The sequence below is a fragment of the Ailuropoda melanoleuca genome, chromosome 12, assembly GCF_002007445.2.
Source record: "Ailuropoda melanoleuca isolate Jingjing chromosome 12, ASM200744v2, whole genome shotgun sequence".
In the NCBI taxonomy this organism is placed as follows: Eukaryota; Metazoa; Chordata; class Mammalia; order Carnivora; family Ursidae; genus Ailuropoda; species Ailuropoda melanoleuca.
In genome coordinates, this window is record NC_048229.1 from 9,418,507 (window position 1) to 9,562,685 (window position 144,179).

At 43.9% G+C, this 144,179-nt stretch overlaps 3 protein-coding genes across 5 annotated transcripts in view; 2 read left to right on the forward strand and 1 right to left on the reverse strand.

Moving 5' to 3' along the window:
* Positions 1–3,558, reverse strand: part of RPL6 (ribosomal protein L6) — a 5,052-nt gene extending 1,494 nt beyond the window's left edge. The window contains exons 1-5 of one of the 2 annotated variants that reach the window (XM_019805953.2): positions 2,777–2,839; positions 2,438–2,674; positions 2,246–2,344; positions 999–1,142; positions 464–512 (exon numbers count right to left, since the gene is read on the reverse strand). In XM_019805953.2, the coding sequence (XP_019661512.2) occupies positions 464–512; positions 999–1,142; positions 2,246–2,344; positions 2,438–2,674; positions 2,777–2,824 (577 nt within the window). In that variant the 5' untranslated portion in view covers positions 2,825–2,839. 2 annotated transcript variants of the gene reach the window in all.
* Positions 3,559–16,516: 12,958 nt separating this feature from the next.
* PTPN11 (protein tyrosine phosphatase non-receptor type 11) lies at positions 16,517–92,721 on the forward strand. Of its 2 annotated transcripts, none has more exons than XM_034639676.1 (16): positions 16,517–16,749; positions 34,921–35,043; positions 40,780–40,974; positions 43,007–43,199; positions 47,570–47,686; positions 48,368–48,481; positions 63,671–63,767; positions 66,270–66,349; positions 66,480–66,638; positions 70,414–70,545; positions 74,562–74,728; positions 75,688–75,755; positions 76,271–76,422; positions 85,980–86,092; positions 87,900–88,001; positions 88,721–92,721. In XM_034639676.1, the coding sequence occupies exons 1-15, from the start codon at positions 16,736–16,738 to the stop codon at positions 87,967–87,969; spliced, it is 1,794 nt and encodes a 597-aa protein (XP_034495567.1). In that variant the 5' UTR covers positions 16,517–16,735; the 3' UTR covers positions 87,970–88,001; positions 88,721–92,721. The 2 variants fall into 2 exon arrangements, with proteins under 2 accessions (XP_034495567.1, XP_034495568.1); XM_034639677.1 differs by having other exon boundaries at positions 16,518–16,749; positions 74,574–74,728.
* A 34,848-nt stretch (positions 92,722–127,569) lies between these two features.
* The window catches only part of RPH3A (rabphilin 3A), a 248,797-nt gene continuing 232,187 nt past the window's right edge, over positions 127,570–144,179 (forward strand). Inside the window, exon 1 of the mRNA XM_019805962.2 lies at positions 127,570–127,702. The gene's annotated coding sequence lies outside the window, so the exon portion shown is untranslated. The remainder of the gene's footprint in view (positions 127,703–144,179) is intronic.

The window sequence follows — 144,179 nt, forward strand, 5'->3', positions numbered from 1 at the left end:
ACAGCCAGAATCCAGACTTTTTCAAGATCTCAGTTTGCCCAAGGCTCCCCCTTCCTCAAATCTTAAGTCACCCAAGCTGGGAGACAGCATGGTCACTCATACACGTTGGCCAAAACCACAGGTCCCTGCAAAAGTAAACCAAGCACTGCTTTCCAAGTGAACAGTTTACTTTTTACCTGTTTAGCAACTGTAGTCTGGTTCCAAGTGGCAGACCGATTACAAGTCTTATGCAGGATCATTCTCTGACGTTCATGGCCAACCATTCTGCACTTTAGATGGCAGTTACTTGGTGTTATGTTGCCACACAAAATTTAAACACCTGCTTCCTTAGAACTCAGGTGTGTGCAGGACAATAAAATGGGACACATAATCTCACAACACTGAAACTTCCGTGTAGGTGGAAGCAAAAGTACGTTTAAAAATGCCAAGTTTCAGAGAATATAAAATCCAAGCATTTTCTTACCGGTCACAAGCAGCAAACCACTGCTCAGTTGCTTCAGGAAAACTACCCTCTGTAAATTAAACAGACATGTCAGACATCTCTGTGATTAAAAACAGGCTTCTAAATTAATCAAATCATAGGCTTCTAAATTTGGTAAAGAGAACTTTTATGTATCTGCTCAGCAACTCTGGAATCAAATATACTAAACTACGAACAGGGGCACCCCTTGGATGTGAACAATACTTTTCTGTGCTTGTTTATAAAAGCAACTATTACGTCCAACACTAAAAAAATGTACATTCTTTACCGCAGTAATTCTAGCCCTGCAAAACTGTCCTAAGGAAATAAATGATGTATTCCCAACAGCGGCAAATGGTAGTAACTTACTGTACATCATGGACTAAACACATTATGCTAGTGACTAGGCTGCTGGTATTGTTACCTCCCCACACCCCGTGAACTACAGTGACCATCGGCAAACAAAAAAACCCTACCCAGAATGTGAACTATGATCAAGCGTCTCAGGCACCTGAGCCGAAGTGCCTGCTCTGCTCACCTTGCCTCTGTGGCGCCCAGTGAGGATGATCAAAATGGTCCCAGGAGTGATGCTAGCCCGCAGTTTTCTCACGTGCTGGCTGAAAGGTTTTTTGCCATGGCTCAACAGCTTTCGAGGCACATCTTCAGTAGGGTAATACCTAGGCTGTAAGGAATCCACAGGTCCAACTTAGATTAGTAGAGCTGGTTGTGAACACTTGCTACACACACCCTTTTCACCTATTTTAAAAGATTTACACTGTTGCATTTCATTTTCACTTCTCCCAAGTTGACAGTAAATTTGGAAAAGGTCAATGCTGCTTATCCTTTCCTATGCAAAACACAAGAGGAATCCATTTAACTAAAGGAGCTGTGTGTTCAGGGAAAGACAGAAAGCATCAAGCAAGTTACCTTTGTAGACTTAGGATCAAACCAAACTCTGGAATCAGACAGCAAGCTCTCAACCACTGTCCTATCATCACACTGTGGTGTAGCAGTGATTCTCAAGCTTTCCTTGGCTCCCTGACCTTAACCTAAACTGTACTTCTCCAAAAACACATGTGACACACGGTTTGGAGGTTATGAAGGAGGCATGTTTGTTTTTCCATTGTGTTCACATCCTCCACAATAACGTGCATCACTCCCATGTTATGCACAAAGGAAAACAAAACCACACAGTTCCAATCAGGACCACCAGTTCATATATTGTAAAAACAAGACCCCACACAAAAACTTTTAAGTGTATGACAAATAACTCGCAATAACCTCCTGCTTTGACCACAAAACATGAGTACCTAACAGAAAAACCAGCCCACAAAAACTGTGACAGGAATCAAAGTGCCGCTTTCCCTCTGGGGCATCACAATTTTCCACTGTTGATGACTGTACTACATCTGGGAATATTTTCATAATGGAAATTACAGAGCAAACGTTGAGAAAGTGTTGGGTCTCGTGCATGGTAGAGGAGCCAAACAACAGTGCTCTGGTACATAACTGTTCTACAGGTCTGGCAGCATTCGAGAATTCATGCCCCACTTAATTCACACAACACTGAGGCAGACCTTTATTCCTGCTCTACAGGCAAAGTTAGAAAAGCACAGAAAAGCAACTCCACTTAAGATCAAACAACAAATGTTTAAGAGCCCTGGCTGTAAACCCAGAATCCTCTATCAGTAATTCTCTGGCCAACATAAACTTCTAAGACCTGAGAACACCAAAAAACCCTCACAGTATTCAAGCTTCCCGTTTACAGTCTCTTCCAAATCTTACCATTTTGCGAAGTTTAACCACTCGGGTACCACCATTCTTGTCACCACCAACTGGTTTTGTGACAGTTGCAAGAACCTTCTCCTTCTTTTTCTTTTCAACCTAACAGGACACAAATGCATCAAAGTCAAAGGCAGACAAAAATTTCTAAGGTGAAGATGTATGTCATGGCCAGTGATCTTCTGCATTCCTTACCCTGGATTTGGCTGCTGAATACTTCCTCTTGTACATGGCCTTTCTGGAGTACATAGCCGATCGGGAATATCTGCCAATTCCTCTAACTAGGACAGGGTTTCGGCTGCAGTGGGGCTTCCCCTTCTTTGGCGTTTTAGCCTTGGGGTTACCCTTCTTAGCCTTGCCACCTGCATCAACCTTCTTGGCTTCGGGTTTCTTCTCCTTAGTATCCGGCTTCTCAGCTTTTTCGCCCGCCATCTACCAGTACACACATTAAAAAAGATACGCATTTCACCAATTACCCCATGACAAAGCAATGTCTAAACAATACATTAACAGGCTTCGGAGACGAACCCTCACCCTCTCCTCCCCTGGAACATTTAGGTCTTCCTCCAAAACCACACGCATCTGCAACAAGCCTCATAGTGGTTAATTTTTAAGAATTTGAAGAGATCTTACACCTGTTCGCGAAATATTTAGCGGTCAAAAGTCCCTATTCCATTCGTTCAGTATTCCTGTTTTGTGAATTAGTAATCTAACAAATCGCCACAGCTACGAAGCAGCGAGGCTGGACCTTGAAACCGTCTGCTTGCAAGGGTTTCGCGTTTTAGACTGCCGTCTCAGTCAAGAAATTCGGCTTTCGAGACGAGAACACACCAACGCGCAGCCCAAACTCAGGCCAGGCTGAAAAGCTCAAAGCCAACAGGCGACTTCCGGTCGCGGACGTGAGAAGGAAAAGTAGCATTTGGCCTCAGCCCCAAAGCTCAACGTGGCTTAGACAAACTCAGCGGCGTCTTTTGGAACCCGAACCCGGGATTCCGGAGCGTGTGCCGTCATCCTGGTCCCTGCTGCCCCACTACGGATCCCCAGAAGGGCCCAGTATCCCCAGCCCAGGAGGGTGGCAAGCAGCCGGGAGCTCCGGAGCCTCTTCGGCACCCCACCTCATCCTCTTCGTGCCCCTGCGCAAACCCAGGCGAGATAAATAAAGCGTCTGGGAGGCCTCTCAGATGACCCCGAGCATGTCCGACCCCTGCACATGTCCACTTGATACCCTCCTGATTCGGATGGCGAAGGATTGGGGATCCCGAAATCGAGTCTTCGAAAGACGCCCTGCCACTCTTACCTTGCAAGATGGGAAAGAGAACTAAGGTCCCGGCTTCCGGTCTATAAGGAATCACGGGAAGTGTTGAGTATCACTTCCTTCCGGATCTGGGGCATTATGGGAAATGTAGTTTCCCCTCTTTTGACAGCCCTGTATGGAGAGCTATTTCTTCTTAGAAGAGGAAAAAGCAAAGAACATTTTCAAAATGTTTCACTTTATAGACCAATAAAATTCTCAAAATACTTTTGGAAGCCGACATAAATCACAACTTTTTATTTTACTTACTAAGGACATTAGTAAGCAACGTCCATTCTCAATATAAGAAGGGAGAGATAGATGAAAGACCAAATCTCCAAATAAAGTGAAATCTTTCCTATGAAAGGCTAGTTGTAAACTTTCCATGGACGTTTTCTCTGCAGTTAACTTAATGCCTATATACCCTATTCAGACTACAGCCTATGCTCAATAACAGAGAGCCAGAAAAGATAGACTTTAAAATAAATAAAATAGGAGGCCCTGGCTGGCTCAGTTGGTAGAGCATGTAACTCTTGCTCTTGGGATTGATGAGGTCGAGCCCCACATTGGGTGCAGAGGTTATTTAAAATAAAATATTTAAAATAAGTTTAAAAATAAAATGAATAAAATATATTCCTGCTCTCAAAGAACACACATTCAAAGGAAAAACAAACAGAAAAAAATAAATGATTATAAGCTATTTCTTCTGGGAGATTTTGGATAATTTTGCAAAAGAGTTGGGTTTTGTGTTGGATTTGGAAGAATAAAAACAAATTTGGCAGGTGAAAGTGGTAATTGGAAGAATAAATTCAAAAGGCATGGAAGCATGTAAGAACATGGTTGTTCATCCTTTCTACAAGCATTTCTGACTACTTTGTACTTCATTTCTTTTGGAAGTTTTGTTTTACTTTATTTATCAAACTATAGTTGACACACAATGTTACATTAATTTCAGATGTTGTACTTCTTTCTTCTTTTTTTTAAGATTTAATTTAATTTATTTATTTGAGAGAGAGCACAAGCGAGGGGGAGGAGCGGAGGGAGAGGGAGAAGCCGACTCCCTACTGAGCAGGAAGCCCCCTGTGGGCTCAATCCCACGACCCTGAGATCATGACCTGAGCTGAAACCAAGAGTCAGATGCTTAACCAACTGAGCTGCCCAGGCACCCCCAGTTTCTTCATTTCTAAAATGAGGATAACAATGTTACCTGCTAGGGCGCCTGTGTGGCTCATTTGGTTAAGCATCTGCCTTCGACTCAGGTCATGATCTCAGGGTCCTGGGATGGAGCCTTGTGTGGGGTTTCCTGCTCAGCGGGAAGTCTGCTTCTCCCTCTCCCTCTGCCCCACCCCTGCTTGTGCGCTCGCTCTCTCAAATAAATAAATAAAATCTTAAAAAAGAAAAAAAAACAATATTACCTGCCCCACAGGGCTGTTGGGAAGATTAAATAAGTCACTCTACACAAAATCACGAAAAACAGTATTTGATGCATGGTAAATGCTGGATAAATGTTAGTTCTTGTTATCATTACTTGCCCCCCTGCATGACAATGCTGTCATCAACATCAACATCATAGCAGTTGGTGAGATCCTACTATGTGCCAAATATTCTGCTAATGTTTATGTGTCGTGGATAATAAAAACAATATTGTATGCTATGTGGTTAGAACTGTGTTGCATGCCTTGCTTTATTTCGTTTAATCTTCTCAACAACCTGTGAAGGATACTATTAGGAGGAATATGAGGCTCAAAGAGGTTGAGTAACTTATTCATAACATGGATCTGATTTCAGAGGTTGCACCTTTCACCACCCATATGCAAAGATTAAAAAGATGACTAATGAAGATGAATAAGAGAGTTCTTTGCTCATATTTGAATTAAAAAGAATACTTATTACCTTTGCAAAAGAAACAGAACACTATATCTTATAGTTTTTTACTGCATCCAAGCCCTTAAGGCAACATGTCCACATATGTGACACCTTTTGGCTTGAATTTTCCGCTTTCATTTGCTTGTTGCTGGTAGTAAGAGCTTTTCACCTTGATTTTCTTCAGATCCAAATCACCTGCTTTGTGTCTGTGTCCCCCGGGAATCATGTAGCCTTTTCCAATTCTGGATGACCAAAGATACAAATATAGTGATCAAATGTCTCTGAAGGTCTCAGAGATTGCAGTGGAACCTTTCAGACTACAGTGAATGCCGACTGGTTATGCCTGCTGAAACATGTGGCTTCTAAACGAGTCTGTCTTCCTTCCATACAAATTAAGGATGAGTGTGATCCTAATAGGCTGCATTTTATGCCAGTGTAGGATTATTCACTGTCCGGGCCTGTAATATTCCCAAGGAAAAGCTTGGGCACTGCTCTTTCGAAAGAATGGAAATGTCAGCAGCTTTATTTGTTCACCTTCCTGAGCAAAACACCTCCTAGAAACACCTACTTCAGAAAATGTATTAGAAAAAAAAAAAGGAAAGAAAGAAAATGTATTGGAATGACTGAAGTGCAGAGCTGCTCACTTAAGCCCCTAAAACAATTAACAGCCTCATAAACTTTCACACAGTAAATGCGCCAAAATATTTGTTGAATGGCCTGCCGTTGAAATAAAAACATAAGTGATCCGCCTCTTGTGTTTTGTTGTGGTACTGCAAAATTATGGTTCATTACTTGGACAAAATATTGTCAATATATTAGTTATAAAGTAAATGTTATTACCAAGCACCTAGTTTTGCAATATATAAAATGCTCTTAAATTTGCACAGTGCTTCATTAATTACAAAGCAGACATTTTTGCTGACACTAAATCGTTTTAAGCCTCAGGGCAACCTTGCTGTGAAGTAGGAATTTTTTTAAAGATTTTATTTATTTATTATTTTTGGGGGGAGGGAGGAACAGGGACAAGCAGACTCCATGCTGAGTGCGAAGCCCCATGTGGGGCTCCAAGCAGGGCTTCATCCCACTACCCTGAGATCATGATCTGAGCTGAAATCAAGAGTTAGATCCTCAACCAACTAAGCCACCCAGGCATCCCTGAAGTAGGAATTTAAGATGAAAGAACTGAAACTCATTTATAATAAATGATTTATCCAATGTCACACAGATACATTGAATCCTACCTCTTGGTGTCACAGAAAGAAAATCGGCAGGCAACTATGCTGCAGAGAGGGTACTGACCTTGTAAGCTGGAGCTCACTTGATATATGATTTTATGCTAAGCTTCTGCACATGAGTTTTCTTGTCTATAAAATGGGGATGGGGGGTGCCTGGGTGGCCCAGCCAGTTAAGCATCTGCCTTTGGCTCAAGTCATGATCTCGGGGTCCCCATGTCAGGCTCCCTGTTCAGCATGGAGTCGACTTCTCCCTCTCCCTCTCCCCCTCCCGTTACTCGTGCTCTCTCTCTCTCAAATAAATAAATAAAATCTTTAAATATATATTAAATATATATAAACTAAATATATATTTAATGTATAAATATATAATATACAAATATATAATATACATTTATTTATACATATACATAAAATATATATTTAATATATATTAAAATATATTCTTTATATAATAAATAAATAAATAAATAAAATGGGAACAATATTGAAACATAGTGATTCACTCATTCACTCAATTTTCTCATAAAAAAGTTCAAGGAAGGGCGCCTGGGTGGCTCAGTTGGCTAAGCATCCAACTCTTAGTTTTGGCTCAGGTCATGATCTTACGGGTCATGAGATCGAGCCCTGTGTCGGGCTCCACACTCAGCAGGGAGTTTGCTTGAAGATTCTCTTTCTCTGTCCTTCCTCCCCGCTCAAATGAATACATCTTAAGAAGAAAGAAAGAAAGAAAGAAAGAAAGAAAGAAAGAAAGAAAGAAAGAAAGAAAGGCACCTGGCTCAGTTGGTTAAGCATCTGCCTTCGGCTCAGGTCATGATTCAAGGGTCCTGGGATTGAGCCCCATGTCATGTCCCCTGCTCAGCAGGGAGTCTGCTTCTTCCTCTCCCTCTGCCCCACCCCCAATCATTCTCTCTCTCTGCCTCTCTCCCTCTCAAATAAATAAATAAAATCTTTAAACAAATAAAAAGAAAGAAAGTTCATGAAGGGGTGCCTGTCTGGCTCAGTCACTAGAGCATGTAACTCTTGATCTTGGGATTGTGAGTTTGAGCCTCATGTTGGGTGTAGAGATTACTTACAAATAAAATCTTAAAAAAAAAAAAAAAGAAAGGAAGTTCATGGAAACACTGTTTTCAGTGCAACTCCCCATCCCCAAAACCTAGAAATAATTTGAATGTCCATTAACACAGAAATGGACTGAAAATGTATATCCATTCTACAGAATGTTATGCAGCTATGGGGAAGAATGACTTACATTTAAGTGTGCTGTCCAGTACAGTAGCATTAGCCAAATGTGGTTATGAAGCAGTTCACATTAAGATGTGCTGTAAGCGCTGGACTTTGAAGGGTTAATAAGAAAAAATAGTGTACAATATCTCATTAATTTTTATATTTATTGATTATATGTTGAATGATAATACCTTGATATATTGGGGTAAACATATTTGCACTGATTTCACCACCTTTTACTTTTTCAAGTGTGAATACTGTAACCTTTAATATTACATATATGGCTTACATTATATTTGTATTGGATAAAAATGCTGGTCTAGGGATATTCATTACATATTAAGAGACAATTAAGTCACAAATATATATACATCTTTGTGATTATATATGCATGTATATAGACACACTTAGTATAATATACATATTATGAATCTATAAATATAGACACATATTATGAACTCATTTAAAAAACAGAATAGAAAAAGAAATCCTGTAGCAGGGGCGCCTGGGTGGCACAGCAGTTAAGCGTCTGCCTTCGGCTCAGGGCGTGATCCCGGCGTTATGGGATCGAGCCCCATGTCAGGCTCTTCCGCTAGGAGCCTGCTTCTTTCTCTCCCACTCCCCCTGCTTGTGTTCCCTCTCTCGCTGGCTGTCTCTGTCAACTAAATAAAATAAAATCTTTAAAAAAAAAAAAAAAAGAAATCCTGTAGCAGTCCAAGATGGTGGAGGAGTAGGAGACCTTAGTTTTGTCTGGTCCCAGGAATTCAGCTAGACAGCTAACCAATCATTTTGAACACCTGCTAACTCAAGTGGAGATCTAAGAAAAGAATTGCTGCAACTCTACAAATAGAAAAGCTAACACTTTCTGCAAATACAACAAGACGGAAAAGCTTACCTCAAAAAAGAGAACAAGTGGCAGTACTGACTGCCAGGGACCTAATCATATGGATATAATTAAGATATCAGAACTGGAGTTCAGAATAGTGATTATAAGGATACTAGCCGGGAGTGAAAAAAGCATAGAAGACACTAGAGAATCCCCTTCTGGAGAAATAAAAGATTAAAATCTAATTAAAGATTAAAATATAATTAAAATTAAAGATTAAAATCTAATTAAAATCTAATTAAGTTGAAATAAAAAGGCTATTAATGAGATGCAATAAAAAATGGAGACTCTAACTGTTAGGATAAATGAAACAGAAGAGAGAATTAGTGATATAGAAGACTGAATGATGGAGAATAAAGAAACCTAGAAAAAGAGAGATAAGTGATATCATAATACAAAACAATATTAGAATAATTGGGATCCCAGAAGAAGAGGAAAGAGAGGGAGAGAGAGAGGGGCAGAAGGTATATTGGAGCAAATTATAGTGGAGAACTTCCCTAATCTGGGGAAGGAAACAGGCATTCAAGTCCAGGAGGCACAGAGAACCCCTCTCAAAATCAGTAAAAAAGGTCAACACCCCCACATATAACTGTGAAACTTGCAATTCTCAAAGATAAAGAGAAAATCCTGAAAGCAGCTTGGGACAAGAGGTCGGTAACCTACAAGGGTAGAAACACTAGATTGGCAGCAGACCTATCCATAGAGAACTTACAGGCCAGGAAGGTCTGGCATGATGTACTCACGGTGCTAAATGAGAAATATATACAGCCAAGAATACTTTACCCAGCTAGGATGTCATTCAAAACAGAAAGTATGATAAAAAAAGCTTCCAAGACAAACAAAAACTAATAGAATTTGTGATCACTAAACCAGCCCTACAAGAAAAATTAAAAGGGATCCTTTAAGTGAAGGAAAATAGACCAGAAAGGAACAGAGACAATATACAGAAACAGTAACTTTACAGGTAATGCAATGACACTAAATTCAGATCTTTCAATAGTTACTCTGAATGTAAATGGGCTAAATGCAGCAATCAAAAGACACACAGTATCAGATTGGATAAAAAAAGCAAGACGCAATGGTACGCTGTCTGCAAGAGGCTCATTTTATACCCAAAGATACCTTCAGATTGAAAGCGAGGGGGTGGAAAGCCATTCATCATTCTAATGGACATCAAAAGAAAGCTGGGGTGGCAATCCTTATATCAGACAAATTAGATTTTAAACCAAAGACTGTAATAAGATGAGGAAGGACACTATATCATAATTAAAGGGTCTATCCAACAAGAAGATCTAACAATTGTAAACATTTGTGCCCCTAACATGGGAGCAGCCAATTATATAACCCAATTAATAACAACATTAAAGAAACACATCAATAATAATACAATTATAGTAGGAGACTTTAACACCACCCCCTCACTGCAATGGACCGATTATCTAAGAGGAAGAGCAACAAGGAAATAAGGGCTTTGAATGACACAGATGGACTTCACAGATATATTCAGAACATTCCATCCTAAAGCAACAGAATACACATTCTTCTCAAGTGCACATGGAATATTCTCCAGAATAGATCATACACTGGGTCACAAATCAGGTCTCAACCAGTACCAAAAATTGGGATCATTCCCTGCATATTTTCAGACCACAGTGCTTTGAAACTGGAACTCAATCACAAGAGGAAATTTGGAAAGAACTCAAATACATGGAGACTAAAGAGCATCCTACTAAAGAATGAACGGGTCAACCAGGAAATTAAAGAAGAATTAAAAAATTAATGGAAACAAATGAAAATGAAAACATAACTGTTTAAAACTTTTGGGGTGCAGCACAGGTGGTCCTAAGAGGAAAGTATTCAGCAATACAAGCCTTTCTCAAGAAACAAAAAGTCTCAGATGCACAAGCTAACCTTATACCTAAAGGAGCTGGACAAAGAACAGCAAATAAAGCCTAAACCCAGCAGGAGAAGAGAATTAATAAAGATTAGAGCAGAAATCAATGAAATAGAAACCAAAAGAACAGTAGAAAAGATTAATGAAACTAGGAGCTGGTTCTTTGAAAGATTAATAAGATCGATAAATGTCTGGCCAGACTTACCAAAAAGAAAAGAGAAAAGACACAAATAAATAAAATAATGAATGAAAGAGGAGAGATCACAACCAACACCAAAGAAATACAAACAACTATAAGAACATATTATGAGCAACAATATGCCAACAAATTAGACAATCTGGAAGAAATGGATGCATCCCTAGAGACTATAAACATCCAAAACTGAATCAGAAGAAATAGAAAACCTGAACAGACTCATAACCAGCAAGGAAATTAAAGCAGTATTCAAAAATCTCCCAACAAACTAGAGCCCAGGGCCAGATGGCTTCCCAGGAGAATTCTACCAAACATTTAAAGAAGAACGAATACCTATTCTTTCAAAGCTGTTTCAAAAAATATAAGTGGACGGGAAACTTCCAAACTCTTTCTACAAGGCCAGCATGACCTTGATCCCAAAACCAGGCAAAGGCCCCACCAAAAAGGAGGATTACAAACAAATATCCCTCATGAACATGATGTAAAAATTCTCACCAAGATCCTAGCCAATAGGATCCAACAGTCCATTAAAAGGATTATTCACCAAGGCCAAGTGGGATTTATTCCTGGGCTGCAAGGGTGGTTCAACATCCACAAATTCACACCACATTAATAAAAGAAAGGACAATAATCAGCAATTGCACTACTGGGTATTTAACACAAAGATACGAATGTAGTGATCTGAAGGGGCACCTGCACCCCAATGTTTGTAGCAGCAATGTTCACAATAGCCAACCTATAGAAAGAGCCCAGATGTCCCTTAACAGATGAATGGATAAGGAAGAGGTGGGATATCTATCTATCTATCTATCTATCTATCTATCTATCTATCTATCTATCTATCTATATAATGGAATACTACTCTGCCATCAAAAAAATGAAATCTTGCTGTTTGCAATGACATGGATGGAACTAGAGGGTGTTATTTCTTTCTTTTTTTTTTTTTAAAGATTTTATTTATTTGACAGAGGTAGAGACAGCCAGCGAGAGAGGGAACACAAGCAGGGGGAGTGGGAGAGGAAGAAGCAGGCTCCTAGCAGAAGAGCCTGATGTGGGGCTCAATCCCACAACGCCGGGATCACGCCCTGAGCCGAAGGCAGACACTTAACCTCTGTGCCTCCCAGGTGCCCCTAGAGGGTGTTATTCCTAAGCAAAATAAGTCAATCAGAGAAAGACAATTATCATATGACCTCATTGACATGTGGAATTTAAGAAACAAAACAGAAGATCATAGGGGAAGGGAGGGAAAAAATAAAATATGGTGAAATCAGAGAGGGAGAGAAGCCATAAGGGATGCTTAATCTTAAGACACAAACTGAGGGTTGCTATAGGGGAAGGGGGTGAAGTGATGGGTTAACTGGGTGATGGACATTAAGGAGGGCAAGTGATGTAATGAGCAATGGGTATTATATAAGACTGATGAATCACTGACCTCCACCTCTGAAACCAATAATAGATTATATTAATTAGTTGAATTTAAATAAAAAAAGAAAAAATCTGTATATCTGTATGTGTTATTTATGTGAGTGTGCATGTGGGATATATGTTTGTGTATTTGTATAGGTATAGAGAAAAGTGAAGGAATACATACCAAACCATTAACATTGGTGGGGGTTTGAGTTGGAAATATGTATGCATGCGGAGCAGGGAAAATTACTGTTTTTATTAGGTTTGTTGCAAGGAATTTGTATTGCTTTTGTGGTTGAGAAAGAAATCAAAATAAAGTATGTCTAAATGAATCTTTCTTTTTTTTCCTAAATGAACATTTCATAAGCCTATTCTTTTTTTTTTTTTTAAAGATTTCATTTATTTATTTGACAGAGATAGAGACAGCCAGCGAGAGAGGGAACACAAGCAGGGGGAGTGGGAGAGGAAGAAGCAGGCTCAAAAGCGGAGGAGCCTGATGTGGGGCTTGATCCCATAACGCTGGGATCACGCCCTGAGCTGAAGGCAGACGCTTAACCGCCGTGCCACCCAGGCGCCCCTCATAAGCCTATTCTAAACCAGGCACTGTACTAGACTCTGGGCATGTAAAGATGAAGAAGGGGGTGCCTGGCTGGCTCAGTCAGTGGAACATGTGACTCTTGATCTCAGGGTTGTGAGTTCAAGCCATACGTTGGGCGTGGAGCCTACTTAAAAAATAATATAAAATAAATTGAAGAAGACAAGGACTTTGTTCTAAAAGGAACTCATGACCTAGGGGAAGAGACAAAGGAATCAACCAACAATGTTGTTAAACTGTGTTAGAGGCTTATAGAGGGATGAATAGGCAGCTCCCAAAGCATAGGGAGGGGGTCTCTTATTTTATTTTCAGGAAGTGTTGAAGGATGTGTGCAGAGAATCTTTCCTGGAGGAGCTGATTTAGTTAGAGCTGAATCTTGCCTCCTGCTTAGTTTTGCAGATGGAGATGGGTTTAAAGGGTGTTCCAGACAGAAAGAACTAAATGTAGGATCACAGGGATGCAAGAAACAGCAAGAAACTGAGAGATTATGCGAGGGAGTGGGAGTAAGTGAAGCTGAACAGGTAAGCATTGTTTATATTTAGAGGGGCTTGATGTGCTAATGCAAGGTTTTCATTTAATGCTAAAGGTTTTAAACTCCTTCATAGAACAGGAGAATGACATGATTAGATTTGTATTCTCAAAAGATCATTCTAGCTGCAGACTGTATAGAATATAGGAAAAAGTGGGGAAGCAATGGTTTCTGCATTCAAAGAGATTACAGTTTACTTTGGAAAAGGGACAAATGATAAGCAGCATTTAGCAAGTACCACGCACTTCATACATAGCAAATTTTTCTTTTTTTTTTTTTGAAGATTTTATTTATTTATTTGAGAGAGAGAGAGAGTGAGTGCACAAGCAGGCGGACCCTGGGATCATGACCTGAGCCGAAGGTAGACGCTTAATTGACTGAGCCACCCAGGCTCCCCCAACAGGAAATCTTTGATGCTTTATCACCGACCCGTGGTAGTATGTTGATCCCTCCATTTTTTACAGAGAAGAAAATCGACACAGAGGATTCAAGTGACTTACTCCTGGACACCCAGGTAGGCAGGCTGATCTTTGGACATTAAGAACTTAACCCCCACGTGGTACTGTGTCTTAGATTTATAGTGGACTGTGTACAGTTCTAAGCTAGGATAGGTGTCTTGGGGGCCATCTAACCTGGACTGGGAGAATCGGGTAAGTCTTTCTATCCCAGAGGAGATGACTTCTAGTCTGAGATCTGAGGCATAGACTAGAGTGCATGAGGAAGGAGGTCAGAAAGAACACTCCAGGGAGAGGGAGCAGACGTGTAAAGATTCTGAGCTGCAAGAGAGCTTGGTATATTGAGGGGAACAGAAGGTCACTCAGCATGGCTGGATCATAGAGTCATGGGAAGAGGGGCTAGTGAGGTAAGTGGGGATCAGACTGGGTTGTTAAAATTTTTTGTGATTTCATCCTAAAAACAATGAGTAGCCATTGAAGCATTCAATGTAGGGAGTGATTAGTTTTGCATTTTAGATTACTGCGGCTATTATGTGAAGAATGGGTTAGAAAGGGCAAGCCTGCAGGCCTAAGATCAGACAGACTGTTGTTTGAGTCGCATAGATGCGCAGGACTTTTAGGGGTCTGGAGAAGAACAAGGTGGGCAACTTCTTGTTGAAAATCTGTTACCTAAATTAAACTGACATATATTAAAGACAAATTTTATAAGGATTTTCTTTTTTTTTTTTTTTGTATCACCAAGGCTGAAGAAGTCAGCACACTATATTAGAGTTCTCTGTGTAGGAATGAGGTGGGGAGCATTGGGAGGAAATAAAAATAAAGATTTTGGAGCTACATAGATGTGGGTTCAAATTCTGATTCTACTGCTTACTAGGCTGTGGCCTTTAATGACTCACAAGGACATTCATCAGGTAAAGGCTCTGCCTTTTCATTCTTGTCTGAGCCACCATCATCTTTAGCCTGGAATATTATAGTATTCTGAACTAGTCTGTTTCCAGACTTGCCCTCCAGATCTGATTCTCCCAGAGTGCCCCTACTTTATTACTTTCAAATTTTAAAACACAGATTATATTCCTTCTTTGCTGAAAATCTTTCAATGGCTCTCCATTTTACTGTTCTTTTTTTTTTTTGATTTTATTTATTTATTTGACAGAGATAGAGACAGCCAGCGAGAGAGGGAACACAGGCAGGGGGAGTGGGAGAGGAAGAAGCAGGCTCATAGCGGAGGAGCCTGATGTGGGGCTCGATCCCAGAACGCCGGGATCACGCCCTGAGCCGAAGGCAGACGCTTAACCGCTGTGCCACCCAGGCGCCCCCATTTTACTGTTCTTTTAAATAGCCTATAGGACCTTGATCATCTCTATGCTAGTCTCACCTCATCTCCTACTGGTCTCCCTTCACCCCTCCCACCGCCTTCTGTGCTCCAGTCAGAGATCTCTTCATAGTTTCTGGAATACAGGAGGCAGCCTCCTGCCTCAGAGCTTTTGCACTTGCCTCTCCCTATGCTTGAAATGCTATTCGCCAGAGTTATTCCCACTGACTACTCCAGGATCAGATCTGTACTCAGATTGTCATCCTCAGTGAAGACTTACTGAACTACTCTATTTAAGATGAAATATAGAGGTGCTTGGGAGGTGCAGTGGGTTAAGCTCCAGCTCTTGGTTTAGGCTAGGGTTGGAAGATGGAGCTCCAGTGGACCCCACCACTCACCATGGAGTCTGCTTGAGATTCTCTCTCCCTCTCCCTCTGTGCCTCCTGCTTGTGCTCTCTCTCTCAAATAAATAAATAAATAAATAAATAAATAAATAAATAAATCTTTAAAAAAGAAACAATAAGGGATGCCTCAGTGGAACAGTCAGTGGAGCACCCACTCTTGGTTGAGTGTCCAGCTCTTTGTTTCTGCTCAGGTTATGATCTCACCTTTGTGGGATAGAGGCCCTCTATGGGCTCAATGAGGAGTGTACTTGGGATTCTTTCTCTCTAAAATAAATAAATAAAAATCTTCAAAAAATGATAATATAAAGAGGTATGGAGAAAAGAAAGAAAGATGGAAATACAGTATTTTCTTGACTATTTTAGCAGGAATTTTTGTCTTCAGTTCACTACTGTATCCTCACAATTTTTTTTTGTATTCCCATAGTTTAAAACAGTGCCTACTAGAAAGAAAACATTCAACAGATGTTTAATTATCATGATAATCCAGGTAACAATTACAAAGTACTTATTAAATAGACCAGGCCTAGTTTTAAGTATTTTGCATATTTAATCCCCATAATAATCCTATGAAGAGAATTCAATTACTATCTTCATTTTACAGAAACGAAGAAATGGAGAACACTGAAGCTCAGAGACTCAACAACTGACACCCGGCAACTTTTGTTAGGTTACACAGCTAAAAAGTGGAGCGGCGATTTGTGGAATGAATGAAATTAGATTTGGCAGTCAGGGCCGAGATGGAAATTGACACGGTGGGAGTAAATGCGATCGGCTCATGGGGATGCACACAGCAGTGAAGGCGCCGCGCGCGCGCCTTGCAGCCCAGGTCTAAAGGAGGGTGAGAGTGTTTTGCTAACTGCGTCGTGGCGGCTCCACGGAAACACTAAACTGCCATTAACAGCCGCCGCTCAGTCTCGGGCGGAGTGGGAGCAGGAAGTGGCGGCGGGCGTCGCGCGGAGTGACGTCACGGCGGCGCCGGCGGGGATAGGCGGGGGAGGAGGAGGAGCGAACCGGGCTTAGGGGGCGGCTGCACAGTGTCCGGAATCCCCAGGCCTGGAGGGGGGTCTGCGCGCGGCCGGCTGGCTCTGCCCCCCTGTCCGGTCCCGAGCGGGCCTCCCTCGGGCCAGCCCGATGTGACCGGGCCCAGTAGAGCCTAAGCAAGGAGCGGGTCCGTCGCGGAGCCGGAGGGCGGGAGGAACATGACATCGCGGAGGTGAGGAGCCCCGAGGGCCGGGCCCGGGCCTCGGCCCGGCCCCCGCCGCGTTCGATCAGCCCCGCCCGGGAGGGGGCGCCCCGGCCGGGCTTCGGACTCCCGCCCGGGGTCGCGGGGGACAGGCTCCCTCCCAACTTTTCGTCCTCCCGGGACCGGGGGCCCGGCGCCACCGCGCCCCCACCTCTCGGGTCCCCATTCATTTCCTGCCTCCCTGAGTTCCGGCTCCCGCAGCCCTGGGGATGCCCGTCAGGACGGGGGCAGGTAGAGCCGCCCGGGGATCCGCGGACGCCAGCGGCCCGGCTCGGCGCCGCATTCCTGACCCATTGCCTCATGAGAATTGCCTCATGGTGATTCCGAAATAACCCTGCTCACTTAGGGAGGCTCCTCGGCCCGGGACGCGGGAGGGGTAAGGAGGGAGTTGCGCGGGGCCGGGCCCCCGACGGTCGAGCCGCTCTGGGTCACTCTGCCTCTCGCATGCGTTTGGGGGCTTCACTCAGGAACTTGACCCCTTTATGTGGCTCTTTGCACCTCCTTTCCCCCCCACCTCTCACGTGCCAGAAATGGAAAAACTGACTGTATCTGCTGCTATTAGAAGTATTTCCTTCCTCCGCGGTCTTCGCTTTGGGAGATGGGAGGGAAGGCAGCTGTATCTCTAGTTAGTTAATCCTTAACCACAGCCTTGAAAGTCAGGTAACATTAATCGCCCCCGTTTTACGGATGTGGAAACTGAGGGTTAGAAGTTTCATGCTAGTAAATGACAGGATTTGCACCTAAGAGTCAGAAGGAGGACTAGTGAGTTAATGAGATCCCTTGGAAGTTCAGGGTAATACTACTTCTAATAGCTAACGTTTATTTAGCTCTTACTGTAAGCCAAACACTTTTTTTTAAAAAATATTTTATTTATTTATTCGACAGAGATAGAGATAGCCAGCGAGAGAGGGAACACAAGCAGGGGGAGTGGGAGAGGAAGAAGCAGGCTCTCAGCAGAGGAGCCTGATGTGGGGCTCGATCCCATAACGTGGGGATCACGCCCTGAGCCGAAGGCAGACGCTTAACCGCTGTGCCACCCAGGCGCCCCGTAAACACGTTTAATCCTCACTATAACCCTATGAGAAGAGGAATTCTTCTTGTTCTTTCTTNTTTTTTTTTTTTTTTTTTTTTTTTTTTTTTTTTTTTTTTTTTTTAAAGATTTTATTTACTTATTTGACAGATAGAGACAGCCAGCGAGAGAGGGAACACAAGCAGGGGTAGTGGGAGAGGAAGAAGCAGGCTCATAGCAGAGGAGCCTGATGTGGGGCTCGATCCCATAAGCCGGGATCACGCCCTGAGCCGGAGGCAGATGCTTAACCGCTTTGCCACCCAGGCCGCCCCTCTTGTTCTTCTTCTTGCTATTATCCTGGTTCTAAAGATGAATAAACTGATTTTCAGAAGTTAGGCAACTTGCCTGAAGTCACTCAACCAATAAGTGGTAGAGTCAGAATCCCCACTGTTTAATCACCATGTTGCTATTATTATTTTATGACTATTGTTAATCATTTGTAAGCCTTATTTTGTTGTTGAACTGTAGTGTGACCTATTGTTTTCAGATAATGATCCTGTTATTTTGTGTTGCCACTCTTTATATACAATTCACACATAAGACCCATTGTTTGGTCTTTTCCTTTATTGTCTTGTTATGGTCACTGTCATAGACACTTGAAAAACTTTTTTTCAGGCTGTTGGGGTTGAGAGAATTTTCAAAATATTAGGAATGTCTTCTCAAAATACACCTGCACATTATTTATTCGAGAAAGGAAGAGAAGGAGAGAAAAGAAAACCAAAAACTCTTAGGAAGTAGTGATTTGGACAGGTCTGTTGGCAAGTGCTTACAGATCTGGGTAGTATATAACTGCATTTCAACAGAGCAGTGTATAGCCTCAAATGTTCTAATTCTTTAGGGAGCTTTTAAATAAAACAGTTGTCTATTCTTTAATCTGTCAAATAGTCATTGAACCTTTTGTTCCTTGTGTCTGCTCTTCCAGACAAGTAAGGATCTGCTTCTTTAGGAGACAAAAAGACTGGGGGTTGGGAATGGGGAAGGGGCCGGGTGGTAATAGACCCTACATTGTCCAGCGTGTTAGTGTAGAAGGGGAGAAGTGGGGGTAGAGCCAGAGCTGCAAGTGGCAAAGATCATTCCTTTTTCTGGGCCTCCTATATTATCGAAAAGAAACACATGCCACCTAAAAAGTCAGTTTAAGAACATAACACATAGAATTGGAAATTATTTATTATATTTTCAGATGACAGGTCTGTTTTATTATTTTTAACCAGCTTTATTGAGGCATAAATGGCACACAATAGATTGCATATATTTAGATGTACAATTTGATGTTTTGACACATGCATATACTTGCGAAACCATCGTCATAGTCAAGATAATGAACATATCCATCATCCCTCATGATGTTTCCTTGTGTCTTTTTTAATCCTTTCCTTGTCAGATGACCACTGTTCTGCTTTCTGTCACTACACCTTAGTTTGCAATTCTTAGAATTTTATATAAATGGAATTTTATGTCTGGTTTCTTATCCTCAGCATAATTATATTGAGATTCATCATGTTGTAGTATTTATCAAAAAGTTCATTTCTTTGTATTGCTGGTAATGTTCCATTGTATGGATGTACTACTGTTTGTTATCCATCCACCTGTTGATGGGAACATTTGGGATGTTCTGGAGTTTGGCTCTCACAAACAAAGCTGCTGTGAATGTTTGTGCGCAAGAGGTATTTACTAAAATACCTCTGGGGGAATGACTGGATCATACGGTCAATGTATATTTAACTTTTTCAGAAATTGCCAGACGGTTTTCCGAAGTGGTTATACCATTTACATTCCCACTAGTAGCATGTAAGAGTTCTCGTTACTCCACATCTTTGCCAACACTTGGTATGGTCAATTTTTAAATTTTAGCCATTTTAGTGGGTGTGTCATGGTATTTCATTTAAGATTTTGAATTTTATTTATTTGAGAGAGAGAGCGCATGCGTGCATGAGTGCATGAGCAATGGGGGAGGGGCAGAGGGAGAGGCAGACTCCCCACTGAGCAGGAAGCCTGACTTGGGACTGGATGCCAGGACCCTGAGATCATGACCTGAGCCGAAGGCAGATGCTTAACTGACTGAACCACCCAGGCACCCCCTCATTGTAGTTTTAATTCATCTTTTCCTTGGTGACTAATGATGTTGATCATCTTTTCATGTGCTCTTTTGCCATCTGTATATTTTCTTGGTGACATGTTTACTTGATCAAATATTTTCCCCCATTTTTATTTAGTTATTTTTTTTTTATTGAGAATTCTTTATTCCAGGGACTCCTGGGTGGCTCAGTCAGTTAAGCATCTGCCTTCAGCTCAGGTCATGATCTCAGGGTCCTGGGATCAAGTCTCAGGTCGGGCTGCCTGCTTAGCAGGGAGACCGCTTCTCCATCTCCCTCTGTGTTCTCTCTCTCTCTCAAAAAATAAACAAACAAAAAAAGAGTTCTTTATTCTGGAAACAAGTCCTTTATCAGAATTGCAAAATTTTCTCTTTGTGGCTTGTCTTTCGTCTTGCTCTCTCTCTTTTTTTTTTTTTTAAAGATTTCATTTATTTATTTGAGAGAGAGAGAGCGCACGCGTGCACACAGTTGGGGGGGTTTGCAGAGGGAGAGGGAGAAGCAGACTCCATCCTGAGCTGGAAGCAGGACTTGGGGCTCAGTCCCAGGACCATGAAGTCCTGACCTGAGCCAAAAGCAGACAGACACTTGGGGCACCTGGGTGGCACAGCGGTTAAGCGTCTGCCTTCGGCTTAGGGCGTGATCCTGGCTTTATGGGATCGAGCCCCACATCAGGCTCCTCTGCTTTGAGCCTGCTTCTTCCTCTCCCACTCCCCCTGCTTGTGTTCCCTCTCTTGCTAGCTGTCTATCTCTGTCGAAAAAATAAATAAAATCTTAAAAAAAACAAAAAGAAAAAAAGCCAGACAGATGCTTAACTGACTGAGCCACCCAGGTGCCCCTCTTTTTTTTTTTAATATTTATGTATTTATTTATTTGAGAGAGAGAGGGAAAGCACACATGTGCGCACACAAGTATGAGTGGGGGGAGAGGCAGAGGGAGAGGAAGAGAATCCTCAAGCAGATGTCCCCAGACTCCCCTCCGAGTGCAGAGCCTGCCTGACACAGGGCTGGATCCCAGGACCTTGAGATCATGACCTGAGCTGAAACCAAGAGTTGGATGCTTAACCGACTGAGCCCCATTGTCTTTTCATCTTTTTTAACAGTCTCTTTGAAGAACAGAGGTTTTTAATTTTGATGAAGTCCAGTTTATCAGTTTTTATTTTTAATTAATTAACTAATTAATTAAGATTTTATTTTTAATCTCTACACCCAACATAGAGCTCGAACTTAGTATCCAGAGATCAAGAGTCGCGTGCCCCATTGACTGAGCCCGCGGGGTGCCCCTCAATTTTTTTTTAAAATGGATCGTGCTAAAGATTCTTTGCTTAACCCAAGATCTGAAATGTTTTCTCAAAGGTTTTGAGTTAATTTTTGTATATGGTGATGTGTGGAGTTATATATGTGTATGTGCACATGTACATGTGTATTTTTTTGCATATAGATATCCAATTTTAACACTGTTTGTTGAAGAGACTGTCTCTTTTGAACTTGCACCTTTGTAGAAAATCTGTTGTCCATTTATATGTGGGTCTGTTTCTGGACTCCATTCTGTTTTATTGATCTGTTTATCTGTCCATATGCCAACACCACATGGTTTTGATTATTGTAGTTTTATTATAAGGCTTGAGATCAGTGTTAGTCTTTTTCTTTTTCAAATTATTTTTAACTTCGGTATTAATTCAATCAAACAGTTATTGAACCAGGCAGGACAAAGCAGTGAGATTGGGAAAGATGCTATTCTTTCGGTTGAGAGAAAGAAAAGAAAAACCTATGAATGAAGATTGCAATTTCAGGTAGTATAACTGCCAGGAGAAAAAAACCCCAAAACAAGTGGCAATAATGTTAGTTTGATGAGTTTAGGAATGATCTGTCTGAGGAGGTGAGCATAGGAGTTGACTCCTGAGTGACCAATATTATTCTCAGTTTCGTTTTGCTTAGTTATCAAAATAATTCTTTTTGGTGTGTTTAGGATTTAGATTTTGTATGCGTTCAGTAATTAAAATGTCAGTATATTCACTGTACTGATATTTCTCAGCATCATAAGTAGGGAAATGAAGGCCATGAACAATGAAATGACCCCTCCCTCACAGGTGATTTAGCGGTGGTAGTACTGAATTTAGATTTTGAGGTTGCTTGTGTGTACCACTCTGCCTTGTTCAGCTGACAAAACTCCCTGTATTCTTTGAGCCCTCTTTCAGCATATGGCAGGTCCTTTACATCTGCTTTTTTTTTTTTTTTAAAGATTGTTTATTTATGTATTTGACAAGGAGAGAGAGGACAAGCAGGGGGAGCAGCAGAGGGAGAGGGAGAAGCAGACGCCCCGCCGAGCAGGGAGTCCGATGTGGGGGTCGATCTCAGGACCCTGGGATCATGATTCGAGCCGAAGGCAGATGCTTAACCGACTGAGCCAGCCATGGCGCCCCTCCCTACCTTTGCTTTTGTTCTTCTGAAAGATGATGTACAATGACTTGAGCTGAGAAGAGCAGAAGATTTAGCTTGTTCTCAGACTCCAGGCTCTTGGTTTATCTATTGCAGGTCAAGTACATTTTGTCCCAGGCTCTCCCTGGTGGCCATGTTGGTTTATCTCCTGTGGAAGTAAATAAACCTGCCTTGCTGAAAAATAACAGGCCTGTGCCTTTCCAGTTGCGACTGGGATGTCTTCATTAATGTTGTGTCCCGATGTAAGCTCAGAGTTTTGGCTGGAAGTGCTCAAATGCAGGGGCCACTGCTAAGATTACTTACCCTTCTTGCCCATGGTCAGCGCAGAGACTGTTGGAAAGCACACAAGATCCAGAAAAAGCAGAACCAACTCATGTTTGTGATTGTTACTGGTGGGCCTTCGTGTACTTGTTAGCAGCTATAGAACAATAGGATACTGTCCTTATTCCTCTTTCCCTTTGGGAAACAGACGGCACTTGCCATCCAATGCTGACGTTTCTAAGGCTAGGCAGATACTGCCTTACCTTTAACGCAAGGCAAATACTCAGGCTCTGTGGGAGTTGTAGACTACAGCCAAGGCTCTAAGACCCGGAACTGGATTCAGACTCCCTAAATTGGAGCTCAGTTCACTACTGAGTTTTGGAGGGTTGTGTGCATTTTGCAGACTTACATGCGCTGTGGTCCTTGACAACGTTGGAATGTGGAAGATACTATTCATGGTTGCAAGGAGCATTGAATTCAAAGAGGGAGACAGACTTGTGTGCTACATCAGAGTTTGATAAAGATAGTACCAAACTGAAATAGAAGTTTATCAGGATAGGATATTCTGTTTAGAATACATATGTACATGTATACTGATATATACATATATATACACATTGTATGTATCTGTCTGTACACACATACATATATACAGACATGCCATATTTCCTTGTAAACATAATACAGTCTGTGGGATGCCTAGGTGGCTCAGTTGGTTAAGTGTCTGCCTTCAGCTCAGGTCATGATCCCAGGACCCTGGGATCGAGTCCCGCATTGGGCTCCTTGCTCAGTGGAGAGCCTGCTTCTCCCTCTGCCTGCCTCTCCACCTGCTTGTGCTCTCACACGCGCTCTCTCTCTGACAAATAAATAAATAAAATCTTTTAAAAAAATATAAAGAGATAATGGATTCTAGGTCCAAGTCTTTATCATCTCATGGAATCATTCTAATGAAACATTGATCCACGCACTCAAGAACTATTTATTGTGGGATTAGTATGTGCCAGGCTCTGTGCTAGGCCCTGGGTGTTCAGGTGTTGGGAAACAGGAGGTGTGGAAATGCTGAGGTGGGGAAGTTCTTGGGGCACTTCAAGAGCAGAAGGGAGCACGTGGGGGACACTGGGGAGGTGGGTGGGGACTGGACCACACAGGAACTTGTGATGTCTTCAAGGGTCATGTGGACCATGGAGAGGAGTTTGGATTGTATTTTAAGAGCAGCCTAAAAGCCATAGAAGGATGTGATCAGGGGAGTGGCATGAGCTGGTCAGTTTAAAAATATCTCTCTGGCTACTGTGAAGGAAGGATTGTAGGAGACACGAGTGGACTCGGGGAGAGCAGACAAGCGAGAGAGAGGCTTTGAACTAACGTAGAAGCCGTTTGTGGAAGGAGTTTCGGAGGCAGTTTGCTTTTATTGCCTTGTCATCAGAGCCATGATGCTGACCACCGAAACTCCATGAGAAGATATCATAAAGACAACTATTTGCTACCATGGAAAAGCTGCCTTAACCACTTTTTTCTAGCTTCAGTTACTTAGACTGCTTGTCCCTATCAACTGCCCTTTCTTCATGACTTATTCTTTTCCTATAGGATATTAAAATTTAATTAGAAAAGAGGAATATTCTTATAATCTGCAGAAAGTACCAAACTATAAACTTTCTCCCCAAGGACAAAGATAATGATTTTTTTTGGAGCAGCTGGTAAGAAAGATATACCCAGTGTCACTTTATATTTAGGCAAGAAACCAAAATTAGACTTTGGATCCCTAGTTTAAATTCTCTTAGCATGGCAGCCTTGAATAAGAATAAGTTCCTGAAATTATCGGCCTGCTTGACTGTTTCCCCACACCACTGGGGGAAGAGGGTGCTTAGATAAAACAAAATATTCAGCATCATTGTATTTTCTTTTTGGTTCATCAGCATTTTTTTTTTTTTTAAAGACTCACTTGACATAATAAGTTCCTAGCCTCAGAGAGCTAAGCCTGTGCAGAATCTGTGTTCGATGACAGGGAGGGGTGGGGGTGGGGAGGTGGGTGGTTATCTAGATTTCTGGTGTGAATTCCCAGCAAACTGTTTGGGTTTGTAAACTCCCCTGGTCTTTTGTTTCTTCAAGCTCACTCAGGCTCCTGTGTTTTATGCATTTTGTTTTAGACATTGATTTGTGGCTCTTTTTCACAAGTGGTGGTGGTTCGTATGTGTGCGTGCGCGCACAAACACACTTTCAGCTCTTGTGAAGAGGTGGGTAGTAGCTGCCTAGGCCGTGTGTGATCTGAGACCCTTTCTTACTAAATAATAACATCGGAAGATGGCCAGTTAGAAGGGGTTGTCAGGAGCCGGCAGGTTTGCAGGTGTTAGAATGAGCAAACGGGGGACACTTTTCCTTCTCTCTCCCTTCCCCATGTGACTTTTTCTCTACTTCCCTCTTCCTGATGTCTTATCCTACCTGTTTTTTTATCCACCCCCCAAATTCATTCAGTCAACAGCCATTCACCAGATGCCTACTATATACATGGGAGGACTGGAAATTTATCTGTTTCTTCTCATCTAATACTGTGTGGACCCAATGGTATTAATCACTTTGTTGATAAACTCAAATGGAGTTATACTGATTTGCCTTTTCCCATCTTTTCAGGTAATGCAAATGCATTTATGTTAACTTTTTTTTGTTGTTGTTGTTAGACTAACCTCTACTGTTTACACTCACACCAGGTGGGAGATGGGACCAGGCTTCGAGATGTGTGGCCTCAGTACCTAATATTACGATCGTTTGAAATCCTTGAGGCCAGCCCCGTAATATTAATTCTGTTAATTCTACTGTTTGTCTTTGTCCTCACTAAGATCTGAGGGATTGAGTGAACTCCCACTTCTCTTTATTAGTGATAAGCATGCTGCACAGCATAGAATTGTCAGTGATTGAACACAAATATTAAATGTAAGTGGGAAAAAGTTTTTGGTGATTACCAGTGCTATTTGAAAAAATAGCTAAGGAAAAAGAGTTTAAAATAAATCAAAGCTCAAGTAGATAGGTTATGGACTAGAACTTTTAATTTATAATTATATGCTATTTGAAATAATGTAGGGACAGCCCCTGAACGCTGAAGTTAAGTTTATTAAAAGTCAGTGTAACATAAATGATACAGATGTCAGAATGGCCTGTGTGATACTGACATAATTATGCATGAGAAGAATCTTTCCTGCTGTCTTCCACCAGTAATAATAATGACAGCAAAGGTGATAGCCAGTGTTTATTAAGCCCTTGCTCTGTCCGGTCTTTGTGCTAAATGCTGGTTACTATTTCCCTTGTAAACATCACCCTCCTCTGTTCATTCTTAATAACATGATAGGTATAATTGTAAGTTGAATAGAGTTTATTTAATAAAGGGGTAAAGAGACCACCATTGGCCTTGTCTCCTGTTGCCAGTCTGCCTGACGGGTGGGGTGGTGTTTGCGTACACCTTCGGCAGTGGAAGTCAGTTTATAATGTCTTTTGCACCCTCAGCATCAGCAGGATACTCTATGTAAGCATTATTTCTGTGAAACATGCAAAGATGAGAACACGTGGTTACAATAAGACAACTGTGGGTTTAGATCCTGCTTTAGAAACTTTTAGAAGTAAATAGTAATAGTAATGTAATGGTTACATTGGCACATGGCATTCAGTAAATTTGCAGTAATTTTAACCTGCTGTAAAGTATGATAGCCAATACTACATTATTTTGTCCTTGCTCTCAAAACTGGTTCACAATTGTTGAAAAAAGGCGTTTGTAATAAACATGGAGAAATCTTCTTTGTTTCATAATTTATAAGTTCTTATTTAAATATATAATATTATTGGTAGTAAAACCATAAATCTGTCTTCTTTCTGTCCCCATACTCTCTCTCCATGTGAGTTCTCATCTCTGTCTTCTCCCTGTCATCTCTTTTTGGTACCTACCTAGGACAGCCAGCTTCAGGGGTATGGATGGATAACTTACTGATGATGGAAATCATGCTGGTGACTTGAGCAAATGGATTTTTCAGAAAATTTTAAAATAATTTTTATCTTTTACTTAGGATTTGTTTCAAACTTTGAGAAAAGTTATAAGAATCAGAATAGTGCAAAGAATACGCATATGGATAGAATACCATTTACGCAGACTCACTACTGTTAACTTTCTATCCCATTTGTTTTACATTCTGTGTGTGTGTTTAAATACACATATATAATATTTTATAATTTTTTTCTCCAAACATTTACTTCAGTGTATATTTTCTAAGAATAAAGCTATCTTTTTTTTAAAGGTTTTTATTTATTTATTTGACAGAGAGAGAGAGAGAGAGAGAGAAAGAGAGAGCACAGGTGGGCAGAGGGAGAGGGAGAAGCAGGCTCTCTGCTCAGCAGAGGGCTCGATCCCAGTACCCTGGGATCATGACCTGAGCCGAAGGCAGCTAGCCACTTAACCGACTGAGCCACCGGGTTCCCCTATCTTTTAAAATTTTTAACTGTAGTAATTTTACCATCAATAACAATCTTTTTATCTAACCTGCTTTATTCCAGCTGTGCTGGTTGACCCAGTCATGTCCTTTATACCATTTTTTCCCTCCTCTACTACAGGATCCAATTGTATTTAGTTGTTAGATCTCTTTAATCTGGAAACTTCTACAACCTTTGTCTTTTATGCTAGTAATTTTTAGGAAAAATACATCTCCCCCTCCCCCTTTTAAAATAGAATATTTCTCATTTTGGATTTGTCTAGTGTTTCATTATTATTAGATTTCAGCTGGAGTACTAGGTAGGTGATACCGTGTCCTTCTTGGGGTATTGTATCTGGAGGTACGTGATGTCCACTGATGACGTTAATCGTCAATGACTACCTGGTTAAGGGTTTTTCCACTTTCTCCTTTGTATAATATTTTCTCCCCCCCTTTTAAAAGATTTTATTTATTTATTTGTCAGAGAGAGACAAGCGCACAAGCAGGGGGAGTGGCAGGCAGAGCAAGGAGCCTGATGCGGGACTTGATCCCAGGACCTTGTGATGCAGGACCCGATCCCAGGACCCTGGGATCATGACCTGAGCTGAAGGCAGACGCTTAACTGATGGAGCTACCCAGGCACCCCGTATTTTCTCCCTTGTAACTAATCAGTGATTGATGAAGATACAGTGTATGACCATGCAGGTATCCTGCTCCCCGCCAAAATTTCCCCCAGATAAGCATCCATTGATGATTGTTGCCATATCCAATCTTTACTTCGATGCTTGCTAATTGTGTAACAGGAACATTTAAAGTTATACTTCAGCTTTATACAGGAGTAGCTTTTTAAAAACAGGTACAGAAATATTTTTTTTACACACTTTGATATATTTCTTTCCAAATTAAATTGCAAGATACAAAGACATAAAACTGTGCCTTATCCTAACCTTTTTCAATCCAAATAATTAGGAAGGGAAGGAAAAATTTAGTATTTTACATTTTTTCATGTTATGATGTCTGGGCTTACTTAATGTTTAAAAAAATGCAACTCATATTGGTAAATGCAAGTACATGTATTTCTTTCAAATACATATGCTTATTGGCTTTGTTGAAGGGAAAAACAAATCCAGAATATAGGTGTAATTTTTTAAGAATACACTTAATAGAAAATTATATTTTCTTCTGACTCATAAATTAAAGCTTAAAACTAAAGAGTTTACATTCTATCTACCACAACCCTGGTAGAATGGTTGCCAAACTTTATAGAGATGTTTATGACTTTGGTTCTTTTCCTCTAAGGTCTGGATTAAATATAAAATTTCATTGCTTTTAAGTGGGGTCTGCTTATGGGGCTACACAGTGTGGTGTACTTTATTTAGCTTGTCCTGTAGAAAGAACCGTGAGCACCTCTTTTGTTTTTTTGTTTGTTCTCAGAGAGAGTGCAAGGTCGGGGAGGGCAGAGAGAGAGGGACAGAGCATCTTAAGCAGGCTCCACGCCCAGAGCCCAATGTGGGGCTCAATCTCAGGACCCTGCGATGAAATTGGGAGTCAAACGCTTAACCTACTGAGCCACCCAGGCATCCCGTTTGTTTTTTAATATGTATTTATTACCATGGTTATGAATACCTGCACATTTACAGGTGAGGGGCACAGAAAAATCTGGGTGAAGTGCTGTAAAGGTACCAGAGTGGTAACAGAGACAAAGAGGAATAGACCAAGAGTTCTTTCCCTGCTGGTATTAACTTAGTTAAAATATCAAATTTTAGTGTTTCAAACCCATGGGGAGGCTTTGGGACAGGTTTTTGCCTTTTGCACAGGTGTCCTGGACCTATGCATAGGAAATTCTTTTTTTTTTTTATTAAGATTTTATTTATTTATTTGTGTGAGAGAGAGAGGTTGTGTGCGCCCACAGCACGGCTGGGGGGGGGGCAGAGGAAGAGGGAGGAGCAAACTCCCTGCTGAGCAGGGAGCCCAATATGGGCTCCATCCCAAGACCCTGAGATCATGACCTGAGCTGAAGGCAGACACTCAACCGACTGAGCCACCCAGGAAGTTTGGAAGTTCTTATTAAAATTGCAGTAGCATACAGATAAGGGAGGATAACCACCTTAGCACTACAAATCGGATAAAAATCGACTATGTACTAGAAATGATTTTTTTTTTTTTTTAAAGAGCTGGTGGGTCAGGTCCAAGCCTTTACCAGCTGACACTTAGGTCTCCTGACAGCCTGTTGTGACACCACCTATGACCTGTGTCAGTGGGGAGCTGTGAATGCGGAAGAGCAGTGACAGGCATCCCCACACTCTCCCAATGGCTGCTTTTGTCCTTCCCTTCTAGCCACAAATATTTAAGGAATCATGTGTTGGCCCCTTTGCGTGGAGCTGGAGGTACACGTTGCTACCGTAGCAGGCAGGTTCTCTCCCTTGGGAGCTGCCAGTCCAGTTTTTAACCTGGTGGTTGGAGGAATGTGCGATTGTACTTACACTGCTCTCGTTGCTCTCGCTCAGGGTGCTGTGAAAAGGCGAGATGGGAGCTTCTGGAAGAAAAGCCTGTGCAAAGGCCACATGGGGCATATTTGAGGAAAACAGAGAAGTCACCAGGATAAGAGAGTCAGACTTGGGGGGGGGGTGCATGGGTGACTCAGTGGGTTAAGCATCTGACTCTTGATTTTGGCTCAGATCATGATCTTGGGATTGTGGCTATGTGCTCAGTAGGGACTCTGCTTAAGATTCTCTCTCTCACTCTCCCTCTGTCCCTCCTCCCTGCATGCGCACTCTCTTTCTCTCTCATAAATAAATCTTAAAAAAAGAGAGAGAATCAGGTTGGGGCCACATCTTGCAGGGTCCTGTGAAAATCTGTGCCTTTATTCTAAAAAGTATTTTATTCTGACTAAAAACTAAATTCCTAGTTCCAAAGGTGAAACTCTAAGGACTGGTTCTGTGCTAAGCATTTTATGTTTATTAATTTGTTTCTGTCTCAAAACAGTGCTATGAGTTAAGTTTTTCTAAGCATAGTGAGAAACTCAGAAATCATAAAGGAAAAATCTGATTAATTTAACCATGCCAAGATGAATTTCTGTGGAAAAAGAGTACCACAAACAGTGAAAAGTGCAAAAAGCTAAGATGAATATTTGCCACATGTATAACAAAGGATCATTTTCTGGTTATATCAAGAGCTCCTATAAATCAGTAAGAAGAAAAAAAATGCAGGGGTGCCTGGGTGGCACAGCGGTTAAGCATCTGCCTTCGGCTCAGGGCGTGATCCCGGCCTTATGGGTTCGAGCCCCACATCAGGCTCCTCCGCTATGAGCCTGCTTCTTCCTCTCCCACTCCCCCTGCTTCTGTTCCCTCTCTCGCTGGCTGTCTCTATCTCTGTCAAATAAATAAATAAAATCTTAAAAAAGAAAATAAATAAAAAAAGAAGGAAAAAATGCAAGAGAAAACGAACAATGACAAACTGACATCTCACAGAAGAGGAAGAAAAGGGGCTTTGAAAACATGAAAAAGTGCTTAGTGTCACACAGAAATGCAAACTAGAATGGTACTTTTTTTCATGAATCAGATAGACAAAGATGAAAAAAATTGGTAATATATGCAGTATTGGCAAAAGTGAGAGAAAATGGGCTTTCACACTCAATTTATGGGAATGGAAACTTGTACCTTCTTTTGAGTGCAGCTGGGGAGATTTGTCAAAGTGAAAGGCAAACTCTTGCCAAAGCAATTTTCTGAAAATTTAATTTATGGATGTACTTGAGAAAGTGTATAATGATGCTTGTAAAGGATGTCTTCTGCTGTATTTTTTTTTTTTTTTTGGATTTGCAAATGCAGTTTATTTTGCAGAAATTCAACATTATAAACAGCAGTCATCTCCCCCCACCCCCGCCCTGCTGGGTGCAGACCATGCTTTACAGAGAGTGAGCAGTGATGCAGCCCTACTATTTTGGAGGGATATTGAGGAGTGGTGGAACCTGCCTGCACCATGTCCTGCCAGCTCCCCCCCCCCCCGCCCCGCCCTGCCTGCCTACTGCCCAGCCCACAGAGAGCGCTGGGGGCTAGGGAGAGGGAGAGAGAGAATCTCAATTAGACTCCCCACTGAGCGCAGAGCGCAAGATGGGGCTCAGTCGTACAACCCTGAGATCATGACCTGAGCCAAAACCAAGAGTCAGTCGCTTAACCGACTGAGCCACCCAGGTGCTCCTGTGCTGCATTATTTGTAATAACAAAACCCAGGCATAATATAAATGTCCTATAATGGGAATTGAATTCTTGGGGGTATATTCATACGATGGAATATTGTGTAGCCATTAAAAAGAATATACTTTGGTAGAAGGATCTTCAAGTTGTAGTTAGTGAAAAAAATTGGGGTGTAGATGAGAGGATTCCGTGTTTGCACACATGCATTTGTTACTATGTCCTTTTTACAGAAGAGTTAACAGCGAAGTGAAATCACTAGCCCATCTGTCTCTATGGATTTGCGTATTCAGGACATTTCACATTAATGGAATCATACAACATGTGGCCTCCTGTGTCTGGTTTCTTTCCATTAGCATAATATTTTTGAGGTTCATCCAAATTGTAGCATATATCAGTACTTCATTACTTTTTAAAAAGATTTTATTTATGTATTTATTAGAGAGAGAGAGAGAAAAAACACGAGTGAAGGGAGGGGAAGATGGGGAGGGAGAGAGAGAATCTCTCAAGCAGACACATGGAGCCCAATATGGGGCTCGATCCCATGGCCTCAAGATCATGACCCAAAACCAGGAGTCCATCGCTCAACTGACTGAGCCATTGAGGCGCCCCCAGTACTTTGTTACTTTAATTGCTGACTGACAGTTTACTGTATGGATTCTCAGTTTATTCTTTAAAGGAACATAAGAATTATCATTGCAAAAAAAAAAAAAAAAAAGATCAGTCATTGCCTTTTTGAGGATGATGAGTCTGAGGTGGAAAGAACTTGCCCAGGTTGCTGAGCTAGTGAGTTGTAGAGCTCAGATGTGCACCTGGGTCTCTGTGATCAGAGCTCTAACCACAAGGCTGCAGAGCTTTCCATGTCCTTAATGCATGATTTATGACAGCTTTTCACCCTCGCATTTTCTCTTCTTCACTGTTGTAACACACTTTAATTGGGCCAATATTTGAGAAGTCTTGAAAGTTCATTTGATTATCAGTATTAGGACTCTACATTTAATAATTGGTGTATGTTCCATGGAGTATTGAATTAGCCTATAAAGGCCCCAGATAATTTGACTTCAGAAATTTCTTTTTACCACAAATATTGGTGACTTTTGGAATCCATGAAGGAAATCTTTCTGGGAACTAGAAAGGAATCCTCTGAAGTAGATGGCATTCATGGTAGACTTCGTTATTTGTGTGTTTTTAAAAACTTTTTGTTTTGAAATAATTTCAAATTTATACAAATGTTGTAAGAATAATACAGACAACTTCTGTTTACTTTTATTTTTATTTTATTTTATTTTTTTAAAAGATTTTATTTATTTATTTGACAGAGAGAGACAGCCAGAGAGAGAGGAAACACAAGCAGGGGGAGTGAGAGAGGAAGAAGCAGGTTCCCAGCAGAGCAGGGAGCCTGATGCGGGGCTCGATCCCAGTACCCTGGGATCACACCCTGAGCCGAAGGCAGACGCTTAATGACTGAGCCACCCAGGCGCCCCTACTTCTGTTTACTTTTAACCCAGATTTAGCAACCAGCATTGTACCACATTTGCCCTCCCCCATATATATACACATTGTATGTATAACTTCATTCTGAACCATTTGAGTAAGTTCCAGATATGATGTCTTGGTACTCTAAAATACTTCAGTGTGTATTTCGTAAAAACAGAGACACAGACGTAATTAGAGTGCACCTGTCGAAATCAGGAAATTTACATTATAATGGTATGATCATCAAATTCCTACCTCCCCCTGGTCAATGATACAGTCCAGAAAGAACCATGCAGTGTATTACTTGTGTCCTGTCTCTGGCCTGCAATCTGGAAAGTTCTTTGGATGTCCCCTCCCCCTTCACAGTTTTGACATTTTTGAAGAGTATGTACCAGTTAGTTAGTAGAATGTCATGCACTTGGGGTTTTTCTGATGTTCCTCATAATTAGATTAGGTAATGCATTTTTGGCAGGAATATCACAGAAACAGCACGTGTTCTTCTCAGTGCGTGATGTCAGGAGGCACATGATGCCAGTTTAATCTGGTTACGTTAGTATCTGTCAAGTTCTCCACTGTGAAGTTCCTGAGTATTTTTTATTTGTTAGTTAACAAGTAATTAATAAGCGTTTTGTGGGGAGGTACTTTGAGTTGCCGTAAATACCCGTCCTTCCTGAAATGTCCACCCACCAGTTTGTTTTTTTAAAGATTTTATTTATTTATGTGAGAGAGAGTGAGAGAGAGAGAGAGCGCACAAGAAGGGGGAGGGTCAGAGGGAGAAGCATACTCCCCACTGAGCAGGGAGCCTGATACGGGACTTAATCCTGGGACTCCAGAATCATGACCTGAGCCGAAGGCAGTCACTCAACCGTCTGAGCCCCCTGGGCGCCCCCACCACCAGTTTTAATGTCCTGTGATTTTTCTTGCCTGAACTACTAGTAGTGATTTTTTTTTTCTATTTCTATTTCTAATTTTTTCTATTTTTAATTTTTTCTTTTTCTATTTATAATTTTCTAGTTCTGCTATTCCTCCTATATTTATTAATCATTCTTTGTGATTCTACTGCAAAGAGCTTTCCCTTTGTCCCTATGTTTTGTTTTTTTTTCAGATTTTAGTTTTTTTTAAAGATTTTTATTTATTTATTTATTTGACAGAGATAGAGACAGCCAGAGAGAGAGGGAACAGAAGCAGGGGGAGTGGGAGAGGAAGAAGCAGGCTCATAGCAGAGGAGCCTGATGTGGGGCTCGATCCCAGAACACTGGGATCACGCCCTGAGCCGAAGGCAGACGCTTAACCGCTGTGCCACCCAGGCGCCCCTCAGATTTTAGTTTTTTATCTGAGAGAGAGAGCTCGAGAGCACTAGCAGGGGGAGCGGCAGAGGGAGAGGGAGAAGCAGGCCCCCCCCACCCCGAGCAGAGTACTGTGGTACAGTAAGGTGTTCCAAGCTCATCTTACTTTTAGCGCCCCAGACCTGGAATCAGCTCTTTCTCCAAGGAACCCAGTTCTTTTTGTTGGAGAATGGTATTTAGAAACCATGAAAACGATGCTGGTTTTGCTGATGGCTATTGGGGTGTCATTGCTTCCTGGCTGTTTTAGAAGAGGGCTAGGAAGATACGTATGTATATGCACGCACAAATGCACGTAGACGTACACAGAACCATACATCTGTGTTTCTATAGCTATCTCTATATGTGTATTAAAAACTAGAGTTTACATTACCTCCGCTTCTAATCTGGTTTATTCTGGTTTTCTCCCTTTCCATATTTGTATCCCTTCTCCAATAGTGAGAAACCTGGCTCTCATTATCCTTAATATGTTTATTTATTCACTAGTTTCTTTCCTTACTTGTTTAATTCTGCTCCATGTGTTAAATCTCCTGACCACATGGACTATCTTTCTGGACTTTGGGCTCGGCTTAATACCCATACCCCCAGCCCCAGTCCCACTGACCATGCCCTGGGCCCTACCGACTGCGCTAGCAGGATCCCAGGCTCCTACCAAGAGGAAGTCGAGGGGACAGTGACCAAGGAGAAGAGGGGGAAGAGGAAGGGAAGGTCCCATTTTATATTTTTATTAGCCACTCTACTCATGACATTTTAGCTGTGATGGTGTGGAAAGTAGTGCTGATGGAGTCTTTTGGTCTTCATTGCTTTCTCTATTTTTCTCTCATTCAAGATGGTTTCACCCAAACATCACTGGCGTGGAGGCAGAAAACCTGCTGTTGACAAGAGGAGTTGATGGCAGTTTTTTGGCAAGGCCCAGTAAAAGTAACCCTGGAGACTTCACCCTTTCCGTCAGGTAAGTTGGAAGAAAAAGAGAACCCTGCGGGGGTTTTTCAGGAGGGAAATGTTAACCCCCCCCCAGGACAACTTGCTACCCTCAATGAGAGTTTGAAGGCCTGGCCCACGTGTCAGATGCAAGTCAAGCCCATTTGTGGGGCTCAGGTGTGGCCTCCTGAGAGGGCGCGTGAGAATGCGGCAGAAGGGGCATCATGGTGGGCATTTCTTCTCCCCTGAGAGACCCCTGAGGGTGAGGTGGACAGAGTGTTGCAAGTCCTTAAGCCACGCACTGCCTGATCCTGGTTCCACTCATCCTGAACCTGGTTGCCTGCATTTTTCCTTTTCCTTCTGTTGATTCTTTGATGGGAAAAATGCTTTTTAAGAGTTTCTTCGGATCTCTTTTCTTTTTCAAGAAATTAACATCACTGAGGAAGTTGTGGTCCCGTTTGTTCCCCTGCCCAGTCCCATTCCCCTCCCTCTTTCCCCAGAGGAAACCACCATCGAGAGGTTGGCATATATCCTTCCTGAATGTGTTTTTATACTTGTACTGTCTTGGTATTGTGAACAATATAAAGTTGGTCTGTGTGTTTTTAGAATTCACATGCATGGTCTTATATCTATTATTCTGCAACTTCCTTTTTAAAGTTCTTGAGTTCTCTGTTGGTACATATAGAGCTAATTATTCCTTTTAATGGCCTACATGATTTACTTACTTCCCTACTTAAAAATAGTAATAATAAAAGCAAATTCATAAAGTGGTAGTTATAGCTCCTGGAATAATCTAGAGTAAAGGGAATAGTACATAAGAGAAAGTCAGTTTCTAGAAAAATTCTGTCACACTTGCTCAGAGACATGTAACAGGATATTGATCATACCGTTCAAAAAAATTTAAAACAAACTAAAAACAACCCAGTGTCCCACAATAGAGGGTTAGATAAACTGTGATAGGTTTATTTAGGATCCCTTTGGGACTTGGGAAATCTTGTTTTGGCTTAGATTAGTTTTTTGAGGAGCCCCTCTCCTTAGCTTTTCCTTGTGGGCTTTTTTTTTTTTTTTTTTTTTTTTTTTTTTTTTTTTTTTTTTTTTTTTAGATTTTATTTATTTATTTGAGAGAGAGCGCTTGCAAGACAGAGCATGAGCAGGGAGGAGGGGGAGAGGGAGAGGGAGAAACAGACTCCCCGCTGAGCAGGGAGCCCGGTGCAGACTCCATCCCAGGACCCTGAGATCATGACCTGAGCCGAGTGAGCCACCCAGGCGCCCTTACTTATGTTTTAATACAAGGAATGGGTCTTTCAGTCCTAAGCACTTCTCTCAGCACAGGCTTCATATATCTGAGTTGCGAGAGTTTGGATGGAGAGTATGTGGTAATGCTGCTGCTGCTGACGGTAGCAAACACGAGTGAGGACTTGACGTAAGTACCAGCCCTTGTGCCAAGCACTCTACACTTATCGTCGTATTTAACTTTCCCAACAAGCTAGGAATAAATTCCACAATTATCTTCATTTTCTAGGTGAGTAAGCTGAGGCACAGAGGTTAGGTTAGTTAGCTGGTCTCACAGCTAGTCAGGGGCAGAACCAGGACTAGAGTATTGGTGGGATTTTTTCCTCGGCTTTTTATTTTGAAAAGTTGCTGACATATAGAAAAGTTGAAAGATGAATATAGTGAACACCTACATTCTCTTCACCTGCCAGCATTTTGTCATGTTTGCCCTGAGTATGTTTGTGTATATACTTTTTTGTTCCCCTGAACTCTTTGAAAATAAATTGCAGATAATCAGGCTATTTATTTTTACCTTTATTTTATTTAAAAAAATTTTAGAGATTTTATTTTTAAGTAATCTCTACACCCACGTGGAGCTCGAACTCATAACCCCGAGGTCATGAGTCTGCATGCTCTACTGACGAAGCCAGCCAGGCGCCTCTATTTTTACTTTCAGATACTTCAGTGTGTATGTCGGATAAACAAGGGCATTCTCCTGCATAACTTCAAAATCATTATTATGGGTAATACATTCTAACCTTGCTATAGTAATATTGTCTATTATATAATATATCACCTCTATTCAGATTTCCCTTATTATTCAGTAATGGCTTTTGAAGCAGTTGAGTCTCCCCACCCTCCACCCCTCCCCCACCCCTCCTCCACCCCCAGACTAGATTCAGAAGGTTCCTGTATCCTTTTGACATTTCTCTAGTGATCTTTGAGTACGTCCTTGCCTTCTGGCTCTGTGAGATGTTTCAGGCCATTTTTATAGTTTTTTTTCCCCCTCAAGCCTGGAATCATTCGTTTCTCTCAAGAACCTTGATTCTTTCAGTGGGGAATGGTGTTCAGAAACCAAGATTTAGAAGCTAGGTGTGTTTATTGCTTCTCAGCCCTCACAGTAGACAGAGCTAGGAAATAAATATTTGTATATTTCAAACCAAGTGTTCTTACTGATAGTTCAAGTTTAGTGCAACTTTGTCACCTTTTCCCATTCTGTATTTGTATTTCCATTCTCCTGTGTGGAGAACCCTGCTTCCAGCAGCAACAAAATATGACCTCACTTGGCCAATTCTATAATAGTTTCAGAATTACTATACCACTGTCATTTCTAACTATGAACCTGTTAAGTGAAGTTCATGACTTTTTCAGTCTTTCTGTTCTTAGAATATATCCCACTAAAGGCAAACAGTACTGCTCAAAAGGTACTGGAATTAGTTTTCTTTGTAGTTGTGAGCTCATTACAAAGTGAGATTCATTTCTTTCTATTTGTATTCAGTGTTTTTCAGGTATTCATCTTTTTCTGATTTTTGTTGATTTAATTGTATTTTTGAATATGTGAAACATTTACAAGATTTAAAAATCAAACTGTAGAAAAAGGTATATTCTGAGAAATCCCATTCTTTTATCTATACCTTGCACCATTTCCATCCATCCCTGTAGATAATCATTTCCCTTAATTTCTAGTTTATCCTTTGGTTTCTTTTTACACATGAAGTAGAATTACTAACTATCTTTCTTTAGAGTTTACGTTTTTCTCTTACAGAAATCTTTTAGTGATCTTTCTCATCTTCGTAGTCAACTGAATAGCATATGCGTTTATACAATTTCCCTATAGACGGGAATGTAGTTTTTTATAATATTTAACAGTGATAGATAAGGCTGCAGTGAATGTGATCCCATTTTGCATATGTTCTGTGCTTTTGAAAAGCTGTCTTCTGGGTGAATTCCGGGAGCGAGGTGATTGGGGCAGAAAGTAAATGCACATATAGCATTGTTTTTTCAAATTCTTCTCCATAGTTATTGTGCCATTTTGCGCTCCCACCAGTCATATACGAGGGGCCCATTTTTCCACAGCTTCACCATTTGAGTGTGGTCAAGCTTTTCCTTTTCATCAGCTTGATAGGTGAGAAATGGTATCACTGTGAATTTTAATTTTTATTTCTCTCAGGATTGAAGGTGAACATCCTTTAATGTGTTTAAAGGCCATTTGTATCTCTTTTTGTGAACTGTCCTAGAACCACTGCTTGTAACAACTGTACAACACTGCCAAGTTTCACCTTTTATGTTTCTGTGTATGTGTACAGCTGCTGTTAGAGACGTGCACGTGCCTCCGTGTGTGTGTGTGTGTGTGTGTGCGCGCGTGTGTATATGATGTGTCTGTTGTTCCCGTTCTGTGCAGACAATCTAACCTTTATGTTACGTGCCCATGCTTATAATTTGGTCATTATGTTACCTTATATTCAGTTCATCAAGGAAGATTCCCACCCGTTTTTTCCCCTTCCTCCTCCCACTCTCCCTTTTTAATTTTGAGGAAAAAAAATACAGAAAGCTACATAAAATTATGTACAATCACCCATGTTGTATTTACTGCCAGTCATTTTTTCCTTCAAAATCGAATATAAAATAAAACAAAATTTCCCTTTACTCACCCTCCTTGATCCTGTTCTTCCTTTTGTCCCAGTGGCAGCTACTCTCATGAGTTTGTTGTACTTCTAATTCATTTAAAAGAAAAAAAAAATATATATATGTATATTTGTAATACAATAAGTAACACTACATGGAAATAATATTTTTACAGTAATAAAATGTAACACATATGTGTATGTATGTCTGTATCTTGAATAATATATAGTATTGTTTGCGTGTGTGCTTAAATTTTCATAAATGGTACCTGCTGAACATATCATTCTATATTGTGCTTATTTCATGCACTGTTATGTTTTTGAGATCCATCTTTGTGGCTGTATATTAATGTAGTTCATACCTGCAATATCTTTGTGTTCTGGCATGAAGTAAAGGCTTGAAATGGGAAGCTCAGGTGTACAGTAGAGTCAGATATAGTGGACCTGAAGGTGAGGGTGACCTGAAGGACCCTTTTTACCCACTGGAAAATGTTGTCACTAAAAATTAAAAGTAGGTATTGTCAGGAATATTGAGGGACGGTTTTTCTTATTTTCTTTGGTTCCCATGTTCTTTTGTCTTTGGTAGAAATGTGTTTATATTTTCCAGAGGCTTCATCAGTAATGCTACAGGGTCAGACTAAAAGCTTATATAGGTCAATGGTATCATTTTGGAAGCGCCCAGCCCCTTGGAGGGCCTTACCCCCCCGGCTCCAAGGTAATAATGAGTGTCCTTGTGATGTATTCATTTGTTCAGAAAACTGAATGGAAATCACAGACTGCCTAGGCTAACTAAAATACCAAATTTTAGAAACTTGTGGTCAATGTTATGTCAACTCAGTGGGATAGCATTTTAGCCATTTCGTGCTGGAAACTCTCAGTTGTCTGTGTTTTTAAAGTGATTATTTAAGGTACGATTATATACGGTATCTTCAGTGTGCAGTGACATGAATTTTGACAAGTGTATTTATTTATGGAACCAATACCACAGTCAGAATATTTTCGTCACCCTAGAAGATTCCTTTGTGCCCCTTTCTAATCTCCCTCCTTCTAAGTGGCTACCACTCTTCTCATTTCTAACCCAGACTAATTTTGCTGATTCTACAACTTCATTGACAAATGAAATCATATATATATTCATTTGTGTATGGTTTCTCTCTCTCTCTCTTTTTTAAAAAAGATTTTATTTTTAAGTAATCTCTACACGTAATGTGGGCCTCGAACTCACAACCCCAAGACCAAGAGTCACATGCTCCCCTGACTAAGCCAGCCAGGCACCCCCAGTTTCTTTCTCTTAATGCAATGTTTTTGAGATTCATCCAGGTAATTGTATGTATCAGTGTTTTTTGTTTTTTGTTTTTTTTAAATTGCTGTAGAGTGTTCTGTGGTATGAGTATGCAACTATTTATTTATCCATTTTGTTGTTAAATGTTTGAGTTTTCAGTATTTTTCTATTCCAAATAAAGCTGTATTGAATATTCTTACACAAGTCCCTGGGTAGCTATACACTTTCATTTTTGGGGGAGAGGACAAACTACTTATGGGTCGATTTACTGGATTAGAAGATAGATGTTTAACTTTAATATATGTGTCTCTATTAATTACTGATGAGAAAAATTATTGTGACTTAATATATGCAATTTGATTGGTCAGACTTCCAAAATAGAAGTTGGAGAAGGAGAAGGAGCCAAGAAACAAAGCCCTTTGTGTTGAAATGGGTTGACTGTGTGGTTTTCACTGACCGCGTTTGTTACAGGAGAAGTGCAAACTGGCTTCTTGGGTGTGTTTCAAGGTTTAGGCGAAACCTGATATTGAATATGTTTACTAGTATAGCTCTTTATTAGTTTTTGTTTTCCCCCAATGGACTCTTTTAGAAGAAATGGCGCTGTCACCCACATCAAGATTCAGAACACTGGTGATTACTATGACTTGTACGGAGGGGAGAAGTTTGCCACTTTGGCTGAGTTGGTCCAGTATTATATGGAACATCATGGGCAATTAAAAGAGAAGAATGGAGATGTTATTGAGCTTAAATACCCTCTGAACTGTGCAGACCCTACCTCTGAAAGGTCAGTGACTGTGGGGCATCTCTCCCATGCTGTGGCTGTTCTAGGAATGCATTATGGGGCTTTGCCTTTACCTGTCTCCCAAGCTGTAATCTTTGTAACTGAAGTTTTACTGAAGCAAGAATCATAGGATCCGATTATTTTCAGAGTGCCTCTTGTAGAAGCTTCGATTAGTGTTCTTTACACTTAATTTTGCAGGGGTCTCAGACAATTCCTGTATATACTTGGTACCTGCAGTAATTTTAAGATTTTTGAACTTGAGCTGATAATCTCTGAGAGTTAGGAGAGGAAAACAAGTGCTACTGGAGGCGCCGAAACAGCCAGCAGTTCTGTGGTAGCTTCCCACCAGCTATTCAGCGATGCCACCAACAGATGTCAGTTTAAGCTCGGAAGCTGAAAAGCAGAGAGCGCAGAGGGTCAGATTTTTCACCAGTTCTGTTATGTCGTATCCACAAATGTGGGAGAATGACCTCACTTAGAGGGAATTAAATTATTTCAGAGCTCTTCCCCTTGTGTTGGAACCAAGCTGAGGAAAGCCGGGACTTGACTTATTTTTATTGATTTTATTGGTTTTCTCCATTCCCAGACTCCCCTCTGACTCACTACAAATTCAGGGTCTCTTAATTAGGTTTGTGTATTTTATATCTTCAGATAGGTTGCTTCGACTTGCACCTTTATGTCAATGCTGTTAAACAGGCGGATCGTCTGTTTCTTCGGCTACCACTGTAGCTTCAAGCAAAAGGCTGTGAGCCAACTCAGTTTATTTCTGCATTTTACTCTGTTCAGTTGAGGGTGAATGAAAAATAACTCCAAGTATATTCCTCTAGCGATGAGCCATGAGCGCTATCTGCCACAATAGTGCTTACTTTCACCAAGATCCTGAGGGGAGATGCCACATCAGTAATGTAACTATGTTAAGATTTTTTAAAAAGTTTATTTATTTATTTATTTAATCACTACCCCCCAGCATGAGGCTCGAACTCATGACCCCGAGATCAAGAGTCACAGGCTCTTCTGACTGAGCCAGCCAGGTGCCCCGTTAAAATGTTTTTTTAATAATATCTTAGGGTAATGTTGTCTCAGAGTCTGTCCTCTCGTGGCCCGCATCCGGACTCTGGAGTGCTGGGTAAAAATCCCGATTGCTGGGCTCCTTTCAAACTTAGTGTATTGCTATCTCTGGTGGGGAGGCATGGGAGTTCACATTTTTAGCAAAATACCTCACCCTTTCTCTAAATGTTATATGCTTTAGAGCTTGAAATGATAACCCAGTATATAGTCCAAAGATATTGACAGCAAACTTGGAGGCTGTTGAAGTACTGGTTGGAAATGTTAAGAAATTTGGAATGCTTAAATTAATTTATAATGAAAATCCTTTTTTATGTAGTATTCACATACCAAAGCAAGGGCAAACATTCAGATGAATTTTTTTGTCTCTAGCATGACTTTCTATTTTAATTTCTTTCTTTTTTTTTTTTTTTTTTTTTTAAAGATTTTATTTCCTTGAGAGAGAGAGAGAGAGCACGAGTAGGGGTAGGGGGTGGGGAAGTGGGGAGGGGCAGAAGCAGACTCCCCACTGAGCAGGGAGCCCAACATGGGGCTCAATCCCAGGACCCCCAGATCATGACGCTAGCTGAAGGCGGATGCTTAACCGACTGAGCCACCCAGGCACCACTATTTTAATTTCTTTAAATGGCCGTGATTAAATAGTTGGTCCTTTTGGGGTAGGGCTTGGAGAAATGACAAAGTGAATTTTTAATAGATGGGAAATTCAAAAGAAAATAGGAAAGTTTGAGGGCATTTGGTTACAAATGACTGTGGGCTCATTAAAAAAGTTTAATGGTTATTCTTAACATCTTTCTCATTTTTCCTGTCTGCTTGGGATGCAAATTGTCTCATGTGGAATTGGCCAGTCTCTTGGAGGAATGGGTCTGTTTTTTAATTGTGTTTAGGAGAGCTGGCTATATATGGTAGTTTTGTGAAAGAATACTGTGAACCCGTGGCAGAACTCAATTGATTTTCATTTAAAAAATTTTAGGTGGTTTCATGGACACCTCTCTGGGAAGGAAGCAGAGAAATTACTAACTGAGAAAGGAAAACATGGTAGCTTTCTGGTACGAGAGAGCCAGAGCCATCCCGGAGATTTTGTTCTCTCTGTCCGAACTGGTGATGACAAAGGGGAGAGCAACGACAGCAAGTCTAAAGTGACCCACGTCATGATCCGCTGTCAGGTAAAGTCCCACTTGAACTACGGGTCTAGCAAAATGTCGTCTTCGGGTGATTCTTCTGCTGGAGGAAGACAGACATCACTTCTGAAGTCAGATTTTCTTATATGCTTTCAGAACATTATTTATTAAAATTTTTTCATCATTTCAGAACTTTATTAAATTATTTTCAGTCTGTCGCTGGCAGATTAAGTCATGTCTCAGCACATCACCTTTTGCCCTGTACTGCCTGATCTGTTTTTGCTGGAGTCGGCCTCAGTCTCCGTGTTTCTGAAGTGATGGCCTTAGTTCCTTCTTAAGATTGTCACGGTCTGGCCTGTGACTGCATTTGCCTTCATATTAGAGTTCCTACATCAAGGCTAGGAGAATTGAACTCTTTCTTTCTGTATTTCCTTCTTCCCTCCTTCCTTCCTTTCTTAGATTTTATTTTTAAGTAATCTTTGCACATAATGCGGGGCTCAAACTTATAACCCCGAGGTGAAGAGTCATGTGCTCTACCAACTGAACCAGCCAGGCGCCCCTGAACTCACCATTTCTTGTTTTTAATGTGGTGACAGGACTAAGGAGGTTGATTCTTGGTCAACTATGTCAAACTTTCCTAGGAAGAAACTGTCTATTCACTTATGCGTCTGTTTTTAAATTAAATTAAATATATATTAAAAACCCCCAGCTTTATTGAGGTACGAGTCACATACCATACAATTCACCCTTTTAAAGTGGACAGGTTTTTGGTATATGCACATATTATGCAACTACCGACACTAATTCCAGAACATTTTCGTCACCCCAAAAAGAAACCCTGTGTCCATTACCAGTCGCTCCCCATTATTTCCCCTCCCTCCAGCTCTCACCATCCACTCATCTACTTTTTGTTTTTATGGATATGCCAGTTTGGGTTGTTTCATACAGATGGAATCATATAATATGTGGCTTTTGCTTCTGGTTTCTTTTGCTTTGCATTATGTCTTCAAGGTTTATCCATGTTGTGGTGTGTGTCAAAAAACTGTTGTCAAATATTCCATTGTATGGCTAGAGTACGTTTTGTTTATCCATTAAAAATTTATGGGCCTTTTGGCTGTTATGAATAATGCTTCTGTGAACATTTGTGTACAGATTTTTGTGATGCTCTCTATTTGGTGAGACAACATCCTCATGTTTTCTTTTAATTTGTAAAGTACAGTTTCCTTTAGTTCTTTGAACATATTTATACTAGCTGATTTCAAGTCTTTATCTAGGCTGTCTCAAGGACAGTTTCTATTGAGTGCTTTTCCCCCCTATGTTTGGTCCATACTTTCCTGTTTCTTTGCATGTTTCCTAATTTTTTTTGTTGGAAACTAGACATTTTAAGTAATATAACGTGATTCTGGAAATCAGATGCCATCTTTTCCAGGGTTTGTTGTTGCTGCTTTTTATTGTTGCTGTAGTTATTGTTGCTCTTGCTGTATTTCGTGAGTTTCCTTTATTCTTTGCCATGTGTAGCCACCAAAGTCTTTGCTTCATTAGCTTAGTGGTCAGTTAATGATTGGACAGATTTCCTTAAATGCCGTGAACCATTAAGTCTCTCTGCCTTTGCCAAGGGGGCTGTGTGTGTGTGTGTATGTGTGTTGGGGCACAGTTTCAGTGCTCTGGCAGATTACAACTCTGCCTTGCTTTCTGTTTGTGCAGAACCTCAAGGTCAGCTAGAGGCAAAGATTAGGCTTTTCTTGGATCCTCATTGGACTTCACGCAGCCCTGCACGTACACATAGCCTTCTAGCTTCTTAAGAATACGTTAGAATTTTTTTTAGCTTTTAATTTAAATTCCATTTAGTTAATATATAGTGTAATATTAGTTTCAGGTGTACGATATTTGTGATTCAGCTTGTCCATACAAAAGCCGGTGCTCATCACAAGTGCATTCCTTAATCCATGTCACCTATTTCCCCCATCCTCCGACCTGCCTCCTCTCTGGTAACCATCAGTTTGTTCTCTATAATTAGGAGTCTGTTTCTTGGTTTGTCTCTCTGTGTTAAGAGGTTTTCCAAGCCCTCTGTGGACATCGCCTAGATTTTCCTTTTTTCATTTTGGTCAGTCTCTTATTTGCCTTAACTGGTATTGCCACCACAGGCTGCTGTGATATTAAACAGTTGCTGCTGATTGTTTTGGGCAGATCCCCTGAAGACAGGGCTGAGTGAGCTCTAAGTCAGGTCAAATAAACACAGGCTTTGAAAACAGGACTTTTCCAGGGAGCTGCTAAATAGGCCAAGTACAGGTATATCTCAGAGATATTATGGGTTCAATTCCGGACCACTGCAGTAAAATGAATATTGCAATAAAACAAGTCAAATTAATTTTTTGGTTTCCCAGTGCATATATAAGTTATGTTGATGCCATACTACACTGTAGTTTATTAAGTGTGTAGTAGCATTATGTCTGAAAAACAATGGACAGTATACTTTTTTTTTGGACAACATACCTTAATTAAAAAATACTTTATTGCTAAAAAGTGCTAACCGTCATCTGAGCTTTCAGTGAATCATAATCAGTGATCACAGATCACCATAACAAATATAATAATAATAATGAAGAAGTTTGAAATACTGAAAGAATTACCAAAATGAGACACAGAGACACAAAGTGAGCAAATACTTTTGGGAAAATGGCTGCAAATAGACTTGCTTGATGCAGGGTTGCCACAAACCTTTAATTTGTAAAAAATATATATCTGCAAAGTGCAATAAAACAAGGTTTGCCTGTAGGGATTTTTCTCTGGAGATAGGTCTCTTGAGAGCTCCCAAATTCATTTTGTCTCCTCTAGCTGTGCTAGGTTGCTGGCTTTCACAGCTACTGTGGTTATGAGGCTGTTGGTTTTCAAGGCTGCAGAAGAGCTAGGGAGAGATAAATGGAAATATAGGGCAAGTTAAAATGCTGCGGTTTGCTCCTTACCAAGATTCAATCATTTTTCTTGAGTAAATGTTCCTTGGACTGTTGCAAGTTCTTGGTTAATTTCCAGAGTTCTGAAAAATTCGATGACAATTTTCCTAGTGGCGTTTTGTTTTTTTTTTTTTATTTGAATGTTTTTGATCAACAATTTATTTATTTTTATTATTATTTTTTTTGATGTAAAGTTCCACGATTCATTAGTTGTGTATAACACCCAGTGCACCATGCAATACGTGCCCTCCTTACTACCTATCACCAGCCTATCCCATTCCCCCACCCCCCTCCCCTCTGAAGCCCTCAGTTTTTTTCTCAGGCTTTTTTTTTTTTTTTTTAAAGAATCTTTGTTTGTTTATTTGTCAGAGAGAGAGAGTACACAAGCAGGGGAGTGGCAGAGGGAGAAGCAGATTCCCACTGAGGAGGGAGCCTGATGTGGGACTCAATCCCGGGACCCTGGGATCATGACCTGAACCAAAGGGAGATGCTTAACTGACTGAGACACCCAGGCGTCCCTTTACTAATGTTTTTGTTGCTTTTATAGAAGAATGGATTTTCAGAGGTCCTTACTTTGTCATTCTGAAGGTGCTTCTTCCCCACCCTCTCATCACAGTTTTATTTTTAAAGAAAAGATCGTACCCAGATATCTTCATATATAATTTCTAGGGTATTGTATTTTCTTAATAATAATAACATCTTTTCCTGTTGTTTCCCTTAAATAGCCTATTTTGACCTTTTTGTCAGAAAAAATTTCCTGGCCTCTGTTTATAATTTCCCTTTTAAATTTTCATTAGAAGAGGAAAGTAGGGAGAGACTATGGACTCCGGGAAACAAATGGAGGGTTTCACAGGGGAGGGGGGTGGGGGGATTGGCTAGCCCAGTGATGGATATTAAGGAGGGCACGTATTGCATGGAGCACAGGGTGTTATACGCAGACAATGAATCATGGAACACTACATCAGAAACTGAGGATGTACTGTATGGTGACTAACATAATTAAAAAAAAAAAAGAAGAAGAAGAAAGAGAGGAAAGTAGAGACATGTACGTTGGCCTTCAGTTCTGTCTACCCAGCCTTGGAGTTTGTTATGTTTTAGAGAGAAGTTGTTATTTACCTTCTCTTCAGCAGCCTGCTGTATAGTTTCTTAGCCTATATGTGTAAGTAAATAGTAAAGAATACTGTTTTTCATTTCCTTAACTACTTAGTTAACTTACGAAGGGGACAATTTTTTGTAACCTAGTTGCTGAGAGATGCTTTACCGAGAGCTGCTCACACCTCACAGTCAGCTCTTTCCCATTGGGTCAGCCTTTCCAGTCCCATCATCCTCGCTTCCTCTCCCTTGTACTGCTGCCACCGTTTGAGCTTAGGGGGAGAGTCAGTCTCTGCACTTCAGTTGGGAAAAACAGTAATTTAACATAAAGGTAATAAGCAGGATTTTTTTTTTTTTTTTTTGTCTTGAAAGGAACTGAAATATGATGTTGGTGGAGGAGAACGGTTTGACTCTTTGACGGACCTTGTGGAGCATTACAAGAAGAATCCCATGGTGGAAACACTGGGCACAGTACTGCAACTCAAGCAGGTGAGCATACTGGAAAGGTAAAGCTCCATCTCCTTATAAAGTTTGAAAAAAACCCCTCGTATAGAATATTCCAAATACAGAGTAGTAGAGTGGTCTTGTGAACCCCCACACCCATCACCCAGCTTCAACTGTGATCAGTTTACCAACTCTCGTTTCCCTGTTACTGTGCTCACTGCCCTCCTCCTGTGGTATCCGGAAACAAATGTAGATGTTCATCATTTCCGTGATTCTCTCCAGGTGTATCTCTAAAAGGCCTCATAGAGTTTTTAAAGCAAGCTTTTACCAAGTTTGCATTCGAGATCTACCTTTGGTTACCTTTGGGCGATTACACTTCCTCGCTTTGGAGTTATTTCTCTTTCAAAGTTTACCTAGTGGCAGATTATATCATCTCTCTAAATAATTTTGTGGTCTGTTTATAAAGAAAAATAGGTTTGAATTTATATTAGCAGAGTAAAGTATGTGTGGAGATTGAAGAAAGATCTATTTCCTCACAAAATAGAAAAGAAAGTGAAACTGTATTTGAAAACTTTTATTGTGAATTACTGTGTCCTTTGAATTTCCTGTCCTTGCCTTATGAATTATCAACATGGAACTCTCTTTTTTTTTTTTTTTGCATTAACACTTTTTTTTTTTTTTTGGTAATACTTTCTTCATTTCACACCAACTGCTGAATTTGATTAGCCCCTCAACACAACACGTATCAATGCTGCTGAAATAGAAAGTCGGGTTCGAGAACTAAGCAAATTAGCTGAGACCACAGATAAAGTCAAACAAGGCTTTTGGGAAGAATTTGAGGTAAGTTATTAAAAAAAAAATTTTTTTTTACATGAGTTTATTAAATCCTATTTTTAATGAGAGAGAAGTTGGCCTTGTATTTGGAGTTGGGTCTGAAAGACTTGAATCTGTGTTCTTTCTTAATTCAGCCATTGATTGATATGGAACAAGTTGCTGAGGGGGCTTCTTTGAAATAGAAGGGCATTGTGTTCTGGGAGAAGGGAGTTGGCAGTTAATATTAAATGGATGAGCCAAGAGCTCCATTTGGCTCTTTTGGTTTGGGCTGCTGGCAAAAACCCAGAAAAACAAAAGGATCTAATTCCTTTGGAAGATTTCCAGCATTGGCTGGCTTCTTTAGAAAGAATCTATAGCCTTATTGCCGTGAATAAGTAAAAGTGAAATACCTCATAGCAATGTTAATTTGGGAGTTGACATTTATAACTTTGGGAAGTTAAGTGAACTGATTTCTTTCCTGAAACCAGCTTGGGTAGGACAATGTCTCCAGAGGGAATGTGCTGTGTTCCTTTTTCACTGTGGTATGTCACTTACCAATCCTCTCTCTTCTCATCCGTTCGACTGAAGACTTCCCCCAAAACAAGAATTGTACCATACCTACCTTCGTAGTTACCCTAGCATGTGGCATAGTGCCTAGTACACACTAGAAACTCCGTAAATCTTTGTTGAATGGGTATTTACATTTAGCTAATGTTTGTGTCATTTTATTATTACTGTTCTGTTTATGGGAATGATAGACTATTCCATACTTTCTGTAAGACTTTGGAATCCATCAATATTTGTGGGACGAATGGATGAATGGCCACATGAAGTCCTTGAAACTGCAGCAGGTCAGATCAGCTTGTTGAGATAGACATTATTTCCATTTTACAGAGGAGGAGCCTGAGACTTGGGGAGGCTAAGTAAATAGTGATTGCACTGCAGCACTGAGCTTGGGTGCAGAATAGGACAGGCCTAGTCCTCACTCCACATTGCTGAACAGGAGCTTGAGCTCAGGTTTATTCGTTCGTACCAGACATTGAGTTAATCACTGAGGACACCATTGCAAACAAGATAGACAGGGTGTCTGTCTTTAAGGAGCTTCTAGTTGAGAGAGGGACTACAGTGATGAAGGGCATCACCAAGAAAGAGAAGATCAACATAATGGGTCTGAATTTTTAAACCTCAAGCCCAGCGCTCTCCTCATTCTGTCCTGCCAGTGGAGAAAGTAAAGGACAGCATTTTGTTCATTTTAATTACGTTCACTTTATTTCATTCATTTCATGTAGTCTTCATAAAGCCTCATGAGATTGGATGGATAAGTACAGAAATTTTGTAAACCTTACATTAAAATTTGAATGGTGAACCTATTTTTCAAAACTTTTTATTATGCAAAATTTCAAATATATACAGAAGCAGAGAGAAGAGCATAATCATAGCAATGTGTCTATTACTAGCATTAACAATTATTGATATATGGCCAGTCTTTTTTTTTTTTAATTTAAAGATTTTATTTATTTATTTGACAGAGAGAGAGAGCACAAGCAGGGGGAGTGGGAGAGAAGAAGCAGACTCCCTGTGNTATTTATTTATTTGACAGAGATAGAGACAGCCAGCGAGAGAGGGAACACAAGCAGGGGGAGTGGGAGAGGAAGAAGCAGGCTCATAGCAGAAGAGCCTGATGTGGGGCTCGATCCCATAACACTGGGATCACGCCCTGAGCTGAAGGCAGACGCTTAACCGCTGTGCCACCCAGGTGCCCTTGGCCAGTCTTTTTTAACTGTTCCCCACCGATTCCCCCAGCCTTGGTTTATCTTCTTTTTTTCTTTTTTTAAGATTTTATTTATTCATTTTGAGAGAGAGAGAATGAGAGAGTGGGTGGGAGAGGACAAAGGGAGAGGGAGAAAGAGATTCTAAGCAGATTCCACGCTGAGCATGGAGCCTGATTCAGGGCCCAATCCCACAACCTTGAGATCATGACCTGAGCCAAAACCAGAAGTTGGATGCTCAAACAACTGAGACACCCAGGCACCCCTAGCTTTGGCTTATCTTGAAGCAAATTCCAGGTGTTTTTTCATCTGTAACTATTTGATTTCAAAAGATTTTACTTACGTACTTATTTATTTATTTATTTTAAAAGATTTTATTTATTTATTTGAGAGAGAGAGAGTGAGCCGGAGTGAGAGAGAGCAAGCACAGATGCAGAGGGAGAAGCAGGCTTCTTGCTGAGCAGGGAGCCCAGTGTGGGGCTTGATCCCAGGACCCTGGGATCATGACCTGAGCCGAAAGCAGACGCTTAACCAACTGAGCCACCTAGACACCCCATTTCAAAAGATTTTAATGAAAATATCATTCTTATACCTAAAACTATTAATGATAATTCCTTAACATTAATGGATGTCAATCACTGTTCACATTTTCCAGATTGCCATGCATGCATGTGTATGCATACACACAGTTTGTGTGAATCAAGAAGTGCTTTTTCCTACTTGATTAAAAAGTTTTTTGAATGTATTATATAAAATAGATTTATATAAAGAACCCCCATGCATCATTATCAACTTTGCCAATGATTATTATTTTATTCATAAATACTTTTGTATTTATGGAATTCTTAAAAAATTAAAATACTGTTCTACATCCAGAAGAAAATAACAGAAGTTCATCAAATATCACTGTATTATGCTAGTTGTTTTATAATTTTAAAAAATTTGTTGGATTATGATTCAGATAAGCTTCACACATCTCTTTGAAAAGTGTTCTGTCTCTTTTAATATTTTGGCTCCCTTCCATCCTTTCTTCCCCCCTTCCTTCTCCCTCTCCCTTGTCTTACTGTGTTCAGGCTGCTATAGCAAAATACCACAGGCTGGGTAGTTTATAAACAGAAATGTATTTCTCATGGCTCTGGAGGTCTGAGATAGGGTGCCAGCATGGTCAGGTGAGGGCCCTCTTCTGGGTTGTTGACTTCTTGTATGCTCACATGGCAGAAGGGATGGGGGAGCTCTGTGGGGTCTTTCTTTCTTCTTTTTTTAGAGAAAGGGGGTGTGTTGCACGCATGCGAGCGGGGTAGGGAGGTGAGAGAAAGGGACAGAGGGGGAGGAGAGACAGAATCCCAAGCTTAATCCTATGACTCTGAGATCATGACCTGAGCCGAAATCAGGAGTCAGAAACTCAACTGACTGAGCCACCCAGGTGTTCCTGTGGGGTCTTTTTTATAAGGTTACCCCACCTCTTAATATCGTCAGCTTTGGGGGCTAGAATTTCATTCAGCATGAATTCTGGGGGGACACAAATATTCAGACCATAGCATCCTTTTTTTTGTTGATGATGTTGTTGTTGGAGAAGGCAGGTTCTTTGTCCTCAAAGTTCCTTATGGTCTAGATTTTGCTGAGTTGTGATTACTAAAAACAGTTTAGTATTTTTTTCCATTAAAGAACAACAAAAACGATACCTCTTAGGGTAGATCCTTTAGGGACGGCTAGTCTCATTCCTATACTTTAAACTCATTCGTAATAGCCTTCTCTGTGTGGTTGTAAACTAACTGGATATATAATTCGGTTATGGGTTTCATTTTAGGTTTGGATTTTAGAAATTTTATTTATAATTATATGAAATGTTGTCTTTGATCCTAAAGTCAAACCTATAAAGTGTATTTAGAGAAATCTACCTTCTACCCCTGTCCTTTTCTCCCTATATTTATAGCCATTTTTTAAAAAGTTGTAGTTTATCATTACATTTTAAATTTTAAGCAAAGCAAGTATGTATATATTTCCTTATCCCCACTCTTTCATAGATAAATAGTAGCATAACTTTACATGTTTTTTTCCAGCCTTGCTGTTTTCACCATCCTGGAGATGACTCCACAGTGTTATCTAGAGATAGTCTTTATTTATTTTTACTGCATAGTACTCCATTATGTGGAGGTACCATCGTTCATTCAGCCTATTGATGGCCATTTGGATAGTTTCAAAGTGTATCACAGAGGGAGTACAACAAGTAGCCTTGTGCATGCATCTTTCCCCATTTTTGCTGACTGTTGTTAATATTAGCATTTTTTAATGTTTTACTTTAAAAAACACAATGGTTGTTACTCATCTTTAGTTTTTATTATGTTATTGTACATGATTTTGGTTAGTATATTTAAAGCCTGAAAAATACTGTTTTTAATTAAAATTGAAAGATGTTGGGGCGCCTGGGTGGCACAGCAGTTAAGCGTCTGCCTTCGGCTCAGGGCATGATCCCGGCGTTATGGGATCGAGCCCCACATCAGGCTCTTCCTCTATGAGCCTGCTTCTTCCTCTCCCACTCCCCCTGCTTGTGTTCCCTCTCTCGCTGGCTGTCTCTATCTCTGTCGGATAAAGAAATTAAAAAAATCTTAAAAAAAAAAAAATTGAAAGACGTTGAACCTTCTTGGTAAAGATAAGAGATAGTGAACTATTGGGGTGCCTGGTGGCTCAGTCATTAAGCGTCTGCCTTAGGCTCAGGGCGTGATCCTGGTGTTCTGGGATTCGAGTCCCACATCGGGCTCCTCCGCTGGGAGCCTGCTTCTTCCTCTCCCACTCCCCCTGCTTGTGTTCCCTCTCTTGCTGACTATCTCTCTCTCTGTCAAATAAATAAATAAAATCTTAAAAAAAAATAGTGAACTATTTTATAGTCCAGATCCATGTCATCTTAACGCGTTCTTTTAAAATAGTAGCCAACACGATCATTTGTACACACTACTTTTCCTTTACAGTGACTATGATCCTTCAAAAAAAATGACAGCAATGAGGTGGGTGTCTGTCGTAGTGGTGGGTTTTGGAGCACTAAGTTCACTTAGGCAATGCTTAGGGAAACAAAGTCCGATCTTCCAAGAGAGCTTGTGGCAGTAGGGTGTTTTTCATGATCCTGTTGATGGGGTCAAGACGCGAACTTAGAACAACTCCTGACCTGACTTTTCTGGCCTTGGAAAAAGAAGGTTGATTCTAAATGCTAACCTGACGGTTTTACTCTGTGATATTTCAAATTCAGGTCATCTTTTGTACACCATTAACAACAAAGGCGAGGGGAATTGAGTTGGCTTTTGGGGGAAATGGAAAAAACGAGATCATGTCTGTTCTCCGTAGAGGTCAGTCTGATGTGCTAAGTTGAGTTACTAACATTAAATTTGATAACTGAAGCTAGATGGTCTGCTTTCTGGATCTCCTGGGTACCTGCTTCTCAAATCCAGTTAGTTTAAAAAAATTGCCCTTTAGTTTGGGGCCAGGGGAATATGGCTAAGAACAGAACCAAACCCTTATAGAAAAAATTAAACGTGTGGAAGCAGAGACTCATCATAATCTAAATCCTCTGAAACTGAAGTTTGATCCCAACAGCAAGGCAGCAAGGCATTATTATTTTAGGGATCATACTTCAGTTGTTTCCTGGGAGGTGATAAATTTGGGATCAGTTCCTTCTTGCCATGTGTTCTGATGGTCTTTAAAAGTGAACCAGAGCTCTAAATTGCAATGCCTTTCATGACTTCACTCTGACAGCTGTTTCGTTTGTCTCTATGCCCACTCTTTGTTATCTGTAAAATTCCGTGTGTCCTTTCAGGTATGTTACCCCAGAAGACACTTACAATTACCTCTGCGTCTGACGCATCTTAAATACAAAGTCTCTTGTGAAGCTCTTTGGGTCTTTTCTCCTTTGCTTCTAAAATAAATTCAGGGTGTTAATCTTCTAGAGTATGTTGTAGGATGAGGACGTTGTGACCCCAACTCTGATTTTTTCCTAGGGACTGCCCATGTTTGATCTGTGTAAACATCTTGTGTCTCCTGCATATCTCTGCTTACAAACGTGAAGAGGTGGATAATAGTCCTAGATTTGTTGTAATGAAGTAAAGTTCTGCTAAAATGAGATACTCAATGTGTAAATGAAAAGGCAGGTTATGACCTTAGAATTTTGTGCCTGCGATATGCCTTACCTGAAACCCGAACTCAGCCCTTGTGCGTCTCGGTGAGGTGCATGTTGCATGGCTGCATTTATAGGGTATTTGCACTCTCTTCCAAGTACTGTAATACTTACAGTGTAAGGTCATTGGCTTTTACTTGGAGAAAGATACAAAGTCTGTGCAGGTTCTGAGCATAGGAGGGATGAGATCACTATGGCTACCACATGAGACACCCTCTGTAAGGGGTGGCTAGAAGCAGGGAGACCAGCAAAGAGTCAGATTGCCATAATCGGAGCAGAGAAATGGCAGTGGTTTGGTTCAGGGTAGCAGCAGTGAAGGTGGTTGGGTTCCTGAGATATTTTGAAGGTAGAGTTGATGGATTGTGTGGTATACGATGGAGCTAAGGCAAGGATCCGATCAAAGTTTTTGGCTTGAGCAATTGCTAGGGTGGAGTCACGGTTTACTGAGATGGGGAGACTGGGAGGAATGGGTTTGGGGGCAGGTGGTCAGCTTGCATTTTGGACATCTTAAAGCTGGAACTGCCTGTTAGATGTCTGATGGGAATATGATTGTTCATATGGTGTTATGGGTGGGCTTGTACTACAGTGTTCCTTTCTCACTTCACCTTACTAGCACTCCTCAGGTCCCAGCCTCAGGGTCATTTTCTCAGGGAAACCTTCCTGGATCCCTGTCTGCATGCCTGGCTCGGTTCTTATTGCAGGTGCACCTAGTAGCAGCCCTTCCTTGGATAATCCTTGCTCTCCTCGGAGTTCACGGGGACTCTGTGTGGCTATTGTTTTCATGCTTGTCTCTTGTACCATGAATTCGCAGAAGCAGATGATGTCACTAGGTCTGTTGGAATAACAAGAGGTTTTGCTGAAATGAAACTAAGGGAGAACAGATAAAAAGATACATTTTGATCCTGCTATTTAAGGTCTCCCGTGTGCATATTATCCGAAGAAAAGAACCCAAAGCAGTCCTTGGCCCCACCAGGACAGGTAGTCCTGTCTTGTTTCCTGCAGCCCCAAGGAGAGACTACAGGAGAGCCTGGCACACGGCCGACAAAAAGGATGTGTTTGTATTGAGTGTGGAAGTTGTGTTCAGGAGGGGGGGGGTAGGTATTGGATTCAGACTCTCTATATTCAATAGGGAACAGCTTTCTGATGCTTAAAAAGGATGAAGGAATATTCCAGGCTTTGCTCTGAGATGTTCCTCCTTATTCCCATGCAGTTTTCCTATGGAGGCCCTGCTTGAGGATTGTGAGTGCACGTTTTCGTTTTCGAGACTACACGCTTAGTCTACACACTTGCCCAAGAGGATCTAATTCAGGGTGGCAGGAATGAATTTCAGGAAGATTTTAGCTTTGAGCCTCCTGTTTCTGACTTTAAAAAAAAGAAACAAAGCCAGATGTACAACACACAGCCATACAAACCCCACACAACATCATATTAACCGAGGTTATTTTTTCCCGGTGCTGTAAAGCTTGTTTTCCTTAGTAATTTGATTGTTGTTTTTAAAGCCCATCCTCCTCCTGTTACGCAAGCTTCTGTGTCGTGGTCTGAAGCTGTGTTCTGTCTGCATGGGCATTGCAGTCACTTCCCTGACAGCTACACAGATGTCCTGGATCCTGCCAGCCGCTCTGCCAACCGATGTGTCTCCAGGAGGAGCTAATGCCTGTCTTCAAACCCACAGTCCGGTTTGATCTCTTTAAAGTGATTACATCCTGCTCAGGGGAGCTATAAGTTCTACTTGGAGCTGGTTAGGTTTTATGGAAACAAGACTTTAACTGCACCCCAAAGCTGTGTCTAGAATAATAATTCTTGCTGGTGATCTCTAGCAAAACTCTTCCCCTTGGCGACTGAGCCCCAGCACACTGAACAGCAGCCCCCAACCAGGGCTCCAGCCTTGTGCTGAACGATGTTCCAGGATGGCAGGCCAGAGGGGGAACCAGGATTTTCCACGTAGGCCTGAAGTCCCAGTTGCTTAATAGAAGAGCTGCTGCCTTCCTGTGGGCAGAGCCTTGCCGTGGCCAGAGGTTTTATTCCACAAGCTAAATGCTCCATTCTGGAGAAATTCTTTTGCTTCCTTTGGACTGTTTCTCTTTCAGGCGTCTCTCTTTGTTCAGTTCTTTGCCCCTCCAGGGTCACGTTTTTCTCTTTAGGGTTGTTTCAGTTTGCTGGAGCCACTTGACATCTTCCCAGAGAATAAGAACGAAGGTGCTTTCTGGGACGTTATCATCTCTGCCTCACATTTTCCCTTTTGCCCTTTTTTTTTTTTTTTTTAAAGATTTTATTTATTTATTCGACAGAGATAGACAGCCAGCGAGAGAGGGAACACAAGCAGGGGGAGTGGGAGAGGAAGAAGCAGGCTCATAGCAGAGGAGCCCGATGTGGGGCTCGATCCCGTAACGCCAGGATCACGCCCTGAGCCGAAGGCAGACGCTTAACCGCTGTGCCACCCAGGCGCCCCCCCTTTTGCCCTTAAATGACCTTGCTTCTTTCGGCATCCTCCATCGTCCTCTGTCTTCTTCGTCGAGGGGGCCAGTGCTGAGGCCTCCATTTCTTCCTAGCTCCTGCCTGTTTCACCTTGGGACCTGACTTCTTCCAACATACTGAGAGAACACTGGTGGAAGGCCCCAGTGGCTTTCTTACTGTCGTACAAATAGTCTTTGCTTTAGCTTCTCTTTCCCGGGTGCTGCTTTGGAGACCACTGTCCAGCTCCTCATTCCCACAGTTTTCTTTTTGGTTTCTCTGTGGCAGCATGCACCTGGTTTATGCCCCCCCCCACCCTTGTGCCTCTTGCTGTTCACGCTTTTTCTCCTGACTAACTCTGGTGGTTCTTGAAGACACGATCTGGGCCCTCTGTTCATCTTGCTTGAAATTGGCTCTTCATTGGGGAGCACATCCATTCTCAACCTATTCTGGTTACCCCTAAGTTTATCGTGCTTCTGAGCTCTGGTTTTGCCTTCCACATTTCTTGGCTGTCTGTCACTTCTAATTTGAGCATTCAAATAGGGACCTATTATTTCCCCCTTCAAACCAATTCCCGCCTTTACTTCACTGTCTCTGCTGCCTCGTGTTATTTATCCTTTGGCTCCGTGGGCTGGAATCTTCAGAGCCTCTCTTAACTCCTCTTTGTCCCCTTTCTGCCAGACCTTGCCATTCACCGACTGCTGTTGATTCTACTTTCCTGATGTCTTTCTGCTCTTAGGATGGAAGGAAACCAGCATTTATTGTCTACTTGGTGCATATTGGGCTAGGGAAGTAATCCCATTGCATTCGTGGGTGCTCGGAGGGGTCAGCGCACCTGCTCGGGACCGCCCACGTAGGCAGTGGTGGAGATAGCCGTCTCGCCTGATACCAGGGGTGCAGGCTCTCCTTACCCCAGAAGACATGAGCTGTTCTTTTCACCTCTGTGTCTGACCCTCCACTCACCCTTCATGCGAATCTACACTCAGCATTTCTCCTGTTGCTCTTCTGCTCAGAAACCATCAGTGGCTCCCTGTTTCCTACCTGAGACATAGCCTTTGCATTTTGACGAGAAAACTGAAGTCCAAAGCGAAGTGGGAAACTTGTCCCCAGGATGCAAATGGTTGGCTGTGGTGTGAACTTCCAGGTATACTTGACTTGATGTCCATGCTTCTTTTCACTCATCTGTTGAAGATTTTTCTGCCTGGTTTTCAAGGCCCACCATTGTTTTTCTGACCCTGCATTTAACGCCATTTGCCACCACTACCTAACACACAGTTTCTAGACTCATCTGCCAGTCTCCTTCACGCACTAGTAGCTCTGGCCTCTTCGCCACATTTGCTTGCCTTCCCTAACTCGCCAGGGTGTCTTCCTTTCTTCCGTAGACCCATCTCAATACCTCACCTGCTTCCGGCCTCAGCTCTTTCCAGAAACCTGCTTCAGTCGTTTGGGGATCTCACTCGCTGAATTCCACACCACGTGATTAATTCCACACTGAATTATAGATTCGTCTTGACTGTTTGCTGCAGTTTCATGTGTCAGAACCTGGTCTTCTACGGGGCCATGCTTTTTAACTCATTTTTCTACTGGTTCTCCACCTTACTGGAGGAAGAAGGGTGTCTGGGTTTACAACAGGCAGCTGGAAGGGGACCAGATCTTGGGTTGGTTTTGTCTGTCATCTTCGTAAGCGCTTATCCATCATTTGGGACCTTCTCTGGTGATGGGAGTCTGCAGCTGCCCCTTCATTCCGGGGTGGTACTGTGGACTTGTTCAGGACAAGCTGCCCCAAATCCACTGTGCAGAAATGGTGACAGGTCGTGCAGCGTGGTGTCAGGAAGAGGGGGCTTTCACCCACCCGTGGTGCCTGGTGACACTGCAGAGTTTGCAGTGAAGAGGACGGGATGAGGAATTGCAGCGTTCCTCTGCAGAGAGGACAGATGCCAAAGGAAAACAGAAGTTCATTCAGACTGGGTGGAAGGCCTGGTTTTGGATCCTGCCCAGGTGGTTACCACTGTCTTAATAATTATTCACGGCATCAGAGCCAGGGAGACCATCTGCCTGACGGCCTTTCTCAGCTCCGTTTCTGTCCTTCAGGAGGCCGCTGCCAAGAGTGGGGTGTGTGTGGGGGGGAGGAGCTAGTAGGAGCTTTTGCATTTTTATTTATTATTAATTTGTTTCTAAAAAACCTTCCTTTATTATCAAAGCTTTCAAACACCCAAAAGTAGAGAAAATAGTGTGATAGACCTCCTTTTTCCCAACACCCAGCTTTGATGCTTATACCAACATTTTATTAATCTTCTTTCCTCCATCTCCACCCCTCCCTGACCACATCCAATATATACACCTTTGTAGTTTTGTTTTTGTTATTTTTATTTTTATTTATTTATTTGACAGAGCAGAAGCAGGCTCCCCCGCTGAGCAGGGAGCCCAACACAGGGCTCGATCCCAGGACACTGGGATCATGACCCGAGCTGAAGGCAGACACTTTACTGACAGCCACCCAGGCTCCCCTGTAGTTTTGTTTTTAAAAGCAAAGTAATTGGGGCGCCTGGATGGCTCAGTCGGTTAAGTGTCTGCCTTCGGCTCAGGTCACGGTCTCCGCGTCCTGGGATTGAGCTGCATGTTGGGCTCCCTGCTCAGCAGCGAGTCTGCTTCTCTCTTTCCCTCTGCCTCTGCCCCCCACTCATGCTCGCTCTCTAGCTCTCTCTTTCTCTCAAAATAAATAAACAAAATCTTAAAAAAAAAAAAGAAAAAAGAAAAGTAATTGTACAGTTTGGTCTGGCCTTAATGGTTAGTGGCGTTATTTTTGTGATTTGTCCTCATTGCTTAGAGCAGTGCAGGCAGAATGGTCATTGGGCTGTTGTCATGGTACCTGGGGATGTGTGGCTCTGCCATTGTATTTGCTGTCTGTCTGTCTCTCCTTGATCCTGCTCTTCCATTTGGATTCATGACATTCTGGTCAAGAGCGAGGTCCATTGGTTTTCAGTCAGGGCTTTGGAAGTCATGTAAGGGTCTCTTTTGGTCATTACAGTGACTGGGGATGCTGCTACTGGCGTTTAGGCTGGCAAGGGCCCTGGGGGATCGGACACAGGGGTGTTCATTGGTCATAAATGTCAGGGGATGGTTCTGCACAGCGAGCGCTTGTCCCATCCACTGTTGGTCATGCTCCTGGGCACTTTTTACATTTTTTTTATTTCTAAGTAATCTCTACGTCCAATGTGGGGCTGGAACTCATGACCCCAAGATCAAGAGTTGCACATTCCACTGACTGAGCCGGCCAGGCGCCCCAACTCCAGGACACTTCAGAATGTACAATGTGGGTCAGGGGATTGGCTTTGTCTTGATGCTTTTTAAGGCTTAAAATTTGATAGAATCCCTTTGGCTCTAATCTATTTTGACTCACACAATCAGGAGACTGTAACTAGCCTCTGGCACATTTTAAGGGTTCATCATTTGATCCCTTGGATTAAATGTTTGTATTACTTGGGCAAAACGGGGTATCTTGCAGCCTGTGTCCCAGCTTTACATTGTCCCTTTTTCTGCCTGTCGTTAACATTAGCATCCCGGCCACTGCCCAGCGGAGAATGGGGATGGAGACACAGTGACATTTAGCTTGACAGGTCGTTTGCAGCTTTTTGTGCCCCAGGGACTGCTGGTGAGAGAGAGGTTGTGGAAGATAAACCAGAAAAGGGTTGTAGCCTGCAGGGGCAGGCTTGTAGGATAGTCTTCTGCTCCTTCCAGCCATCAGCCTGGTGCTGAGGAGGAAGCACCCCATAGCAGGTGGTAGCTGATTATCTCAGGTGCAGTTGGGGGCCTCTGTGGGCAGAGCATGGCAGAAGTCACCCTTCTGAGTTCTTTTTATTTTCAGCCTCACCCTGGATGGATGGCAGCCTTCCTCTGTGGGAAATGAGATGTGTTCAGACAACTGGGGCCCCAGGCATAGATGAGAATGGGCTAATGGGCACTGAGGAAGGAGCTGGGGGGAGACACACAGTTAGTCATTATTAATCCTTGACAACTGCCGGCCGCTGCCAATTAGCGCCGACTGTGCCCGGGACGCAGGCACTATGGGCTTGTCCTTTCTGGAAGACTCTGGGGCCCAAAGGCCTGTCTCGGCCTGTGTGCTGTTCAGACCCCAAATCCCCATGAAAGAGGTGACCGGTAGCTTGATGCAGGACAAGGGTAGCCCCTGGTCGACCTGAATAGATGGTCCAGCCAACATGCATGTTTCTGCACTTCCCACGGTAATCTCACTTAACTCGTGCACCAACCCTGCGGGGTAGGTACTTAGCACTGTCCCCACTTTACCCTCGAGGAAGCTGAGGCACAGACAGGAGAGTAGAAGCTGAGGTTAGAGGCAGGCCTCCGTTAGCTCAGAGAAGAGTGTGAGCTGTTCTGAAAAGCTTAGACTTGGTCTCAGGGGGGGGGGGGGGGGCATCAAAGGAGATTGAACAGGGAGGGCCTGGGTGAAATTTGCCTTTTATAGAGCGAGCTTGGGCCTGCGCCTCCACCCGCGAACTGTCACACGAAGTTTGGCTCGTAAGTGAGCGCTTGAGCGCTTCACTGTCAGGTTGGTTTTGAATCAAGCAGCCAGTTATTTCCTAGGCTTCCCCCCCCCAGCTTTGTAGCTTTTGTTGGTATTGTTTCTCTTCCCTTGTTTGACTTTTAAGTGGTTGAGTCAGTTTGCAGTGTTGGGGCTTCTTTTTGAACCTTACCTTACCATCTGAAAATCATCATCGAACCTTCTTCCTAACAGTCTCGCTTGGTAAGACGGGCTCCCAGTTCAGAGGAAATGCCAGCCTGCAGAAGGCAAATGGCTTTAATTACTTAATCTGAGCTCATTTTAAAAATTGGAATGACCGTGTCATCACCAGAGTTATGTGTACTTTGTATTTTATTCCTGCCCGGGTTCCAGCTAGCTAACCACTTTTGTTATGTGTGGTGTGTGAAGGCCAAATATGGCATTTTCAACCCGAGAGTCAAATAGCAATTTAAAATCCTGACTTTCATACCTGTCTGTGAAATTCAGATAAATGAAATGGAAATGTAGTGGGCTGTTTGTTATGAAACGTTGCCTCTTGCTCCTGGTAGAAACCTTTACGAGCTAGCTGTTTTGGAATTTATATATGCATGGCAGCACACATATATTTTCTTCCTTTTAGTTTGCCTTACACTTTCTTGATTTGGCCATTTGTGATTTCTGCTTACAAATCAGACTTTTTGGAAACTAATGGCCCCTTAAAGAGGTACATTTGGGGTGCCTGGGTGGCTCAGTGGGTTAAGCATCTGCCTTTGGCTCAGGTCATGATCCCGGGGTCCTGGGATTGAGCCCCGCGTTGGGCTCCCTGCTCAACGGGGAGTCTGCTTCTCCTTCTCCCTCTGCCTCTCCCCTCCCTCATGCTGTCTCTCAAATAAATAAGTCTTTAAAAAAAGAGGTACTTTTTTATAATTTTGAAAATAAAACCTACCCCTCGAACGTGCTTCAGCGTGGCTCGTCCACCTTCCTGTCTGTTTCTGCAGCTAATCCTTCTCTGCTTCCCCGTGTCTCCTCTTCTGCTGGGGCTAGCCCGGCTGGGGCTGCCTCATGTAGTCTTTCCCTGATCGCATTCCCCGCCTCCTTCCCCTGCAGAAGTGTCCTGACCCCTGGCTCCAGGAGCCTGACATTCTCTTCCTCACTCCCTGGCTGGGAGAACCTAGGGAGCGGGTGTTTGTGTAGACGCAGTAGACGCAGGCCGGCTGCCCGGCTCACTGAAGTGGGTTCTGGCATAGGAGGAAGCGTGCGTGCTCACGATGCAGTGGTGCGTGGTAGCACTGCTGTTGTGTCCAACTCGGAGAGCTGATGTGTGGCTCGCTGTGAGTGAAACCATGGTAAAAGTAGGCAGCAGTTCATAAATTTAAGAGCGTGAGCACAACTATTATTTATGTACTCTACACTGATGCTCATTGGCTTCCCTTCTTTTTTTTTTTTTAAAGTTTATTTATTTATTTTTAGTAGTCTCTGCACCCAATATGGAGCTCGAACCCACAACCCTGAGAACAAGAGTCGCATGCTCTTCTGACTGAACCAGCCAGGCGCCCTGACTTTCACTCTTTTTTTTTTTTTTTTTACTAGATTTTATTTATTTATTTGAGAGAGAGAGAGGGAAAGAGAGACGGGTAGCGAGAGAGAACACGAGTGGGGGGCGAGGAGAGGAAGAAGCAGGCTTCTCGCAGTACAGGGAACAGGACACTGGGCCTGATCCCAGGACCCTGGGACCATGACCTAAGCCCAAGACAGATGCTTAACCTACTGAGCCACCCAGGCACCCCCTGACTTTCATTCTTAATAGTTGTTATTTTAAAAGGTTTCTCTACTAATTAATATTAATTCATTGAAAAAATTTAGGCCAAAAAATGAAGAAAAGGCCTTCATAATCTCATTACCCTGAAAAAAAAAATCCCCATTACTTTTTGGTGTATATTCTTCTGCCATTTCTTAGATACATAGGCAAATGCAAACATATGGCTTATGTAATAATACTGATTTGGAAGTCTGACCTTCTTTTCACTTAACACTGATAATTTTTTCAAGGCATTAAAAATTCTCCCAGAATGTCCTTCTAAATGGCCGCAGAACATTTGTTTATGTGAGTTAATGGTAGAATTACACAGGCAGCCCTTTCTTATTGGAAATTGTTTTTGGCACTGTTGATACAGTTTTAATATGAACATTCTTGTAGCTGTTGCAACCCTGAACCTTTTCTACGACAAATTTCTTAAAGCAGAAATGCTGAGCCAGGCTTTTTTTTTTTTTTAAGCTTTTGACGTGCAATAATATTTACTTTTTCCCCTCTCCAGACACTACAACAACAGGAGTGCAAACTTCTCTACAGCCGAAAAGAGGGTCAGAGGCAAGAAAATAAGAACAAAAATAGATATAAAAACATCCTGCCCTGTAAGTATTAATATTCTGTTCAGGAATAGTCACTCTCGGAGAGTTCGATGCCTCAGTGTCCCTGTACCTTTTCCTGGGTGCCATGTGCCTCCTCAGAAGATCCGAGGCTTAGCCTCTTTCAGTTGTGAGTGGTTTCCCAAATCGTCATGCATGGAGGGGATGGTTGACATTCACCGAGTTCCTGTGATGCCCAGGCTGGGTAAAATCGCCACCAGGTGGTGTTGAGTGTGTTGTTTCCTTCTGTTAATTAATTTTGTCTGCCTAAGAGTGAGGATCTCAAGGGTTGCCATTGCCCAGTGTCAGGCCACACCAAGGCCCTCAGAGCTCCCCGGCTTGTGGCCTTGCTCTTTAGCACTCAGCCCGTGGGTTTTGGGGAAGGCACGCCTCCTCACGGGGACTCCATTCCCCTTTTCTGGGGAGCAGGCAGCCTCCTCCTGAGGACTCTTCAACTGCTCTGCCCCCTGATCTTCTGAGCTCGAGTTACAGGAGACACAGGTCCATACCTACGCTTCGGTCTGAAAAGGACCCTGAGATATCTGTAAGGCGTTTAATAGCCAAACGCTGTTTGGTAGAGCCCAAGCTGAGCCACAGGGAACAAGAGGCCTGGAAGGATGGAGGTCTTCCATGAAGACCCCAGAGATGGCACGAAGCAGTTGTTGTAGCCCCCCCTCTCCGGAGGGCTGACTCTGTGCCAGACTCTGCGTCCGTCTCACTTCTTACGACGGTACAGAAGGCAAGTGCTCTTATGTTCCCGGTTTTATAGACCATAGTAGCAAAGGTCACAAAGCAAGGGAGAACTGGCGTAGGAGCCCCCAAAGCCACAGTCTTAGCACCATGCTCTCTCTGGGAGGGATCTCCAGAGTGGGCTGTGCAGGGTGGTCCACTGGAGGGAAGGGAAGGAACGTTTAGAACTTCTCTTGACTTATGTCCTTTATCAAAAAAGAGAGAGAAAAATTTAAATCTGACCTACAGATTGATGGCAGTGCATGCATAATGTATTTACCAGCTTAAAAATAGGGCTTGTTTGTATATATGTGTGTTTCACTGTTCAGAAACTTCACGAGTCAAGTTTCTTAGGATGCATGAGCAAATATGGTGAGCATTGCTCTAATGTCTCATCAGGTCCGAGCCATTTTGTCAGGTATCATAAACGTGCGTGTGTGCATGTGTACGTGTGTGTACTGTGGTCTTTCTCTTTCTGTGTACATATGTACACATACATGGAACATATGTATGTCATATTGATATTGTTATTTGAGATGTGTGTAGTTGAGGATGGGAGAAAGTGGAGGCATTAATAATAGTGAGAAAAGGCAATAGGAATTTGCAGAGAATCAATCTGAGTCACAGCATGGTCCTGATGACCTTGGGGAAACCTCATCCTGTTTATGTCTAAGTTTTCCTTTCTGCTCAGGAGACCTAATGGAACCCGTTAGTAAGATGCAGGAATGTAGGAAAAGGTGACGGGAACAATAGTATGCAGTATCTGATGAGAGTATCATTGCCTTTTCCTCTCTTAAAGATCCCAGTCAGATGCTTCCTCTTGATTAATGTATTATTTCTTTAGAGATGGGGAGTCCAAGACATACAGCTATATTACTAATTCCCATTGTAAAATGTTTAAGAGAGGGAGGGTGGGGAGGAGTACAGGGAGAGGGAGAGAGAGAATCTTAAGCAGGCCCCACGTCCAGTGTGGAGACCCAGGTGGGGCTCGATCTCACAACCCAGAGATCGGTGACCTGACCTGAAATCAAGAGTTGGACACTTAACCGATGGAGCCACCCAGATGCCCCTCCCATTGTGCCCCTCACCAAGCAAAATAAGTTGCTTAGGTAGAGCGCCCAGACTTCTGTACCAGTAATGTACTTTTGTACAGAATTTAATCACTTGATACTATCAAAATCTTATCTTCTAGATACTGTATTTCATTCTGCTTCATTAAAAAAAGCCACCATTTTTATTATGGAAAGTTTCAAATATATTCATCAGTAGACAGAATAGTATAAAGAACCATACATATCCACTGCCCAGCTCCCAGCGTTGTCAACTCATACTCATTCCTGTTTCATTTATACTCTGAGCCACTTCTCTCTCCCCAAATTATGTTGGAGCAAATCTCAGACATTACGTCATTTATCTGTACTTTATTCTTCCTTTTATTAAAAAAAATTTTTTTTTTGTTTTGAAATACTTTTACACTCACAAGAAGTTAAAAAAATATACAGAGGGTTCCCAGGTACCCTTTATCCAGCTTCTCCCAGTGATAATATCCTGTGTATCCATAGTACATTATCAAGACCAGGGAGTTGCTCCTGCTACTTTATTCTTAAAGATAGCATTATGAGGCATCGTGTGGTGTTCAGATCATTGTCGTGCTCATTTAGGATTTAATTTTTTATGTGGTTTTATCATTAATTGAACAAAGCTTGAACTGGGTTGAAGATTAACTAATTTGAAATGATTTGTCCTGAAAGGTATGACTGTGGTCTCTCTTTCTTCCAGTTGATCATACCAGGGTTGTCCTACACGATGGTGATCCCAATGAGCCTGTTTCAGATTACATCAATGCAAATATTATCATGGTAATCTTTGCTTTCCACAGTGTTTTCTGACTATACGTTGCTAGCCATTTCTTGTATTTTGTATTTTGTATTTCTTGTGACTTGAAAGCAACTTCCAAGTGTTTGAAGGATTTTCTTCCTAAATTTCTAGCCTGAGTTTGAAACCAAATGCAACAATTCAAAGCCCAAAAAGAGTTACATTGCCACACAAGGCTGTCTGCAAAACACGGTGAATGACTTTTGGCGGATGGTATTTCAAGAGAACTCCCGAGTGATTGTCATGACAACGAAAGAAGTGGAGAGAGGAAAGGTATATTCCATGCTCCTCTGATGAAATATTTTTAAAGTATCGAACATGTCAGGTTGAACATCTTAAGAACTGAATAAACAAATTAAGCTTCCTCTAACTGGCCGTCTGGAAAAAAGAGAGTAGAAGAGATTTGATTGTGACATGCCTTGGTGTAGTTTTCTTTATGTTCCTTCTGCTAGGGGTTCATTGAGCTTCTTGAATCTTTGGATCTATAGTTTTCTCTAAATTTGGAAATGTTCATTATTTCTGCAAACACGGGACACCAATTACACGTATATTAGGCTGCTTGACGTTGTCCTGCAGCTTACAGAGGCTTTGCTCATTTTGTGCTTGTCTTTTTTCCCCCTTTATTCATTTTGGATAGTTTCTTTTGATGTATGTCTTTAAGTTAATCTTCTGCAGTGTGTCACCTGCTGTTAGTACTATTTAGTGTAGTTTTTTTTTAATATTTTATTTTTTTATTTGACAGAGAGATAGCCAGTGAGAGAGTGAACACAAGCAGGGGGAGTGGGAGAGGAAGAAGCAGGCTCCCAGCAGAGCAGGGAGCCTGATGGGGGGCTCAATCTCAGGACCCTGGGATCACGCCCTGAGCCGAAGGCAGATGCTTAACGACTGAGCCACCGAGGCGCCCCTATGTAGTGTGTTTTCTATAGCAGACATTGTCTTTTTCATCTCTAAAAGTTTTATTGTTTTTTTTTAATGCCTCCTGTATCTCTCCTTCCCCTCCCCCGCCAAGATTGATTATTTATTTATTTATTTATTTATTTATTTATTTATTTATTTATTTATCAGAGAGATAGAGAGAGAGAGAGCATGAGGGGGGGAGGTCAGAGGGAGAAGCAGACTCCCTGCTGAGCAGAGAGCCCAATGCAGAACTCTGTCCTGGGACTCTAGGTTCATGACCTGAGCTGAAGGCAGTCGCTTAACCAGCTGAGCCACCCAGGCGCCCCTGTGTCTCTCTTTTTAACTTAAACCTTTTGGACTTACAGAGTATATTTGTAATAACTGTTTTAATGTCCTTGTTACTAATTCTGTGATATATGTCTTTTCATTCTTCCTGTTTTTTACTTGTTTAAGGTGGGAAGGTAAATCCAGTCCCTGTTACTCTATTGTATCCAGGAGCAGAGGTCCACAAGGGAGTGTGAGAAGGCCCGTCTAGTACCTTCAGGGGATTAGAGTACTAACAAATAGTGATTTAACTGGTCATATAAATTATACTTGTCATGACATGTAAGCATTTAATGATTAATTTGAATTATTCAAGCAGTATATTCTTATAAATATCCAAACACATTATGGTTATGGTTAAAATTGCCTTTGTTCACTGTCCCTTGTCCACCCATTTAAAATCCCTGTGACCAGTGTGATGTGTGTTCTCCCATGCTGTCTTCTTGGCATTTACATACATACATACATGATTGAGCGGCATTACTATGGGTATTACGTACCTGCATTTACATATATGCATGTACTTACATATGTCTGTGTGCCTGTGGAAGCATATAGTACTGTTTTCTGAAAAACACTGTATGTAAAAGTGTTTCCATACCCTAACTTTGTTGTGCACCTTGGGCCCCACCCAAATGAATGTTCTAACATCTACTGTTAGTACATAGTGGCCTATTTCCTTCTTTTTAGTAATTGCATGATGTTCCATAGTAAGGACGTACCATGATTTATTTCACCATTATGTATCAGGCATTTAAATGTTTCAGTTTTTGCTCTTAACAAATAGTGCTATGGTGAATAATCTTATTCTTGTGTGTGTGTGTGTGTGTGTGTGTGTGTGTGTGTGTGTGTGTGGTGCAAGTGTTTCTCTAGGTTTAATGTCAAAAAAAGGAGTGCTAGGTCATAGGGTATGCATGTTGTAAATTCGAAGAGATTCGGCCCAACTGCTCGCAGAGTGGTTGTCCCAGCGCACACCCCCACCCCCCACCCAGCTGCTCTGTCAAGTACTCCTCGCCCCACACTCTTCATGACACTTCAGGTTCTTAAAAATTGTAACATCCCACACCTACAGAGAAGCAGACAGATCTCATTGAGTGACATTTCTGTGTGTTATCCCAAAGTGAGCCCATCCATGTGGGTTTTTAATATGGAAAAGTTCTATGTTTTTGTGTTTTAGTCGAAGTTCTTTTGTAGTTATACTTTAATTGGCTTACATAAAATTTGCGTGGAATATAACAGTCATACCTTTAAGTTAAACCTAAGGTAGATGGGTGATTTTGGATTTTAGCACTCTCAATGTAATTTTCCTATCAGTTTTGAAGGACAGCATGATTTTGTAGGATTTTCATCATTGTGCTAACTGGTTTGTTATGCTTCTGAAAACTTTTGAGGCCAGATCTGGTCATTGTGAAACAAAGGCTTCCTCCAACAGCTACGTGCAATCCCATTAGGTGTTTAATGGCCAGGTTAAAACGTCTTCTTAGTTTCTGCTTCAGCTGAGTGTCACCTGCCTGAATATAGAAAGGAAAACTGAGCCGTCTGTCCTGCCTGTTTTCTGGTTCATGGGAGGCTACCTCTCCTCATGGAACCTGGGGGCATGAAGAGAGATTTAAATTTTTATTCTCTGTTGAGTCTCTTGAGCAACCAGCAGTCACAGAATTGATTGGCCAGCAATAGCATTGAGTACAATTAATATTAAAAGTGCTTATTTGGGGATAATAAAAATTGTATAAAATCTGTCAGAGAGGTATTTGGATCTACCAATACTGCAAGGAAAGTGAATTCAGAATAATAATAAATAAAAGACCATGTAAACCATTGCCAGGCAAAACAGTTGCACTGTTAATTCTTCTGTTCAACTTTCCTTCTGCCATGTTTTTTTTTTCTTTCTTTCAATTAATCATTGACTTTGGGATTGGCTGCAGCTGCTCTCTTACTTATCGTTTCATAACTGAATTTCTCTGTCTTCCTAATATAAAAGGTAAATTTCTCTTGCCAGTATTGGTGTCTAGGTTGTTGTGGCTCCCAGAAAAAAACAACACACAAAAACATTCTCTGCCCAGGACACATCACCAAATATATACAGACTCATCTCTCATTGAGCTAAGTAGCTTCCTCTTTGGCACCGAGAATGATTTGCCTGGTGCCGTATTTTTCAATCTGTCTGCTCTGAAACCAGCAGCTGTTGCGGGCTCGGTGTTCCCAGGCATCCAGGGAAGCGAAGGGGACATGTATAGTAGGTAGCAAATGGGTCTGGATATAGAAAAAGCAGCTGGTTCAAAACCCCATTGGCTGCCTTGCTGTGCTGGAGCTGTTCACACTTGGGTTAGATAAGGCACGGAGTCCTCCTACATGGGTGCGGAAATGAACCAGACAGTCTGGCTCTTTGGGCAACCCATCCACCTCCAGAGCGCTTGCTTGCTTGCCTTCCCTGCAGAGTGACTGGCAGATCTCTGGAATTCAGAATTCAGTGATTGCTAGACAGAACCTCCAACGGGCTAGTCCCTCACTCTGCATCTTTGGTTCTTTAGAGAGAAATGAGCAATCCTTGACTGTCCTTTGACATGCATCTTAGATCAGACAACTCTGCAAAAGCTCCTCTGTCTTCCGCCTTCTCCCTGGCTTTCCACACACCTGCTTTTCTTATTTGAACTTACTTTTCCTTTTCTTTGAAAATCCACTAGATGCTAGACAGGCCCTTTTCCGAATATTGATCATTAAGCAAGACTCAAATATATATTTTTTACCGAATATTTATTTTCCTCTGGTTTAGGCTTTAGTTTCAGAATTCACAGAGATTAACTGTCTTTTCTCTGATCCCTTTCAGAGTAAATGTGTCAAATACTGGCCTGACGAGTATGCTCTGAAAGAATATGGGGTCATGCGTGTTAGGAACGTCAAAGAAAGTGCCGCTCATGACTATACATTAAGAGAACTTAAACTTTCAAAGGTTGGACAAGTAAGTATATTGTCGTATTTTAGAGACTTTGGTAACTGGTTTTGGCATGCAGTAATCCAAGGTCACGCAGTTAGTCGCGTTTGCGTGCATTCACGGCCTCGTTCACTCATTGGTCCATGGCCATTTGTCAGGTGCCTTCTGTGTACCAGGTGCGTACTCGTACCTTACAAACAAGACAGGTGCAATCCCTGCCTTCACAGAGTCTAGGGAGATACGAGGTTAAAAAGTAAGCAACCAACTAAGCTTTCCAGTTGTGCTCAGTCTACGAAGGCTGCAGGAAACAACTGGGTACTTGAGATGGAGTAATCAGGGAGGGCCTCTCTGAGGTTGTACCCCTTGAGCTGAAGGTGGGGGAGCACATCCAAGAGTCTGGAGAAGAGTGTTCCAAGCAGCGGGAGCTGCAGGTGCAAAGGCCCTGAGGCCTGTTTCATGATCAGATTCCGTGCCATCACATCTTAATTGCATGTAGTTTAAGTTTGTCACTGGGGTGACTAACTTTGTAAAGCAGGGTTAGATTTGGATTCATTTTAATTTCATGGTTAGGGGGGCTTACTTTTTCAAGGTCTTTTGGGGACACGGAGGTGAATGAAGTCTTTGAGGAATTGCAATCACGTAGCAGCGAGAAGCCACATCCACACCCAGCTGTGCCCCAGGGCAGACACAGGCTGTAGCAGGTCTGAAGTGCCCTGGAACATGGCAAAGGCTGGGCTTCCTTCCGCCTGGGGCGGCAGGGAGACTGTTTCAGAAGACGCTGGGCTTTTCTGGGTGAAGTTTCACTGGAGAAGATGATGGAGAGAGGGCCTCCCAGATGGAGGTGTCACTCTGAGCCTTGGCCCCGAAGTGCAGACTGAAGGGAAATGGAATTTATGGGAATGAAGGCGAGTGGAGACTCTAGGGAATACACCTGAGAGAGGTGGGGACCAAGTCGGCAGTCTTAACTCTTATGTTCAGAAATGTGAGTTCCATACTTTAGGTAGCTGGGCACCTGTGGCGAGGCTGCTGCCAAGCGGACGCACACCCAGAGCCACGTGCCAGGAAGGTGTCTGACAGCCCCCGGGGTGGGGCGGTCCGGCCCAGGTGACCCGAGTGGCCAGCAGGCCTGCTGAAGGCCACTGGGTGGTCTGGGTCCGGCAGCCTCCTCTCCGGGTCAGATCCCAGGGACGTCGGCACTTGTTTTTTGTTTTTTTGTTTTTGTTTATTTCCGTATTCCCACCTTTGGAAATGAGTATTGTCCAAAATGCCAGAATAAATGGAAGAGGAACGACAGCCGTGACACGTGCCTTGAGGTGGCACCTGCAGGGCATGGGGATGGTTGGGCTGTTGGAGGAGAAGGGGAACCAAACGCAGTGTGAGAGGACCGTGGCACTGTGGTGAGAAGCTGGCAGGAAGGCAGGGCTTGCATCGTCTGGGTGAAAGGGGGTGCGGTGGCAGCAGGGCGGACAGAAGAGGACAGCCTGGAGGTAACCGAGGAGTAGATGCGGAGGGGTTTGGCAACAGGATGGGTGGGGGGCGAGGGGCAAGGGTGGCGCTAAGGATGACCGCCGGTTTTGTAGCTTGAGCCTGGGACTGGTGGCACTGGATTTCAGGAGGGAGGGAAGGGGGAGCAACCCCCTAGACAGGTGAAGTGTGAGATGCCTTCAAGACATCAAAGCGAAGAGGCCTAGGAGGCAGGGATGGAGGATGGCCGAGGAGGGGAGGTGGGTTCCAGAGCATCGTGGAAGGATGGCAGCAGGACGGAAGGAGGAAGAGGTGACCACAGATGCAGATAGAGGAGCTGGCATGCAATTTCTCGATGTTCTCTATGAGGCAAGGCCATCAGCTGGCATTCGAAGGGAATCAGAGATGAATTATTCTTGGGAAGTGGGAAAAGTATCCAGTAGTAATGTGGAGAGACGATGAGGAATCCAGTGAGTTTTCAGGCAGTGCCGAATGCCCGGTTGACGTGATGAACATGAACGTTTAGCGACACCAATCCCCTGCTGTGATTTTTCTCCAAGGACACTGTTCCTCGGGTATAAAACAGAGAAGGTGGGTGGTTGTTTTTGTCCAGGCCTGGGGCTTTGCCCAGGGGCGCAGTGGATGGAGAGAGGGTAGAGGGCGATTGTCAGAAAAGTACATGAGGGGCACCTGGGGGGCTTAGTCGGTTGAGCGTCCGACTCTTGATCTCAGCTCAGGTCTCAATCTCACAGTCGTGAGTTCAAGCCCCATGTTGGGCTCCATGCCGGGCATGGAACCTACTTAAAAAAAAAAAAGTAGTACGTAGAATCCAAGCCCGACAAGGGGACAGTAGGATCAGAAGGAGGCGGGGGGAGAGTGGAAGAGGGCTCAGTGGTCTGCTGAGCTCCATGAGGTGGTCACGAGACCAAAGCGAACAGGAAGCCTGGGCGATTGTGGTCCAGGGTGGGGTGCTGGAACTCCTGATGTTAGCTGGGGTGCGGTTCTGCTGATGGTGGGGTAGGGGGAGGTTTGCTCTGCTTCAGAGACTGAGAGAGAAGCTGGAAAAACATAGCTGTCAAGCAGAAATGGAAGAGATTTAGAAGACACTGGCCAGAGATTTCACATAGGTTTGTTCAGTTTTAGGCTCAGCCACCCATCTTCTTGTTCTCGGGTGTTTCTGAGTAGCAGGTGGTGGTTTCCTCCGTTTTAGTGATAAGCCATCCATCTTCTTGCTAACACGGATATTTGAGAGCAGGTACAGGGAATGTTGGCATTTGGGTTTGTGTTTTATACCCATGGATTCAGGGGCTGACACAGATCAGATCACCTCTCCAGAATTGCTGGTCATATGTTATCTGCTTTTTATATATGACACATTACCTTTTTTTCCAAGGTGCTACGACGTGACCTCACTTAAGTTTCCTAGCAGGGAGGAGTTGGGTCAGCGATCTCTCGGGACAGAGATTTACCAAGGAGGAGGAGCAGGGATGTGCTGGGCAGCTGGGTCACCTTCCCTGACTGTCCTTCCTGGGTAGCCCCTGAGTTTTAGCTCACTGGTAACATCAAGAAAAATTTTTACCGTGACATCAGTAAATTCAACGCGCGTAATTCAAGAAAAGATCTTAATTGTGGTGCAGATTCCTTGGGTGTCCTGAAGATCACTGGTGGCAGACACTGGCTTCATTTTTCTTTCTTTTCTAAATGTCTTTTAAAAACATCAGTAGCTTGGATTTGCTTCCTGTACGGAGGACGAAGATGGGGCGAGGGGCAGTGTTGCTACGGCAACCTCATCTGGGCGGACCCAGAACGCGGTGCTTTTGGTCTTCCGTAGTCTTGACCTCCGTTCGTGATCCTTCTGCTCAGAAGAGCACTGGTGGCTGAGTCTCTTAATGCTGCCAAGTGGTGGCTGTGTGTTTAATTGTCCTTGTTTCATCCCTCTCGGTAGGATCGTGAGAGAGATTATTATTCCTATTTGCAAATGAAGACATTGAGGCTTGGAGATGTCTGGAGAGCACAGTGATGATGAATGCTGGGATTCGGGCCTAACGCAGCCTTCTGATCCCAAAGTTCGTCTTCTTAGCTACTTTGCACTAACAGAAGGTTATAGTACTATGATGTTATCATGAAAGTGGGGGTTTTGTGAGAGGGGAGGAGGGCTGAGTGTAAAAAGACAAAGAGGAACACGTCTTGAGGGGGTAGCTGCTTTCTCAACTGCTGGGAAGAGAGCCCCAGGTCCCAGAGCTTCCGTCACCTCCGGAGTTGGGCTACACGGGGACGCGGAGGAATGGGGCCGTTGCCTGCCACCGAGAATTCAGAACGGTGATTCAGGTTGTAGCTTTCTGAGGAACTAACTGCTGTACTGGACGTTTTGGTTCTTAGGACAGAGGCAGAGTTGCCTTCAGGATTGCTCAGCCAGACCCCAAAGGAGACGTGATTGGGAAACTCGTCTGACCTTTAAATGGAGTGTGAGGAGATTCGGTGCCGGCTTGCTCCATTGGCTCACGTCAGGTCTGGGGAAGATCAGAACTGGGTGATTCCTCAACCCCTTGATTTATTTAATTCTTTTCTGGTTTTTCTTGGCTCTACTCCAGGGGAATACAGAGAGAACCGTGTGGCAGTACCACTTTCGGACCTGGCCGGACCACGGAGTGCCCAGTGACCCTGGGGGTGTGCTGGACTTCCTGGAGGAGGTCCACCATAAGCAAGAGAGCATTATGGACGCAGGGCCCGTGGTAGTTCACTGCAGGTGACCGGCCCCTGCCCCCTCTCCGGGCCGCGGCCTGTCCCATCTCTTAATGCCACTAGGCTTGCTTTTACCTACTCACCCCAGCTCTTGAACTGTGAGAAAATTTTCATCTCTGTTTGAGGCGTGCATGAACTGTATGAAGGGACACTTTGATCGCAGAGTATTTTTCTCATGGGTCCTACGGGACTGCCAGGTATTGGCGGTGGCCGGGCAGAGGCTGGTGAACTTAATCCTTATTCTCAGGGAGCCCTTACGTAGTCTGCTAATGTCTGCTTATGTTTTTTACTTTTTTTAAAAATAGGGTGATTTAGAAGTCATCGCTTTGATTATGATCCTATTCTCTTCTGCCACAGAAATAAGATACGTTTTCCCCCCTGATAAGACACTTGTTTGCTTCAAAAGATTTGGACCCCTCCCCACCCAGGCCTCTGGAAGCCGCCCCGCCTGTGGCCTCACCACGGTTTACAGCCTGTGGGCACCCAACTGTGGGTTTCATGGTTATATCGGGGAAAGTTTAGTTTCCCAAAGCTCATCCATGCGTCGGGCAGGTAGCTGTGTGTGAAACTTGATTCACTTTTTTAAAAGCTCCTGTTTATTCAGTGCTTGCTCCATCCCAGCCTCTGAGCTTAGTGCTTTCCATCCAGTACTAACATTCGATCCACGCCACCACCTTGTGAAGTGTGTACCATTATCCCCATTTCATAGACGAGGAAACTGAGGGTCAGAGAGGTATAGGACTTGCCTCAGCCACATTGTAGTGGAGAGGTTGGGCTCCAAGCATAGGTTGGACTAAGTCCAAAGCCCTGTGCTCTGAGCTCATCTAGTCTCAAATACAAATAGACAACCTTAGAAATACTCCCAAGAGCAGACATTGGTTCTGTTAATATTAATAGCTTGGTTTTGAGTCTGAAACCCCCGTGAACTCCATTGTCATTTGCTCTTTGTCCTTCTGCCCACAGTGCTGGAATCGGCCGGACAGGGACGTTCATTGTGATTGATATCCTTATTGACATCATCAGAGAGAAAGGTAGGTCATCTGGAGGGCAAGAAGCGATAGTTCCTGTTTTTAGTTTATGGAAGGAAAGTGCTAGTGAAAATAGCCGGAGGGAGAGAATTTGAATGTTAAAACATTTTCACAAAGTCTGAGCTGAAGACTTTGACTTTCAGTATGTTTGCGAGAGAACAAAAGTGTTCAGTTTGAGCTTTGGCATAAAATGAAGCTTGGGAGCTGTGGGTCCCACCGCCGTGGTCTTTTGTTGAATGTGCAGCGGTGGTCTCTGCCGACCCACCTCATCCTGGCTGTTATGGGGTGGTGCTATTGGAAAGTGAGGGGTCCCGACCTCTAGCACTTTCTCTGGTAAGTGATTCTCTTCTGGAATCCTTTCTATTGGTCAGAAGGCCAATGTAGCCCTTGGAACATGTTCAGTTAGAACATTAAAAACTAAATCTGCTTTATCTCTGAGTGTGCTAAAAGTTATGTGTTAAACCACTTCATCCTGGCCCTGCGGTTTCTCCTAATGCTTCGTGGTGCTTGCTTTGCAGGTGTCGACTGCGACATTGATGTTCCCAAAACCATTCAGATGGTGCGGTCTCAGAGGTCAGGGATGGTCCAGACAGAAGCACAGTACCGATTCATCTATATGGCCGTCCAGCATTACATTGAAACACTACAGCGCAGGATTGAAGAAGAGCAGGTGCGAATCCTGGAGGGGCTGGCGTGTAGACTGTCATTTTCTTTTCTAGGCAGCTCAGTCAGTTACACTCTCCTTTTGAGCAGGTGGGCCTCTGAGAGACACCTGTCATTGTTTGGAAATGGGAAGATAAGCCCTTCCCAACCAGGAAGGGCTTCTCTTCACAGCCCTGATATTTCAGTAGAGGGCAGCTTAGGGAGGTAGCTGCTATCGCCCTGGCCTGCCAGGTTGGGGAACTGCGCATTGGAAAGGTTAGGATTTTCCCAGATAGAACCCCAGGACTTTCACATGGCAAGTTTGGAACTGAAAGCCTCGAAGTTTCTAGCCCGTTCCGGTTTAGATCCGGGCCGTTTTTATCCGGATCCCATCTCTTAAATGAATGCTTCACTCTTCATAGCACACAGCAGTTTGAACCATCAACTTGGTTGAGTTGGAAACAGTGAAATTTCAGTTTTAATAAGCCATGCATAATGAAGAAGAACGTGGAGTTGGAGCCTTTCCATTTGAGGCTATTCATAACAGACACAAAGCTGAGTTAATTAGGAATACGCTGAGAGGAGGGAAATGAGGAGACTGCTCCTTTGGGGATCTGGGCGTCTCCCCTGCCTCCCCCCACTCAACCACGCTGCTCTGTTGCAGACAGGGGAGTGTCTGAGCAGCACTGATACCTGCCTGCTTTACCCTGTGTATTGCCTTGCAGAGAACCTGGCTTCTCAGACTGGTACCTGCTGGCAAATTGAGAGACTTCTCGCTGAGCAGAATAGCGGCCATGTTATCAAAGCTTGGTTAGCCAAAGTAAGACACATATTAGTTAGCTTAGTAGGTTCTCAGTTCACATAAAAACACTAGAGGGGCGCCTGGGTGGCTCAGTCAGTTAAGCGCCCGACTGTTGGTTTCGGCTCAGGTCATGGCCTCAGGCTTGTGAGATGGAGCCCGGCATCGGGCTCCACACTCAGTGCAGAGTCTACTTGTCACTCTCCCTCTGCTCCTCTCCCTGCTCTCTCTCTCTAACAAATAAATAAAATCTTAAAAAAAAATCCCCAACACTAGATTGTTTCATTGTACAAAAACATCTTCAGCAACAGTGTAGACATGTAAGGTCAACAATCAACAAAGTTCCGATTTCAACCTTTAGTGCTTTCAGTCTGACTTGGTGTTGTGGTAAGTGTTGCGAAATATTTAGATGGTTACCATAGGCTATTTTCTTTCTTTCTTTCTTTCTTTCTTTCTTTCTTTCTTTCTTTCTTTCTTTCTTTCTTTCTTTCTTTCTTCCTTCCTTCCTTCCTTCCTTCCTTCCTTCCTTCCTTTCTTTCTTTCTTTTCTTTCTTTTCTTTCTTTCTTTCTTTTTTTTTTTTTTAAAGATTTTATTTATTTATTTATTCTACAGAGATAGAGACAGCCAGCAGAGAGGGAACACAAGCAGGGGGAGTGGGAGAGGAAGAAGCAGGCTCACAGCAGAGGAGCCTGACGTGGGGCTCGATCCCATAACGCCGGGATCACGCCCTGAGCCGAAGGCAGACGCTTAACCGCTGTGCCACCCAGGCGCCCCCTTTCTTTTCTTTCTTTCATTTTATTTATTTATTTGAGAGAGTGAGCGAGCACAAGCAGGGGAAGGGGCAGAGGGACAAGCAGACTCCCTGCTGACCAGGGAGCCAGATGTGGGGCTTGATCCCAGGACCCTGAGATCATGACCTGAGCCGAAGGCAGATGCTTCACCAACGGAGCCCCCCAGGCGCCCCACTGTAGGCTATTCTCTATTTGTCTTCCAGTCATACTGAATTTGGGCCAGGAGTTGTTAAAGCATAAAGTTGCCTAGAGAGAAGGCCCTCCTAATAAATACAAAGAGTATTTATAAACGCGGTATAAACACAGTTGGTACAAATTCAGGAATATCTTGAAACATATAACGTGATCTTGTTTAGAAAAGCTGGGGAAGGGGCGCCTGGGTGGCACATCGGTTAAGCGTCTGCCTTTGGCTCAGGGCGTGATCCCGGCGTTATGGGATCGAGCCCCACATCAGACTCCTCTGCTAGGAGTCTGCTTCTTCCTCTCCCACTCCCCCTGCTTGTGTTCCCTCTCTCGCTGGCTGTCTCTCTCTCTCTCTCTGTCAAATAAATAAATAAAATCTTAAAAAAAAAAAAAAAAAGCTGGGGAAAAAGCTCTCTCAGAAGCTTTGGTATTTGTCCTTGTTTTGGCGATGTCAGGGCTTTCCCCTCCCAGCCTCGATAGCGCTTCAGATCTTCTCATTACCACGTATAGTCTCTCTGACCCTAAATCTCAACTTGTAAAGCTCGAGTTGAAAAATTTGAATTTAGGAACTCCTCTAAAAATATCCTTATCGCTGCTTTTTTTGGGGTTCGGGAGGAGGTAGACAGAAGCAGAACGTGTTCCTTAATAGCTTCAGTATCCTAGAATGTAGACACCGGATGTCCCTGAGGATCCCATCCCAAGAGTGCTGCTGCATTCATTCGCTCAGCCAATAGCTCTTGGGGCCAGTGTGCTCCATCCCCGTCCTGAGCACATTCACTACTATTGGTCTCAGAGCCTTCATCTGGTAGAAAGCTTAAGGGATAGCCTTAAGACAGTGAAGCTGCCTGGGTTTTAAATTAAGCAAAAGAATGAAACTCATTTAGGATCATTGGTATTTCTTTTAAATACCATCATTTCCACAATTCTGAAGAGTTAAGGACCTTCAGGACTGAAGGAATCTGTGAAAGAGGGTAAATGAAAAAAGACAGTGCGTCAGGGGTGGTGAGCCCTGGGAAGGAAGCAGGAAGTGGTGCCGGTGCCAGGAGGAGGCGAAGCAGAAACAGGTGGGCGTCCAGGGGAAGGTGCAAGTGAAGCGACTTTGAGAAAATTCTCAAGTTTTATAAAGGATTCTTCCCACACTCTGCCATTTACTTGAAAGTAGATTTCTTTGTTAACTACTTCCACTTAAAGTATTACATTTTTTTTTAATTTGCAAAAACAGTGTGTGGAATTCCCTTCACCCTGTTAACATTTTAACACACTTCATCATTCATTTGTAGTTTCTCTCTCTATATATACAATATGTACTTTTAAAAATGAAACATTTGTAAGTTGCCAGCATTTGTGCGCCCTTGCCTCTTAATACTCTGATGTGTATGTCCTAGAAATAAAGACGTTCTTTTACATAACCATTGTGAAATGATCAGAACCAGGGAATTAGCATCAATACAGCACTATTTTCCAATCTGCAGACCCTATTCAAATGTTGCCAGTTTGTCCTCCTCCTGTGTCTCTGTGGTCCAGCGTCCCCTAGTGCATTTGGTTGTCACGTATCTTTACTTTCGTCTGGGACAGTTTCTCAGTCTTCATCTTCCTCGACCTTGCCATTTTAGAAGAGTTCAGGCCAGTTGTTGGGTAGAACGCCCCTCAATTTGAATTTGTGTGATGTGCTCCCTTGATTAGATTCAGGTCGTGCATTTTTGACAGGACTGTCACAGAAGTGATGTTGCGTCCCAGAACCTCCCATCAGGAGCACCTCTACTGATGCGTTTCACGGCTGGCGGTGTTCTCTTTGATCACGGGGTGGAGGTGTTGTCTGCCACATTTCCCCGCTGTACAGTGATAGTTTCCCCCTTTTAATTAATATCTTATAGGAAGATGTTTGAGACTATATAAATAACCTATTTTCCATCATACTTTTTGCCTACTGATTTTGCATGTGTTCACTGTTCTTGCCTGCAAAAATTACTCCTGTGATACCTGCCCCGTGGTGATTTCCTACTTCCATAATTCCCTTTCCGTTTATCAGTTGGGAGTCTTCTCTAAGAAAGAGCTTTCCCTTCTCATTCATTCGTTCATTCATTCATTCATGTCAGAATGGGTGATAATCCATTACTAATATTTATTTTGTTGCTTAAATTGTCCCAAATTTGGCTAGTGGGCACCTGTTCAAATTGGTTCTTGTGTCCTTTTGATAGTTTTGAGTACTTCCTTATACTTTTTTTAAAATGAGGTTTTTATGTAAATTCCAGTTAACATGCAGTGAAATACTGGTTTCAGGTGCAGAATTTACTGATTCAACACCTGTGTCGAGCACCTGCTGCCCCTCCCAAGTGCCGTCCTTAAGCCCCTCACCCAGTATTCGTCCAGTCCCCTACCCCCTCCTCTCTGGTAACCACCAGTGTGTTCTCTGTAGTTAAGAGTCTGTTTCTTGGTTTGCTTCTCTTTCTCCCACCATGTTCATTTGTTTAGTTTCTTACTTCCTTGCTTTTTTTAAAAAATATTTTAATTTATTTATTTGAGAGAGAAAGAGTGAGTGAGAGCAAGAGCAGGGTGGAGGGTAGGAGGGAGAGGGAGGAGCAGAGTCCCTGCTGAGCGGGGAGTCGGATGCGGGGCTCCATCCCAGGACCCCAGGATCACGACCTGAGCCGGAGGCAGATGCTTAGCCAACTGGGCCACGCAGGTGTGCCATCTTACTTCCTTACACTTTATGACACCAGAATATGAAGGCTCATCCTGTACTTTCCCAGCTATTTTTCATAGGAGCCCTGGTTCTCTTAATAGAGTGGATTTTGAAGCCAAGATCTGGCTGTGCTCGTTTGTACTGTAGAGCATTACTTGTGTTGCTAATTAGCTAATTAATTACTGCGCTAGTTGAGCTGTTGATATACAACCTCATATTTATATGGGTTTATATATTATATGATACGTGCATATGTGTGTGTGTGTGTATATATATATATATATATATATATATGCATATATATTTATAAAACTCTCCTTCTCCCTCCAGTAGTTTTGTTAAACTTTTTATTTTGGAATAATATTTAGACTTCTAGAAAAGTTGCAGAGATAATACAGAGTTCCTATGTGTGCATAATCCAGTTTCCTGTATCGTTAACATCTTGTATAACCATGGTACCTTTATCAAAACTGAATAATTAACCCTGATAAATTGCTGGTAACTAAGCTCTACAATTTGTTTGGATTTCACCAGTTTTCCCACGAATGTTCTTTTTTTGTTCTAGGATCCCGTCCAGGACCCCACATTGAGTTTAGTATCCCCACTGGTCTGTACTAGTTTCTTAGTCTTTGTTTCTCGTGACTGTGACACTTCTGAAGAGTGCTAGTCAGGCATCTTGTAGAAAGCTGCTCAGTGAGGGTTTGTCTGTTTTCTCGTGATTTGACTGGGGTAATGAATTTTGGGGCAGAGTACCAATAAGGTGAGTTTCAAGGTGCCCTTCTCGTTGCTCAAGGGGCTCCTGATAACAACATGGCCTGGGAATATTAACCTTCATTACTCGGCTTAGGCAGTGTCTGCTAGGTTTCTTTCACTGTAACAGTGACTCTTTTTCCTTGTCCTTACTCTGTACTTTGGAAGTGAGTCATTTAGTGCAGACCATACCCAAAGGAAAGGGAGAAATTAAGCTCCATCTTCTGGAATGGGTAGTTTCTACATAACTTATTTAGAATTCCTTTGTAAGGAAGCTTTGTCTCTTCTATTTGTCCTGTTTTTTTTCTTTTTATTTTTTTGAGAGAGAGGAATAGAGAGAGAGCATGCGCACGCAAGCAGGGAACGGGAGGAGCAGAGGGAGAGGGAGAGAGTATCTTAAGCAGGTTCCTGCCCTGCATGGAACCTGACATTGGGCTCGATCTCACGATCCTGAGATCATGACCTGAGCCAAAATCAAGAGTTGGATACTTGACCGACTGAGTCACCCAGATGCCCCAAGAGCATTTTCATTTGACCCTTTCTTCCTGCTCTTGGCTTTTGGGCTTTTTTTTTTTTTTCAATTAATATATGGCTTATTTTGTATTCTTAATTATTTTTTTAAAGTAATCTCTCTGCCCAACATGGGGCTCGAACTCACAACCCTGAGATCAAGAGTCAAACGCTCTACTGACTGAGCCAGCCAGGCACCACAGGTTTTTTTTGTAATTTAAAGTTTAAGAATGGACTGCAGTTATTTCACATGCCAAGATATTTAATGCCAGAAGATTTTCGGGACGTGTGGTTGGACCTCCTCTCAACCTTGGCTGTGTGTCAGCTGGCAAGGCCATAAGATTTATTATAAATATTACAGAAGGTTTGGTAACTCTGCTATGTCCTTGAATTCAGGTGAAGGAGAGATCAATTTCAGACCATTTTTTAGGGCTCTGTAACAGATCTCCCTCCACCCTCCAAAATCAAAACAACCCTTATCCCCTGAGATTTTTCTTGTTCTATACGGACAGCCTGGGCTGTCACAGTACTGAGAAATAAACTCATCTGATTTGTGGATCGGTTTTATTTCTCGTTCTTTGTAAATAAGCCAAGAAGCTCCAACATTTTTATGCTTTTCCTTGAGCGACTTAATTCATTGAAATAATTCCTGTCCCATTTGTATTAAATATGCCCCATTAGAAGATTCTTTTGTAATAACTTTATGTAGAAATACTGATTTTTTTCAAGAAAGTATTTAGTAGGGAGGGAGAAATGGGGGTTGCTGTCCCGTGAGTGTAGAGTTTCAGTCATAGAAGGTGAAAAAGTTCTAGAGGTCGGCAGCACAACGATAGCATTTACTGGACAGTATTGCAGAGTATACTCATGTTATCTGTTGCTTTTCTTTTACTGCAATTCTAAAAAAAGTGTTGAGTAGAAAGCAAGCTTATGCTTCAGCTTATTGATTGTATATTTCAAATTTCTGTTTAAAAAAAAAGGATTTTTCACAAACTCTAGAATAAGTTTTATTTTTTTTTTTTTAAGTTATTTTAATAAGGCTCCACACCAGTGTGGATCCCAGCCCAGGGCTTGAACTCACAACCCTGAGATCAAGACCCGACTGAGACCAAGAGTCGGATGCCCAGATGTCCAGAATAAGTCTTAAAATAAGTAATGTTCTCTGCCGGGTCTTCCACTTAATATTCCATTTTAAATCCTATCTTTTAAAAAATTGTTTCTTGTGGAAGTCAGTGTTTCAGTGCTAAAATTCCGTGGCTCCTTTTTAAGGCCCTTCGATTTTTAAAAACAGTTGTTCGAAACATGAAACTACCGTGTAGAGTAAACAAAACATTTGCTCCTTGGATTTCTTTTCTGCAGCGTCCTCCCCAGACTCTAAGTTCCGTGACGGCTGCTTGGTCGGTTAACAGACTGGTCGTGCTGCTTCAGTCACAGTGGCTTCCACAAGCTAGCAGCTCCTTTCTCTTCTCACGTAAAGATCCGAGCTGGCAGGCCATGTGGGAAGGCAGTGGGCAACTCGGCTCCACGGGGTCGTCCAGGGGCCCGGGCACTTTGCATCTTGTCACCCAGTTGTCCTTTAGGATGTTTCCTTTTCCGCACGGCTGCAGACAGCACGAGCAAGCGGGCGGCAAGCAGCCAGCTGCCTGTTCGCGCCAAGCTTTCTCCGTGGAGAGTCAGACAGTGAATCTCTGAGGCTGTCCAGCTTCTTTTTTATTTTGGTCCCACGTTCACATGTGGTCACGGAGATGCTTTAGCGTTTATGGGTTGGAGTCATCGTAACTCTTGTGTGTGAGGTGAGATTTTCCACTTTTTATTTGCTACTATTTTGGGGTAAGTTTTGAGTAAGGAGAGGAAGAAGAAGCTTCACATGTGGATTTTAATTTGTTCTATGTTTCATTTTGAAAAACATTTAAAATAATAGTACTATACCGATAATCGAACATTTTGTTTTGTCGCATTTTGTCCGAATTTTTTTCCTAGTTATTTATTTATTACTAAAGTGATCTCTATACCCCACGTGGGGCTCCAATTCACGAACCCAAGATCAAGAGTCACACACGCTTCTGAGTGAGCCAGCCAGGCGCCCCGCTTTTTCTGTTTATAACAGCAATCAGATGTGACTGGTACAGCTGTCAGCCCCAAATGCACCCCTCATTTCTACCCTTGGAACCCCAGGGCAATTGCGAGGCTTGCAGTCTTTTTTTTTTTTTTTTTTAAGATTTTATTCATTTATTTGAGACAGAGACAGAGCACAGGCAGGGGGAGGGGCAGAGGGAGAGGGACAAGCAGACTCCCTGCTGAACGGGCAGCCCGACGACGGGCAGCCCGACGCAGGGCTCAATCAGGACCTGAGATCGTGAGCCGAAGTCAGACGCTCAACCGACTGAGCCACCCAGGTACCCCTGCTTGCAGTCTCTTTTTATATTTTAAAATACAAATACCAGTAATCTACACATAATAGATAACATTATTTTCTGTGTTTAGAATGTTCAGCCAGATGGCAGCATACTGTTTTATTGTTCTGTAATTTGTGTTTTTCCACATAACATTGATTATGAAACCTGTTTTGATACACACACACACACAATCTCTCTTTTTGTTGTTCCTCTTCACAGTTGCGTATTATTTCATGATATGAATACATTGCATTGATTCATTCTCTTGGTGTAGACATTATTAAGAATAACAGGTCACTGGATGTCCTTTGATAGCTCTTTTCGGCTTCTGTGTATGAGTTTCTCAAGAGGCAAATGTTCAAGGTTGTAGAATATAGATTTACTATTACTAGACACTAACTGTTTAGTACTGTGAGTTCTGAGTAATAGTGCACCAATTTACCTTCTCACCAGCGGTGAATGGAAGTCACTCTTGTACATCGGTAATTGATGTGGATACCCTTTCTAATATTTGCTGGTTTTCTTGAATAATCCTAGAATGAAAGCATCATTATGTAATTATGATTGGTGGGTTTGATTTTCAGAATTCGTTGTTTTAGGGGAACTTCGGAGTGAAGAGTGATAAATCATCTAACTGGGACGCCTACCAAGTCTAGTTCACTCTGCATCTGTGATGAGATACTGGTTTTCTTTGCCAGTTTTTTCCCCCAAGAGTGTCATTAGAGCCAAAAATGAAGTTTTAAAGGTGCTAGGGTCTTTTCTGGGCTGGAGGTGCGAGGCGGGGAAGATACAATAAAGCGCGTTCCTGTTTCTGTTCCAAGCACTACCATCTTCTGTACCTATGGGCCATTTTTACTTGGAGTGAGTTTATTTCTGGAACTTTTTTCCCAGCTGTGTATCTGAGTATCATTAAATGTGTTGCAAGTGAACTACGAAATGATTAGTTGTTAATGTGTCAAAGAAAGTTGAGAATTCTCTTAGCTCGGAAATAGATACATTTGGTTTAACATAGTAAGTTGTTAATGCATGACTCTGTGCTTTTTTTTTTTTTTTTTTTTTTTTTTTAAAGATTTTATTTTTATTTATTTGACAGAGATAGAGACAGCCAGCGAGAGAGGGAACAGAAGCAGGGGGAGTGGGAGAGGAAGAAGCAGGCTCATAGCAGAGGAGCCCGATGTGGGGCTCGATCCCATAATGCCGGGATCACGCCCTGAGCCGAAGGCAGACGCTTAACCGCTGTGCCACCCAGGCGCCCCTGACTCTGTGCTTTTGAATTGTGTGGTTCAAAAGTACTTTTCACTTGTACGGTGTTATTTACATTGAGGTGAATTCCCTAACATTTGATCAACATATCATTATTCAGGGTCCAGCCTTTCTGTCTGCCTGTCTGTGTGTCTCATTGGTAAAATGCCTTCTTTGCTTCTTTTTCTCTTTAAAAAGTCCAATTCCTCACATATGCGATCTTCACCTTTCAGAAAAGCAAGAGGAAAGGGCATGAATATACAAATATTAAGTATTCTCTAACGGACCAGACAAGTGGAGATCAGAGTCCCCTCCCGCCTTGTACCCCAACACCATCTTGTGCAGAGTAAGTAGTAATAAAGGAAATTCTTTCTACCTGAACACAATCCTATAGAAAAGCTTAAAAAACAGCAGGTCTTTGCAGCACACGCCTGTCTTTATTGTTGCGCAACTGATTAGCGAGTATGTCAATGGCTTTCTAAACTAAATTTTAATTTACCTAAACCGAAGGCTGGTGGGTACACTAGCTATGATTATGTGAGGTTATCAGTATATCAAGTGATGGTTCTCTAAGAAGGATCTAATTTCCCTTTTTATGGGGTAGAGATAACTTCTGTTGTTAATGATAGACAACAAAGGTAGGTAACACCCCGTTGGTTGTCTTAAGACTCTTTGCTAAGTAAAAGTAAGTTGACCATTAATGTCTCGACACCATCATGATCTGCTAATTTTCCAGTCAACAGACAACAGAAATCTACTTTGGGGCCTTTAAACCAAGAGTCTGCAAACTACAGCCCCCAGGCCAAATTCGGGCCATGCCCTGTTTTTAAACAGCTCATGAATGGTTTTTAAGAGGTTATTAAAAAAAAACCAAAAAACGGCGGCACAAAGAATATGATACGCCAGAGACTGAGTATGGCCTGCAGAGGCTAAATTATTTACCCTCTGATCCTTTCCGAAAAACTTTGCCAACCCCTTGTTTAAGCTAAAACATGTGTTAGGAAAACATGTTAAATCGATTATGTGAACAGCAGTCATAAATTATTGTTTTTCTGTCTATTCTAAGGTAGTCTGTGGTATAACATTTACTTTTTTTTTTCCCCCCAAGAGTCTTATCTGTGTTTGCTTCTGATGTGGATTTTTAAACCCCTGCTGACTTTAATACTCTATATACACGTTTTAGATAGCAAATATGGGGCTTGTGTTTACATTTGGCTTCTAGTTAACATTGAAATGAAATTATACAGCAAAAGGATTCTCTCCACCAAGTTGCCTCTCCCTTCTGCCTGCTTTTTTCCTTCCCGGGGGACTGATGGGGAAAGTTGATATTTTTAATTGCTATCTGCACTCATTTGCCTTGGCACCAGCTCATTAGGGCTCCGAGTCCTGGCCAGAGACCTTTCCCCGAATATCGGCACAGCGCGTGCACTCTGACAACTCCCTTATTGCCAGTGGCCTCCCTGTGCGACAGGTTCTCTGCCTCTCCGCTCCCATCGTGTTCCTTACGGGGTGTAACCCAGGATACGCCAGACCCCAAATCCCTTCTTGTCCCTCTCAGGTTGGCATCAATGGCTGCTGGGTCCCCTGTCCCCTCCCCCCGCCCCAGACTGCTCCGATCTCCACTCCCTGCTCAGCAGAATGGAGTCTGGCCTCTGATGCACTCCCTTCATCCCAGGCCCAACACCACCTCTGAGCTTCACCCTTACTGTTCCCCTGCATGTGGCTGGATCCGGGGTTACATGGGTCTGTGGGCCTCACTGCTCCTGCGCTTTCCTTCCTTGGACCTCTTGCCCATTAGGATCCCTCTGCTTGAAATGAACACCTGTCCTTTCTACATGCTCACGTCTCACCCTGCTTGAAGGTCTTACTCAAAGGCCTCATCATATAGGCCTTTGCTGCCTGCCAGAAAAAATGGCTCGCTTTCCTCAAGCCCCAGAGAGCACAGGGACTCAAGGCTCTTCTTCCACTTTTAGCCTGATATTGCTGTATGTTAATGTCTCACAGCCCGTCCTAGAACCTTAGCTCCTGGGGCCCGTGTCTGCACCATACCGGCTCCCCACGGACGGAGTAGGCGCTTTATAAACACCGTGCGAGCTTGAACAGCATGCTCGGCGCTTTTATCCATGTTTTCTGTACTTTTTTTTTCTTTTCAGAATGAGAGAAGATAATGCTAGAGTCTATGAAAACGTGGGTCTGATGCAGCAGCAGAAAAGTTTCAGATGAGAACACCCACCGAGACTCCCGCACAGACATAGGTATTTCAATGGAACCGCTCACCGGTTGTTTCTATCATTTGTGGCATTTCTAAGCGGGTAGATAATTTGTGAGCATTCTAGCGAGGGGCACCATAGCGAAGTATTACAAACCAGCCTCTTGTTGCTCTTCCTAAATTCCTTTTTTCTGAGCTGGACTTATTTTCAAGTTCATTAAGGATTGAAACCAAATACAGAATTCATTCTGGGAGGGGGAGAGCTGGCACTGATTATGGAGAGATGGTTGATACGGGCGAAGAAGAGCAGGGGTTACTATTCCTTCCATTTGTCTCAGAGTCAGTTAACCCAAGCTGTGCTGGGAGATGATCCGTGGGGACCTGGGAAGCAGGGGACACTGCTCTGGAGGGTCGGTGTCAGGAGGTCCACGTTCTCGTTCCCCTTGGCCCCTGCCTGGCTGTGTGACCCAGGGCTCCGGCCTCCCCAGGCCTGCACCCTGATAACCTCCGCATGCCTTCCGGCTCTGTCGCTGGGAACTCCTCTCTCGTACGTCGCTTCCCTGTCAGTCAGCTTTGTAGACAGTGACCCAGGTTGTGATGTATGTTGGAAACTCAGTCTCAATATTGCACGTGGAAATTCCCATGTCAATGGGTAGTATATTTAAAAGCTTGCAGTCTACTTGAAAATGGTTTAATGCCTTGAGAAACTTGTAGATGTGTGCTCGAACTTATTTCTAGACTTATTCTAACTCCTTTCTTCCCCAGATGTGGACCTTTACCCTCTCCCTAAAAAGATCAAGAACAGATGCAAGAAAGTATATGTGAAGAATGAATTTGAATTTGGAAGGCTTGTGTTGTGGTTGAGTACCTTTGGATAAGCAAAATTCGAAACCATTTAAAGACCACTGTATTCTAACTCAACAATACCTGATTACCAATTACCCATTTCCTCAGATAAGAAGAAATCATCTCTACAATGTAGACAGTGTTATATTTTATAGAATTTTATTTTAAATTGAGGAAGCAGTTAATTCTGCTCTATATTTTACAGATGGTGGTGATTCAAATTCTACTTATTGGCATTTTCTTTTCTTTTTATAATCTTAAAAATTCAATTATTTTTCTCTTTGTGAGGGATGACAGGGCACTTATAAGAGGAAAAACATTTTGGGAAAGGTGACAACATCCCATGGGAGTGAGAACAGTTTCATTTATCATCGCTTATCCAGTAGTGGGTAATTCATCTGATGGCCTCTTTTTTTGGCTAAATGATAATTAAGTCAGTGGCCCCAGACTGTCAGAAGTCGACTGTCTACCTTTGCATTGCCATTAAAAAATCATGGGAAAAAAGAATCATGGAAACTTGGGAGAAAAGGTGTGTTTTCTTCATAGCGGATGACCAGTTACCAATCAGCCTGTTGGCTGAGAAGGATGTGGTGGGAAAATGTTTGTCGTATTTTCTTTTCATATGAGTCATTGTCTTGTATTTAGAAAAAAGAAGTGCATCTGTGGATAACCGACCAGTGTCATGGTTATCGATTGTTGGTGACAAACCACCCCAAAACACAGTGGCTGAAATAGTACTTCTTTTGTTTGCCTCCTCCCTGTTCTTCCATCTGGGCTGGGCTCAGCTGAGCTGTTGCTGTCCTCTCTCTGGTGTTGGCCGTGTGGTCAGCTGGTTGCCCAAAGACCCTGGGGTGGCTGGGCTTCTCTCAGCGGGTCCCCAGGCCTTTCCTTCTCTGTGTGATGGCTCCAGGCGGCCCCACCCGCAGGGAAGCTGGACCGCTTACATGGCAGCTCAGAGCTCCCAAGGGTATCAAGCAGTAATGGCCAGGCCTTCTTAAGACTTAAACCCAGAACTTTTACTGCCCTCTATTGATTAAAGCATCACAGGCCCAGCCCAGATTCAGGAAGGGGGAGTGGCACGAGGGCATGAAATGGAGGTATGATTCACGGGGGACCCCAGAGTAAGAGAACCAGTGCCACGGGAAAACAGCAATCGTTAGCAAAAGTAGAAGCTGCTGGTGTCGTTGGGAAGTGGAAGCTGTGTATGATAGCTGGTGTAAGCTGGAAGTCAAACTGAACAACAGAGGGCCTTCTAGAAGCTTCCTGAACCACTTCTGCTGGCTCTGAGCATATTTTCTGAACCATCACTTGGGGGAACTGGTCTCATAGGGATGGATGTGTTGAGGGGGCAGAGCATCTGAAAGCAGAACCACTGTGTCACGTGGCTCCCGCGGGGGGCTGTGAAGGCGGTGCTTCCCCCCCATCCGTGGTTTTTAGTCAGGGTGCAGCCAAGAAGGGGGCGTTCCTAATGGGGCGCTCACTGGACTAAAGTAACAGTAGCTCATTTTTATTTTAACCAAGCAGTAAGATTTGCTACCGTTCTACCTGAAGTGCCTTCTCCAAAGACATCCTCTTTGCCCTGTGTGTTGAATCATCCTGCAGTGAGTATTCAACGAAAGTATCATTGGTTGACTTTGTAAAGATAATAAAATGCCATGGCGGCTTTGCCGTCAGGTTACGGTCTCCTTGCTCGGATTCTTCTTGCTTTGGCTCCCGATCCAGCCCGGGTAGTCCTTCCGTTCTGAGCTCTTTACCTCCCGTGAAACCTTGAGGTAGGTTGGGGACTGCCTCCGCTGCCATTTTCATAGACAAAATGCACATTGACCCCCCTCGTCCCCCGTCCCCCCTCCATTGAACCTAGAATGGCTTTAGAACACAGGTGTGGCCCAGAGGTAATTACCTTCTAAGGGGAATGTCAGTGACTGCTGTCTTCTTGTCAAGCCCGGAAAGAAAGAGATTCCAGTTCAGTATTTGCAACAAGGATCTTGAATCCTGTTCTTTTTATTGCGTTGTCACGTTGAATTGTTCTCGTTTGCCTTGACTTTGTGGTACAGGTGAGCCTCTGGACTTCAGGGGCAAAGTCTTTCACCAGCATGCAAGGGTTTGATTGTACAAATACATCTGCGGCACTCACGTCTCCACCCGTAGCTTAGGATAAAGTTCTGTGCGTGGAACAGAAACGCCTGATTTCGGCTAGCTTTGTTTGTTACAGGACATTGATTTCATTTCGATTTCCCTCCACAAAGTCAGCAAACTATCCTGTTATGTAAACTTCTGCCAAGACAAGACTGTAGTAGTCCCTGGGTTGCTGAGCTTTGTCATGAGTCTGGTGAAAGGGGGATTGCAGGTTCTCAGCTGAGATGACTCTCCACGAGATGGCATCGGGAAGAGAGGCCGTGAAGATGTGGGGAGCCGGAGGTGCAAGTGTTAAAAAGTAGTGGAAACGAAAGTTCCAAAGAGGTGGTTTGTGAGGAGGTCAGAGGGCACGGGGCCAGCGCGGTCCGAACTTGAGTAGGTTGAATCGGGTTACCCGGCAAGTCGGTGTGATGGATGCAGGGATGCGGTGTGCTCCTGGGTTGCTGGTAGACATTGAATTTGCACAATATCTCGTAGCTGGTTGAGTATCTGAAAATGATAAGCATAGTGTTTTATATTTGGGGTGAAGAAATTATCAGACACATGGTATTGGGGTTTTTTTAAAAGCCAAATTTCAGAGTCTTAAGAGCTTTTTTTTTAAAAAAAATAAATAAATAAAAAGGCACCTCTCCTCCAATGTGTGACCCTCCTGAAAATCATGGTCCTCTCTCCCATTGAATCAGTGACTTTTCAGCTGCGGCTAAATGCGGATGAGAAAATTGCCATACGACTTTCTTGGTGTTTGTACATTCTTTGTGGAGCCTAGTTGCTTTGGAACAGCTAGGGAGATTCTCAAGATTATTTTTAGGGGTTATTTTACTGGGGATCTGAAGAACTAATATAACATCGTGGGTTATTTCTAGCTCTGGGGAATGTGGAAAGGTATGCAATTGTGAAGTGTTTTGTTGTAGCTTATTAATCCATAAGGGGAACTTAGACTATAGACATAAGGACACACAGTGCAGTTTCTGTTTTCTGTATGTTGTTGGGGGAATACAGTTTTATATAGCAAGCACATGGCCTCCCCGATTTCAAGTTGCCTTTATTAGGATCTGTATTAGCCCTTAATGTTGTTGAAACCTTTCTCCCTCTTCCTCTTGAAAAATAAGTTCCAAAATACAGTTTGTTGTATCTTCCATCATTGAAAAGTTTGTTCTTTTTTTCACTATGGGCAGTTCACACAAGGCAAAACTATTAAACAGTTGGTTTTAGTGTGTTGTATAACTTTACTGTATATCAAACTAATTTCTACAAGTTTTCATCTTAAACCTCAAATCATGTAATTAATAATTTGCCTGTTTATTTATGACATAATTGTGACTCTTTTATTAATAAAAGCTAATGGAAAAGGATCCTTTATTAAGCTGATGACTAGACCTACATTTAATTTTCCTGCAGTATATGAAGTATTGTACCAGAGTATTAAAAGATATGTAATATTTTATTGATAAATCTATCCTTTAAAAGGAATACGTTTTAGGATGTCATCATTTTGATGTGAATCATGTAAATGTTGATAATATGCACTGTTTATTATACATTTAGTGTTTCAAGAGATTCACTTAATTGCCTTTTTGCCCACGTATTACGTAGTCTGTTTGCAATTGTTTTTTAAAAATGACATGAAAAGAATAGTTTATGTAGAGAAACATTAGTGGATGTTAATTGTCTCCCCACCTGTATTTATGGGTGTGCTAGTTGCAGAGCCGTATTATCAGAGTAAACACGTATTTGTAAACTGTATGGGAACTAAAAATTAGGAATAAAACCATTTTCTTATATTATGGTATTGGTCATTTACTTCATTGGAAATGCCCAGGAAACACCGGGACTAGAGGTTGTCGCTCAACCTCTTGTACTGGCCAAATGCTGACATTTAGCAGCTCCTATCTAGAAGGAAGCTCGGAATACAGAATACATGAGTCAGTTCCTCAAGCATTTATTGAGCGCCCACTCTATGAATAGCTTCGGGAGACAGGCAGGGAATTCTATTTGCAAGAACTTATGAGTAAGTAGCGAATAGAAAGTATGTCTGTAAAACATACAGGAAATGATCAGGAAACATACAAACTGAATGTAAATAGTGCCAGGTTGGGGTATGGGGTGCAGATGACAGAGGAGGCTCGTAGGAGTAAATTGTGTGCCCTAGGACACCGGCTCGTCCTTTTAGAGTAGATTTAGGCCACAAGCAAACAAGGCCATTTGCTGCTTCTGACAGCACTGCATTAACATTGGCAGGAAGAAATCATTTTGTAAGTAACAAAACAGATAATTCTCAGTTCTCTCTTGTGAATCTAAGGAGAGATTTGTATTACTCACTTACACTGTGAAATACTCTTGTCCTCTCGGTCTCAACCGAGTTACCTAACACCTGTCAGTCGGATTCAGCTGGTTTCGTTGGCGAGAGGAGTCCTCTAGCCATTCACAAAATAGGGAGCCCCTGGGCAATGCCAGACGCCGCCCTTGTGCGAGACTCGGGCCAAGCAGTGACTGAGACAGACACGGTGGCTGCCCTCCCAGTGGTGACATTACAGTGGGAGCTAGGCCTCGCACGAGTCAGAAGGCAGAAATTCCAACCAGGATATAGGCCGCGCTTGAAGATGCCAGCTGCTGGGACACAGTGGGAAAGACAGAGATTGGACAACCACTTCCAGATGGTGAGGATGATGAGGGGGGGTGCCGGTGTCTCTCCGGGGGAGCGTAACGTCCTGCAGATGAGGGCTCCGTGTGCTCTAGGGTTCCAGAGGAGGTGCTGGGTGTGCTGTGGGCCTGGAGACCCTCATTCCCTATCATCCTTCCTGGGATCCTGGGCTGCACATGAAGGAGAAGGCAGTGGCAGTATCTTGTCTTGCACGCGTCATGAAACTTCTAGTTCTACAGTTCCTACTCACAAGAAAACCCCCCAAGAAAATGTGCAGATTAGAGACAAAGCAGGAATTCCTGTAACAAATCGGTTGTGGACAGAGAACTGAGGGTTTATTCGACTCGGTCGTCTTGTCAGTGAAAAGCTTCTGAAGAAAGTACCTTCTCGTTGGATCCCATTACACGTCTGCTCTGCCTCCAGCCATTCGTTTGGTCCTGTGAGAGGCCACACAAAGGGACTGTGAGGACGTTGAGTGAATGGTTTCATTGCAGGTGCCGTTTCCGCCTCCCCGCAGGAACCAGCTAAGCTTCCAAATAACTGAATTTGCAAAATGATAATGAGTCCGAAATAGAGATTTGCTGTTTTATCAATGGCAGCAGTTACCAGTGAGCTGACACTTATGTCATTTGAGGTCAGACGATTTAAATCCCAAAGTGACATCATAATACAAAATATTGCTCCTAAATTAAAGGTTGTGAGAAAGTGATAAACTGCCCTGTAAAACCTGCCGGCAGCGTGTGGACAGAGGCATTGCATGTGCTCCTCGGACCTGAAGTCCTCTCTACCTGATTAAGACTGTGTGGTTATACCGGACCGGCAGGGATTTGGGGTTCAGATGCTCTTCCATTCAGCAAAGGTGAAATCCATCCCCCCAAGGGGCTAGGCACTGAGGAATGGAGGAACAAAACAGTTCCTGCTTTCGAGGTGCTGGGTGTGGCCGGGCAGGCAGGTAGTTCTAACTGGACTGGAGTAGACGGTATTCAGGGTGCTAATGTCAAGTGACAGTGACATAGAGGAATGAATTGGGGTTCGGATTCAGTGGTGGGGGTCGCTTGAGCTTCTTTCTGACCAGTGGGAATGTGTGTGTGTGTGTGTCTTTCTAAAAATGAACATGCAGGGCAATAGCTGTTTCTCTGTTCAGCTCTGCATCTCCATTGCTGAACAAAGGAGAATAATTCTCTTTATCGTGTTCCATATGGATGGCCTTTCTAGCACTTTTGGGAGACATTTTTGCAACAAAATGGAATACATATTTACATATTTTAGTGTTTCCATTCTCTGTCTAACCACTGCATTTTTAACTGTTCGGTTCTTGATATAGTCTAAGTTCACTATTTTGGGTCATCTAGGCCAGTTTTGGTAGGACGTCCGAGTGTAATTTAGAGTGTACTTTATGGTTTGGAATGAGCCATTTCATCCTGAATGTAATCATCACCAAGATCACAGTTTTTAAGGGAAAAATCAAATTCATGTCGTAGGGGCAAAGGATTTTTTTTTTCCTGCATTGCGTTTTCATAGAAACTCACAAAGCAAAGTTAAGTCGCAATTTAGTTGGGGCGCCTGGCTGGCTCAGTCCAAGGAGCATGTGACTCTTGATCTTGGGGTTGTGAGTTCAAGCCCTATGTTGGGTGTAGAGATTCCTTAAATAAATTTAAAAAAACCTTAAAAATTGTAATTTAGCTTTACAAATAATAAAGTTCCTTTTTTAAGAATGATAACATTATGGGGCTCCTGGGCTGGTGTGGTTGGTTGAGCATCCGACTCTTGGTTTCGGCTCAGGTCGTGTTCTCAGGATCGTGAGATCCAGTCCTGTCTCCAGCTCCGCACTTAGTGCAGAGTCTGCTCGAGATTCTCCCTCTCCCTCTGCCCCTCCCGCTTGTGCTCTCTCTCTCTAATAAATAAATAAATCTTAAAAAAAAAAAAGAACATATTCAAGCAGGACTATTCATAGAGCATTCAGGTGGTCTAAGCCCCTGAGTTTTAGCAGTCTTCCAAATGATGGCACTTGAATGTGGCCTCATGATTGAGTCTTGTGCGCTTGTTTTGTTTTCGAGCTATTTCTTTTGTAGTAAAATATACAAAACATAAAATCAACCGTTTTAACCATTTTTAAGTGGACAGTGCTGTGGCCTCAAGTGCATTCGCACTGTTGTACGACCGTGACCACCGTCCATCTCAGAACCATATCATCGTCCCAACCAAAACTCTGCACCCTTTCACCAACATGGCTTTGTTTTTAAAGGGTTCCCCTCCTGAGGCTTAAGGCTCTTCTGAATTTTTGAATTTTGTATATTTTTTGAATCAGTAATACATTCACTTAGAACAAAAAGTAAGAGGTTCAGTAGGGCACAGAGGGAAAAATCTCCCCACATCTTTCTCCCATAAAGAGTTTCCCATCGTACCCCGAGGACCGTGGGCAACTTTGAACCCATGTCCCGCCATAAAAGTGCTGGTTCCAGGGGTCTTACCCTTCTTACTAGGAAGTTAATGCTGAATTTCCCCCAGTGAGACTGAACCTACCTTATCTCGCAGCCTGTTTCCTACCCCTCATCCGCTTGGCATGTTGTCAAACCTGTACCTTGTTTGTCCGATGGGTAAACAAATCACAGCTTGATGTAATTCTGTTTGCATTTCTCACAAAAGTGAGGTTGAGCACTTTTATGCCTTTCTGCAAACTCTTCATGTCTCTTGACATTTTTTTTCTATTGAGTTCTGGATCTGTCTTGTTTTGAGTTTAGGAATAAAGATATGTTTTTCTAATTTTTATTTTATTTTTCCCCACCTCTGGGGAAATAGAGATATTTAATTCTCTACAACTGACTGAGGTGGCTGGAATTACCGAGTCACCAGGAGCCGTTTCTGGAAAATACTCCTCTGTATAGGTGTGTGTGGGATACACCTGTCTGCTCTGGGAGTTGTGGTTTTGGCCTTGCTGTGATTATAATTCTCAGGGGGAAGGAGGAGACCCGCCCGGGGAATGTGTTCTCAGCACCCCCGGGGATGCTGGATCTCTACATCGGCCATCACATGAGACCTGTCTTAGTTAACCCGGCAACTGGGTTGAGAATGGCTTCATTTTCTTTCAGAGTGAGAAGGCCAGACAGTATGCATGCGAGCATGCATGCATTCAACCGCTTATTGATAAGTACAGTGAGTCAGGCATCAGGCAAGGTGCTGGGGGGACAACAAAACAGGTGTCTGTCTTCATCCATGGCTTAAAGGACTTGAGGGCCCCTTTAGGGGAAGGAGACACACACAGGCTGAATACGAGATGGAAAATGAAACAGCTGTGGGTAAGGCCTGGCTCAAAACTAGGGGGGTAGAAGGAAATGCCCACACTACCCCTCCTTCACTAAGGGACAGTTATGGGTCAGCCACTATTGGAAGGTTTGGACAGATTATTTTTTACCCGTAAGGTAAGGTCCCCTCCCCCGTCTCTTTGGCTCACTGCCGTATACCCAGGGCATGGTGTCTGCGCGTCTGATGCTCCATCGTTCAAGATGGGTGCGGAGAGTGGCATCGCCACCACCCAGTTGGTGAGGCCAGAAACATGGGATTGCCCTTCACTCTTTGTGACTCACATTCCACCCTCGGCTTGTCCAACCCACCAGCCAGTTTTGTCCTTCCAAAATCTATACCCCGTCGCTTCTCCCTATCCCTACTACGCCACCCTCGTCTCACCACAGGTCCTTGTGAAGGTCAAGGAGATAGGACAGCAGTGTCCTTGGAACCTGGAAAGATCTTAAGTGGCCTTTCCATTTCCAACCATGCTCCACTATTGCCTTTCTCCCCACAAAGGGGTCTGTTAAACACACACATCGGATTCCAACAGCCCTCTGCTCTCCAGTGGCTTCCTGTCATGCTCAGAATCAAATCCCAATTCCTTAGTGGGCTTCTGGAGTGGACAGAACTTCCCTGCATGGGACTCTCCTCCATATCTTATTTTATGTATGTGTGTATTTATTTATTTATTAAGATTTTATTTATTTGAGAGAGAGCAAGTGAGAGAGAGAGTGCGCACACAAGCAGGGGGAGAGGGAAAAGCAGATTCCCTCTAGGGTGTCGATCAGGCAGCCAGATGCGGGGCTCAATCCCAGGACTCTGGGATCATGACCTGAGCTGAAGGCAGCCCCTTAACTGACTGAGCCACCCAGGCGCCCCTCCTCCTCCATATTTCAGAGTATTTTGCATCCCTGATCCTGACCTGGTAAATGTCAATGGTGCCTGTAGTCACTATGGCAACCACAAGCACCCCAGGCATTATCAAATTCCCCTGGAGGGGGTTAATACCTCCCCTGGCTGAGAAGCTCTGCGGGAAGTTTGCACATGCTGATCTTTGCTGAAATGCTCTCGCTCCAGATCTTCACCTGGCTCACTTCTCATCGTTTATATTTCAGTTCAAATGTCATCTTCCCAGAATACCCTTCTGAACCACCCTAAGCAAAGTGGAGACCTCCCAACGCACTCTCTGTTATGTCACCCTGGCTTGCGTTCATCACAGCACACGTCGCTACTTCAAATTCTCCTGCTCTATTGGTTGGTTGGTTGTCTTCTCCACTAGGATGTCAGCTCCTAGAGGATAGGGACTTTGTTTTGCTCTTCGCTGGCTCCCCTAATGCTGCGTTAACAACGTAATACAAACATAGTGGCTCAAAACGGCACAAGCTTGGGGCACCTGGCTGGTTCAGTTGGTAGAGCATGCAACACTTGATCTCAGGGTTGTGAATTTGAGCCCCACGTTGGGTGCAGAAATTACGTAAAAATAAAATATTAAAAAACAACAACACAAACTTACTATCTTATGGTTCTCGAGGTCAGAAATTTGAAATTGGTTTCACTAGAGTATAGTTGAGGTTTTAGGAGGGGTGCATTCCTTCTGGAGACTGTAGAGAAGAATTCATTTCCTTACCTTTTCTACCTTCTAGAGGCTTCCCACGGTCTTTGCCTCCTGGCCCCTTCCTCCATCTTCAAAGCCACAAACAGCTGGTCATGTCTAATGCTGACGTTCCTGACTCCCTATTTCACTTATAAGGAGCCAGATGATTATAATGGGCCCACCCAGATAATCCAGGATAACCTCCCCATATCGAGATCCTTAATTTAATCACACCTGCAAAGTCCTCTTTGTCATGTTAAGTACAAGGCACTCTGATGTCCCGCTGTTGCTTCCCATTGGCTCAATCCATTGACCCCACCTTCCATTGGCCCAACCCATCCGTAAACCAGAGAGCCCACGTGTCCAGGTGCTGCAGTCTGTAGGGCAGAGAATGGATCTGGGATGGGGTTGGGGGTAAACAGAATAACAAGACCACTGCAGCTTTGCCACTCAAGGGGCTGTCTGCCAGCTGGCACCATCAGCATCACCTGGGGTGCAATGCAGTCTCAGGTCCGACTTCAGCCCTCCTGAATCAGAATCTGCATTTTTACAAGATCACCAGAGGACACGTAGGCACATTTGTAGTTTGAAACATGATGCACTGGAGGGTTTCTGTGAGCAGATAAAGGCCACTGGAAATGATACTCGGGCTTGGGTTCAGTTCGTGTCTGCAGACATGGATTTGAGAATCACCTGACGTCACAAGAGTAGCCACGAGGAGTAAGAAAAATCCGAAGGCTGGATTTCAAAGAACAAGACAAGCGTCATCCCACAACGACTTGGAAACAGCTTCAGATATTCTTAGATATCGCACCTACCAAGACTGAGCTTGTGAAATCCCAAGCATATGTGAAATCCATCTAACTATGGGAGGAGAAGGGGAAAAATTTTTAGAGGAAGCAAACTGTAAAATTAAAGTCTGTTCAGGAGGTGACAGATGTCTGGGTCCTGATAGATTTCTAGACTTGTAAAAGCAATTTTTTCCCCATCTTCATTCATACATGTTTGATTGTTGCTTTCCATATTACCATGTGTTTTTTTTCTCACATTAAAATCAATTTCCATCTTTCTTAAGGGTTGATTCCCCAAGGGTTACTTTGTATGAAGTCTTTAGAAAATGCCTAACAAAGCTTTGACTTATGGACAGAAAAAAACCCTGAGCTTCAGCCACACGAACGGATCCTCTAGCCCTGCCCTATTGTGAACTGATTTATCGTGTTTAATTCCTTTTCCGCACTTGAAAATGGACCAAAATCCTTGCTTGGGACCATATAATTCTTATCTTTAGATTTTAGAATAAGCCGTCAGGTTTCTGCTAAGGGTACGTTAGGATAAACATTTTTTTTTTTTTAGATTTTTTTATTATTTAGTTGACAGAGATAGAGACAGCCAGCGAGAGAGGGAACACAAGCAGGGGGAGTGGGAGAGGAAGAAAGCAGGCTCATAGCAGAAGAGCCTGACGTGGGGCTCGATCCCATAACACCGGGATCACGCCCTGAGCCGAAGGCAGACGCCCAACCGCTGTGCCACCTAGGCGCCCCAGGATAAACATTTTTATTTAAGATATTAAATACATTTGAATTTTAGGGTCCAGGTGGAGATAGGACATTTCTGTCCTAGGTGTGTGCATTTCCTTGGAAAATCAGGGCTTTGGGACAGCACAGGCTTGAATTTGTGCCCTGGTTTTGCCACTTAGTAGCTGTGTGATGTTGGACAAGTCAGTTAAGGCTTTGATCCTGATTCCTCTTTAGGAAAATGGAAACCATGGCAGCTCCTGAAGTTGATGGCAGTAGATGCTCCCCCAGCAGATAGTACGTGCTCAGTAAATATCTTTGTTCTTCCCGTAGGGCTTGGGAAGGTCTTGCAGGCCCTTGACATAGCCTGTTCCTGGGCTGTACAAATTACCCTTTGATGGCACATAGCAGGGTGGATGTGAATAAAATTCCCGGATTGTATTCAGGTATACACAGCCCTTAGAAAAGGTCATTGTTGAACAAAAATCTTTTGCTCTTTTAGTCAATTAGTACTGCAAATCCTCCACTAGTCTTCCTCCCTGGCACAGAATGCAAAACTTGATTCAAACACACCTCGGAAGTGCCAACATGCTTTTGTGGGGTTTTTTTGCTAATGGCTTTTAATCTTGGGAACAGAAATGAGTTGATCATGTCCTCTGCTTTGGCAAAGTGGGCAACTGCTTCAATTTGAGAAGGGGGTGATTTGAAAGAGGTGAGATTGGGGGAAGGCATAATGTTCTGCCCGTGCAGCTGTGCAGAATCAGTGAGTTAGCCGACCTACACAAACAAGAACAGCTATTTGTTTATAGGAGCAAAGCAATGGAAGATGCCCCAAATGGCCTCTTTGGCAGAAGAATGGACGGACTCAGTGGGGAGTTTCCCATATGCTGATGTCTGATGCAGCAGAGAGCAGTGGACCACATCAGGGTGGACCAACCGTACAAACCAAGGGGCAAGCACATCATGGAAGAACATGAACAGAATGAGACCATTCATTTTGCATTTTTGGCAACATGCAAAAACAATAATGCAATGTGTGGAGAAATCAAAATTATTTGTGCTAAAACGAGAGAGCAAAGAATGGGAAGGATAGCCCCCACTCTCTGGGTAGTGGTCGCTTTGGCTTGAGGAAGGGAAGAGGATAATGGGATCAGAGAGGGGCTGAGTGGGGTGCCAGTGGCATCAAAAATGCCTATTTTTGCTGAATGTTTCCATGTAATTAATTTTTAGAGCCAATTACAGAAGATCATATGTTTATAAGATTATACGTTCCGTGTATTCTGTTGAACATTTGAAATATTTCCACATGAAACATTAAGCAGGTTAACCGAGATGATAAATGTGACAATCGGTCTGCTGCAATCAGCTGCATTAACAGCCAGTCATTACCGTTTATTGAGCTATTACTATACGCAGGTACCGTGCCAAGTGTTTGACCTGCGTTTTCTTACTACATCCACACAACCATCATACCAGGGAGGTGCTCTTATTGCCTTCATTTTACAGATGAGCGTATTGAGGCAGAGAGCCAACACACTTGTGCGAGGCACTGGCCATACTATTATCCTTGCATTATCTTATTTCATCTTCCAGCAGCACTGGGCACCACACCGAGAACAAGGCTTTCCACCAGGGGTTCGCAAACTTTTTCAGCAAAGGGCCAAATAGTAAATATCTTAGGCTTTTTGGGCCATACGGTGTCTGTTGATGACCATCCAATTCTGCAGTTGGAGCAAGATAGCAGCCAGAGGTAATGCATGAATGAGTAGTGCAGTGTGCCAATAAACCTTTATTGATGGACACCGAAGTTTGAATTTCAATTTGTTTTCCATGTCTCAGGATTATATTTTCCTTTTGATTTTTTCCAACCATTAAAAATATAATTTTCTTTTCTTTTTTCTTCTTTTTCTTTTTTAGCTCACAGGTTATGAAAAAACAGGCTAGATCTGGCCTGTGGGTTATAGCTGGCTAAGCATGACTTTGGATGGTCAGTTCCACGAGGACAGGAACCCTGTTGACTTCATTCAGCATTGTATATCCAGCTGCTGGCACACTGTTAGGGACTCAGGACCCGTTTGAGTAATGAATGAATAGAAGCTGATATAGCAGATGTCAGACGATGGTGACGTTTTCTCTCCATTTTTGGCAACTGCCCTTGACATAAGTAGGGGGAGCACTTTTCTAGGGGGTGCTATTAACAATCTCTGTCCTAGGCAAACCAGGGTGCTCGGTTATCCCAATGTTCCCTGCTGGGGAGATGGGTCTTCACCATCGTGACAGCAGGCCATTGGTCTGTGAGTGTCTGTATTTGCACACACACGTGCATGGATAGTTAACAGTTACTGACTTTCCCCCACAATTTTTAATTTGAAATCATTCAAACCTGCAAAAGACTTGCAAGAATAATATTAGTACAATAAAGAGTCATCTACTAGTCACCCTGATGGGGCCATTTTTGACATTGTGCCATGTTTATACACTGTATCTCTCTACTTCTCTGTCATTCATCTATCTATCTATCTGTCTTTCTGTCTATCTATCTATCCATCATTGATCATTGTTTATCTAAGAGCCAGGTGCAGATAGCATGACGCTTCACCTTCAAACAGCAGCGTGCAAATCCTCAGAGTATGAACATCCTTTCTCATAACCACGATACGATGCTCACACTCAGGAAACTGAACATCGATGCAACACTATTGCCTACCATACAGTCAATATTTTCATTTCCCCAGTGGTCCTCAAAATGTCTTTTACAGACTTTTTTTTTTTTTTTTAACCAGGATCCAACTAAAGATCGTGCTTGGCACTTAGTCGTCCTTTTTATTCAGTCTCTTGGATTTCAGAATAGTTCCCTTTCCTTTTTTGGTCTTTCATGGCATTGGTATTTGAAAACCACAGGCCATTTGTTTTGTGCAATGTCTGTCAATTCAGATTTGTTTGATTGCTTCCTATGGTTAATTTCAGGTTCAACATTTTTTGGCAAAAATGCCATGTGGGTGATGTTGCGTCCCCAGTGGGTCCCAACCAGAGATGCAACATGTCATCTGTCCCGTCGACGATGATGTTAACCTTGTTCACGCGGTTAGGTAACAGATCTGATTTCTCCCCTGCAAAGGAGTCTTTTTCCTGCACAATTACCACCTGCCATTTCTTAAAGGAAGTGCCATCCAGGAGAAGAACCATTGGAGGGTGTTAGCAGGAAAAGACAAGCAGGAGCGAGGGGCCCGTCTGACAGGTGCAGTTTGCCAACTTCCAGGTTCTTACAAGCTTAAGGGTGACTGAATTCAACTGGGGAGATAGCTCACGGCTCCTTGCTTCATGGCTGTATGTATGCAAAGCAGCGCTCTCACTCAGCAACTGTAGATTTATTGATTGTGTTAACTCCCCATGATTCGGTGGTTCAGGCCGGCTGCTGGGTGCGGCAAATCCTCCTCGGTGGTTGCATTAGTTTTCAAATTGTGTAGCTACAAAGACAGGTGGTGGCCAGCCTCCCCTCCTCTACATGGCCTGCCCAAGGGCAGCAATATGGACGTGTGCCACTGTGTTCCAGACCACCATGTCTCTGACCGGACCATTACAATAGTCCCCTAATGGTCCCTCCAACATCTACCCTGCTCGCTTCCTTACCCCAGTCCATTCTCCTCAAAGCAGCCTCCCGAGCACTTTACAAAATTCAAGTCAGATTACTAACCCACTCCTTCTTGAAACTTTGCCTATTGTTCTTTGGATAAAAATCCTTAGAATAATATCTACCTAGGATGGTCCGGTCCTCACTTTCTTCCACTCTTGCCTGGTATTAGGCTCTGAAGCCCAGCCATGATGGCTTTCTTTCTGTTTGAGAAAAATTCTTCAGCCTCAGAGCGTTGGCATACACTTCACTGTTCTTGTACCTGAAGCATTCTTCCTTTGTTCTGCTAAGGTAACTACTAGGGTGTATGCTCATTAAAGACAGATCTAATTTTGGGTATGGCTACATCCAGAAGCTCCAAAAAAGTAGTTACTAAAGATTGATCTCTTTAGTCAGTGTTGGCTTTACTCAAAGCTGTTTCTTTCTTCATGGTGGCAAGACGGCTGCCAATATATTTCCAGGCTTTGCTCCTACCCCCTCAGCAGCTCTTATGAAGAGAGAGCACCTTTCTCCTAACAGTTCTTATAAAAATTATGAGATTGGTTTTAATTAGATCACACACGCATTGCTGAGCCAATCCTTAACGGCCAGGAGGATAGAATACGCTCCTTGGTCAGGCCTGAGTCATGTGACTGCTCCTTGGAAGGAGCTGTGCGTTGGCCTTTCCCAAGCCTCTTGAGAATCAGGGAGGGGCATTCCCAAAGAAATCAGGGAGGGGCATTCTCAAAAGAAAACGGGCTGCTGTTATCAGAAGAAGAGAAACGGGTGCTGGGCAGCAAAATAAAAGCTAATTACTAAGGTTGCAAGGAATTTAAAAAAAAAAGATTTATTTGAGAGACAGAGTAGGGGCGAGCGGAGGGAGGGGCGGAGGGAGGAGACTCCTCGCCCAGTGGGGAGCCAGAGTCGGGGCTTGATCCCAGAATCTTGAGATCACAACCCCAGCCAAAGTGAGACACTTATTAACCGACTAAGCCACCCCGGTGCCCCTAAGTTGTAAGGATTTATGGACATAATGCTTGCAGTAGTCTGAGCCCATTTTTTCTGGACAGTGATAAGCCTTGTGTAAATAAACCAAAGAAAATAACGAAATGAGAGTCAACGAGATTTGGTATGAGACTTGGATGTGTGTGATGAAGGAGATAGGGCGCTTGGAGGTCTCAAGTCCGGGGTCTGGGCTACTGGGCCCGCCTCCCGCGGACTAAGAGTTAGGTGGGGGAGGGCCCAGTGGGAGGGAGGAGCCGGTCGTTTGTCCCATTAGACCTCCCGTGTGCGTTCGTGCATGTGTGCACGTGCACGCGTGCATGTGTGCGTGCGCGCCTGCATGTGCGTAGGAGACGTGATGGTAGGTGCTCAGAGACCGTTAGCTGCAGTTCCCTGTTTCTTCAGGTGAGGAACCCAGACCCTGAAAGAGGGAAAATAGTTGGCGGGCCCTCTCGCAGCGACAACCCCTATCTACTGGTTTCACTCCCCCCCAGGCCGGCGTTTTAATTTTTTTATTTGTTACTTTTTCTTTGGAGGAATGCACATTTGAATTAATTTTGAACACCGCAGGCAATTTTAGTGGCAAAGAAAATCGAGTTTGCTGAGGCTAAGAGCAACACTGATTGCAATATCCCCGTGTTCATAACCCCTGGGAGGTTGCTGAAGTCTTTCCTTTTATGGCTCTTTTTGCATAACGGCAGTTTGGTGAAGATGAAAATATTCGAGGCGTCTGCAAATCATTTTGTGTCATGGCCATTGACTGCTTCTCACGTGTTTATGGGATTTTTATATAAGTCTTTCTTTACACGTCAGGGCTTTTTATGGCAGACGCCTAAAGATAATGAACGCAGTTAACAGCTGGACTGAGGTGCTCGGTTATTCACGTTGCAGATAGATTCCAGGAGTCCCTAGGTCCAAAGCATCCCCAGCTGGCCCGACAGTGACGCCTGTATTTGTGTGGTGCTAGTCTTAGCCTCTCCATAGTAACCTTATTGGCCACAAAGTGAGGGGGAGGCTGGGTAAAGGGAGAGGAGGTTTGGGGAACGAGGGAGAGAGAGACAGAGAGAGAGAGAGAGAGGTTTTGCTTTATTGGGGTTGGGAGTGGGTCCTAGAGCTTCTTGAGCTCACTATTGCTGAATTCAAAACATGAGAGTGGGAATTTCGGGTGCAGGAAGGGGGGGGAAGTGGCCCAAATGGGCAATTATGGAAATCAACCCAAATCTCTAAAACAGAGGCATCTCCCTGGGGGAAGGCGACCTGGCTCTTTATTTAGTCAGGGGTGGCTGGCAATGTGTTTCTTCAAGATAATGCTTCTCTGGACGCTTGTCTGAAATGGATGCCTCTGGACATTGCACATCTCTGTGATGTGAGCTGAAGTCAGGCCCTTGCGTGATATCAAGGACACCCAACGGTCTTGGCTTACGCTCCAGTGTTAATTTGCCTGTGCCCTTGGGCAGGTCCCTTTCATCTCCTGGACCTGTTTGCCCCTGTAATTGGAGGGGGAGACCAGAGTGGAGTGCAGCGTGGAGTACAGAGGATGATTGTGGTTGATACAAGGACAGGGCTTTAAGTCACCCGGTGAAAGTGTTTTGCCTCGTTCAAATCTCGTTCAGTCTCCACTTACATCTGGGGATGGAAAATTCAGCTTGGTGCCAACGTGGCTGCAATGCCTGGCATTTGCCAATTCCTCTTCCTAACACAGACAATTGCATAAGATTGGTTTTTTTAAAATTTTGAACTTAGTTTTCCCTCCACCTTCTCTCTAGGTAGCTGGTGAGAACTAGCTTTCCACTTCCAACAAGAGCAAAACCACCACTTCAATAGTGTGTATTCGGGGCACTTTCTTCAAGGTTTTACATTCATAATTCCTTTCGTTCTCTTAAGAGAGAAGATCCGAGTATCATTTCCACTTTATAGATGAGAAAACCGAAGCACAGAGAGGTGAAAATACTTGCCCAAGGTCACACAGCGAGTGGGTACCAGAGGCAGGATTTGAATCCAGAAAGTCTGCTTCCACAATTTGTGTCTCAACCATTCTACTTTGCCGAGGCATGAAATACTAATGATTCCTTTGAAAATGTATTCAAAAAAGGGGGGTGGTGGTGCTGGGTGAGTGTCAGTCTAAAGGAAAACATTAAATAAATAATCAAGCATGCAGGACGAGGGAGATATGGCAACATTATGACCATGGTTTTAAGTCACTACAGCTTGGGAAACACTGGATACTGTAGAAATCTGGAATTCTGTACATGAGGAAAACGCCTGCATTAGACGTGGGAAGAAGCCAGATGGGGGCTCCTGAGTATATTCTAAGCCACAGCCCTGGTAGCTTCCAGAATTGCTTGTCTAAGATGAGAAATGGCTTCCTCTGACAGCCACCGAGCCGGGTGGCTCCCTTGAAGGGTGCCAGGCGGGCCGGACTTCTTCCGTCTGACCTCGCTCGAGGCTGAGGTCTGGGTGCCGCTGCCCTTGAAGGTGGTTTTCATGTGCCGTCTGTGGCACGAGCATGGGGCACGCGGCTGACCTTCGGCCAAAGTAATTAATGGGCATTTGCACAGCACAGTCACCTCACGTCCCCTCGGGCGGTGCGATGCGGGAGCCTTCATGCAGCCGCGCAGACAGCGGCAGCTCAGCTCACCTTCCCCGTCATCCCGCCTCCCCCTGCTTTGCAAACAAACCCTGCCTCCCATCCTCATCGGGACTCCTACCCTAACCTTGACCCCTACCTTTTCGCTTCCCTTACCCTTAACTCATAACCTAACCTCAACACAATCCTTTCCTGATCCCGTTTCTCCCCTTTATCCGCCCGCTCATCCGCTCACAGCTCCCCCCTTTATTGAGGCATACCAGACAATTAAAGATGGTCCCCATTTACGGTGTGCATTGCGATGATTTGACATAGGTATAGACTATGAAACGATGGTGTATTAACCAGTAATTAGCACACCTGTCACCTCACGTGTTGCCATGTCCAGCCGCTGGTTTATTCATTTACTCATTCATTCATTTTTGTCCCCCATACTTATTGAGCATCTATGATGTCAGCTGGGGTTCCCTCAGGAAGGAGAAGGCACGCGCTCACTGGGCAGTTGGGGAGAGCTGAGTACAGAGACGGTTGATAATGATGTGGGTGCTGCGAAGAGCACCGAGGGGCTAGCACGGCAAGGAGCTGTTACCGCCGCTGGGGCGAAGGGAGGGAAGGGAGTTGGGGGGACCCGGCGACGGGTGGTGCTACAGTGCTGGAGGGGCCACGGATGGGAGCTCCTGATAGGTCCGGAGGTATGTGGTGGTTGTCAGAGCAGGCAGGGGACAGGGGGAAACACCCCAGCTTCTTCCCCTCCTGCCTTCCTGGCTCCTGCTAGACCACTCCGTATTGCCTCCCCAGCGTGGAGCTCAAATGGCCCCAGTTGCCGTGCGTCAGCACATCGCTGCTGTTACAGTAAAGAGGAGAGTGAAATGTGGATTTTACTTCATGCCCCTTCAAAAGAGGAAGGACGAAGGTCGTTGGTCATAGAAGCAGATAAAGAATGAACATTTTTCTTTGTGGAAATAATGGTCTTCCTAGAGGTTTAGTGTGGCTGGGACAAAAGAACGCAACCTAAGATGTCGTTAGGAGGCAAACCCATCTGATTTTGCTGTATGTTGTGTCTGGCTTCTGTGATGCGGAACTCCCTGTACTCGGTGTAACTTGCTTTCATGGAGGCCCAGAGAGGGCAATGGTTTGCCCAAGGGCACACAGCCTATTTGTCAATGCAGAGCCGGGGCTGGAACTCAGGCCCCCTGCATCCTCTCTTGTTCCATTTTGTTGTCATCTGTGAAACTATCTTCATTAGCTCCGGCTCTCTGGGGACAAGCCCAAGTCCTCACAGTCCCTGGAAGAAGGTGTGGTGTTGTTCTTTAATCTCCCAGGCTGCAATTCATTTTTTCCAAGTGTTAATGGCACTTCCCGTCATGCAATTCTCCAAACAAATGCTGGGTTGTCTTCCTGCCCCTTTGCCATCTCAGAGAGTTCAAACCATGATGGTTTCGTCATCTGCCCCTGAATGCAAATTTTCATTCTAGCAACCTCTGCCATGAGCAGCTTGGTCAGATCCAAACCCACCATCCCTCCTCCCTCCTTTCTCAACTTTCCCGTTTGTCAGGGATGACGTCATATATTCAGGCTCCCAGGTTGTCAAACCTTGGATTGATAAGTCTCTGGATCTTCTCTCTTTCATTCCCGTCAAGGAGGAGCATGAAGGCCCCGGCCATCTGGACCCGCTGGGAACATCACCACATTAATACCACGACTCCCTGAGGAGGAGTCTGAGGGTGTGGTTGGGCCTGTATCCCACTCGGCTTCCCCTCTGCCCACTCCTGCTTCCTTCCCCAACCTTCCACAGGGATCCATCCCAAGGGCCATCCTTAATAAGTAGCTGGTATGCTAAACTGTGTCTCAGAGCACGTTTTCTGGGGATTCCAACTTAAGACGCTGGATGGTGGTCATGCCTACTCCCGACTAACTGACCCTGGGACCTTGGCCATGTGTCTCCACTCCTATCTGTAAAATGGGTATAATGTCTACCTTTTTCTTTTTTTAAAGATTTTATTTATTTGTTATTTGTGAGAGAGAAAGAGAGAGAGATTGAGAGAATGGGTGAGAGGAGGGGCAGAGGGAGAAGCAGACTCCCCATGGAGCAGGGAGCCTGACGCGGGACTCTATCCCAGGACCCTGGGATCATGACTTGAGCCGAAGGCAGATGCTCAACTGACTGAGCCACCCAGGCGCCCAAAACATTTCCACTCTTATTTACGAATACGAATCTGCCCTCTGACTGAAGAAAAAGTTCACCAGATTTCAGTGGAACTTGAACTAATGAAGTGATAGGGATCCGGCAGCGTGGCCTGCAGAAGGAGTTAAAGGTATGACTGCAGGGGGTGAGGGAGGAGACCACTGCCTAGGAAGACTCTGGGTCCAATCATGATGGGGACGTAAGCTTCAGTGTGATGTGTGGAATGGACAGGCACTAAAAGGCTTTCAGCAGGTGAACATCGCAATCTGACTTCTTAAAAAAAAAACCGTGGCAAAGGAATGGAGTAGTGGCAGCAGTATTCTCAGTAATAATAATGGATGTCGGTCTCCGTTGTAGCAAACATTCTGTTCTTTCCCCATTTACCTTGAAAGCTAATTTTTTTTTCCAGGTTGTCTCATCTTTACAAGATACCCTGATGGAAGGGAATTCCATCTGCCTCAGTCTTCGGGAATATCTGGAGCTGCTGTTACAAGTAATCTTAATCTACAGCCACAACATCCGAGGGGTTCATTTCCTCTGATTTTTGAGGGGAATGACTCAGACTTTTGCATATTTTAAGCGAGAGAGGGATGCCAGGCAAACAGTGTACAAGGACCCATCCCACCGAGGACCATTCCCTCTCGTCACTCTGCTTTGTGTCCAGATTCTCTTTCTGCCCACCTCCGGCCTCCCCACACAGTGGTCTGCTGCCGGCAGCCACAGCAAGTTCAGCCTGATGTTTGCATAATTTGAATAATAATTTTGCATAATAGAGACTCTCATTTAAATGATATAAATTTCCTCAGTCCTCTCTCCAGATTAGTATTCATCCATTCAGCGAGATCGCTTTTAGGGGATGAGATAGAAATATTTACAAAAGACAAAGAATCGAGTGAGGAGGCTTTGAGGATTTTCTAGTGAAAATAAAAAAAAAATTGTTATTGTTTTGTTTGATACATTTGAGGGTGGAGGTTGGAGCTGAAGACACCACCTTTTTATGCAACTCAGTGGATTTTCATGCACAATTCCCTGCGGGGGAGTCAGTTGGGGTGGGGGGAAGAGGGCATGGGGGATGGGGTCTAAGAGTTAGGTCTAAGGGGAGGGAGGAAGGACATCGGGAGGCAGTGAGTCCAACTCTGTCTCTGGATTCTTCCTGTGAGATGTACCTGAGGGTGCCCTGCTGCCCTCTCCTTCCTCCATCTGTAAATCCTCTGTATCTGTGGACCCCGGCCTGGTGTGTATTTACCACCTTGTCTCATGGGAGGAACAACAGACTTGGAGCTGGGTGGACCCGTGTATCTGTCAGGGTTCTTTGGTTGTAAGCAACAGAAACCAACTCAGGCTCCGTAAGTCAAAGGTATCCCCGGGAAGGCTCAGCATGTGGGGAGGGGGCATCTAATCAGCCCAGCTTGGGTTCATGCCCACTTCTTGGCTTGGGGTGATGGGGGCACCTTGCAGACCCACACCTAATAATTGCCTCTGAGGCAAGAGTGCAAAGGGAGGCCCATATACCATTTGTTTGCATATTTGAAAATTACAAATCTTGCAAAGAAACTTAACGCAAACATGATCTGTCCTCTTACTTTGGCACAAATACCAGAAGGACCTAGAAACCCAGGTTTGACTTTAGAATCTTGGATACCTCAAAGTTATGGGCAGGAGTCATGACCTTTAGTGGAGGGTGGCAGTCAGCCCTTCGTGACCCTGTAGGAAGGGAGCCAGTAAAATACAGAATCCAACAGCACAGGCTTCTTGCCTTCTGATCTCTTACTGGAGGCCCCAGTGGCCTAACCGAGCTGAAATCCAGAGGGCCTGGGACCCTGCTTTGGCCAGGATGGGGACTGGGGAGAGTGGGTTCCAGAAGCCAGTTGACACGGGTGGGTCTGGAGAACAGCCCAGGCAGGATGCTAGATGTTGGTAGGTGCCTGCTGTTAGCGTTCGGAAGAGAATTGGGGAGTGATGTGACGTGGGGCAAAGAGGGCTGTGAGATTCCTTCTAAGTATGGGAGCTGAACCCCGCTCTGGCCAGTTACTGCTGTGCAGGGCTGTGGGCTGGTGTTGCCAGGGACCCTGGGTTTTGAAGAGTAGCAGGTCATCTGGAGTTTGCAAATACTGAATTTTAAGATTTAAACACATGGGCAGCTAGTTAAAAAAAAAGATTTTAGAGCCTAGTGCAGACCTAATGAACCCCACTCACAAACTACGTTTGGCCCCGAGGCTGCTCTAAACAGAAACAAATTCGAGGCTTCTGTGTCCGTTCCAAATTCCACGGGGGGAGAGCCTCTGACTTGTTTGGACTTGGTTGTCCCTCCCTGGTCCAATCAGCCATGCTGAGCAGAGGTCACGGCCCCGTGGCCCACTCAGCTAGGGACAGGCTGGTCTGTCCGGGAGCTGTGCAAGTCCCCTTGAGGGCAGTAATGACCTATGGCCCTATCGCAAGCCATGAATGTGGGGGAGTCACGAGGCACCTCTCAGGTTCCCGCACAGCTGTAACAGAGGGCCACACACTTGTTCATTATCGCACAGTGCTGGGGGTCAGATGTCCGAATGGACCAAAATGAAGGCATCAGTAGGGCACGCCCCTCTTTGGGGCTCTCGGGGAGAATCCACTTCCTTGCGTTTTCCAGCTTCCTGGCTTGTGTTTCCCACATTCCTTGGCTTGTGGTAACTTCCTGCATTTTCCAAAACGGCGATGGCCTGTTGAGTCTTTCTCACATTGCACCTGTAACGCTGATCTCCTTCCTTCTTCCACGTGGAAAGGACCCCATGATTACACTGGGCCCACCCAGACGGTCCAGGACATCTCTTCATTTTAAGGTCAGCTGCTTAGCATCCTTCGTTGAATTCCCTCTTATCGTGGAAGGTAGCTTATTCCCAGGTTCCAGGGATCAGGACGAGGATGTCTTGGGAGGAGGGGCATTTTTCTACCTACCTCAAGGCAGTTTCTGAGCCTTGCTGGCCATCTATAAAATGGGGGGAGGATCATGCCTTCTTCACGGTTGTGAAAGGGAGCCTGTGCAGTATACCAGGCCCAGTCCCTGGCCCGTAGTAGGCACCCCCATTAGTCCCTTTCTCTCCCTTCTTCGAGCTATTTGTTTCAATGTAGGCAGAGCCTCAATTTATTCAAATGGCCAAGATGTACCAGTTCTGCCTACCTCAATCAATCATTCATTGATTCCTTGATTTGTACATTCACTCATTCAGTATTTATTGGGGGCCTACTATGTGCCAGACACTGAGCTAGGTGCTGGGGCCGAGCAACAAATACTGAAGACATGAGGTTTTTTCCCCAGGTGGCAGAGGAAATAATAAATACGAAAATAGATTAATAATCACAATTTTATATAGTAATAGACAAAGTAACAAAGGAAGATGGAAGTGGTGGTTGTGGGGCAGTGGGATGCTATTTTAAATAGAGAGGTCAGGGGCGCCTGGGTGGCACAGCGGTTAAGCGTCTGCCTTCGGCCCAGGGCGTGATCCCGGCGTTATGGGATCGAGCCCCACGTCAGGCTCTTCTGCTATGAGCCTGCTTCTTCCTCTCCCACTCCCCCTGCTTGTGTTCCCTCTCTCGCTGGCTGTCTCTGTCTCTGTCGAATAAATAAATAAAATCTTTAAAAAAAAAAAAGGTCAGGAAAAGCATGTCTGAGCGACATGTGAAATGACAGAGTGTTTGTTGATTGACTTGATGATCTCAACGCTGATTTCCAGCTTGATTATGGCAGAAATGGATAAGCTGATTGTTGATAATCAGTGCAAATTACATAAGACTTCTTCCACAAACATTTGAAGGTTTTCTGGTTTCCTTTTTTCTGTGTTGAATTTTACCCTTTTTAAAAGAAGGGACCCAAAGGGCATATTCATCCATCCTTTTAGAACAGGATGGACATTCTTCTGAATTAGCTCATATTCCCCCCTGGGGGGCTCTGAAGGTGGCAGACAGAGAGACCCTGCCAGACCTGTCCCCGGCTCCGTCTGTGACCTCCCCATAATGCTCAGCTGCTGGAAGCCTCAGCGGTCTCATTAATGTCGGAAAAGCACTTTGGGTCCCCAGCTGAAAGATACCAGGAAAGGCAAGGCATAATTATTTTGTTTTTCCCACATCTTCTGTGTGCAGAAAGGCCATCAGAGGCAGCCTGAACCTTCTCCATTGAGAATGAGAGGCTGCCGTTAATGGAGAGAGGAGAAGGGACGGACAGAGGCAGACAGGGAAGAAGAGAGTGCTTCTGGCCTCTGGCTGAGGACAGATCATGTGCTGGTCAGTCCCCTCTTGTGCCCCTGACCACCATACTTCTGTGCTGCTCATGACATCAGCGTCTTAGGATCCACTCTGGTTTGCCCCATTTCCTTTCTCCATAGCAGAACACGGCTCTGTGACCCCTGGGGCCTCCATGAGGTTTTCTGGGTGGTCTGCAGAGCCACAGGGAGATGGGCCCTGGGTGGAGCAAATGACGATAACAATACTTTGATTTGCTATGCACTAGCTCACTGACTTCTCACCATCCCTAATGGGGATGATGATCCCCATGTTACAGATAAGGAAACTGAGGCTCAGAGAGGGTAAGTGATATGCTTAAGAAAGTTGATAAGCTGGGATTAAACTCAGCTCCACCTGGACTTAATATAACATGGTTCTGCTTTCAAAATACATCGAAACCTTCGCATTTTTCCCCACCCACACTGCTATCACCGTGTCCAGCCACTGTCACATCTCACCTGGACTGTCGTAATAGCCTCTGCCCTGGCCTCCCCGATTACATCCCTCCCACCGCCCGCCACCCTGTCGTCTGTTCTCAGCCCAGCAGCCCCAGAGTTGCTGAGTCCCTCCTCTGCTTAAAACTCTTCAGTGTCTCCCATCCCACCCCCTGTAGCTGTGCCCTGGCTTACAAACCCCATATGTTCCTTCTTTGTCCTCATTTCCTGTCATTTGCCCCTTTGCCCTCCTCACTTCAGTCACATGGCCTTCTTGCTCTCCTGTAATCATACCAAGAATGCTTCTTCCTCGGGGTCTTTGCACTGGCTGTTCCCTCTGCCTAGAATACTCTTCCTCAGATAGCCACATATAGACCTGTTTCAAGTCTTTGCTCAGAAGTCACCTCACTGACTCAGCTCTGGCAACTTTCTAAAAAATTGCAATTCTTTCCTCCCACTCTAATTTCCTCCTCTTTCTTTGTTTTTCTCCCTCAGACTTCTCAGTATTGAACAGACTATCACTTACTTCATCTGTTTGTTATCCCCCCTTTTCCACGAGAATGTCCGCTCCACAAAAGCCGGGTGTTTGGTCTATCGTGCTCTGCTGCGGCCACAGCACCGAGAACAGTGCCTGGCACACAGTATGTGCTCTGTAAATATTTGTAGAGCGAAGGACTCCCAAGCTTTTCTTCTGTCCACCACACCTACTGCTTTGGTGGCTTGGCTTCTTGTCTCTAAGAATTCCACATCCTTGCCCACACTTTCTTTAGTCAGGCATTTCCATTTCCTCCAATATGCAGGCATAGAATAGTATCTCTTTGTGATTTTTAAATATTTCTTTTTTTTTTTTTTTAAAGATTTTATTTATTTATTTGACAGAGAGACAGCCAGCGAGAGAGGGAACACAAGCAGGGGGAGTGGGAGAGGAAGAAGCAGGCTCATAGCGGAAGAGCCTGACGTGGGGCTCGATCCCATAACGCCGGGATCACGCCCTGAGCCGAAGGCAGACGCTTAACCGCTGTGCCACCCAGGCGCCCCTAAATATTTCTTGATAGGCCTGCGCACTCAGGTTTTGACATGTCTGAGGGGCAGTGGGTCTGTTTCCCCCTCTGGTTGGGAGACCAGAACTCTCAAGGAGACCATCTCTTGGCATTTCTTGAAAAAAAAAAAAAACAAAAAACGGGAAATGGGTCTTTTGTTTTGGGTTATAATAAGACAAGCAACTCATGGAAAACAAAGTTAGCATCTGCTCTGCACACCGGGTTTAATATTTAGGGATAATTTAAAACCAAGGGAAAGGCAGAGTTATTAATAAACAGTTGAGGGGAAGTGTGAAGAGAGAGTATGAAAATCTTCAATTGAAAAAGCAACTGTGGTTAGCATCCAAAATAAGACCCTTCTTGGCATTCGGTTCTGCTCATTTGCAAATTAAGAGATGTATTGTTTTAAAAATAATTAAGTCTAATTTTGCATGTTTGGGAGATAGCTCTCCACTGGCTTAAAAATCTTTATTTATTTGCAGTGCTGTGAATACAGATTAATCTCCATTGCTAAGCCCAGTGTTTGCTGTTTATGTATACTCAAATGCTCACTGAGGCAAAGCTGGTGTCTCTGGAGAAGTGATGTCTGGGGTTCTGGGAAGTTATATTTGGAGTCCCTTGTGGACCCCAGAATTCCTTTAGAGCAGAGATCTTAGCAACTATCACATCTAGTTTTGTTCATTTTACAGGTGTGAAAACGGAGGCTCAGAGAGGTGAAGGACTTGTCTAAAGTCACACACCAAGTCAGCAGCAGGACTGGGTTAGAATACAGGCCTCTTCAGTCTCGGCTGGAATTGTCCACCAAATCCGTGTGTCCCATTCTTCAGTCATGCTTTTAACATATCCGTGTGCTACCTGTACTGTTGTTCTTGTAAAGGTTTTCTCCTTCAAATCAATTCACTTATAAAATGTGAAGCTGTTTATTTAAAAGGAAAAAAAAATCACAGATGTGATTTTGGAAAATCTCATTACTCACCTAAGTAGAAAGTATATGAACATTAATACAAGGCAAACCAAACAATGATATTAAGTTCTAGTAAGGCCACTGTGATTGGTTAAGACAGCAGCTCATGTAAAACAAAAGTTAGCATCTGCTCTGCATATTTGGACACACTTAGAGCTTTGGGCTGAGGCTGGATCCCTGTTGAAAGGAGACAATAGCAGGTGTTCAGTACCTGAAGCACCAGGTTGAGACTTCCTCCTCGTCGTTATCAGGTTTGGAAGGGAATGGAAAGGATCAGTTTCTCCCGAGGTGATTAATAGGATCTAAAATTATCTCTCAAGAAACACTACAGGTCCTCACTTTAGATGAATCTTGACCGTGAGAGCTTCTCTCTCTTTCTCTTTCCCTCCCTTCTCTGTAGCTAGGAGAGGCCCTGTAGTAGATAGATACATAAGGGAAGCGTCAAACATAGCTTTCAGGAACATTCTTTAAAAGGCAGCTCTTTGGGTCCTTTGCTTTTATTTCTTCATCTTTTCCTCTTTCCTGTTGGTTGGAATTTGGATGTGATGGCTGGAATCAGGCAGCTGTAGTGGATAATGAGGTGACCATAAGAATGGAGTCCGCATACAGTGGAGCAACAAGATAGCCTGGCTCCCTGAGCCTCTGGATTTTTAAATTTTTTTTGTAAAAGAGGAATGAGCTTCTATCTTTTATAATTCCTATTACACTGGATCTCTACTGTTCATAATCAAGTTCATTCTAATACAAAAGGAGAATAAGTGAACTCTGGATTAGCAATGAGAAGATCTGAGTTCTAGTCCCATTTCTCTAGCTCATACTCACATCCATTTGAGTGAAAAAAGAAATAGTCCTGGCTTTGCACTCCCCTGCACCTATTTTAAGCTTCCAATGAGGTTTGCCCCTTGGGAACTCTCAGTTCTGCTCAGAGCTCTGCGTGTTTCTATTCCGAGGCAGTGGTGGGAGCAGGGTGTCCAGGGAAGGAGCAGGGTGGGGGCTGATTTCTGCCTGAGTTTGTCTCAGGTGTTACCCTGTTGAGGAGGGGATTGAGGTACAAATGGGACCCACAGGTGTGAGAGGATTCTGTATGAGAGGGATAGCAGTCCTCGATAACCGCTAAATAGCATCACACATAGAGCATGTCTGTCCTTAAACTGCCTTGTCTCCTTCTGCCGACCCATGCCAAGCGTATCCATAAAAGTGCAAACAACTCATTCCTCTCTTCCCCTCAGAACATCCGCAGCAGCTGCAGAGTTGTTCTGTATTTTAAATAAAGCATTTAAAACCTCTCAGAATTTAGCGACAATCACCATGGATACTCATCACTGAAATCCTTTGTTACCATGGCAACATTCCACCCTTCACCCCCCACCCCCCCCACCCCCATCTTGCCTGTTTACCCTGAAACTGACACATTGGTTATGGTGAGTGATAGGAAAAGATTTGAGTGGAACTTCCAAGGGCACAGAAGCATGAAATGTCTTGCCAGAAAATAGGTATTTTTCCATTATTGTAATAAGTACTATGTTTCACACTCCTATTTTACCCAGGATAGATGACTATTATTACGGGGGGGGGAAGGAAGATCAATGATGAATTAAAGCAAAAACGATCCCTTTTGTCATCTCCTACAGGTGATTTTTAATAGCCCTTCTTGCTGCATTCAAAATGTGGTGAGTAACAACCTAGAGTATTAAGACGTGAGTATCATTTGACCCACTTCTTACAGTTTTCCAATACGCTCCAAGAAACCCCTTTAGAAGCAACAAACAAATCTTTGCAAAGGTATTCACAGCAACCTTTATGGAATGGTGAGGATCAAGAAACGACCGTGTGCCTGATGTTGAGGGCGGGTGGGTGAAGTGAACAGAACGTGACATGGTGCGATCTTTTGTAGCATTGACAGGTGACAAGTAGGAAATGGCAGTGCATTTACGACCCCAGAGAAATAATGGGAAGCAAGCAAAATAAGTTGTTGATCCCAGTGGTTATGGGCATGGGCTCTGAAAATGTTTGCACGTATCTTAAGGGAAATTAGAGACAATGGGGGGATTCTGAACTCTTTTTAGGTCAATGACATTTTTAGGAATCTGAGAATGCCTTGAACCATCTCCCCAGAAAAATCCCGACACAACATTTTGCATGTAATTCTAGGAGACTCATTAGTCCCTTGATGTCCATTCAAGGGCCATCCCTCCCCACAAGGGCCCATCCACTCCGGATTTAAGGCATAATGTTCATTTAGTTCAGTCTTGGTCGTTAAGTTGGTTACTTCCATTAAAAAGCCCAAACCCCAACTGAAACATGTTTGGAGATTTGGGCTTATACTACTTGTTTGCTGTTTGTTTGCCCCTAGGAGAATGTGAGCTCCACGGCAGCAGGGGTATCAGATGGTCTTGTTTGCTGTCTGTATCTCCAGGACCTAGAACACTGTCTGTTCCAGTAGCAGCTGCTCAATATTTCCTGAAGGAAGGAATTCCTTAACAGCATGTCCAAATGCAAAGCATTGTTATTAGAATTACAACTTTGTGCAGGAATCACCCATGTTACTGAACGTTGTAAACCATTTATCCAGCTTGCTGTATGGGGCACAATACTCCACGTGTGAATATACCACAATGTAATCATCCATTCTACTGTTGGTGGGCATTTGGGTTCAGTTTCTTAGTTTTGATTTTTTTGCTATTATGACTAGTACTGCCTGGAACATCCTAGCACATGTCTTTTAAGTGAACACATGGGTGCATTTCCATAGGAATGGAATGGCTAGGTGACAGTGTCTATGCATGTGTAGTTCTAGAAGATGTTGCTAAACGGTTTTCTAAAGTGGTTGTACCAACTTGCTCTGCCCTTCAGGTGATTCTGCCTGCCTCTCTGTCTCCAGGCCTACTATGTCATTCCACGGTCCCATATTCCCTGTAAAGCCACATGTGGACATAATTGCCCCCTTCTCCTCTCAGGACAGTTTCTTTCTTAGTGAACTATTCGCCTCTGCCTGTGTGATTTACCTCCTTACGAAAGCTCCCCTCTTTCCACCAGTTGCTTCAAAACATTAGATGCCAGTGTTTGTTGAATGCATGAGTGACTAATTCAGATCTTCTGGGACAAATCCCAAATGTTTGCTGTCCTGTTTTTATTTTTGAGCCACGTGGTAAGAGGAAAGCTCTGAGCCACTGAAACCCACAGAATTAAAAACGGGTTGCCAGCTGAAAAGGACCAGATTGTTCTAAAGCTCAGCTTATGCCATGGTTGCTGCAAGCCAGGAAAAGATTTGCCCCAAGGTAGCAGGACCAAAGGGAATTTCTGGAATCTGCCTCCAGAACTGGGTTGGAATGCCACGTGGATCCAGGAACCTGTCAAGGTGGGTTGTGAGGCTTTTTTCTACTGTGTGTTATTTCCCAGAGATTAAATGTTGCAAACTCATCATTTGTCATGCGCCCCAGAGGCTTGAATCTTGTCTTCCAAGACCGTGCGAATGGAAGGAAAAACATAGAACCACGCTGAGGGCCTAGCGTGGGGAAGGCCCTGGACGAGGGGCAGTATCCTACAAGAGCTCATTGAATTTCCTTGAATTCTTCAGTAACATCAGCATCCTCTTCTCCAGTCTTCCCCTCTCAGGGAACAAGCCTCTTGGTTCACCTCGCTCATAGAGCCAGAAACGTAGGTGCTTCCCTTGACAGGACTCTTGCCCTCATCCCTGCGTCTGCTCCCTTGCCAAGCCCTGCAGTTCCTACTTCCAAATATATCTCCAACCTTCCCACTGCCGTCCACCCCCACTGCCACCATCCCGGTCCAAACTATGACTGTCCCCTCCTGAGCTCCTGCCAGCAGCCTCCAAGCTGGACGTCGGCTGCCACTCCCGTTGCCTACAGCCTCTTCTCCACCAGAGTGAGCTTTGCAAATCTCTCTGCTTAAAATCCTTCACTGACTCCCTGCAGCTGATGTGGCAAGCACCCTGCTTCTAGCCCCTTGGCACACCCCATTTCTGGGCACGCAGAGCTGGTGGCTTGCAACGGGAGCACCTAAGGCTCAGCTGAGAGTTTATCTGGCTATTTATAGGGCAGGCTACAAGTGCCAGGAGTTAGCGCTCCTCCCTCCTCCTCCAGCGAGCCTCAACTGATGGCGGCTGGTAGCTGGTGGATAAATACCGCAGATCCCTTGCCCCTAGGCTGGGGATTACATTGAGTGGGGATTCAGGTGCTGTTGCCCCAGTGGTCATCTGCTCAGTGTTGTGCTATCTGCTTCCTTCCTTGGCCTCGCCCTCTCCTCTACCAGTGCTTCCTGAGGCCTTCCCCCAAATACATTATTTGCCCTCACATCTTGGTCTCAGGGTCTGCGGTGGGAGGAGGTCATGGAGAGGACATGAGGGCTGCTGGATCCTCCAGCGGGACCTGGGCAACCAACCGGAGGCTCCTCACCACCTCCCCTGTGCTTGGAATGTGCCTTCTGCCCGCTGTTTCCACAGCGGGAGCCGTTTTCAAGGTCGCAGCGCGCAGAGAGCAATGTGGTGTTGCGGTCACACTACGTTGTGATTGAGCCTGTCTTTGTTCCCTCCGTTGGCCTGCAGGACATGGTAGCACCTCGAGGAGCCCTTACTAAAATCGCCCCCCCCAGGACTTAAATGAGAGCCTCCCGAACACGGACACGTCTCCAGTGAGAAAAGCCGTGCTCTGACCCACGACGGCGTTGGACATTCTCTCCGCCTCGCGAGGACGTACGGGCGCCGTTCTCCAAACAGAGCGGAGTGCGTTTATACCCAATGAGACTGCGAAAGTACCGTCTTCATTAAATCACACGAGGACACTTCTTAAGCTCCACAGCCATCTGACCCCCAGCCTCGGGCACTTGATAAATCCGCGGCTCGGATCATGGGGCTCTCGGTGGAACAAATGTTACTTCTTTTGGAAATCATTATCATGATCTGCGTTTTCTGTGTGCACATATCGATCGCTGTGGGATCCGCCTCCAGTGCGGCTGGAGAGCCTCCCAGCGAGACACCTCCAAGGAGGGCGGCGGGGGAGATCGTCAGAGCCCCTCACGGTCACAAGGGGTGGAGGGTTGGTGGAGGTCACAGACGGGACGTGACCCTAGCTTGACCCGCGAGCTGGCGGGGGAGATCGGGATATCGGGATATCGCCAGCTCCTCACCCCTCCCGTGCCCTTGAAGTACGCTCCGCCCACCGTTCCCACGGTGGGAGCTGTTTTCAAGGTCTTAGCCTTGAGAGAGTAACGTGTTCTTGAGACCAAGCTGACTGAACCGGTTAAGACCTCTCTGTCAACTTTTAAGGTGCTGGCGGCTGTGCGGAGACCCCCTTGTCCTGCGGCTGCCCAGACGAGCCTGGTAAGCCGCCTGTTTGTGAGCACCGCCTCGGGCTCTGGAGGGGCTGCCTCTTTTTTGCACCTCTCCCTGTGCTCCGTGTGCGCAGGCGCGGGGGCAGTTTATGAGCCGACATCCGCTTTCGGGGAGAGCCAAATTCAGACGCTGCCCACTGCTTGCAAGGTAACATCCAAATGCCCCGTCTAGTCTACAGTGCAGGTATAACCTGGTCCCCGCTACCGCCTCCTTCCTTACTCCAGTGCCCTGTGCTTTTCTGCGGACGCACGGAGGTTCGGTGACCTCAGGGCCTTTTCACAGGCTCTTCCGTCCTTCTGGTTTCATATATGGGCTATTTCCCCCAGAAGAGCCTTCTCTCACTCCTCAATTTAAATTCAGCACCCCAGGGGCGCCTGGCTGGCTCAGTCAGTGGAGCCCGCGACTCTCCATCCCAGGGTTGTGGTTTGGGTCCCACACTGAGTATAGAGATTAGCTCCTTGTTCCTTTCCTTCCTAGTGTGTATCACCATTTGTCTCCTTATTTGTTTAATGTTTACATTCCTTCCCAAACTGTGAACCTCTTTGAGGATAGCCGCATCTGTCTCATCCACCACAGCCTGCCCACAGCCCGGTTCACAGAGGTGCTCAATAAATATTGATTAAATGAATATTTACTAGTATCCCCATTTCACAGATGAGTAAGCTGACACTCAGGGTGCCAGAATCATTTGCTCAAGGTCACACGTCTGGAAAGTGAATGGGGCTGGATTCAAACCCAGCACCGGCTCTTCAGTATGTGTCTAAGAGTGGGACTGCTGGGTCATATGGTAAGTTGTATCTTTACCTTTATAAGGGTCTGCAAACTGATTTCCAAAGTTATTTACCATTTTACATCCCCACCAGGAACTGGCAAGAGGCACGGGCTGGGTGGCAGAGTGGGTCAGAGGCAAGTGCTGTCTGTTGATTGGATGTCGTGTCCTCCTAAAATGCCTCTGATGAAGTCCTAGCCCTAATGTGATGATATTTGGAGCTGGAGCCTTTGGAAGGTGATTAGGTTAGATTGGGTTATGAGAGAGGGGCCCTCTGTATCCTCGTGAAGAGGAAGAGACACGAGACCTCTCTCGGTGTGCACGCACCAAGGAAAGCCGTGTGAGGACATAACCAGCAAGAGGGCCCTCATTAGGGACCCCACCACGTGGGCACCCTGTCAGACCTCCAGCCCCCAGAACTGGGAGCTGTAATGCTTGTGGAAGCTGCTTAGTCTATGGTGTTCTGTTAGAGCCCCAGGGATGGGTGGAGAATTCAGAAGGCATGGACTTGTACTCCAAGGAACTCACAGGCCTGCTCCCTCACTTCCGAGGACTGAGATAAGTAAGCCTGTCCAAGGAACTGTGAACGCCCATTGCCTGTCAACTAACGAGTGGGTCAAGATAAGGTGATAGACATCCATACAATGGAATGCTGATCTGTGCTACCAGTGAAAACAGGATGCTCAGTGAAAGAAGCCAGTCGCAAGAGACCACATATTGTATAATCCTGTTGATACGAAACATCCAGAACAGGCAAATCCGAGAGACAGAGAGGACATTGGTGGTTGCCAGGGGCTGGAGTGAGGTGGGGGCTGGCGAGAAAGGGGAGTGACTGCTGGACAGGTACAAGGTCTCTTTTTTGGGGTGACGAAGGTGCTTTGGAACAAGACAGAGGGGATGTTTGCACAACATGGTGAATGGGGTTAGGTCCCTGAGTGGAACACTTTAAAATGGTTCATTTTATGCTATGTGCATTTCACCACAAAGAGAAAAGTGCCTGGAAACAAAACTGATTCCTTCTGGAGGTTATTCTAGCTAATGCCAGAGACCTTCTCAGCGGAGGCATAGTTCCGGGCCTCTCGTGGGGCTGCTGTGCTGCTAAGGTCCCCCGTCGCCATTCACATAGTAGTCATTCGCCACAAGTGGCGTCTCCTAGCGGTGTGTGGGGGAACAGCAGCTCTGCTTTCACGGTCACACAGGGACCCTGCTTGCTGGAAATGTCAGTGGCTCTCTTCTCTCTTCAAAAAGGCTCAGGAACCCCGAGCACGTGGCCTTGGTGACCCAGACTCCAATTAGGAAAGCAGCATTGGAGGCTGGCACATAGGTGGCTGCAGGTGGCTGGGGAGAGTGCCCAGACAGCCCTGCATGTGGCCCTTGCATTTCCTACAGATTCCCCATCCCAGGGTTGTCAGCTGGTTCAAGGGGCAGAGTGAGGAGTGCTTGGTCGTTGCATTGAGCTGGAGACGCTCGCTTCCCAATTACTGGACTTTTGAAGTTATTTGATGTGGGAAAAACCTGTGCACTGCTGACCTGCCTCCAAGCTGCGGCAGGAACAGGGACAGGCTCAGCACCAAGACAGACCGAATGCTAGGGATGCCTCTGTCCCTTTTGGTGTCAGCGATTCCATCCTGGGCACAGCTGGGCCAGGACAGGCATTTCAAAGTAATCATGGTTATTGAAGTGTCACTTATGGGCAGTCGTGCTAAGAACAATCATCTCAATGGTGGTACGATTCACGTGCAACAATGCACCCATTTTAAGTGGATGGTTGGATGGGTTTTGAGAGATTTATATACCTGTGTAACCACCACTCCAGTAAAGATAAAGTATGTTTCCATCAACCCGGAAAACTTTCCTCATCTCCCTTTGCTGTTAATCACCATCCCCTCAACTCCAGATAGCCACTAACTGATCTGCGTTGTGTCACCGTAGATCCCTAGTGTTCCATAGAAATGGACCGATACGCTGGGTAATGTTTTCTGTCTGGCTGCTTTTGCTGGGCATAATGTTTTTGCTATTCATCCATGTTATTGCCTGGGTCCGTAGTTTATTCCCTTTCTGTTGCTAAATTGTATTCCATTCCGGGGATATGCCACAATTTGTTTCTCTATGCACACATCAACGGACATGGCCAGCTTGGGGCTTTAATGTGTGCAGGTCTCTGTACGGCCATATGTTTTCATTTCTCTTGGGTAAGTGCCTAGGAGTAGAATTGCTGGGTTGTGTGATGAGTGTATATCTAACTTTATAAGAAATTGCCGGACCCTTTTCCAACGTTGCACAGTTTTGCATTCCTGCCAGCAACTTATGGAAAGTTCCAGGTACTCCACATCCTCACAGACACTCGATATGGTCAGTCTCACTAGTTTTAGCTATTCTGGTAGGCATGCTGTGGTATCTCATTGAAGTTTTAATTTGCATTCCCCTGATGACTAATGCTGTTGCACACCTTTTCAGGTGCTTATTGGCCATTTTTAGACCTCCTTTGGTGAACTGTCTGTTTAGATCTTTTGCCCACATTTTATTGGGTTATTTGCTTTTTATTGAATTATAAGATGATATTCCAAAGGCAAGAAATTAAGTTATTCAAAATTCTCAGTGTGGTGGGAGGGATTCCTAGCCTCCCTTTCTCTCTGGGGTCTGGCCAGGATAACAGGGTAGGGGGAGGTGGCTTTGGTTAAGTAACTTAAGGTGGAGAGAGATTACTTTGGCACTCAGGGGGAGGTTAACCCCAAACTTTAGGACTCATGAGAGTCCCCCAGAGGACTAAACCGTAGATTCCCTTGGAGCCCTGCCCCAAGGGGTCTGATGGGTAAGTCTGGGGTAGGGCCCAAGAATCTGCATTTCTAACAAGTTCCCAGTTGCTGCCGATGCTGCTGGCCCAGGGACCACACTTGGAGTAGCACCTGAGAGATGACTGAGGCTGAAGTTAGACCATGGTGACAAGCTCTTATTTCCCCTTCTTCTCCTCCAGTTTGTAGTCTCTGTAGCTCCCCCTTCCTCTGCCCACCCACCCCTCCCACCCTGTAGAGTACTTATATGGAATAAAATGATTGACAACCCACACTCCACGTGGAGAGCATCAAAGGGGTCCAGGGGCCCATGGGACCAAGGAAGAGAGGGAAAAACATCAAGGCGGAGAGCTTTCCCCACTGACTTTGAAGGGGTGAACACACCAGTCACCCTGAAAGTTGGAAACAAGTCATGAACTTGTTACACCTGGCCCAGATATGTATCTAGTTTTTTGGTCGTGGTGGTGGTGGTGGTGGGTGTTATCTCCACTGTGTTTAAATTCTTTTGAATGTGTCGTCAACATTTATTAATTGACAGTAATGTAGGATCATATTTCTGGCTAATGGTTGCAACCAAACTGTTCTAAATGTGAAGGGTACAGTTATGCCGCGAGTGACTCTGGCGTTTGGGTTTAAGATCTGTGAAAACATTTTGGGACACTGAGACCTGGAGAGACACCAAGAACCTTTTAGGGGCTGTACATATAGGTGTCTGTGTGCACACATTTTTTTTTTCCCTCAGATGTATGTTTACTGAGCCAAAAAACAACCCTAACTGGAAACTTAACAGTAAAGACATTTTGATTTTGCAAGCAGCATTTTGATTTTTCAAGAGGGAATTTACAAACTACAAAGAGTAAAATATAAATAAGCTAAAAAGAAGAAATGGAAAGGAAAGAACACCTACGGTTGCCAGTAACTTGAGACGGATGAAATAAGAAACGTTTTCGATTTCAGTTAAACCTTTAGAATTTTTCAGAGTGCTTAAATGAGAAAAATAAGGAGGTGGAGTGAGTGTGGGAGAGGACGCTGCCAACGTAGATGAAGCTAAAAATTTAAATTCTTGTTAAAACAATCCCAACAAATTGGCATTCAAAGTGTGCTATTAATAAAAATGCTCCTTTCAAAAAGATGGCTTGGCGTAAACCACTTTTTCCCCTTTATGCTTCCCCTTGCCGCGCTCAGACCCTCAGGGCATGAAACCTGGGTCCCAGCTTCAGTTTTTGTTGTGTATTTGCTGTGTGACCTTGGACAATTTACTAGATCGATCTTTCTTTCTTTCTTTCTTTCTTTCTTTCTTTCTTTCTTTCTTCTTTTAGATTTTATTTATTTAGTTAAGAGAGAGAAAGAGCACGCATGAGTGGGGGGGGGAGCAGAGGGAGAGAGGGAGCAGACCTCCCCCTGAGCAGGGAGCCTGATGTGGGGCTCGATCCCAGGACCCTGGGATCATGATCTGAGCAGAAGGCAGATGCTTAACTGACTGAGTCACCCAAGTGCCCCTTACTAGACCTTTCTAGAGCCTCAGTTTCCTTTTCTGTAAAACGGGGATAACGAAAGCTACTTCTTGGGGAAACTGGATAAAACTCCGCATTAGACCATAGGCCAAACTTGAAAGGTCTACAGGGGCTGGGAAGATCTTGTAAAGGAGCAAGTGAGTCTAGTGGAAACGGGCTAAGCAGAGCAAACACCTCTTTAAAGAGCTCACTGCTGGTGAGCTCCTGCCTCCGGGAAAGTGGGCTCGGTCCGGCCCCAAGTTTCTGTTGTTTCAAAGAGTTACTGAAAATCCCCTTGTTTATGTGATCTCTGTTTTTAAGCCTTGACAGTTAATTCACATTTTCCTAAAACAGCAACTAAACCAAACGGAACGGATTCTGCTGGACACACTTGGCCACCATCCTCTGGTTTACATCACTTGCCTTAAAGAGGAAGGGAATGAGATGGTTTCCTCGCTCACTGGAGAGATGTTTTGTTCCCTTTCGGCTTTGGTGCAGGGTCAAGCCAGATGCAAGCAGACGGTAAGTAATATTGGCTAATACTACCCGGTGCCTACTGTGTGCCAGGCACTGTTCTAGGCACTTCACCTAAAACAATTCACGTGATACCCCAACAACCACGCTATTTCATCTGGGTCGCAAAGGGGTTAAATAAACCAGGGGAAAGTCCATTTTCAGCACCATTTAAATCACGGATTAAAAACTGCAGGTAGCGGGCGGTTCCTTTGGAGACTCAGAGACGGAAGGTTGACTCTGCGAGCCCAGCCCCACGCCTGAGATTTTCTTTGAGGCCCCTTAGGACAGGGAGAAGGGCTCCCCACAGAGGGACAGCAGGCGCGCATCCCCCGGGGCCGGGCTGACGACCACTGTGTATTTGGGGATCACCAACATGAATGAACGACTGAATGGGGAAGGAGGAACGTGCGAATGGGTACTGTACGCAGAGAAACCCAACTGCACAGACAACTAACTTTTCCTGGCGGAGGAGGGAGAGGGGGCGGTGGTCTTCCTGACCCTCAGGCTTGGCTCGTGAACCCTTTATGACTTCCCCCTGGGGCCAGTGCTCCCACCTCTGAGGGCAGAGAGCGCGCGCGCATGTGTGTGTAGTTGTGCGTGTGTGTGGGGAGGACTTGGTGATCGAGGGTCACGCGCAGGTGGCTTTGCTGCGGTGGTGGCGGCGGTCGCAGAGGCGCCGCCGCTGGAGGCAGAGGAGGAGGGACAGCTGGCCCACCATCAATGCGGGCGGATAAGGTGGGCACGCCGGGGGCTGTGGGGAGGGGAAGGAGGCGGGCCGCCGCGGGTCTCGCCTCCCGGAGCCGCGGCCCGCACTGGATAAAGGGGTCTTGGGGGGCCATCTGGGGCGGGGAGAGGGACACAGGACGCCGTCCGCGGGAATGGGGCTGCTGGAGCTGGAGGATGCGCTAGAACTGGGGGTGGGGCGACGACGGAATTGGACGGCCGGGAGAAGGCATGCGACCCGCGGATCCCCTGGGTTTTGGGGGGGCGGGTCCCTGCAAGGGTGTGCGAGTGGCTGCGTCCGCGCGTGGTAAACAGGTGGTCGCCGGGTGCGAGCGGTCCCTCGGGGCGCAGCAGCCTGTCACCGACTGCAGCAGTGTCCCTCTTCCCCAGGCTGACAGGGAGTTAACATATCGCTGGGGGAGCCGCAGGGTGTTGGGTGTGCACCTAACCTGCGGTCCTAGGGGTTGCCTGGCCACAGTGCTGTGCTGAGTGAGTGTGGGATCATGGGGCCAACAGGAGACCCACCACGAACACTCATGGTTGCTAGGCAGGATTGTGCACCCAGTGTGGCCAGATCAGCCAAATTCTTGGGAAGGCAGAAAAGTGAGACATTTATGGAAAATTGCCTTTGGATTTTGGCAAGTAACTTAAAAACACTTTATATAATGAAAAGTTTTGAACATACATGAAAATCGGGAGACAAGTATAAGACAAAATTTTAATTTTTCTAAAATACTGCATGAGTCGAATAAAACATACTCAGTGGCCACCTCTGGCTACTCACTGCCCTGGTCTAAGCCCGGGCTCTTCACTGTGTGGTCCTGGACCAATAGCATCAGCACCATGTGGGAGCCGGTTAGAAATGCTGAGTCTCAGGCCCCACCCCAGACCTACTGAATTAGACTGGATTTTAATGAGATCCCCAGCTGATCCATGTACATGTTAAGGTTTGAGAAACACTGCTCTAGGCCTTTTTGCCTGAACACATTTTATCATCCTCTTTCTTGATTGGTCTTCCTGCCTCCAGGGTCACACTCTTTTTTTTCCCCCTCAATCGCTTGTAGTTGGAGTTCTTGTCTTAATATCCCAAGGCTCGGATCTGGTCCCAGATAATTTGGCAGAGGGAAGAATATTCTTTAGGAAGGCCTGGTTATATTACACAGTAAAACTGATGGTGTTCACACTAGTCTTACCCTCTTCAGGGCCCTGTCTAAGCTGTTCTCTCTTATAAATCTTATAGGATTTCTTCGAAGATGAAATGAGTTAATATAAGTAAGAGCATTTGTATATATTTTTATTAGTCAGGACTCTCTGAAAAGAGATAACTTCAACCAGTTAAGGCTAAATAAATAAATACATAATTTTATAGTTTCAAGGCTTGGAAACGACGAAGGGAGGATTTCAGGTATGGCTGGATCCAGGGGCTTAGATAATGTACTTGGAACTTGGTCTCTTTCTCTTTCTCAGGAGGCAGTAAGGGCAACGGGGTCTGGCTCACCTGGACCAAAAAGCTTGAGACTGGGAGTGTGGTGGTTAACAAACAAACAAAACAAAACCCAAAGCCAAAAACAAAAACAAAAAAAAAGGGAAGTAAATTGTTGGCATATAAGGCCCAGATGTCTCTTACTAAGTTGGAAACTGTGTTCGTTATCATTCTTAGTGATTTTGTCTGATCTCCCTTAGTAGATGACAAGTTCATTGAGAGCTATGGCTCTGTCTTCCTCCTCTTTGCGTCCCCACACAGCAGATGTACTGCATTACACGTAATCATGCTCAGGAAATACTGAATCAAATGTAATTGACTCAAGTAGAGATTCAGTCTCTGAGACACCAGCCTCAGGCAAGAAATCTCTCTTCCCCCTCTGAGTTACGGTGGAAGTCACTGTTCTCAAGCTTGTAGTATAAAGAACATCACAGACTGACGTTGGATGCCTTTGTTTCTCTCACTGCCACCCCTCAATACAAAGTCATTTTGTCCCTTTGCAGGTGCCAAGCAGCTAGGAAAATGGGCCCAGCATGAGACAATTTCAAACCATGCAGCATTTTATTATGCAAAGGTAACAGGGTTTTTCTCAGCATGACCCCAGCCACTGTGCCAAGCCTATGATTGTTACCTCAGAGTCAGGAAGGAAAACAGAGGCTTTCAATAGTATGTGTCAATCAAAGGGAGCTGCTGAGTCACCATTTTGTTAGGGAAGAAGATTCTTTTGAGAGGCAAAACTGTAATTTCCAGCAGCCAATGAGTCTTAAAAAGGAAAAAAAAAAAGGCAAAAAAATAAAAGCTCCTCAAACCACCAAATAACCAAATAACCCAGAAACAACCCCCCAGATCCACAAACAAAACAATACAATCCCAAATCAAACAGAAACCAACCAAACCAAAACAATTAAAAAAAAAAAAAACAAAACAAAAAAAAACGCAGAGAAATCTAGGAAGGTCTGTAGTATAGAAGATTAGAAGTCTTTTCGGGGTATAATGCCTGGAACTGGATTTCTGTTCTTTTGGTCCAATCTGAATGAGAGAGACAGTAGGGATCATAAACATGACTGGAGAGGGACTCAAAATTATACCAAGATTAGAGATCTTAATGGGTTAAGCTCCTATTAAAAAGAAAAAAAAAAAAGGCAAACGTATCAACCACTCACATCTTAGTCTGAACCGCTTGTTGACAGCCAAGAGTTGCAAACTCAACTGCTTACAGGATCCAGGCATGACATGTCAACAGGCGAAACGGACTGAGGAAGGAAAATACGAGCATGGTGGAAATATGATGAACTGGTGAACACATGCCCCATCTACAGGGAGCAGCTGTAACTGAGCTCTGGCCGGTCATTACCCTGAGAAATTATAGACTCAGTGTTACTGTATCTTTTGGAACAGAAGTTGGAAGTATAAATTTTTACATGAAATCTTCCAATATTTAAAAATATAAAATAAATTTACCTGGCTTATCTGCTAGTTCTTAATCTTTGCTCATCACAACTTCCTTTGATAATCTAATCAAAGTGATAGAGCCTGGGAGATTTAGTTTGTATACAATTTCATAGAGGGCCTCCTGTTGGTGAGAACCAACACCTGCTCTGCCGGTTATACTTTCCAAGAGAGGATCTGATTGGCTGGGTTTGCCATCATCAAATGTGCAATACTTCTATTGGATAGAGTTTCACTCATGGTCTCCCTCTCATATTGTGATTGGTTGCTTCTAGCTTGGGCGCTGATTCTGCATCCAATCAGGTGTGGCCAGTGGCTGCAGGGTGGGATGTACCCAAGACATGGACTCCAGCGCCCGTAACTTTCAGAACAAAGTATCTCAGGAGTTAATTTTCTCAGAAGTAGCCATGGCCACCCAGATCCTTTGAACTTCAGGGACTGCTCTCTAGGATGCCTCCTCACTGATGTTCCTCCCATCCCCCATTCTCTTTCCATTTGGAACATCTCTTCCTTCCCTCCCTTTCATCTTCTTATATTTAAAAAAAAATCTGGTAAAGTAGTTACTTTTCGTTTTTACGATCTCATTTAAAAAATCAGTCTATCAAAGTAATACAAGTACACAGTTTAAAAGTCAGATTATAACATATTTATAACAAAATATTTGTTTCCTGTCCCTCTCCTAGTCTATCCCTAGAGACAACTATTTTCAACTCCTTTAGCTGATTCTTAGGGCATTTCCCCATCTTCATATTTCTGTTCTTGATTTTGACATATAATTCTAGTTATTTCATTCATCTTCTCACTCAATCAGCCAATTAATTAAACCTACTATGGGCTAGGGCCCCATGCTGTTATTGATAGAGGGATGAGCAAAACCAGATTCAGCCCTCCTTTATGGAATTCTTTACTAGCAGAGGGGCTGATCTGTGATTCATCGAAGAACCACACAATTATACGTAAAATGGCATTGCGGTAAGTGAACCCAGGAAAGGTACATTGCTCCGTGAGAGAGCATAAAGGGGAATTTGACGTGGTCACGTAAATCAGCGAATGCTTCCCTGAAGAAAGTTGATTGAACTGAGATCTGAAAAGTGAGCGGACATAAAAGCCTTGGGAGAGGGACGGCTGCTGGCTCAGTCCGGTTGGGCGTCTGCTTTGGCTCAAGTCAAGATCCTGGGGTCCTGGGATCATGTCCTGCATCAGGCTTCTTGCTCAGCGGGGAACCTGCTTCTCTCTCTTCCTGCTGTTCCCCCCGCTTGTGCGCCCTTTTGCTCTCTCTGACAAATGAATAAAGTCTTAAAAAAAAAAAAAAGCCCTGGGTGAGAGGTAAGGGAGGAAAGGAAAAGCATTTTAGGTAGAGAGAACAGCGTATGCAAAACCCCATGGAGGGGAAGGAGTATGGTGGGTATCAGAAACCGTTTCCCTGGCCACTTGGAACTGTCATCTCTAACTAAATGAACCTTCATCGTAGAGACTTGGAAGAGAGGCATTATGGTTAAGACCTGGGTCATGGGTTCAAATCTTTCCCCAACTCATTAGCTCTTTCCCTCAGACAAGTCACCTAACTTCTGAGTCTCAGTTTTCTTAGTTAAAAAAATGCTGTTCCTAAAAGGTAGAGGGTTTGGTGATGAACATGAAATGGCATAATTCTTATGATGTTTTGCTCAGTGTCTGTCACACAATAAGTGGTCAAAAAAATGCTCATTGATATCACTATATCATTTTTTCCTTTACTGTATAAATATCAGCTGATGGGGCAGATCTAGGCTGAATCCTGAGGTTGTGAAGGCTAGCAAAGTCTGGGGGACAAACAAAGCTTTTGTTTGAGCTAATGACCACGTGTGATGTCTTCAGATCACGGCGGAGAGAGAACACATGGGTTTTGAAAGTCACCGTGCGCTTGGCGTTTTCCTGGTCTGCAACCATTAGCCCTGATTACATGAAGTGCTTCAGAGCTGTGTGGAATCTCTCTCTCACTCCCTGTTTGGACTGTCTGGGCAGGAGGCAGAGAATGGATGCTTTTGGGGCAGGCACGCCTAGAATGTACCGCAGGACTCTGCCATCATATCCAAGGCTCAGAATCCTGGGAGTCTAGCCTTCACCAGAGAGTTGTGTCAGTCATTCTCTTTCTGTCTTGCCTGGGATTCTAACAACCCACTTTATTTTGACCTTGCCCCTGACCTTGGTGGACACCCTGAACTTAGGGGACAGGTTGTTTATAGTTTGTTCCAACACTGATGATGATATAATGCAGACATTAAAACTGCTGGAAGACTAGCATCTCTCTCTCTCTTTTCCCCTTCCTCCCTCCGCCCCTCCCTCCCTCTCTCTTTTCCTCTCTGTGCTTCACTCTATCTCTGTCTGCAGTTTGTCTTCCTGTCTGTCTCTGCCTCTGTCTTCCTTTCAACCTCCACTATTATTATTAATTTATATCTATTTGCTTCTCTCTCTGTCTCTTTGCTGTCCGTGTCTCAGTCTCTTGTCTTTATTTCTCTCTGCTCATCCTTCCATTTCTGGACGTAACATTAAATTCTTTCTCTTAATCTCTCAGTCTCTTTCTGCCTCCCCTACCCACCCCCCACATCTCTCCCATTTCCCGAACCCTTATTTAACATTCTTTTTTTAGGGGCGCCTGGGTGGCTCAGTCGTTAAGTTTCTGCCTTCGGCTCAGGGCATGATCCTGGCTCGGCTCAGGGCATGATCCTGGCGTTCTGGGATCGAGCCCCACATCAGGCTTTTTTTCTGGGAGCCTGCTTCTTCCTCTCCCACTCCCCCTGCTTGTGTTCCCTCTCTCACTGGCTGTCTCTCTGTCAAATAAGTAAAATCTTTAAAAACACACACAAACATTCTTTTAAAAAAAATTAATTAATTAACTGGGGATGTACTATATGGTGACTAACATAATAAAAATATTATTAAAAAATGCAAAAAAAAGTTAATTAATTAATTTTAGAGGAGAGGTTAGGGTCAGAGGCAGAGAGAGAGAGAAACTCAAGCAGACTCTGTGCTCAGTGCAGAGCCCGACGTGGGGCTTAATCCCAGGACCCTGAGATCATGACCCGAGCTGGAACCAAGAGTCAGATGCGTAACCGACTGTGGCCACCCAGGCTCCCCCTCCTTCTTTAACATTCTGTGATTTAATGGAAATAGTCTAGCCCCCTCAATGAGACCATTTGTAACCAAAGACTTAGCTAGCATCATTTTTGTTTTTTGTGTATGAGGGCAGTGGGGGAAGTTAGCTGCTTTGCACTTTGATATCGTTTAGTCAAGACAGCCTTTTTATTAGCAAATTTGTGCAAATTGGTTCACAAGATGCAAGATGTGACTAAAATATTCAAGTCCCATGCTGTCAAAGCACTAATGGATTGGGAAGGTAAATTATAGAGGCATGTTCTCCCACAGGAGTTCTGCTGACATTTAAAATTAATTTTTCTTAATTCTGCGGCCACTGCATTACACACTGGCTTTGGGGGGGAGCATTCAGATCCAAGTTCTTGGTGAGCACCCTAATAGAGGAGAACAATGGTGATTAAATTAGAAGTGAACAATTGTTCTTTGGTTACTTCCTGCAAGTTTTCTTACCTTGGGGAACATTAGCAAGAGGAAATGTTTTGCAGAGTCTCAACAAAGTTAAGAGTATCAGCTTTTATGGAAATGAGCAGATCCACAGATAAAATGTTTGGGAGAAAACTCCAACTACACGTAGCTTGCGAAGAGTTTTAAGATTTTACCCCTTCTTTCCCTCCTTCCCTCCCTCCCTCCTCCCTCTCTTTCCTTTTCCTTTCTGTGTAGTATTCCTCCCATCTGTGTTATGCCTGGGTCCATAGCCCGCTGTGCTTGCACCTGAACTGACATTCAAGACACCCGAGTTCAGTCCCAGCCTTGCTGCTCACCAGCTGTGTGACCTTGGGAAAGTTACTCAGCTTCTCTGGGCTTCAGTGTCCTTTCGTGTTGAGTGAGATGTTTTTGGAGTAGATGACCACTAATCTTTTTTCCAGGTCTAAAATTCTCTGACACACACACCAACAAATGTTTAACTTTTAATATGCATTTTTGCCCCTATTATGAAGAGGACAAATTCATTAAACACTAATAAAAAAAATGAACAAGTGGAAACTATCCAGAATCCTACCACCCGAAGAGCACTGTGAACAGTTTGATGCCTTTCCTTTCAATCTTTTTTTGATACATAGTTTTACTGTATGGGTTGTTTATATTATGTGTCACACTTGTGGATCCTCTTTTTTTCAGTTAGAATTTGCTCCTAGGGGCGCCTGGGTGGCACAGCGGTTGGGTGTCTGCCTTCGGCTCAGGGCGTGATCCCGGCGTTAATGGGATCGAGCCCCGCATCAGGCTTCTCTGATGGGATCCTGCTTCTTCCTCTCCTACTCCCCCTGCTCGTGTTCCCTCTCTCACTGGGGATGTACTGTATGGTGACAGAGAGAGAGCCCCCTGACCCCACCTCCTCTCGTGTGGTGGTCCCTGTGTGCATTTGAGTTTGAGCCCTCTGGTGAGTTGGTTGTGTTTGGGCTGAAGCCTGGTACCATTCAGGCACAGAATGTGACATGCTAAACTTTTCACTGTCTGAACAGGACCCAGTAAATACCTTCTGGGCATTGTGCCATGTCGGGCTGTTTCTACAGGTGCTATAGGAATTGTGTGGCCGAATTTCTGTGCTCTGCATTGTTTTTGGTGGTTTGTGCTTAGAGAAATGAAATCATTGCTCGGATGCCGCCAGGATGCAGCAACGGGGAAACTCGGCAAAACTCCTAACCTGGTTTTAAGAATTCAGGTCTATGATAGACCATAATTTATTTCTTTTTATCTGTAGTTTTGTGTGTGTGTCTGCTGCTCCCTGAAGTCTTCATTCAGGAGCCTTAGCCAGGCCATCTGCAGTCAGACCCTTCCTGCCACGTATTGCAATTGTAATTACATCCTTATTTGTGTTTGTCTCTACCGAGGTGGAGATGGTGATGCTCACCCAATATTTCATATGCTATACTGCGTTCCTACCCGCCTTGCTGTGATGTGGGGCCATGTGATCAGTGCTGGCCAATGAGCTACGAGCAGAGGGGCGTGGCTCACCTCCAGGTTTAAGCACAGGAAAGGGTGTGAGTTCTCTGTGTGTCTTGCTATGCTGTGTGGAATGTGAAGGCGTCACAATCAAAATGGGAAATCAGACTATGGTTGTAGCCTGGATTTCTGAGTTACTCGGACCCGCAGCAGACTCTCTGGGAGCGAAGAGTAAACTTTTCTTGTGTGAAGCCACGGAGATTTTGGTGTGTTTGTTACTGCAGCATAACCTAGCTGAAGCTGACTGATACATCCTTCTTAGACTTGATGAGTAGGGACTCCACGGCCATGTCCCCAGAAGCTTTTGACAGCCAGCCGGTGTTCAGTAAACATTCTAATGGATAAAGAAACAAATGCAGTTTGTGGTTTTTAGACTAAACATATACCCAAGTCTTTTTCCTCCTGGGATGGCTTGTTAACTTAGAAAGACACCCTCCTGGGGAAGAAAAGAACTAACATTTATTGAGTACCATCTATTTTGTCAGTTATGATCCACATTTAAAAATGCGGAAAAAGAGGCCCATGCAGATTAGGCAGCCTGCCCAGGGTCATAGAGCTGTTTAACACATGGTTCTGCCAAAATGTCTCCTATCCATCTTTTCAGTTGTCTTCAGGTTTTGACTTTAATGCCTTCCGTGATCACCAGGCTAGATTACTCCTCACTGTTGTATGTTCTCCTAACTTCTAGCACTTCCCTATATAACACTATCGCTTCCCACTAGACTTTCAGTGCTCTGAGGGTAGGTCGTGTGTCTGTCTTGCTCAGTCCTCTATCTCTAGCATTTAGTAGACTGCCTGGCAAATGGGAAGTACTACATAGATGTTTGTTCAATGAATAAAAGGGAGGCAGAAAACCTAGACTTTTGTACTGGTATCACCATTCATCACTGGTGTCATCTTGGACAAGTCATTTTACTTCTGTGAATTGCAGTGCTCCTGTTTATACAAGGAAGGTGTTTGGCTCTGGTGTTCCATAAATTTTTCATTCATAAATTACCCTCTTATTCCTTCTCAGGGTTTCATTTTGGGTTACTTTCTCATCCTTTTAATTCTATTTCTATTCCTAGAATAACTGACAGACCTGGGTTTTGAACCCAGGCAGTCTAACTAAACAGTTCATGAGAAGAGCGCCTGGCTGGCTCAGTGGAGTGTGCAACTTTTGAGTTGTGAGTTCGAGCCCCACATTTGGTGCAGAGATTAGTTAAAAATAAAACCTTAAACCCCCCAAACAGTTCATGATTTTAACTGCTTATTCCATCCATCTATTACCCCACGTATCCTTCTGTTTATCCATCGTCATTCATCTATCCACTCATACGGTCACTCATCCGTCCATGTATCCTACCATCTATCCAAACATCCATCCCTCCATGCATGTATGCATGTATCTGTTTATTCATCCAGGGATTTTCTGTCCACATACCCATATATTCTTCAACAAGTGCTTTTGGAGTGAATACTCTATGCCAGGCCCTGTGCTGGGGTACTGGGGTCCAAGAGGAACAAAACCAACTCAGTTCCTACCCTCCCGGAGTCTCAGTTTCGTGGGTATAGGGAGGTTTCTCCTGTGTGTTGTTAATGTGGGATATTGAAATAATGCCCAGTGTATGAGCTGGAGCTCTTCAGTTGATTTTATTGTATTGATTTTTGTATCCTCATGGATAATATAAGGCTGTGTTGTTATTATTACATGTAAATACATTAGTTAACTAACCAATGTTTATTGAGCACTTACTATATGCCAGGCACTATGTTAGGTGCACACAAGACCCTTGTGTGCTTGTTCCACAGCTCTAGAGGGCATCACTCACATTATGTTTAGAGTTGTACAGGGTAGTGGGACCATGCATTTGTTACTGTCTTAAAGGAGTCCACAGCCTAGTATAATGATTAGGAGCTTGGGTTCTGAACCTAGACAGCTTGGCTTTGATCCCATTTCTACCACTTATTGGCTATGCAATTTTGTCAGATCATGTCACCTCTCTCTGCTTCACTTTCCTTGCCTATAAAATAGGGATAATAGTTTATAGATAGTTATATGGCAAAGAGTTTTTTAATGCAAAAGCTCTCAGAATAGTACCTAGTATATGGTAAGTGCTCAATAAAAGACTAGTGAGCAGCTTAGATATATATGCACTTGGTGGCTTTCTTTAACAATTTTTCAGATGGGGAAACTGAGTTAGGAGCATAACCTAGCCAAACCTGACATGATCAGCCAATCCTGGAGTCTATGATAAATGGGTTAGTGACTATTCATTGATCTAGAGGGTATGTGGTTCATGTAGCAAGGTACTTATCCAAGCTGACATAAACCAGTTATAATAAAGTGTGACTCCATTTTGATGTTTGACCATCAGCAGCTTTTGAGATCTCTCCCTTCCCCTTTCCCTTTGCCCCATATCTGGGCAAGCCAGTAAGAAATCCCATGTACTGCTTCCTTTAGTGCGATGTGTGCAGGAACCTTTACCCAGCTCCATTCCCTAACCACAATAAAACTAAAGTCTCCTCCCTCTCTTTGTTCAAGACATTCCAGATCAGCTTGAGTGTCAGCCCTATATTCCCCAGAAAATTTCATTACATGAGTAACAAATCTTTACCTACCCTTTTGGTGCCTGTGTGGCATCATCAGTCTTGACATCCAAACCAAGGATGGGTAGGGTGTTGATTCCACCTTCCATGGGGAAACCATCAAACACTAATGTTAACAGAGTGAATTTGGAGAAACCAAATATAATGGAGATAACTAATTGATCTGAAGGAAATGACCCAGAAATTCCACTTATCTGATGCTACTGGAGAAAGTACATACACCTGTATGAGAGGAACAGCTCAGTAAACTATGGTACATCCTGGCATGGGCAACTTGGCAGTCATTAAAAAAATTAAGTAGGGTGGTTATGTACAGTAAAAAGGTAGATTCTCAGAATATACCATTGAGTGAGAAAAGCAAGATGAAGACTATGTTAAGTATGTCTGTGTTTTTTTTAGAATTAATTTTTGTGTATGGTGTGAGGTAGGGAATCAAGGTGTTTCTTTTTTTGTCCATATGAATATCCAGTTGATCCAGCATCATTTATTCAAATGATCCTTTTGTACAACAACAATGCCTTTATTGTAAATCAGATGACTGTCTGTGCGTGGTTCTGCTCTAGAACTTTATTTTGTGCCACTCGTCTATTCGTCTATCATGTGCCAACACCACAAAACTCTAATAACTATAACTTCAAGTCAGACTTGAAATCTGCTGGTATAAGTTTTCTCTTCCTCCTTGTCTTTCTTCTATATTGCTTGATTTTTGTTAGGTCCTTTGCGTTTCCATATAAATTTTAGAATCAGCTTATAAATTTCAATCAAAAAACCTAGTAGATTTTGATTGGGATGCCTGTGAATCCATAGACCATTTTGGGGAGAACTAAAATCTCAAGAATCCATTGACATGGGACATTTCTCCACTTACGTGAATATTCTTTAACTTCTGTCTGCAGTGTTTGTAGTTCTCAATGTTGAAATCTTGCTTACCTTTTGTCAAAGTTGTAACCAGATTTAAAATATTTTTTGCTTGTATGGTAAATGACATTTTATTATATTATATCATATTATATTATATTATATTATATTATATTATATTATTTATTTATTTTAAAGATTTTTTATTTGTTTATTTGACAGAGATAGAGACAGCCAGCGAGAGTGGGAACACAAGCAGGGGGAGTGGGAGAGGAAGAAGCAGGCTCACAGCAGAGGAGCCTGACGTGGGGCTCGATCCCATAACGCCAGGATCACGTCCTGAGCCGAAGGCAGACGCTTAACCGCTGTGCCACCCAGCTGCTCCTATATTATTTATTTTTTAAGTAGACTCCACACCCAGTGTGGGGCTTGAACTCACGACCCCAAGATCAAGAGCTGCATAGTCCATGGGCTGAGCGGGTGCCCCAGTGATATTGCATTTTAAATTTCCTTTTTCTGTTGTTCGTTGCTAGTATGGTGGAGCATACGTACAGCAGGATGCCATTTATGTTACCCTCCCCCTACCCAAACTTCTTCTGCAACATAGTCTGTCTGTGTACATTCATAGGGAAAAGCCTGAAACTATACACACCAAATTGACCGCAACAGTAACTTCTATGGGGAGAGAGGGACTTGGATTCTTGGGGAAAGGTTGTGTTCAAGAGGGACATTAGCCTTATGTGTCATGTTTCAATTCTTGTGTAAAAGGGAATGTTTTAATGTGTTACTTGTGTAATTAAAAATCTATTAAAAGAAAAGAAAAAAAACAAATGATCCCCCTGCCCAAGCCTGGTAGGGAGTATGTGTGTGATTGATGAATTGGTGGAGTGCCAGGATGCCCTCCTACCTGTGTCAGGAAGGTTCCTGGATGGAGATTGTAATTAAAAGCACAAAAGTCTGATCAGTTGGGTTGTCCGCTGCAGAGAGATGGTGTGAATTGAGAATCTGTAGAAGCAAGTCCAGGGAGGCCAGCCTGATCAGCGTGTGTGTCCAGAATTGTTTAGGAAAGAGAGTTCCTAGACCTACAAGCAAGAGAACCTGCCCGGGGATTGGATAAATTCCTAGAATGAAGGGGCTCAGTATCATGATCACCCAATTGACTCTTGGATCACAGGACAACCTATAATGTCTGTCTTCAGCTGGGGCCCCCCAGAAGCAGACCCAGAGACAAGGGTGTGAGTCCAAGGACTTCATTTTGTAGGTGATTCCATGAAGCACTCATCATGGGGGTAAGTGAGACAGAGAAGGGCGGTGAGCTGTAGGGTTTTGCTGAGGGCCAGCTAGGCTCAGTCTGGCTTGGAGTCCTGGGAGTCTGTGAAGCACATGCTTCCGAGTTGCTCATGGTAAACAAAGTTGTGTGGTTGAGGAAGCACCTGTCCCTCACTCACACTAGCCATTGGTTGAGGCTTCTCCCGGGGATGTTGTCTTGTTGACGCTCCTGACCTGCTCTACAAACTGGATTAACCTGCTTCGGCAACCAGAGAAAGTCCTGGCAAAGAATCACAAGTCTTTATAGAAATGATCAACTCAGTATGCAAGGGATGGTGAAAGGTACAGCAATAGTGTACAGTATGGTTTCCTGTATAGATCTGTAAACAAGAAGACATGTGCTTAGTAGAGAAGATGAGTTTATTCCCCTGAGCACTTCTGGTTCTCAAAAGCAGTCAATAAATTGGCAGCCTGATTTATGCATTGCTTTCTTGTGAGTTAGGCTGGTAGGAGTCAAGAGAGATGGCCCCTTTGTGGGAGCACTTGGCAAGATGGAATTTCTTAGATGTGAAATTCTAGGAAGCTGAAAGGTGAAAAGTTGCACCAGGCAGGGACCATAAGTAAGTGAAGTGGGCAGGAGGAGGGGGAAATGCATAGGAAGTGCTTGGCATGGTGCTTTGCAGGTAGTGAATGCTCAGCAAAAGTTAGGTACAGAACAGGCAGCAGCAACTCTTTTAATGGATAGTTTTAGGGAGGAAGTGGAACCGAGCGGAACTTACTGAAAGGATGCCAAAAAGATTCAAAACCAACCAGGAGGCAGTTATGAAAGACATCTCCATGCCTAACGCTGGCCTCTTGTGTAGACCTTGTAATTAGGATGACGGGCATTTTCTATTAATTGCAATGATGGCGATTTCTTAGAGGTGAGGTTAATTGGTAATACGGGTGTGTAACATCTTCCCCTCAGATATTTTAGATGCCAGTAATTGACCTCTTTGTTCCAGGGGGCAGCCATTCATCATTTGTCTTCTTGGCGTTCTGCTGTCAGCTCTTTCCACATCGCCTGCTGCATTGGTTTTGACACATTAGCAGGGCCGACATGGAGGAATACAAAAGTGAGTCATAGGGTCCCTGTAGCAAGACAAAGTGGACTTTCTGTTCATGTGGCCCAGATGAGAGCTGCTTTATGCAGTGGGTGCCATGAGGTCCAGCGCTGGTGTCTTGTTTGGGTACCACCAAAGAAAGTTGTTTGTTATTTGGGGTTGCGCTTTAAATCTACACCTGCCAAGTTTTTTGTTCATCTAGATCCACCTGTGGGGGATACTGGACTGTACCTTGGGTGACCCATCACCTCGTACCCCGAGGCCCGGCTGGGTGTTGTCCCAGTGTTGTGTGGTTTTGTAGGAAGAGCTGACAGGCCTGCCTGTCCCTTTTTTTCCAATTTAGATTCTCATAGGCATTTCCTGACAAAGGTACTTAATGATCGCTCTGCTGGAAATTTCTATGCAATAAAATATATGTCCAAAATGGAAAAAAAAAAAGTACACATACTGCCTTACAAGGGCCAGTGGGAATGATTGTACCTGAAAAAAAGGTGGCCTCTGCAATATGAAAAGAAAACCATACAACTAAAAACATTTTAAATTTTATTTTTTTAAGCTTATTGAGGTATGATTGACAAGTAAAAATTGTATATATTTAGGTTGTACAACATTTTTTCAAAAGCTGTACAGTGTGATGATTTAATATGTGTATACATTGTGACATGATTACCATAATCAAATTAATTAACATATCTGTGACCTCAGATAGTTACCATTTGTGTATATGGTGAGAACAGTTTAGATTTACTCTCTTAGCAGATTTCAATATATAATACAGTATTATTAACTATAATCACCATGCTGTACGTTATATCTTTAGAACTTACTCATTTTTTCTAACTTAAACTTTCTGTCCTTTGACCAATAGCTCCTCTTTTCCCTCTGGCAATCACCTTTCTACTCTCTGGTTCTATGAGTTTGACTTTATATAATTGAGAGTGACATGTTTCGTTTCATGAAGCACTGTGCACCTCATAACATATGCCAGCTAGTCAATGGCAACCCAACTTATGGTTCTTTATGTATTATATTTTACATGGTTATGTTTTAATATTTTTGTATTTGATCTGAGGGCATTTATTGCCAGGCTCTACAGGGTTTAAATGTGACCCTACCCTGGGCACAGCTTGCTGATCAGAATTTGGTTTGTAGGAATTTGGTTTAAAAATGAATGCATTATTGGGGCACCTGGGTGGCACAGCGGTTAAGCGTCTGCCTTCGGCTCAGGGCGTGATCCTGGCATTATGGGATCGAGCCCCATGTCGGGCTCCTCCGCTATGAGCCTGCTTCTTCCTCTCCCTCTCCCCCTGCTTGTGTTCCCTCTCTCGCTGGCTGTCTCTGTCTCTGTCGAATAAATAAATAAAATCTTTAAAAAAAAATGAATGCATTATTTAGAGCGTGGGATATCATGGCCTTTTGCAACCTGCTCACCTGATCTTTTTGGATGTTCTTTAGAACTTAAAGGTCTTAATTGCAAAAGTAAATTTATTTTTGTTGAAATAGCATAATAAATGCAATCACGTATAAAGCAAACTATTAGTGATGGCCCATCGCCCATCCCCCGCCCCCTGATATGTTTTAAAAGTTTAAATGCAGTGTTTCCAAACTTTCCTAGGGGTTGGGGGAGATTTAGGATTTATCTGACCTGCACCTGCCCTCTGCAGAGCGGCTAGCAGTCAGGCACACTTGGTCTGCCTTTAAAAGGGAAAACTTGTTCCTTCTTCTCACACTTCTGACACCAAATGTGTGGGTTTTTTCCCTTATATCAAGCGATTCTCCAACTCTCTGGACGCCAACTGGTTCTGTTCTTTTTTTTTTTTTTTTTAAAGATTTTATTTATTTACTTGACAGAGAGAGAAAGACAGCCAGTGAGAGAGGGAACACAAGCAGGGAGAGTGGGAGAGGAAGAAGCAGGCTCCCAGCGGAGAAGCCTGATGCGGGGCTCGATCCCAGGACAGTGGGATCATGCCCTGAGCCGAAGGCAGATGCTTAACGACTGAGCCACCCAGGCGCCCCCAAGTGGTTCCATTCTGACCCTAGTTAGCACAGACTCCACAAGTTAAGGGCTCAGTCCCCCCAAGACTGCCCTTCCCTTCAGTTCAGATGCCATTGCAAGTTCCAGGTTGTGACCTGTGCTTCTGACCAACTGACGATAAATTGGGAGTTCCCACAACAGCCTCTTTGGGTTTGATAATTTGCTGTAATGGTTCATAGAAGTCAGAGAAACACTTTATTTATGTTTACTGTTTATTATAAAGGATCTTATAAAAGATATGGATGAACAGCCAGATGAAGAGGTACATATGGTGAGATATCTAAATGCAGGAGCTTCTGTCTCTGTGGAGTTGGAGTTTCCACCCTCTTGGCATATGGATGTGTTCACCAACCTAGAAACTCTCTGAACCCTGCTGTTTAGGGTTTTATGGAGATCCCATTACACAGACACGATTGATGAAATCATTGGCCAATGCAATTAACTCAATCTCTAGCCCCCTCCTCTCGCTGGAGGTTGGGAAGGGGGCCGGGGCTTAAAGTTCCAGCCCTCTAATCATGCCTTGGTCTTTCTGGTGACCAGCCCCTGTCCTGAAGCTAAATAGGGGCCCCAACCACCAGTCATCTCATTAACATACACAAAGACACTCATCCCTGTAAAGATTCCTGTGGT

Bases quoted from the DNA above. Each gene is read 5' to 3' on its own strand.
- PTPN11 (XM_034639676.1), top strand. The intron at 40,975-43,006 runs GTCAGTGACTGT...AAAAAATTTTAG, and splicing joins GCAGACCCTACCTCTGAAAG to GTGGTTTCATGGACACCTCT. The intron at 43,200-47,569 runs GTAAAGTCCCAC...TTGTCTTGAAAG, and splicing joins ACGTCATGATCCGCTGTCAG to GAACTGAAATATGATGTTGG.